At 40.0% G+C, this 144,179-nt stretch overlaps 1 protein-coding gene across 2 annotated transcripts; it reads left to right on the top strand.

Moving 5' to 3' along the window:
- The first annotated feature begins 55,676 nt into the window (after positions 1 to 55,676).
- GAB1 (GRB2 associated binding protein 1) lies at positions 55,677 to 137,943 on the top strand. 2 transcript variants are annotated; one of them, XM_075199268.1, is made up of 11 exons: positions 55,677 to 56,297; positions 99,659 to 99,953; positions 109,413 to 109,629; positions 112,071 to 112,660; positions 114,423 to 114,508; positions 114,605 to 114,908; positions 122,220 to 122,309; positions 123,851 to 123,938; positions 124,729 to 124,852; positions 132,343 to 132,465; positions 134,481 to 137,943. In XM_075199268.1, exons 1-11 carry the CDS (start codon positions 56,190 to 56,192, stop codon positions 134,637 to 134,639), a joined length of 2,184 nt encoding a protein of 727 aa, XP_075055369.1. In that variant the 5' UTR covers positions 55,677 to 56,189; the 3' UTR covers positions 134,640 to 137,943. The 2 variants fall into 2 exon arrangements, with proteins under 2 accessions (XP_075055369.1, XP_075055377.1); XM_075199276.1 differs by lacking the exon at positions 122,220 to 122,309.
- The last annotated feature ends 6,236 nt before the right edge of the window (positions 137,944 to 144,179 follow it).

Raw genomic sequence — 144,179 nt, 5'->3', positions numbered from 1 at the left:
TTACCTTTATGCCAATAGAAAAAAAGAGTAAAACACAACTAAGGATGCATACACACTACAGGTTTTTCAGACGATTATTGGGCCAATCACATGATAAACAACCGTTCGGGCCAATATCACATTAGTGTATACACCAACGATTAACAGTCCAAAGCACATCATATTGTTTCATTTGATTTTTAAACCGGACTAAAAATCTCGTTCAACGATGGAACAATGTTGTTCCAATTCCGCAGTGTGTTTGCACTCACATCCGGCAGTGTCCAAAGATCTCTATGGAGTGTGCAGAGTCACAATCTTTTCAGCTGATGGTTATGAAAGATGAATAGCAGAGATCTGAAGGTAAATCTTGTAAAACGTGTTTAGTGTGTACACATGACTCGGCATGCTGATCAGGACTTTTTTTTTTACAGTCGTTGGTGTGACAAAATGAGTGTGATAATCCTGTGACCATTCGGTTTCTCATTTCTCATATAATGTGGATTATAGCTAGTACTTTTTATAGCCCATGCATTTGTTCCCCAGCTCACCAAACTACAATTGCATTGTCCAATAACATGTGGTTAAGAGGACATTGTAGTCCAGTGTAAATATGTATATTGTGTATTGTATATTGATGACTTGCAATAAGGTTGCTATTCATTGTCCTTAAATTGAAACCAGGAGGGTTATGGGTAAAGATCAATTGGTGTCCACAATACATTCATTCTCCCCCCTCCTTCCTCTACAGGAAGCATGGAACAGCTGGGGACCCTGTGACATCACAAAGTAGTGTTAGGGGTTAATTTTAGGAGGGGCTCACTGCTACCTTATCCTTGGAAGTAGAGGAAGCCAATTAGCATCAATTGTTCTCCTTAGAACTAGTCCAGACGTTCTGTCTGCATCCCAGCAGGGGGCTTCTGTGAAAGGACAGCTCATCTTCACTGCCCTGTCCAAACCCCCTAGTCCTGCACTAGCCAGTGGTTAAGAAGAATAGACCCAGGGGTTTGCCCAGGGAGGGGAAAAACTGTGGAAATTAGGCCTGAGATATAAGGAACGACTCTAGGGGGGAAGGGTGTTCATTCTGGGATTTCATTCATGAAGGTGCAAGAACTAGTTTTGAGTTGTCGTTCTCTAACTAGAGTCTATATATGCAGCTGAGAGAGATCCATGAGTCGTGAAGTCTGGACAGCCAGGTGACTATATCTCCTTAAGCTATTGGGGTAAGGGACAGATAATGTGGTAAACCTGCCTGGCATTTATTTACTGTGTGTACATAATTGTCACTCACCGGACTGTGAGTGCTTCTTCCCGGACTATTAGGAACCGTGGACGTCCTCTATCCTGAGGGACTGCGCATGCGCAGCCCTTTCCAAACCTTCAGTGTATGTTCCTTTAACTTAATTGGCAGATCAGGCAACCTCCCTATATTAAGCACCTGTGGTCAACACCACGTTGCCTGATCTTGGAGTCTCATTCCCCATGAGTCTCTGAAGGTGTTCCTGTGTTTCCTTGTTTATTCAGCCCTGCTGATTCCTGTGGTTTCCAAACCACTTCTACCTCTGTGGTTTCCAAACCACTTCTGCTACTGTGGTTCCCATACCACTTCTACCATCTACTGTATCATCGTGACTGTGAGCTGATTCCTATCCGCTGCCTCCGTGCACTACAGTCTTCTAATCACTTCAACTCTACCATGTATCATTGGGACTGTTAGCTGATGCCTATCCGCTGCCTCCGTGCATTACAGGCTTCAACCACATCCACTCACCTGTTCATGATTGTGACTGCCAGCTGATTCCTATCCGCTGCCTCCGTGCACTACAGGCTTCAACCTGCAACTCGTCTGTGTTTCATCATCGTGACTGTTTGGCTGATTCCTATCCGCTGCCTCCGTGCACTACAGTCTTCAACCTGCAACTCGTCTGTGTTTCATCATCGTGACTGCTAGCTGATTCCTACCCGCTGCCTCCGTGCACTACAGTCTTCAACCTGCAACCCGTCTGTGTTTCATCGTGACTGTTTAGCTGATTCCTGTCCGCTGCCTCTGTGCGCTTCAGTCTTCAGTCCTTGTCTACTCTACCGTGTTTCCTTGAGTCTGCTGCCACTATTGCTACCCGCTACTCTCCGTGATCATCTGTTCCAGTTCAACTCTGCTCCGGTGTCCCATCGTTACTGCACCTGCTGGTTGCTATTGGTTACCTCCGTGTTCCCGCAGAGACCCGCTGCTGTTACTTCTCAGCGCTACTCATCCATCTACTGCTCATCCGCTCTCCACGCCTTCCTGTGTTCCCTGCTGGTCTACCTACCTGTGCGCTGCACCTGCTAGACCCCTGCTTCACCCATCCAGGGACTTGTATCCTGCTGGCCTCCTGCCCTTCAGGTATCTCTGCACTCCTGTCTGACTGCCTTCTCCTGAACCACGGTATGCATACTTCCCATTGACTGTGCTGTGTATTGCATACCTTGCTGGACTGTGTTGGTTCTCCTCTGGAGTGTACTATCCGCTGAGTCTATTGCCATCATTGACTGTGTTATCTTATGCCGGATTACTTCAAGAGACTTTCTATATTGGCAGTGTTGTTCAGTCATTTATACATTTATATTGTGCATATTACTGTGGATCAAAGTCAAGGTGCCCGTGTATATATTGTGTTGCAGTCTCTCCCCGTGCACCTCCTCACATATATATTCAGTAGTACAACTTGCTAGTGGCAGACCACTGACTCCTGTTTACAGTTTCACCTGTTCCAGTATCCTCTCACATAGCAGTGGCACAACTTGCTAACGCAGACCACTGACTCCCCGGATACCTCCACTTGGATTCCATTCCTTCACTCTGACAGCGGTACAACTTGCTATCCGCAGACCGCTGACTCTCATCACCTCCTCGTTTCTGTTGGACATTCCTCCTCACTATAGCGGTGGTACAACTTGCTACCGCAGACCACTGACTACCTTCACATGTCCTTTGTCCATACAGTTCCTCGTGTATTACTACCTCCATATTGCCAGTGCTGCTAGTCATAGACTTTCCTGAGCATCTCATCATCTGCTATTTCCTGTTCCGTGATCACCCTGCTACCAGAGTACCATATTACCACCTATACTGCTCTGGTAAGCCTATCACCTGGTGATCCCTGGGTAAAGACTCCTAGTGCCCGTGACAGTAAGATCAGGCCATGACAGACCCAGATACGGAACCTACTGCTAAAGAGATGCTGCAGCATCTGGTCAGCCGTGTGGAGCAACAGGATGCTCGCCAACAGCTGTTACTTCAATGTTACCAATCGTTAACCTCCCAAGGAACATCTGGACAGACTGTTACAGCTAGTATTGAAGCTCCTGTGCTTTCCTCCGTTTCCCCAGTGCCATCCCAGGTGTCTACAGCTCCTACGCTTCACCTGCCTACTCCGTCAAAATATGACGGGGACCCCAAAACTTGTAGAGGTTTCCTTAACCAATGTTCAGTCCATTTTGAACTCCAACCTCAAAATTTTTCTACCCATCGTTCCAGAGTGGCCTATCTTATCTCATTGTTTTCTGGACAAGCCCTGGCTTGGGCCTCCCCTCTGTGGGAAAGAAACGATCCAATTCTACAAGATAGTGCCAAATTCATTTCCACGTTCCGAAGTGTGTTCGATGAACCAGGTCGTGTGACCTCCGCTGCTTCCAGCATTCTTCGTTTGCGACAAGGCTCCCATACAGTAGGACAGTATGTCATTCAATTTAGGATCTTAGCCTCTGAACTTCAGTGGAACACTGAAGCATTAGTTGCCGCCTTCTGGCAGGGGCTCTCCGATAAAATTAAAGATGCACTGACTACCCAAGAGCTTCCTTCGTCACTAGAAGATTTGATCTCTCTTTGCCATCGTGTAGACATGAGATTTCGTGAAAGAGAATCTGAGAAAACAACTTCTGCTAAAGCACCTCTTCGTTTAAACCCTCAATTTCGTCCAGTTTCACCTTCTGTGATCCCCATGGAGATAGGACGTTCCAAATTATCTTTAGAAGAGAGGAAACGAAGAGTAAAGAATAGACTCTGTATCTATTGTGCTGATTCCACACATATGCTCAGTTCTTGCCCTAAGAAATCGGGAAATGCCAGGCCCTAACTAGTTCTGGAGAGGTGAAGTTAGGGTCCCTGGAGTCCTCTCCATTGTCTATGAAATCTAAAGTCTGCGCTTTCGATGTTACGATTTCCTTTGCTACCAAATCCTTTGAGTCACAGGCATTGATTGATTCCGGAGCAGCAGGAAATTTCATTTCTAAATCACTAGTGAATCAATGGTCCCTACCAGTGATCACTTTAAAAACACCCATTACTGTGACGGCTATAGATGGATCACGTCTCATCAATGGTCTCATCACCCAGAGTACGTCTCCAGTAACCCTTCAGATTGGTGTACTACACCATGAAGAAATTTCGTTTTTAATTCTTCCTGTTACGACAAGTCCGATTGTCTTAGGCCTTCCATGGCTTCAATGTCACTCTCCCCAGATTGACTGGCGCACCCCTCAAGTTACGTCTTGGGGGCCTGAATGTCACCATCGTTGTCTCTCTCAAGTTATTCCTCTTAAAGTACAGCAATCTTCCATCTCATCTTCCTCCCCGGGACTCCCTCCTCAGTATGCTTCATTTGCCGATGTGTTTGATAAAGCTCAGTCTGAACGTCTTCCTCCTCATCGTTCTTGGGATTGTCCGATCGACCTTCTACCTGGCAAGACTCCTCCCAGGGGTCGGGTCTATCCTCTCTCGTTACCTGAAACTCAAGCCACATCTGAGTACATACAGGAGAATCTCCAGCGTGGGTTCATTCGACCTTCCACCTCTCCCGCTGGAGCTGGGTTCTTCTTCGTCAAAAAGAAGGATGGATCATTACGCCCTTGTATAGATTTTCGTGGACTCAACGCCATTACTATCAAGAATCGGTATCCCATTCCGCTGATCACTGAGCTATTTGATCGCATCAAGGGAGCTCGGATATTTACTAAGTTGGATCTTCGTGGTGCCTACAATTTAATTAGAATCCGTTCCGGTGACGAATGGAAGACCGCGTTTAACACCAGAGATGGGCATTACGAATATTTAGTAATGCCCTTCGGGCTGTGTAATGCCCCCGCGGTTTTCCAGGGTTTCATCAATGAGATCTTTCGGGACTTATTATATGTATGTGTCGTTGTCTACCTGGACGACATATTGATCTTCTCACAGGACCTGCCTTCTCATCACCAACATGTGGCAGAGGTCCTCTCCAGACTACGGAAAAACTCGTTGTTCTGTAAATTGGAAAAATGTTCATTCGAGTTACCCCAGATTCCATTCTTGGGGTATATAGTTTCCGGAGTTGGCCTGAAGATGGATCCAGACAAAGTAAATGCTGTACTACATTGGCCTCAGCCAACTACTCTTCGTGCCATTCAGCGTTTTTTAGGTTTTGCCAATTACTATAGACGCTTCATTCAAGACTTCTCATCCATTGCATCTCCCATTGTGGCCTTAACTCGGAAAGGGGCTAATACTAAGCAATGGTCATCTGAGGCTCTCCAAGCCTTTCAAATCCTCAAAGAGTCCTTCTCGTCTGCTCCCATTCTGCGACAACCTGATGTGACACTCCCCTTCTTCCTAGAAGTAGATGCCTCTAATGTGGGCTTAGGAGCTATTCTCTCCCAACGCTCGGAGCAACAAAAATTACATCCTTGTGCCTTCTACTCTCGGGGTCTTCTGCCCGCAGAGAAAAACTATACTATCGGGGACAAGGAGTTGCTGGCCATCAAAGCTGCATTAGAGGAATGGAGATACTTGTTGGAAGGAGCTCGCCATCCGGTGACGATCTTCACGGATCATAAGAACTTGTCATATTTGCAATCTGCTCAATGCTTGAACCCTCGTCAAGCAAGATGGTCTCTTTTCTTTTCCCGTTTTGAATTAATTATAACCTTCAAACCAGCTGCTAAGAACAAGAAAGCTGACGCTCTATCTCGAGCTTTTGTGACGTCCTCTGATGTAGAAGAGGTTCCCAACCATGCTATTCTAGACCCCAAATGTATTTCTCTGGCTGCTTCATCCACCAAAATGCTACCATTTGGGAAGACCCTCGTGCCTCCTACTCTGAGGAGGAAAATCCTTTCGTGGTTCCATGCCTCTCGTTTTTCTGGACACGCCGGTGAACATAAGACCTTTGAGATTCTCTCTCGTAGTTACTGGTGGCCTTCAATGAGGAGAGACGTCAAAGAGTTTATTGCTTCCTGTGATTTATGTTCTCAGTTCAAATCCTCCCGCAGAACTCCAGCAGGGTTGCTGCGACCACTACCCATTCCGTCCAAGCCTTGGACCCATATTAGTATGGATTTCGTTACTGATTTGCCACCAAGTAAGAATCACAATACTATTTGGGTAGTGGTAGACAGATTTTCGAAGATGGCTCATTTCGTCCCTCTGTCCGGTTTACCTTCCTCGTCTACTCTGGCTGAACATTTCATTAAAGAAATCTTCCGCATCCATGGATGTCCGTCTGAGATTGTGTCAGATAGAGGAGTACAATTCGTTTCCAGATTCTGGCGGGCCCTTTGTAAAACCTTGGGCATACGATTAGCACTCTCATCGTCTTACCATCCGCAATCTAACGGACAAACGGAACGAGTCAATCAAGATCTTGAGACTTTTATTAGGATGTTCTCTTCAGCCAACCAAGACAACTGGGTAGAATTGCTCCCTTGGGCTGAATTCGCCCATAACAACATGTACCATGAGTCATCATCCAAAACTCCATTCTTTGTGGTCTACGGTCACCATCCGTCTTTTCCGGAATTTCCTGCCCTCCCGCCCACCCAAGTTCCTGCTGTGGAGACTGCTTGTCAGACCTTCAAAAATATCTGGTCTCAGGTCAAAACCTGTTTAAAGAAGACATCTAACAAATATAAGTCTTTCGCAGATAAGAAGAGGCGGGCTATTCCACCACTAAAAATTGGAGATCGTGTCTGGTTATCTACCAAAAATATTCGTTTGAAGGTTCCATCTATGAAATTCGCCCCTCGTTTTATTGGTCCATATAGGATCATTCAAGTTATCAATCCAGTATGTGTTAAACTTCTTCTTCCTAAGAATCTTCGGATTTCCAATGCCTTCCATGTGTCCTTACTCAAACCTCTTATTATCAATCGTTTCTCGACTCCTCCCTCAGCACCGCAGCCAGTTCAAGTTCATCAGGAGGAGGATTTCGAGATTACTGAGGTATTGGATGCAAAAATTTCGCGAGGAGTCCTCCGTTTCCTCGTTCATTGGAAGGGCTTTGGTCCTGAAGAGCGTTCATGGATCAAAGCTGAAGATCTTAATGCTCCTGCCCTTCTGAAGAAGTTTTATTCCAAAAATCCGGACAAGCCCGGTTCCAGGCGTTCTGTGCCCACCTTTAAAAGGGGGGGTACTGTCACTCACCGGACTGTGAGTGCTTCTTCCCGGACTATTAGGAACCGTGGACGTCCTCTATCCTGAGGGACTGCGCATGCGCAGCCCTTTCCAAACCTTCAGTGTATGTTCCTTTAACTTAATTGGCAGATCAGGCAACCTCCCTATATTAAGCACCTGTGGTCAACACCACGTTGCCTGATCTTGGAGTCTCATTCCCCATGAGTCTCTGAAGGTGTTCCTGTGTTTCCTTGTTTATTCAGCCCTGCTGATTCCTGTGGTTTCCAAACCACTTCTACCTCTGTGGTTTCCAAACCACTTCTGCTACTGTGGTTCCCATACCACTTCTACCATCTACTGTATCATCGTGACTGTGAGCTGATTCCTATCCGCTGCCTCCGTGCACTACAGTCTTCTAATCACTTCAACTCTACCATGTATCATTGGGACTGTTAGCTGATGCCTATCCGCTGCCTCCGTGCATTACAGGCTTCAACCACATCCACTCACCTGTTCATGATTGTGACTGCCAGCTGATTCCTATCCGCTGCCTCCGTGCACTACAGGCTTCAACCTGCAACTCGTCTGTGTTTCATCATCGTGACTGTTTGGCTGATTCCTATCCGCTGCCTCCGTGCACTACAGTCTTCAACCTGCAACTCGTCTGTGTTTCATCATCGTGACTGCTAGCTGATTCCTACCCGCTGCCTCCGTGCACTACAGTCTTCAACCTGCAACCCGTCTGTGTTTCATCGTGACTGTTTAGCTGATTCCTGTCCGCTGCCTCTGTGCGCTTCAGTCTTCAGTCCTTGTCTACTCTACCGTGTTTCCTTGAGTCTGCTGCCACTATTGCTACCCGCTACTCTCCGTGATCATCTGTTCCAGTTCAACTCTGCTCCGGTGTCCCATCGTTACTGCACCTGCTGGTTGCTATTGGTTACCTCCGTGTTCCCGCAGAGACCCGCTGCTGTTACTTCTCAGCGCTACTCATCCATCTACTGCTCATCCGCTCTCCACGCCTTCCTGTGTTCCCTGCTGGTCTACCTACCTGTGCGCTGCACCTGCTAGACCCCTGCTTCACCCATCCAGGGACTTGTATCCTGCTGGCCTCCTGCCCTTCAGGTATCTCTGCACTCCTGTCTGACTGCCTTCTCCTGAACCACGGTATGCATACTTCCCATTGACTGTGCTGTGTATTGCATACCTTGCTGGACTGTGTTGGTTCTCCTCTGGAGTGTACTATCCGCTGAGTCTATTGCCATCATTGACTGTGTTATCTTATGCCGGATTACTTCAAGAGACTTTCTATATTGGCAGTGTTGTTCAGTCATTTATACATTTATATTGTGCATATTACTGTGGATCAAAGTCAAGGTGCCCGTGTATATATTGTGTTGCAGTCTCTCCCCGTGCACCTCCTCACATATATATTCAGTAGTACAACTTGCTAGTGGCAGACCACTGACTCCTGTTTACAGTTTCACCTGTTCCAGTATCCTCTCACATAGCAGTGGCACAACTTGCTAACGCAGACCACTGACTCCCCGGATACCTCCACTTGGATTCCATTCCTTCACTCTGACAGCGGTACAACTTGCTATCCGCAGACCGCTGACTCTCATCACCTCCTCGTTTCTGTTGGACATTCCTCCTCACTATAGCGGTGGTACAACTTGCTACCGCAGACCACTGACTACCTTCACATGTCCTTTGTCCATACAGTTCCTCGTGTATTACTACCTCCATATTGCCAGTGCTGCTAGTCATAGACTTTCCTGAGCATCTCATCATCTGCTATTTCCTGTTCCGTGATCACCCTGCTACCAGAGTACCATATTACCACCTATACTGCTCTGGTAAGCCTATCACCTGGTGATCCCTGGGTAAAGACTCCTAGTGCCCGTGACAATAATATTCTAGTGTTGTTTGTATGACAATAAATATACTGTTGTATTTTTATAATTGCATTTGCCTGAGTGACTATACGAATCCTAGAAGGCACTGGGCAGACTTCCTTGGCATAGGAAGGCACCCGTGGGTGGCCAGCCAGCCAGCATGAAGTGGGTAGCATTGGGCCAGATAAACCCGGTATCTTCACAGTTGGTAAAATCATTAACGAAATCGCATCAGGAAAAATTTTCTATAGTGTGTACTTCTGCTCCACGGAGGTTTCTGCCCTCCCTGAGCTTAGGCAATCTAAAATCTATCAATGGGCAGTTTCACTCAGAAGTTAAAATACTTTCAATTCACCATAAATAAATTGTTAATTAGCCAAATTATACAATCTATTAAACAATTGTTTACTTTAAATTCAGAAAATTGTGGGCTATTTTAATCGGCTGAACAAAATCTCAATTTTACCATTCATTTGAATGGACAATTCATTTTCAATGGGTTCAGAAAGACCATTGAAATAAAGTGCTAATGGAAATGAAAGGGAAAAGCTCAGCCAATTTCAAGCAATGTTTACATGCTAGCCACTTGGGATTTATTGAGCAGGTACTGACCTCCGGTTCCATTAAAAACAATGACAATAGCAGCAAAGCTGTGTTGCTTTGAAACGAATCATGCTGCGCTTGTAGTCTCACAAGTCCTCTGACGCTTTGGTAGCCAGGGCTTGCTGAGACTTGTAGTTCCACAATAGTAATTTCATTAGTTTTTTAAACTTTCTTAAAAGAAAATGTAAGGATTGCGTATAGGATGGAGCTACTAACTGGTATTGGCGCAACTGAACAAGGAGACGTGAAGTCTAATGCACTCCTGGTTTTCACCAGTGACCCCCACAAGGAGGTTTGAGCTTGGCTACAAGAGGTGCGCAGGTTGCAGTTCTCCAGGACAGTTACCAATGTAGTAGTGGTGAGTGTACTCAAAACAATCTGGGTCAAGCCAATCAGGAAATGCAGTACCAAGGGAGTTCCAAGAGATAGGTCAGAATAGCCAAGGCCCAGCAACGGAAAGTGCTATTGCGCATGTGCCCGAAGGCACAGGGATGGCTGGGATACCTGTGTGCCTGTTGCCTGGCAACAAAAAGGCCCCATCCGGAAATGACAGGAGGCCATCCCCGCTCTATGGGAGAGATGCAAGGACGGTGCCTGACAGAAAAATATTTATTAATTTTATCATCATCACCTGTTTTATTTTATCTATGTATTTATTTTACCAACCATTTTTCAATTCATTTGACTCAGCAAAGAATTTCTATGAGCTTTCTGATCCCCTTGAAATGTATTGTCCATTGAAATGAATGTCAAATCTCACTCATTTAATTAGTTCCCAGGCAATCTAGAATGCCTGAAACCAGAGAGATTATTTTTGGAGATTTTCATGATGATTTTGCAAAAATCTAGATTCCCCCAGCTCTACATTACACAATGCAGAAATCTATATGAGATGCATGAGATGTCTTATTTTCTGATTATTCACCTTACTGTTTCTCAAAAAATGTAAGCATATAGTGAAGGAGCATATGGTTTAAAGCAGATTTTCAGATACCTATAGTAATCCTGTTTAGGGATTTTATAGATTAATTTTAATGTTGTGAAGCTATAATATTTTCTTCTAGAGAACAAATCAGACAGTTTATATATAATATGCCAGTTTATTACATGTGAAGCCCCAGATTGTTCTTATCTCATAATAGATTTATATATGTATTTACAGCTTTGTTTAGATGTTTTATATTTATATTAATGCATGTTTAGCATAACTGATATATTTTTCTTCTAATATATACTATCTATAAGAGTATACAGGTATATTTCATTACACTTAACATCCTTTCTAGGTTGCCCTGGCACCTTTGAAATATTGACTCCCTGAGGGCAGAGAGTTGACAGTTAAAAAGAGTAATTTGGAGTTTAAATGGGTGAATGAATAAGGCTTTTTGTATTAAAAAGGAATGTACAGCAGTGTAGAAATCATTGAGTAACTGTTGTCAGGAACACACAGGAATATTAGTAGATTAGACACGGTCAGTTTGGTTTAGAGCTACCCGTAAGAGAGGCACAGAGTCTAGCTTGGCATAGATTTTCACCAGTGACCCCTGCACGAAGATATTCCCTCTATGCAAGTTGTTGTCCCCAGTGCAAGTACAAGATGTGACCAGCAGGTAAGTTCAAAGTACTAAGGAACTGTATAAAGACTGTGGGAGCACCTAATACTTGTAGGATAATGCTGAAACAGGAAAACAGGTACCTATTCAGGAATCACTGAAACCAAGAAGGATCTAAGTAGGACTCCTAAAAAGACTAAAAGATCTGGCACCATACAGGTGTACTGAGCAAACTTATATAAGGGGCATGTCGGAGGCAGGACTTGGTCATGTGACTGAGCCGTAAAAGTTCTAGCCTGTATATGCTCATAAGGACCCATGGTGACAGCATCAGAATCCAGACCAAGCATTGCCCAGAAGAAGTCTGCTTTGTGGCACAGTTAAGATGACTCAGATGCACGCTGCAGCCTGGTAAGTACACCGGAATTCCCGACGAGTGTCATAACCCCCCTCTTTCCTCAGGGAAAATTCTGATGAAATTTCTTCAAGAGACCGGGAGCATGAACATCAACTGCATCAATCCAGTCAACCAAAAATATAAGTGTTCCTAGAGAAAGTCTGGAATCAAGAACTTGAATGACCTCAAACTCATTGAGTCTTGACTGGAGATGGAGTGGATACATTAGAGTAACAATTAATGATTAGTGGGATAAAGTAGACAATATTGGAGTAGCGATCCACCACTATCCAGATAGTTCTGCATTTCTTACTCAGTGGAAGATCAGTGACAAAATCCATGTCATGTGTGTCCATGGTTTCACAGGAATAGGTGAAGGATGTAGAAGACCAAAAGGTGCTTGTGGGGGGATTTTTTGTTGAGAGCAAGTTGAGCATGCAGCAATGAAGGAAGGAAGGCCACCAGTAACTCCAAGAGAGGAGTTCCAAGGCTTATGGATACCTGCATGTTCAGTGAAATGGGAGAAACATGCCCACTGTGACAACTTCTTCCATAACCTGGGAGAGACACAAGTTTTCCAATGTGGAGGTGGGAACAGGTGAAATGATTGTGGTGGCCAATAGACATTTCAGATCAAGTATAGGTTGATTTTCAAAATCTTCCTTGATCCCTAGTGAATGAGATAAAATGTCTAGTTTCCAATTTTTATTTCCAGTCCTGAAGGTTATAAGTAAATTGAAATGTGAAAAGAATAAAGTCCATCTGACCTGACGAGGATTTTGGTGATCAGTATTGTCAAAGTCATTTTTGAATGAAGCCAACTGTGACAGGATGGACCGCCTATGCTACCCTGTCTGTTGCTGGGAACCGGCTGGGCCTACTTTGCCACCGTTCCTTTAAGTTATCCCAAATGCGCCCTCTTGCAGCAGTAGGAGGGGCTTACAATTCTGCCACCACTGAGCTCCTTTAGGGTCTAATCAGCAGGTCACAGAATTACAGCCATATTGAAGAAGTTGTCAAGCAGGGTCTTGAAGCAGAGTGATGTTTATTGCTCAAGTGTCCTGACAAGGACAGTTCCACTGATTTAAGGTATCAGTGGTCAGGTCAGATGGAATGATAAATTTCAGTGTACAGTTCACTGCTTTTTATACAGATATGGACACAGGCTATTTTTAGAATCATGATGTACCCTGCTTACCAAAACATAGATTAGCATGCATTGCAAAGCTAACGATATTTACACATATTTGTGAAATTCTAGAAACTCTGTGATGTCCTGCATCTTTGTTTTAGACGCAGGAAATGTAGCAGCACGTTTTAAATTAAACATCTCCAAGTGAAACTTCACACATCAAAAGACCTGATTACATATGGGCCTTTTGTTGCAACAGTTGCAGAATACACATTCCCAAAGAAAGATATGAACTTCTAACAAGTCATTTCCCCACATAACAATACACAGCAGACTTTCTAAACAAATGCTCATTATCAGCTATATCAGCTATATAATATATATATTGTCAGCTATATACATCAGAAATAAGGTATTTCCTTTAGCAAGGGTAAACAGAAAAAACAAATTTTCTACCCTGGTCTCAGAGATAACGATTTCCTATCTCACAATATACACAATATCAAAAATAAGTGCATTGGCAATTATATAAATAAGCAGCCTGCGCTATTTCCTTTTAATAAATTTATACCAAAAGTTATTTATCAGTGATCCAGTCACACCAATAAATTAATAAGAAATATATAAATAGATTTCTTTTGTCTTGTTTTATTTGATGTGTTATTCTTTGATCTGTTTGTGCGAGCTGAGGACAAAGATATGAGCAGCACTGGAAAGAGTTAATTTGAAGAACAGATGTTTCTAATCAGAAACAAAGACTTTTGCAAGAACTCCTCAAAAAAAACCCACTGTATACAGGAAAACCTAAAGTACCATGAAACGCCTGTATGCCATCTCAGCCAATTGTAATATGACATTTGTGAATTGTAATACAACCTACTTTTGTTACTGATAAAAAGAACTGTCTGGTCTGTGGATAGGCAAAATTTTAGAGATTGAAATTTGGACTGATAATATTATCACAGCACAAGCTTTTTATTTTGTAAATAAATAATTATATTATTTTTTTATCCTTAAAGTTTCTTTTGCTTAAGAAATTCAATTATTACTTTAATAGTATATACCTCCTTTCTTCTCTGGCAAGCTTCATGGCAGGTCTCTTTCACCCATGGCACAGTTCCTATCAGCTGGAAGGAATTTGTGGGAAAATAAACTAAATGGATGTAATTTCCCTGTAGAAAACTTCTGGATGTGAATGGCTCCTACACCTATAAAGATAGCATCAACTTTAGAAAGAATGGTTGAGAAGTATCAGCTTGCATGAGAACAGGTACAGTGTATAAGGTATGTTTTAAAGTAAGAGAAGCCACTGAAGCCTCATTTGACAACTCCTTGTTGTTGGAATATATTCCAGTGAAAACAGTGATAGGTGCCACCAGAGTGGAATACCCTTGGATAAATTGTCAATAGCAGTTGATACACCCAAGGAAATACTAGATCATTTTGAGCCTAACGGATGTTGGCGAAATCAAGATAGCTTAAACTTTTTATGGGTCCATTTGCTGACCTGAACCAGACGCAATGTATCTAAGTAAAGGCATTTTTATCCTGTTAAAAGCACATTTTGTAAGTTTGCAAAAAAATTGGTGTTTCCAGAGACAGGATAAGACTTCTGCCACATGGGCACAGTGTGAAGCAAGATCTTTGGAAATACACTAGGCTGTCATCAAAATATATTACTACAAACCACTAAAGTAGATCCCAAAAAATGTAATTGATGAAAGTTTGTGCATTACACAACCCAAATGACATCACAAGTTATTTATAGTGGTCGTCTAGAGTATTGAAGATTGTCTTCCACTCATACCCCTCACATATGCAGAGGTCAAATACCTCAGTAATCAGAGGAAGGGGATAATGTCTTTTCACAATGACAGAATTGAGGCCTTGGTAATCAATACAAGGCCAGAGACCCTCATCTTTTTCCTTAACAAAGAAAAATTCAGCTTCTGTTGAAGAGCATGAGGGCCTAATGAAGCCCCATTGAAGGTTTTCCTTAATGTAGTCTGACATAGCTTGAGTTTCTGGAAGGAAAAGTGGATATACTTGCACATGAGGAAGAGACTTCTCTGGAAGAAGATCAATGGGCCAGTACCAAACATGATGAGGTGCTAAAAGTTCACACCATTGTTTACAAAAGACATTTTGGTAATCTGAGTATTCTGGCTGAATGACAGGAGCCACAGAAGTAGCCAATGTTGATATAACTCAGGGAGGTTGTACTTTACATATACAATGGTTTGGAAATGAAGGTCCCCAAACTATTATTTGATCAGATAACCAATCCAAATAAGGCAAATGTAACTGAAGCTAGGGAAGACCAAGAATAATGGGACTAGTGGTGTGAGAAATGACTAGAAATGTAATTATTTCTTTATGTAAAGCCCCTACTTGAACAGTTAAGGGAGCGGTCGAGAACTATATAGAGCCACATGGAATCTTACTGCCATTGATGGCAGAGAAACAGGAGTCTCAAAAGGTTAAACTGGCAGAAACAACTTAGTTACCAAACTTGAGGAGATTAAATTCCCTGTAGCACCAGAATCGATGAGAGTGGAGAGAGTTAGAAACCCGGTGTAATGGTCCGGAGACTGAAAAGAAGTCCAGTAGCAAGAAGGAAAGGTCACTAGAGGATTATATAATAAAGAATGTCCAACAGTAGCCGGGTTTGGTACACAATAAGTCAATAATGCAAAGGGTTCAGACTGAGGTGTAGTTGAGGACAATCTGAGGTCCGTACATGAGTAGTAGATAACTGGAGGCAGAATGCAGTACCTGGAATAGGAACAGGAACTAGATTACTGGCAGGAGAACAATAATCTGGCAAAGAAGACATCAACAGGCCAGGCTTTTATAGGAAGTTAAGGGGAGGAGCTAGAACATGCTAGAATATCAGGAGATCAGCTGAAACTGAACTAGAACACAGAATAAAGGCAAGGAGCTGTCCAGCAGCCAGATCAGCTTGGTCAGCAGAGCAGCAGTCCATAGAAGCAGAAGCTCCTGACACCCGGAGGCACAATCAAGAGAAACAGACATGGAGCAGATGCCATGACCAGAAGAAATAGAAGAGTTGGCAACAGTTCCTAACTTGTCCTCCCCTGTTTCAGTTAGGATTTGACTTTTTACCAAGTGCTTAGAACAGACAGCAATTGGATGACCAGATTCTGCACAATAAGGCACACGTTGTTTTTAAACTTCCTTTCACACTCCTCTAGAGAAAAGCAAAAGCATCCTTGTTCCGTAGGCAAACTTAATGGCAGGATGACGGCCTACTCCTTTTGATGGGAGTGTTCCTGAAAGCGATTGTCCATTCTATTGAGCAAAAATATTATATCATCCAGAAAGGAAGGCAAGTCACAAGATGCAAGATTATCATTAATCTAGTCCAAGAGTCTGCCAAAATTTTGCAACCAAGGCATCAAATTTAATTACAATTCAGAAGCAAACATGTAGAATTGTACTACATACTGGTCTACAGTCCGTGACATCTGATGTAGGCATAGTATACTGGAGGCTGTGGAAGAAGCGCACCATAATTCAGCAAAGATCTTTCAGAAGGATACCAAAAAGTAATCACAATCATGAAACACAGGGTCATTACATTCCCACATCCAGTTAATCTGCTGATGCTGAACCTGTCGACAGACAGACAGACAGTTGACACCGAAATGTCGACAGGTTTAATGTGTCTATGTGGTTAAAATAGTGACATTTTGACTGTTGAAAGGTACTTAACAGTCATTTTGCATCTGACATGATATATATCAATTTCCATGTATTTTTGTGCATGGAATACAAATATACCTTCAAAAATATGATATCGTGTAAGGTTTTTGAGATGTTTTGAAAAATTGAAGTTCGAAAACAAAGTATTTAATCACAGTAAGTGCTCGTCAAGACTCCCTTCTGTCTGTGCAGAGGGGGAAGTAAGCAGGAAGCTCCCCAGACTGTACCATGACCAACAGTAACCAGAGGGTGTACTCACAGTGGGCTGCTTCATGACAGAGCCTCTGTATCTGTGTCCCAGCTCTCTGGCTGATAGCTGATCACTATAAGCAAATATGTGGCCCTTAATGGCAGTGACCAGTGCAAGTGATGATTTTACCTTTTTTTTTCATTTTATCATTTAAAATGTTCTTGTGTTCGTTATTTCGTTATTTCATATCTTTGTGAATAAATTTTTTGTATCCTGATATCTTTTGTTATGTATATGAAATTGAGTCTGCTGCTTGGTCCTCCTTCAAGACTGCTGTGCGTAGATTCTTAGGGAACAGAAGCGAGTCCAACTACGTGTCCATCGTGACTGACCTATTGGATAACTACAAGAATATGGGTTGCAGAATGTCACTTAAAATTTACTTTTTTCATTCCTATCCTGACTTTTTCCCTTCACCAAAACATTCTGACAATGGAGCATCGCTACCAAGGACTACTGCTGGTTACTTTATAGAGAGACCAATGAGACATTGTGCAAACGGAAACCGTCAACCTGCTATTTTCCTAAAGCAAAGTGACTTTACATTTTATCTTTTATTAATAATTACATAGTATAAACAGTAATAAAACGTGGCCACAATGTTCTCAGGAACATCATGGCCAATTGAATCTGCCCTTGGAAGTCTAATTGCAGGAAATCACTTGTTACAATGTTTATGTTTGGTGTTAGATTGGTATTAAATAAAACAGTGACGCTCACATATCTGATGTTTTAGCTGTCAGTGTCCTACTTATATAGTGTTTGCACAAGAACAACCTAGTAATTTTTTTACATGTCATGTGCCTAATTCATATTCAGAAGCAAAATGCATTTTAAAAAAGAGCACTGAACATGTGGATAGCTTAGGAATTCACAAATAAAACAAGGAGAACACAACTGGCTTCAAGGGAGTAACCCATAGCATTGTGAAACTTTGGGGTATATTTACTAAACAGCGGTTTTGAAACAGTGGAGATGTTGCCTATAGGAACCAATCAGATTGTAGCTGTCCTTTTGTAGAATGTACTAAATAAATGATAACAAGAATCTGATTGGTTGATAAATGTTCCCCTTTGTGTATTAACATATGACTTCTGAAGGTTTTCATGGAGCTAGCACTTATTGTTCAATGCATTGTTTTCAGATTTTAGGCTGTAGACATCAGTGGAAATATGAGTATAAGTCTCAGACTATAGCCTTAACATAGTGGACTTGATGCTGAGTTGGACATACGCCCGTTAGCAACACATAAATTATGAAAACTTGCACTAAGCATGCCAACAAAGAGCATGCAGAGTTGCTCCTCGTCACGACTGGAGACGGGCAATGGTGAAGGGAAAGGACGGTTTAAAGTAGGCATAGTATGCTAAGGGCGTCTTCACGCACATAATACTGAGGTAGACCAGCAAGGAGACACATATATACCTGTTGGGAAAAATATCTTCTGCACCTGCTAAAGGGCAGGTGCACATACATGATGATGATGGTGCTGGTGAGCTAGTTGCTTCTGATTATTCCCTCTGAAGCTGAAAGGAGCATTCTTTATTGCATATATTATAGGATTTTGTGGACGTATTTTAAAAAACAGTATTCGCTACTTTCATTGGTACATGAGGAGTATTATATCAAGACTAATACCTGTTGTGTTTCTTTGCTCTCAAAACATATGTTGTCAAACTTTTCTAGTGCTTATGACCTGATTATCTGTATGCATGTGTTGGTGTATGTATGGCCCTGATATAAACCTGGAACATTTGCTACAAGTGCACATAAATACACTTTTGTTACAGGCACCTTATTTGAGTGTAAATTATGCTCAATAAACATCCAAGTCAGCATCGGACTTACTGTAAGATACATACTGTACAAATAAATAAAGATTGTTAATGTGACATCCAGGTGCTGTGAGTAATCAGCAAAAAAAGACTGTGGTTGGTATATCAGGTTGTTGGATTGGACTTAGATCTGGACTCTGGCGACCATTCTGAATGTGATTCTTTAAAGCAGAATAGTCGTCCACTGTAATTTTCCACAATTAGAAATATAAGTATCAAAGACTTTTTTTTGCATCTGTAATTTTATGGAGTATACTATTATGTGCAATTATCATTTTAACAGAAAATCCACATTTATAGAGCACTCCGTTATGTCTGAGAATGCGTGTTAATAAAGCACCTTCTGTCCTCTATTTAAGGTTCTAGGTGACAGGTCATAGTTGATATGTAGCTTATTATACTAACCTTGTAATACAACAGTGGATTTAACTGCAGCTACTTCTTTTTCTTTTATTGTAAAGAAATTAAGCACAAAAGTGCATTTTGTTGATTGGGGAGCCTGCAAACCCTTTTACTGCATGTAGATGATGTAAGAATTCATGCTTGCATCACTGTCTCCTCTATCCCTCTTATTCTCACATTGTTTCATTTTGATCTGTCCTCAAGGTCATCAGTTTTGAGATGTAGTTGATGAATCATCTTATCCATGCATTCAGCTGCATAAATGAAATAATTGTTTTTTAATATACCACTCACCATTCACAGGAGCTGTCTCTGCAACTTAAAAGTGCACCTCAATGTACTGAAAAATGTCACATCAATTTCAACCTCCTACCTCTTTAGTACTAACCTTTCAATTAATTAAAACTTTTCCATTTTCTCCCAATGTACAACTTGGTATAGTCTCATTTATGGCTTATGTGAATCATGAGAGTGAAGGGAGTGTCTTTATTACTTGTGACAATTTTGTGTGAGTGAAACTTTTTATTTCATTGCTCAGAGTACGCATGGACATGTGCTTCTCCACCAAGGCCTAGATAAAGCTCTTAAGGAAAGCGCGGTGGTGTTCAGCTGAGCTCACTGTTGTTTGCCTGATAATAATCTATATGTATTGAGCTGTACCACGTTACTCCTCTCCAATAGACTAACGGGGTTACGCTGGGCACCCTCAAGAGTGTTAGAGACTATACATTATTAAGAACAGTTTAATTATCCAGCTATTCCCCAGCTTGTTAGGCTATGGGCTCTCCTCTCTAATAGATTAACGGGGTCATGCTGGGCACCATTTAAGAGTGTTATAGATGATACTTTACTAAGAGCTAATTAACTATCCAGCTACTCCCCAGCCTGTTAGGCTAAGGGTTTTCATATTCTAGAGCACCTTACTAATCAGAAAACAGATTAGATGGTGTGTCAGGTATCCGGATATACAGTGATACCTAACCCTAGTCTTCACCATTGCTAAACCTATTAGAACTTTAGCAATATTGTTATATCTATACTACCATTCAGTAGCAGAGGGGTGAGGTTATGTACCCACGTACTATCAGATCAACTATATTTACAACATTGTAACCAGTGTAGTACTGAATTCAACCTCTAGGAGCGATAATATGGGACTATGTTCCTAAAAATGGAGAGGAGATATATATAGGAGTTTAAATGAGATATTAAGTGTCCTGAAATAGACCTATAAAATGATAGAAGGTTTGGACACACAATGAGGATAATCCATTATACCTATACATATTGAACTCAATATCAATATTTGATCAATGTGATATTGGTACAGCTTATTTCTTAACATTACCGATAGAACACAGTGAGACAGCACAGTAGTCCTTTTTACAGTGTTCCACCTAGTACATTTGGTCATCATGTTCATTCACTGAGTGTTTTTAATTATTTCGCTAATGTATCATCTGTTTATTATAATAAAGATATTACTCTTAACAGAAATCTATTATATATATTGAACTAAAAGAGTGCCCTATATACACATTTTCCCATCCCTCCCCTTTTCCTCTTTTCCTTTCTTAATACATATATTGGTAATGTGTAGGAGCACCTCCCCACTTTATGAGACAAATAGATCTCTCCAACATATAAGGGGTTAAGCTTGGTGCGGTGAAAATTGTTATGTTTATCGAGAGAGGAGGACAGAGAGACAGGGTCGAGAGCGTCGAGGTTGCATATGGACAGAGTAGGTTTGGGCAGGGGGAGGGGAGCAGGAGAAGAGGAGAGGGAGAAGGAGAGGAGATGGTGGTCAGATAGAGGAAAGGGAGAGATGGAGAAGTCAGAGAGATTACAAAGGTAGGAGAAGACAAGATCAAGAGAGTGACCAAGGCAGTGGGTAGAGGAGGAGGTCCATTGGGTGAGACCAATGGAGGAAGAGAGGGTGAGCAGTTTGCTGGAAGCAGGGTCGGTGGGGTTGTCGATGGGGAAGTTAAAGTCACCAAGAATGATTGAGGGGAGGTCGGAGGAGAGGTCGTGAGGAAGCCAGGCAGCATAGTTGTCAAGGAAGAGGGAGGTGGGGCCAGGGGGGCGGTAGATGACAGTGACGCGGAGGTGGATGGGGTAGAAGAGGCGGATGGAGTGGGCTTTGAAGGAGGAGAAGGAGAGGGAGAGTTCAGGGGGAATGACACGAAAAGTACAGGTGGAGGAAAGGATGAGGCCCACTCCACCGCCTGGGCGGGCACCAGGCTTGGCGGAGTGGGTGAAGGAAATGCCACCATAGGAGAGGGCAGTGGGGGAGGCACTGTCAGAGTCGGAGAGCCAGGTTTCAGTAATGGCAAGAAGGTTAAATGAGCTGGATAGAAAGAGGTCGTGGACAGCAGTCAGATTGTTGCGTACGGATCTGGTATTCCAGAGGGCACAGGAGAAAGAGGGAGAGGAGAGGGGGGAGATGGGGATAAGGTTAGCAAGATTAGCAGCGCGTGGGGGAGGGCAGGGAGGAACGAGAGAGGTGTGGCGGGGGGAGAGTATGGGTATTGAGTGAGAGCGGGGAGGCATAGTAGGAAGAGAGAGTAACAGGTAAGAACAGTGACCAAAATGCAGACGCAAATTTGCGTTATTAAGCTCCGCGTCCAACATAGTCCTGGAGAATGTCTACTTTTCCGAGTGTCCGGGAGGACTCCCCGAAATTCGGGAACCTCACGGAAATTTCAGGAGAGTAGGCAAGCATGCTATAACCTCAAATGACTTTATGCTAAAAAGTGAATCAAAATAATATAGAAACAGGTATTTTCTACCATTATGCCAATAATAGGCCAGCATGTGAATTCATTCTCATTGTGTAGTTTACTCCGTAGTTCTTCATATTTGAAAATCTCAGATAACACTTTGTCATACTATTAAAGGTTGCAAAACATCTTTCCTGTTCACAATGGTATGTATATACTAAAAAGGGAACAACATAGCTTGTGAAACTTGAAGATGGAACAAATGAGAAGAAAACTGCGCTTGTCAATGTCACGAGTTATAGTTAGCGAGCATGCTATGTTTATGCTTTATAAATACAAAAACTGTTTGAGATAGACAGGGGGTGGGGACAAACACAAATACTTTGACACCCTTTGGAATGTCTGATAACCACAGTAATGAAAATTATTTAGATGGAAAGCCTTTAGAAACAAATGAACAATATTAATATTCCCTACAAGTTGCAAGCTTTTACACAGTATGTTTGTTTTCTAAAAATCATAGATGAACTGACAAGAGCATCAAACAGGACAACTCACCTCAGTTTAGGTAATCTTGCATGAGTTCCTTGGAGCTCATGTAAAGTTGGAATTATGCATCTTTATTTTGTGTAAAATCCGCATTGCAGTATTGCGCATGTGTACGATAAAGACTTACGCTTCTGTCCATGTGCAGATTCACTCACATATTGTGCTTACGGCTCCTAGCACTTAAAGTGGGAGTATGGGGGATTTTCCCGTAAATGCATACCTCCCAACTTTTAGAATCCCAAAATAAGTCCTGCCCCAGTTCTGCCAAACTCCACCCACAAACAAATAAATTATGGTACACTCTATCCACTTTCCTATTCAGCCCTGTTCCTTTTGTGGCCCACAAATCGGGATGTCCTACCAAACTTAGGACAGTTTGGAGGTATGTAAATGAGTCAGACCTGAACACTGGCGCATATACGCCTGTCAGGAAGCGTAGCTCTTGCAGGTGCTCAACCCCTGGAGCAAAATATGCACTCTTGATAAAGACGATTGGCATGCACTTCTGACTGGCTGGTTACTTAATTGATAATTTATTACTCAAATGCGTCCAAATTTACATGATCCCTATTGTGTTCAAATAATTATAATGATGCCATTTTAAGTTGCTTTTGACTAGGGTCTGAAAACCTAATTATATTCAAACATTATATGCTCAACCAGGATATCCCCACTTTTGTAGTGGGCGGGGATATAACACCATGCAGCCAATCAGGCAATCGGAATGTTCACAGCAGCACAAACTATTGCAGGAGGAGAGGTCCATGTGTGTGATTAGTGGTCAGTGTCATGATAAGATCCAGGGCAATGTAGGTAGTGCACAAGCTATAGACTTAAGCTGGGTACACACTACAGAATTTTCCACCAACTTTTTATGCCGATCGATTTTACATGCGATCGATGTTCCGATCGCTCGGTCCATAGACTGCATACACACTAGCCTTGTTTAGGACGATAAAGGGAAGAGCGAACATCCCTTTAGCGACTTTTTACAGCCATGTTGTTGAGAGAAATTGAAAAAGGATAATTGGAAAAGGAATAGGCTGAGCTTCCTCCAAATGTATGAAGCAGCCAAAGGGAAATGACTGTAATTTCGTACGCACCATTGTGGAGCGGTCAGAAGTTTATACACACTACACAACGGAAACGAGATTGGAACGAAAATATTAAACGGTACAACCAACCAAATGAGGCGACAATCGTCCATTTGGGCAGACTTTCGACCATCGTGTCACTACACACACTGACCCTACTTTTGAACGAGCAGTCGTATGTCAGCTGATTGAGACGATTATTGGATGAAAACCGTGTAGTGTGTACCCAGCTTTAGAAAGTAAAAAGAACAAGGTCCCTTAGAAGCAAAGAGAAGTAATGTGAGGCTCCTGTCAAACTGGCATAGGAAAATTAGAAGAATAAAAAAAATGTTCTTAGTGGTTAGAGCTTGTAAATCCCCTTATTTAAACATATCAGAATAAAGTTAAATAAATTACTGAATCATGGCAAATAGGAAGTTTACAAGGTCTTTAGAGGTCATGACTCCATAAAATAAAATGGTGTTTTTTTTATTACACTGCCATATTTGTTATATAGGAAATATGTTGTTCTTGCATATTAAAAAATCACCCTGAATCACATTGTACAATGATGCTTATATTCATACTACATTGTTCAGATAACTAGGCACACACTTTGGACTTAATCACAGAATTGTAGCACACAGGTCACTTAACACAATTTTTATGGATAATTGAGTTGTATGAATACATATAATGATACACGTTCAGACTGGGCTAAATTTGCAAGTGGTGAACCATTGGGATCAGTATTGAACCCTGTCCAATCTGGTAAAAGGTTGTTTTTATTTGCTAATGACACTAAACTATGCAGAGTGTATTGCAAGATAATAGCTACAGAAAGAAAAGATAGTAAACTGGGTTGTTAAATGGATGACAAAATTTAATGTAGATAAATGTAGGGTTACACACCTAGGCTGGTAATATCTATGCTACTTACAAAAGCTATAGATGATGGGGTCAGATCAGCGCTCCCTAAGGTGTAATCTGAAAAGAGCAGCCACTCGGGACAGGGGAATGGGGACGGGAAAGGAGGCAATATGGGACAAGGGAAAGAAAGCTGGTGAAGGGTAGCTCAACCCTAATGAAAGTTTACAATGGTAAATCCCTGGGCGCTTATAGGATAGACATAGCTAATAGGCAAGCATAGATTATAAACATTTATTAAATACAAATGTAAACAATGAGTTGCAACTCAGATAACAGTGCATAAATAGTGTGAACGTGGCTCCCAAAGCATAGACATAACATACAAAGCATCAAATGGTGTTGTACCGCTAAGATGCTTATGACTATCCACAATGCTTAGGATATAGTATCCACAAATGCAGAATCCTGTGAAAATGAATCACACAATGCCAATGCTTGTATGGCTAAAGAGTGTCAGTCCATATACAAGTGCTGGATTATGATAAAGTCCTTACTCGAGAGGCTGGGCAGATGTGTCCATCGGATAGGAGCCAGAAATATGGGCTGGTAATCGGACTTACCCTTGAATGTGTCAGGGCTACAGCTATGCTGCAAAAAAGTCTTTTCGTGTACCTGCTGTGTGTGTCTGGCTGGTTACCGTGAGGACGCTCAAGCATCCTGCTCCCGGGCGGGTATCTCGATGCTTCCAGGGTATGTAGCGTATGCGCATGCGACGGCTGTGTCACCGTTGATGGAGCGGTGCTGAAAAACAGTCCACAGATGAAATAATAACAATCGTGGATGGTGTAGTTAGTTTAAGGGTATACATTCCAACGCGTTTCGCCCTGCTGGCTTCCTCAGGGATCGTAGTTGAAGTGGAAGCAATATTGGGAATTTAAATAGGCGCCTTTCTGGTAGTCGGCTGTTGATAGGTTGTTCATCCTTGTCTCACCATAGGTCGCTTCCTATGATGGACAGGTGTCCCGCCCTATGGGCAATCCCAAACTGGATATTGTTTCCACAGCATAGCAGCTGATATTAGTCAATGAATGGAGCGTCCTAGTATGGTTGAATTAAATGCCACAAAACTTTTTATCATGTTGATTATTAAAGTAAGGTCAGTCCAGACAGAAAATGGCTCCATGTTCAGCATATCATAAATGTACATGGGGCTATTGATGTCCCCTTGTTAGTGTCAATTGTAATAGATCTAGTAAGCAAAGAGATGTACATTGCTGTCCAGTGGTTGTACAAATTGTGTTGGACTGGTTGCCCTCTAGGGGCAGTGAGGCACGTATATATGGGCTCCCCCATATAGGGCCAATAAGTAATGGCATAAATAGAGAACTGGCGTGCATAGAAAAAACTAAGCCCCCATAGTACGTTCTCTATATTGCATCAATAGCAAATGTGGAAAACAGTAAATTGCACATTTCTTACAGACTTGGGATTAAGTGAAAAGAGGTAACGATTCACCTTCTTCTAAATATGTTAAAAGGGTAAGAATAAATTTGTGCATTGTACAGGTGGACAACCCTCAGAGATAATGCCCTAGTTCAAAATCAATGTTAAGTCCTTTTGGCACCAGGGTTTTCATCGTATATATGTATTTTGATTCTTCTTTTGAAATGCATTTGATAAAGTCCCCCCCTCTCCAGTGTTTGGTGACTTTTTTGATACCCATGAACTGTAACAGTGATGGGTCTTTTGAGTGATGTTTTGTAAAATGGTCAGAAACACTATGTTTGTCAAAACCTTTTCTGGCATTTCTCTGATGTTCAGATATTCTGATGTGCAGTTTTCTGATAGTTCTCCCAATGTATTGGAGCCCACAGGGGCATTGTAGGAGATAAATGACCCCTATGGAGTCACATGTGATTTTGTCCTCTATTATAAAGGATTCCCCAGTAGTATGTGAGGTATATTGGGTAGATGGTTTAGTGTGTCTTTCGCCGCTCTCTTTGCATGCGGCACATCTGTTACAGTGAAAGAAACCTCTTGTTTTTTCTTTAAGCCAGGTTTCATTTGTATTGAATTTGTTTGGTGGAATAGTGCTATGCACAAGTTTGGTTTTAAGGCTGTTTGCTTTTTTATAGATGAATTTTGGTTTGCTTGGGAGAATTTCCTTCAATTTGTCATCTCCTAGAAGGACTTTCCAATGTTTTTGGATGATATGTTCAACTTTCTTGGAATCATGACTTTATGTATTTATGAAGGGGATACTGAGGTTGGCCCCTTGTTCACTGTTCTTACAGAGGATGTTGGTTCTGTCTGTTTCTCTAACATTAAATAAGGCTTGTTCTACAATATCTCGGTTGTAGTTTCTCTCAAGGAACCTGTCTTTAAGTACCTCCGCCTGTTTATCAAATTCTTCTATTTTGGAACAGTTTCATCTTATTCGTGTGAACTGTCCTTTAGGGATATTTCGCAGCCAGTTTTTATGGTGACCACTTCTTGAGGGTATATATGAATTCGAGTCCACTTCTTTAAAAAAAAGTTTTGGTTTCTATCTGATTTCTCTCAATATATATCTGGAGGTCTAGAAAATTGATGGCTTCTGTGCTAGTGTCAGCGGTGAAGTGGAGATTGAGGTGGCTGTAATTAATGTACTTGAGGAAGAGGGTGAGCTGGTCTAGTGGTCCTGTCCAAATAAACAGGACATCATCGATGTATCGGCACCATAGGTGTAGGAATTGGATAAACGGGTTTTTGGTCCATACTAGGACGCTCCATTCATTGACTAATATCAGCTGCTATGCTGTGGAAACAATATCCAGTTTGGGATCGCCCATAAGGCAGGACACCTGTCCATCATAGGAAGTGACCTATGGTGAGACAAGGATGAACAACCTATCAACAGCCGACTACCAGAAAAGCGTCTATTTAAATTCTCAATATTGCTCCCACTTCAACTACTATCCCTGAAGAAGCCAGCAGGGCGAAATGCGTTGGAATGTATACCCTTAGATTAACTACACCCTCTGCGATTGTTATTATTTCATCTGTGGACTGTTTTTCAGCACCGCTCCATCAACAGTGACACAGCCGTCGCATGCGCATGCGCTACATACCCCGGAAGCAGCGAGATATCTGCCCGGCAGCAGGACGCTTGAGCGTCCCCACGGCAACCAGCCAGACACACACAGGAATGGACCAGGTACACGGAAATACTTTTTTGCAGCATAGCTGTAGCCCTGACACATTCAAGGGTAAGTCCGATTACCAGCCCATATTGCTGGCTCCTATCCGATGGACACATCTGCCCAGCCTCTCGAGTAAGGACTTTATCATTATCCATCACTTGTATATGGACTGACACTGTTTAGCCATACAAGCATTGGCATTGTGTGATTCATTTTCACAGGATTCTGCATTTGTGGATACTATATCCTAAGCATTGTGGATAGTCATAAGCATCTTAGCGGTACAACACCATTTGTTGCTTGGTATGTTATGTCTATGCTTTGGGAGCCACATTCACACTATTTATGCACTGTTATCTGAGTTGCAACTCATTGTTTAAATTTGTATTTAATAAATGTTTATAATCTATGCTTGCCTATTAGTGTGTCTATCCTATAAGCGCCCAGGGATTTAGCATTGTATACTTACAAAAGCTGACTAGCAGCACATAGTACCAGACAGAAGCTGCAAAGGCAAATAAAATACCAGGATGCTTAAAAAGGGGAATATACGCAAGGCAAGCAACCATAGTATTATCATTGTTAGACAAGTGTCACAACCAGTAGAGTCAGAGGAGTACCCGTACAGTCTGCTCACATTGGCACTACCTCCTAGAAGGCACGGAGTCTAAAGGAGTGGGAGGTTCTCGCCAGAGGCTCCCGCAAGGGCACTTGGTCTTCGCGGCTCCCTGACTGCAGATCGCAGTTCTCCTAGGAGGTGATTAGCGAAACTGTAAAGAGAACCAGGACTATAACTTAAGATGCTTCAGATGAGGAGTACCAGGATGGCTGAGAGATTAGGAGACAGTAGAGCAGTGTGCTGATTAACACAGGAGGCTGGTAGCAATAATCTGCAGAGTGTTACTACAGCATAGTGGAGTAGTCACAAAGACTGTGATGATCTGCAGATAGATGTGCTGAAGACTTCAGAGAACAGGTAGCAATAATCTGCAGCCCGTTACCACAGGGTAGTGGAGTAGTCACAGAGGCTGTGATGATCTGCGGATAGAGGTGCTGGAGACTTCAGAGAACAGGTAGCAAACAGGAGCCAGGGAACAGGCCATCTGAACATGGAAGTAGACCTGAAGATCTGGCTACTTGGTAGAGAAGCAGGTGCTTTAAATAGACAGAGCTGACAGGCAATTAGCCAGTCAAGAGGATGCAGGAAGTACTGAGCAAACCAGGTGTGTGCATGCTCAGTTCACACCAGCAAATGAATGCAGAAAGAGGGAAACAGGTGAGAACAGTGACCATAATGCAGGTGTCGCTGGTGCAATGTGTGACAATCGGATCTTGAATATGGAGTACAGTTTTGGACACCTCACTTGAAGATGATCATAGGGGACCTTGAGAGGGTTCAGAGTCAAGCAACATGATTAAAGTGTGAACAGAAGGATTACATTATAAAGAGAGAACAGTAAAACTAGGTTTGTTTACCTTGAACCTAATGAATATGTATATATAGATATACATGAATACATACAGAGCCGGATTAACCCAAGGGCTTTCTGGGCTAAAGCCCAGGGATCACGGGCAGCTGGAGGACCATAAAAAAGATTTTATTATGGGGCTCTTTTTTTACTATTCTGTGCAGTGTCGACTTTTACAACAGGTCGGGAGCAGTCCCATCCCTGGCTCCAACTGTCAGGTTAGAGAGGCTAGCAGGCAGCTAACAGCAAATCTGATGCTGTTAGCTGCCTGCTGTCACTGTAAGTGCGACTATGACTCATAGTCTCACTCTCAAGAGATCTCCTCACTAAGGAGCTTACTGTGCACCGCACCCACACTTACAATGGCAGAAGAACACCTGCCCCCTGCTGCAGCGACGAGAGGACGGTGAGGAGGACCAAAAGTATTTAGTAGGTAAGTGCTCAGGAGGGGTAGAGGAGGAGCAGAGTAGAGATAATAAATAATGACTGGGGGGGTCATGACTGGGTGTGGGGAGATCATGACTGGGTCTGGGGACAGAAAAAAATAGCAAAAAAAAAAAAAGAGAAGAAATATATAGTTTAATATGTTCAAATGGATTACGACATCACCAGGGAGCCAGGGGGGATGGGAGATCATGATTGGGCATGGGGACCGAAAAAATAACAAGCAAAAAATTAAAAAGGAAAAAAGATAACAGAAAAAAGATATGGTTTAGTATGTTCCAAATGATCCTATTGACATCACTATGTATATACTGATTCCCTTGCATGCACATAATGCATGTAATATCATCATCATCATCGGGTATTAATATAGCGCCACTAATTCTGCAGTGCTGTTCAGAGAACTCACATCATTCCCTGCCTCATTGGAGCTTACAGTCTAAATTCTCTAACACACACACAAAATATCCCAAAACAGGTGGAGACCCCCATTATTATTATTATTATTAGCACCATCTTTTCTACCTCTCTATCTCCTGTTTTTTCTGGTTCCTTGAGTTATTGGAATTTGAAGTTGCACGTTTATTTGGTCTATTTTGGTTCTATTGTTCTGCATGGAAGGGAATCACTAAATACTATATTCTTCTTCCTCCTCACTCCCCTCTCTCCCTTCCCATCCCCCTCCCTATTTCACTCCGCTATTCTCTTCTGTGCCCCTGATCTGACTCGGTGCCCCCTCCACCATCTTTCCCTCTTGCCTCCTTTTCCCCACTCACACCCTTTCCCTCTTGTCCCCTTCACTGCTCTTCTCTCAGCGTAAGTCTGATCCTACCTGCCACTTCCCTCTCTTTCCCCCCAGGTAATCTATTCCCTCGTGTCACTTTTACCTTCTGCCTCTCCCAATTATAAACCCCCTTATCTGCCCCATCTCCACTCCTCCCCACCTCTTGCTCCCCTGCCCCTTGTCTCCCCTCTTATTTCTGCTTCTCGTCCAATTCCAACCCTCTCTCCCTGTCATGCCTCTCGCTCCATATCATACTCACCCTTGCAGTCGAGCAACCCCAACAATCTCATCCACATCTCTCCTTTTCCCTCTCTTCCTCTATCCTGTGGTCTCTGGAATGCCAGCTCAGTTTGTAACAAATTGACCTCTATCCATGATCTCTTTATCTCTAGATCCTTCAACCTGTTTGCCATCACTGAAACCTGGCTATAACCTGAGGACACTATCTCTCCTGCTGCTCTCTCTTTCGGGGGCTTGTCCTTCTCCCACACACCCAGACCTGGGGACCGGCAAGGTGGTGGCATCGGCATACTTCTCTCCCCCTTCTGCTCTTTTCAGGTTTTTCCCCCTGAACTCTCCCTCTCTTTTTCCTCCTTTGAGGTTCACTTTATCCGCCTACTCCATCCAGTCCACCTCCATGTTGCTGTTATCTACCGTCCTCCCGGTCCTGTCTCCCAAATACTTGATCACTTTGCCACCTGGCTCCCTCACTTTCTCTACTCCACTCCACTGAAACTGCCCTCATTAAGGTCGCTAAATCCAAAAGACACTACTCCCTTCTTATCCTTCTTGACTTCTCTGCTCTCGATACCGTTGACCACGCACTCCCTTTGCAAACTCTCAATTCTATAGGCCTCTGTAACACTGTCCTCTCCTGGTTTTCCTCTTACCTCACCAACAGCTGCTTCTCAGTTTCTACACATGACTCCACATACTCCCCTCTTTCCTTGCCTGTTGACGTTCCTCAAGGTTCCATTCTTGGCCCCCTGCTTTTCTCCCTCTACACCTCCTCCCTAGGCGTCCTCATCCGCTCATTTGGCCTCTAGTACCACCTCTATGCTGATGATACCCAAATCTATCTTGCTGCATCTATGGTACTGTCTGCGGTCCCTACCATTAGGGATTCTAAACGACCAAGCTACCTGCGTCCCCATCTCACTGAGGAGGAATGATGGCGCAGAAGGATTGGTAAACTATGCCTCTACTGCGCCAGTGGCGAACATTTCTTACAAGGCTGTCCGCTCCGCAGACCACAACATCCTATGGAGCAGCCTTCAGTGTGCTCCTCTCCAGACCCTGGATTGTTCTGCACGTCATCTCCTGTTGTTTTACTTCAACCTAATCCATTCCCTGGGATAGGGCCTAATCTACCAGTTCCAGTTGCCGACTGTCCTGCGGTGCCAGTTCCAGTTGCCACATGTCCTGCGGTGCCAGTCCCAGCTACCGCCAGCACTGAGTCTCCTGCAATTGTCTCCTGTTCCGAGGTGCCAGCCTCTGTCTCCTGTTCCGAGGTGCCAACCTCTGTTTCCTGTTCCGAGGTGCCAGCCTCTGCCTTGAGTCCTGAGTCCGCTGCCGCTGTGTCCGGTCCTGAGTCCGCTGCCGCTGTGTCCGGTCCTGAGTCCTCTGTGTCCGGTCCTGAGTCCGCTGTGTCCGGTCCTGAGTCCGCTGTGTCCGGTCCTGAGTCTTCAGCCACTGCCTCTACTCCCGGGTCTTCAGCCGCTGCCTCTACTCCCGAGTCTTCAGCCGCTGCCTCTACTCCCGAGTCTTCAGCCGCTGCCTCTACTCCCGAGTCTTCAACCGCTGCCTCTACTCCCGAGTCTTCAGCCGCTGACTCTACTCCCGAGTCTTCAGCCGCTGACTTTACTCCCGAGTCTTCAGCTCCAGAGGGGGCGCTGCCCTTAAAGTCTGCTCCAGAGGAGGCTCTGCCCTTACAGTCTGCTCCAGAGTGGGCGCTGCCCTTACAGTCTGCTCCAGAGGGGACGCTGCCCTTACAGTCTGCTCCAGAGGGGGCGCTGCCCTTACAGTCTGCTCCAGAGGGGGCGCTGCCCTTACAGTCCGCTCCAGAGTTGCCTGTCCATGCGGTTCAGCCCGAGTTGCCTGTCCATGCGGTTCAGCCCGAGTTGCCTGTCCATGTGGTTCAGCCCGAGTTGCCTGTCCATGCGGTTCAGCCCGAGTTGCCTGTCCATGCAGTTCAGCCCGAGTTGCCTGTCCATGCGGTTCAGCCTGAGTTGCCTGTTCATGCGGTTCAGCCCGAGTTACCGCTTGGTGCTGTCTGCTCTGAGGCATCTCACAGTGCTGTCTGCTCTGAGGCATCTCACAGTGCTGTCTGCTCTGAGGCATCTCACAGTGCTGTCTGCTCTGAGGCATCTCACAGTGCTATCCAGTCGGTGTGCTGTGCCCAGTCCAGGCTTCCCGTCAAGTGTGCCCAACTTGCCGTCCCAGCCGGGGACTCTCCAGAGACTGCTGCACAAGCTGGGAACTCTTCAGAGTCTGCTATTGAGCCTGAACGCCCAAAAGCTTCTTCTGAATCTTCAGACCCTCCTCCAGCCTTGTTTGACGGACACCTGAAACAATTTGCTTTAGTCCTTCAAGTTTGTATGAAGCAATTTGAAGAATTTCCAGGATATTTCTCTGACCAATTTAACCAAGTTGGTACGATTATCCTGAATTTCAGAGGGGAGCCGCAGACTTGGGCTTTTTCCCTTCTTAAATCTGATGATCCCATTACCCACAACACCATGGACTTTATAAATGCAGTCTGTCAGAAATATCTTTCATCTCCAGTCAAGTCACCTGATCGGGGTCTCTCTATGCCACCTCAGTCTCCACAAGCATCAACCTTGGTGACTGGATTTTTGGGCATATCGCCATCTTCTAATAGAATAAAAGGTCCTATCCCGACCCTTGGCTGGGACTCAGATTCTGAAAGTGAATTTATTGAAGATGCTAGAGACTTAGTGGACGAACTTGCCAATTCTTCTTTTGCTTTTGAGGAATTGGGTCTTCTCTATACTCCTTTGGAGAAGAGCCCAATTGTGTCTTTAAGAAGACCCCATAAAAAAAAGAAGAAGAAGAAGAGGAGGAAAACCTGAAGGGAGCTTGTATGTAGCGTCTGGAATCCGCTCCTTAAAGGGGGGGGGGCTATGTTACAACTCTGCCTGTTATTTGTATCTAGCAGCAGTACCTTATACCACCAGAGGTGCTGCTGTTCTGTTCCTGAACTTTTCTATATGCCTGAAGGAGTTAATCACCTTGCATTATGCCTAATTAGAACTGCACCTGTCGCACTGCTTTAAATACCTGCCTCAAGCTGTGCTCTGTGCAGTTCATCCTTGTATACCTGGCTGCTGCTTGTGTTCCCCCTGTTCCAGTTTGATTCTGCTGATATTTGATCTCCCGTTGTGACCTTGGCCTGTTTACCATTTATGCTTGTCTGCTCGTGACCCCGAACCTTGCCTGAATACTGGATACTGCTTGACCTCTCGTTACCTTAGAACTTGGCCTGATTACCAGACTATGCAAGTTTGCTTGTGACATTTACTTTGCCTGGACTCTGTTTGCTTCCTGGACAAGACTTTTGCATCCTGGAATTGGGTAACTCACCCTTCTTATCCCTGCATTCAAACTATATTAGCATTCTGTGGAACCTGTTATTTCTGTGTACCTTCCTGCCACACCTGTTCATGTTTATGTTGGGAGTTATACCTGTTTATGAAAACCTGCATGTTCCTGGAACTGAATTCTTGCTTATATATTTTGCTTATACCTGTTTATGAAAACCTGCATGTTCCTGGAACTGAATCCTTGCTTATATATTTTGCTGGAATAAAGACATTTGTATTATACTTCCGTGGCTGCTTGCTGAGTTTACTAGGAATCGTAAAATATATATATATATATATATATATATATATATATATATATATATATATATATTGTAACAAAGGGAGGCATTTACCTGACAAGATGCAGAGGAAGCATACAAGCAAAGTAAGACATTGGCGCAGTTATGCACCTAGATTGAGGGTAAACCAGGTAAAGACTTATGTATAGTTTAAAGTTTGGTTAACTTACATGATTTGAAAGCTCCTTCCTCTCAGCAAACAGACAGTCTGTTAGTGCAAACAGAGCCAGTGATGGGCGTTTCCTCTTAAAGGGAAGGTGGGTGTGTCACCTGTCCATCAAGCTAAGGCTGGGGGAGGAGTATCATGTATAAAAACTTGCTTGTGTCATTTGTTCACTGAGACCAACGCTGGGGAAGCTGGCTGGTCTTGAGAGAGATTGTCTATGTCTAGCTAGCATTTAGGGTCTCCATATCTGCTGTGAAATTCATATGGTGTCAAATACATTTTAAACCATCCTGACAATAAAGCTGCATAAAAATAAGAAGTTGTTCGCATGTGCTTCAGCAGTAGCGCGCTCTTGCCACAAGTGGTGTCAGGAGTGGGATACTCCGGGAAGAAAGTTTCCGCTACCCAACCCACGCAGACATCAACATGGAGGAAGTACTGAGAACCCTCGTGAATGTGGCCGCTGTGCAGCAACAGCAGCAAGCTCAGATGCTATGAGTTGCCGAGGCACAGGTAGAAAACACAAGGCTCTTAAGGGAAGAGTTAAGCCATGTGAGGCATGACAGAAATGAACCACCTGGTCCGGTTCTCCAGAAAATGTCGCAGGGTGATGACATAGAAGCATATCTGGTGTCCTTTGAGAGACTTGCAAAAAAGGCAAAATGGCCTTCTAAAGATTGGGCTGAGAGGCTGGTGCCATATCTGACTGGTGAAGGTCAGCGAGCTTATATGGATCTAGATGAGGACAGGGCCTCTGATTATTTGTGCCTAAAGTCTGAGATATTGGCTCGCATTGGAGTTTCCGGGCCAGGCCGAGCCCAGCGCTATCACCAATGGCGCTATGATAAAGGAAAACCGGTCAGAGCGCAAGTGGCTGAGCTTTCTAAAATTTTAAAGAAATGGCTGCAGCCTGAGGAGAATTCGCCTTCTCGGATTATTGAAGTTCTGGCGATAGATCACTGCATCCGGGGGCTGAACCGCGATTTGCAAAGGTGTGTGCTGCAATCAGACCCACAAACGTATGAAGAGCTTGCCACAGTGGTAGAAAGGTTTTGTGCCCTACAGCAAATGACTAAAGAACCTGCATTCATGCCAAAGCCGCTGCCACGCCAAAAGCCAGGTTTGACAATCCTTGCTACAGGGCCCAATGGCAAAACTGCTACAGACAGAGGGCCAGGTGCAAAGCTGTCTAATCTGAAGTGTTTCGAATGTGGTGAGCCAGGCCACTTCCAGGCAGAGTGTCCTAAACTACAGGAACCCATGGACTGTTCCGTGGCACATATTGGGCCTGCGTTTCCAAGCTGTTTTACCATGAGTCCCACATCAGGAAGTCCTTGTTTGTTCCGGGTGACTGTGCTAATTAACCAAAACCTTGTTCTGGCCTTGGTTGACTCGGGGACTGAACTTTCATTGGTTTCTAGCTCTGCCTTACCCGAAGCCATAACTTCTCAGTTGCCCAAGGTGAAGGTTCTTTGCGTACATGGCACGACAGAGGAGTATGGAAGAACAATACTACCAGTCACACTCAAAGACAAAACCGTTATGGTGGTAGCTGCCAAAGCACCTAAACTCCCGTATCCACTCATTTTGGGGCGAGACTTCCCACTGTTTAATGAGGTCCTCGGTGAGCGGATCCGGCCAGACATGCCGGCGACTGATGCAATGGTCGGAAGCCCGGTTTTAAAGGAACTGCCTAAGAATCCACAACATCTGGACATCGATCTTTGGGAACCACCAAACCGGAATGCCATCCTGGGAGTCACAGCAACAGTTCCACTAAAGCATCCACCTGCGGGGAAACTTGGACAGTCCAAAGTAGCATTGATCGGTGATGTTGCAGATGAGCCCACCCCGCCTGTCAGTGAGGATACGGACTGATCCACAATACCAATTTTGTTTCCTCTGCAGGACTTTGCTCGGGACTAACTTAATGATGCCACTTTGGAACATGCCTTTAAAAGTGTGACTGAGGTAAATGGGGTAACGAAAGCCGCCCAGCCTGCAGAAGGTATACCATATTTTATTGTCAAAAATAATTTCCTGTATAGAGTGGCTATTGTACAGGGGGAAAAAGTAGAACAATTAATGGTTCCTCAGGTCCATGTAACCCTAGAGTTAAAAGCAGCACATACACATGTCTGTGGGGGACACCTTGGGGAGGATAAAACACGGGAACGAGTTCTGCTTAGGTTTTACTGGCCCGGGGTACACATGGCAGTGAAAAAGTATTGCCAGTCCTGTCCCATTTGTCAGAGAACCTGTCCCAAACCCATGTACAGGGCACCTCTTATTCCAATACCAATAGTACAAGTTCCTTTTGAACGGATAGCCATGGACCTTGTGGGGCCACTGGAAAAATCCGCACGTGGGCACCAATATATACTAGTGGTGCTTGACTATGCAACCAGATATCCAGAGGCAATTCCCCTACGAAACATAAAGTCCAGCACCATAGCTAGAGAACTTGTATTAATGTTTACACGCTTGGGAATACCCAAAGAAATTCTCACAGATCAGGGTACTCCATTCATGTCTAAACTGATGAAGGACATGTGCCAGTTGCTAGGGGTTATGGCGCTTCATACCTCCGTGTACTCCCCAAAAAGATGGCTTGGTGGAACGCTTTAACCGCACATTAAAGCACATGCTCAGGAAAGCAGTGGCTCAAGAGAAAAAAGACTGGGACACTCTTATTCCCTATTTGATATTTGCCATCCGTGAGGTACCTCAAGCTTCAACAGGGTTTAGTCCCTTTGAGTTATTGTTTGGGAGACAGCCCAGGGGTATCTTGGATATGTTAAAAGAAGGGTGGGAGCAGCAAGGTCCCAGGGAGCCAAATCTGGTACAATTTGTGTCCCAAATGTATGAGAGGCTAGGAAACATAGGGCCCATTGTGCAGCAACATGTAAAAGAGGCTCAGGAATGACAGAAGAAAAGTTATGACAAAAGTGCTGTTGTTCGATCTTTTAAGCCTGGGGACAAGGTCCTAGTTGTCATCCGCCGGGGCAGGGGCGGATTGGCCATAGACCTTACAGGGAAGTTTCCCGGTAGGCCGATGGCCTAACGAGGCCACCTCAGATTTTCCCGGGGGGCGCGTTTGGATGCGGCGGGGGGAGGCACATACAGGAAAGCAATCTAAATTATTGGTGTTCAGTGGGCAGCAACAGGCAGCCAATTGTTAGGCTCTCACGGTGCTGTTTGACAGACAGGAAGTCTGACTTCACTTCCTGTCTGCCTGATGTGAGAAGAGACGCTGCTCAGAGTAACTGAAGGTAAGTGAGGGGGCTTAGTATGCTATGCTATACTAAGGTGGGCTGCCTATACTATACTAAGGGGGACTACCTATACTATACTAAGGGGAGCTACCTATACTATACTAAGGTGGGTTACCTATATTATACTATACTAAGGGGGGCTACCTATACTATACTATACTAAGGGGGGCAACCTATACTATACTATACTAAGGGGAGCTACCTATACTATACTATTGGGGGGCTACCTATACTATACTATACTATACTAAGAGGGGGCTGCCTATAGTATACTCTACATTTGCCCTGCAAGGCTTTAGAGATGACCCACTGTGTGTAAAGTCATCACATCTAGGTTTTCCTAAATGTTACTACAACCAAATTCCTGTAGTTCTAAATCCCGCCTACTTTTGTGTTGGCCCCACCTACAGTTATTTTGGTCCCGCCGACATGAGGCCACTTCAATAATTTTTTCCAGGGCCACTTTAAGTTCCCAATCCGTCCCTGCGCCGGGGTATCGGGCAGCTCACCGACCCCCGGCAAACTTATCTGCCTCCGGCGGTCCGCTCCGTCCCGGGCACCGCCATCTTGGATTCGGGTCTGCGCATCCCCGCAGCTTATGAAAACTATGGCTGCTCTCCTATTGGCCAGGCAATCCTGGCGCCTAATACAAAAAGGCACTTCCTGCAAACCTTCAGTGCCTGTTCCTCAGTTGCCTTTGGGTACCTAAGAAGTGGCTACTATTCTATTCTACTCGTCTGCAAAGCTGACACTCTACTCAGGTACCAACTATTCTATTCTACTGGTCTGCAAAGCTGACACTCCATTCAAGTACCTGCTACTCTATTCGTCTGCCAAGCTGACACTCTACTCAGGTACCAACTATTCTATTCTACTTGTCTGTAAAGCTGACACTCCATCAAGTACCTGCTACTCTACTCGTCTGCAAAGCTGACACTTTACTCGGGTACCAACTATTCTATTCTACTGGATGGCAAAGCCGACACTCCATTCAAGTACCTGCTACTCTACTCGTCTGCAAAGCTGACACCCTACTCAGGTACCAACTATTCTATTCTACTGGTCTGCAAAGCTGACACTCTATTCAAGTACCTGCTACTCTACTCGTCTGCAAAGCTGACACTCTACTTAGGTACCAACTATTCTATTCTACTCGTTTGCAAAGCTGACACTCCATTCAAGTACCTGCTATTCTACTCGTCTGCAAAGCTGACACTCTACCCAGGTACCAACTATTCTATTCTACTCATCTGCAAAGCCGACACTCTATTTAACTACCTGCTACCCTACTAGTCTGCAAAGCTGACGCTCCACTCAGGTACCGACTACTCTATTGTACTCATCTGCAAGCTGACACTCTATTCTAGTACCTGCTACTTTATTGTCTACAAGGCTGACATTCCTATCTAGTTCCTTCTACTCTCCTGCCTCTCTAAGAGGGTCTCGCTCAGTACTCTGGCAGGGGCCGCAACCTGCGAGCAGATGCAGCTAAGACCATACTGCTTTGCGGCAGTTCCTGGTGATCACCATCTGCTCGTTAGACTCCGCGCCCTGTTGGTGTAAACGCTAACTGTGCAGATCCTAGGATTCGCATCGTAAAGACCCGGAATCTATTGAGACCGTGACATTAGTCCTGGTTCCCACCCAGGAGAAGCAAACTTTTCGCCCATTGGCAGGGGCCATATGACGTTCTAGAGGCTGTCGGTCCTGTCAATTACAGAGTCCGCCAGTTAGGTAGGAGAACGGAGGAGCAAATATATCATGTTAACCTCCTTAAAACTTGGCATGATGAGGAAACCTCTCCTCAGGTAGTGAGTACTGCCATTGAAAAGTCTGAAGTTCCCATAGAGCCAGCATTGTCTGTTAATCAGAGACAACAGACTAAAGAAATGATTCGCCGGAACAGGGATGTCTTCTCTTCCCTCCCTGGGCGCACTACCTTAATCGAACACAACATTGTCACTCCGCCAGGAGTCATTGTAAAGCAGAAGCCGTATCGTATTCCAGAAGCCAGACGGGTGGACGTGAGAAAGGAGATCGAGAAGATGCTCCAGTTAGACGTGATTGAAGAGTCCACTAGTGAGTGAAATAGTCCCATTGTGCTTGTCCCGAAACCCAATGGGACAATTAGGTTCTGCAATGACTTTAGGTGCCTAAACAGTATGTCGCTGTTTGATGCCTATCCGATGCCACGTGTGGATGAACTAGTGGAAAATCTTGCAGGTAGCAACTATTTGACAACCCTTGATCTAACAAAGGGTTTTTGGCAAGTTCCCCTGACTTCCAAGGCCAAGCCAAAGACTGCATTTTCCACCCCTGATGGTCTCTATCAATATAAAGTCCTACCCTTTAGGTTGCATGGGGCACCTGCCACCTTCCAAAGGGCCATGAATAAATTGCCACGACCTCACACAGCTTATGCAGCCGCTTACTTGGACGATATAGTGATTTATACCCCAGACTGGGGATCACATTTAGCCAAAGTTGAGGCGTCTTAGCTTCATTAAGGTCAGCAGGGTTAACAGCTAACCCAGATAAATGTGCCATAGCCATGAGAGAAGCCAAATATTTGGGGTACATTGTTGGTCGAGGGTATGTAAAACCCCAGCTAGACAAAGTGGAGGCAGTCAAAAATTGGGCAAGACCAGAAAAAAAGTTGCAGTTAAGAACCTTTTTAGGCTTAGTAGGTTACTACAGCCGGTTTGTAAGCCACTTCTGCTCCACTTACGGACATGTTAAAAAAAAGTTGTCCAGATAGATTAACCTGGTCTGACTCTGTAGAAACCACCTGGTCTGATCTTCGGTTAGCTTTTTGTTCCTCTCCAGTTCTACAAGCACTGGATTTTACCCGGAGGTTCTTCCTCCAAACTGATGCTTCTGGTGTTGGCTTAGGTGCAGTCTTGTCACAGGAGAAGAATGGAGTAGAAAATCCTGTCCTGCACCTAAGTCGTAAGTTGCTTCCAAGGGAACAAAAATATGCCACTGTGGAGAAAGAATGTCTCGCCATAAAAGGGGCTACAGAAGCTCTGCGCTATTATCTCCTAGGCAGAGAGTTCACCTTAATAACAGATCATGCACCATTGAGATGGATGCAGAACAACCGGGAGGTAAATGCCAAGGTAACCCGCTGGTTCTTGGCACTGCAACCTTTCAAGTTCTCAGTAGAACATAGACCTGGGATTCTGCACAAGAATGCAGATGCATTGTCACGAAAATATGCGCTGCTCGCGAAGTCCGCGTCCCCCTACTTGGAGACGCTAGGGGGAGGGATATGTAACAAAGGGAGGCATTTACCTGACAAGATGCAGAGGAAGCATACAAGCAGAGTAAGACATTGGCACAGTTATGCACCTAGATTGAGGTTAAACCAGGTAAAGACTTATGTATAGTTTAAAGTTTGGTTAACTTACATGATTTGAAAGCTCCTTCCTCTCAGCAAACAGACAGGGTGTGTCTGTTAGTGCAAACAGAGCCAGTGATGGATGTTTCCTCTTAAAGGGAAGGTGGGTGTGTCACCTGCCCATCAAGCTAAGGCTGGGGGAGGAGCATCATGTATAAAAACTTGCTTGTGTCATTTGTTCACTGAGACCAACGCTGGGGAAGCTGGCTGGTCTTGAGAGAGATTGTCTATGTCTAGCTAGCGTTTAGGGTCTCCATATCTGCTGTGAAATTCATATGGTGTCAAATACATTTTAAACCATCCTGACAATAAAGCTGCATAAAGAGAAGAAGTTGTTCGCATGTGCTTCAGCAGTAGCGGGCTCTTGCCACAATATATATATATATATATATATATATATATATATATATATACCTGCTACAGGTTATTTGCAAATACTAACTGCTGCTGCTGCTGATGACTTATCATAAACCAGGCGTATAAGCTGCTTATTCATAGTTGGACGTAACTCAAGATGCATAAGGCTCTGCACATGGGAAGAAATATGCTTGTTTTCCATCTTTCCAACTCTGCATCAGCCCCTGCATGTATGGCATCCCTAAGGTAACATGTGTTTGAGAAAACGCCCTATGTTTCCAATGGAAGTAACTTTAAAAGGAAGATTAAAAATAATATTATTCTACTAATAAACTGCCCTGAAGTTCTGCTCTACTGAACAACATATATATATATATATATATATATATATATATATATATATGATGCAGTACAGCGCATCACAGCACAGCGTTACTAGTAAATTGCACAGTAATAATATCCACAACACAGAGTGGAGTGTTTACAGTGTTTGTTGTCAATGCGACAATCGGAGTACGCAACTCATACACACTGTTAATCAGATTATGCTTGGACATTAGTGTGATAGAAATAATTGTCATATCCACAAGAAAAAAAGTGTGTACATTAATAGTTGTAAATGCGAAACATGCATTCTCAAAATAAAATTTAATTTACAAAACAAATATTTGTTTACTGTTTAAGTCAAAAGGGAAACTTCTTTTTTACAGAAGTACAAATCAAAATATGAATAGACAACCATCACTTTATATATATTAGCCACAATGTTAATGTTTTCAGTTCTGTCAGCTGGAGCGGTCAGTCAATCAGAAGCAACTACATAGCACTGCTGATAGTCATCATCATTGTATATATGTGCAGCAGCCCTCCAGTAACCTTAAGACATACGCATCTTGAAAGTCACATGTGCTATACGTCGAATTCAGTTGCAAATTAATGAACATGTTGTACTCCGCCTGCGCTTGCCTGCCTCTTCTCTGCTCTTCCTCTCATGATGATTCATTAGAACTTCATCGTATACATTTTTGGTGCAAATGTGCTGTTATTACATAAAAATTAATAAGTGTAAAAATTTCCATGAAATACATTTATCAGGATGATATTGTTTACTGTACAATAAATACCTTTTTACAGGTGCGATTAATTGTAAACACATGTTTTAGCATGTTCTAGCATACATACGCCATCATCATCACTCGGCACCTACACCTGACTTGTTGCTGGTGCAAGTGATACCACTGAAAATCACGTACCTTTGAGATGCCCAAAGCTTGAATTTGATGCTTCTGTGTGCGCTCGAGCTTGGCACACCCTTAATGTACATTGACTGTGTACATATACCCAATTCCGTCCCCGTTGCACCCATGAAATCGTAGGCTGTAGTAAGGGTCATTTGTGCTCGAAGATGAATTGCGTTCACTGGGTTAAAGTTTGTTTATGGGCATGCGCAGTGCAAGTTAATACAAAATACGGCACATATCTGCATTTACGTTCCTTAATGAGCCAGGCCCTATATGTGCAGAAAGCCCACATACATCCTGTCCAGTGTCAGCATCTGTCTGCAGCCAACTGCATTACATGCTGCTTGCATTGGCAGCTCTTGCCTCCTGGACTTTGAACTTGTGTTTCATGTATTATCTGCAGTGCCTCTGTTCACGAAAGGTGCTGCTACTATGCCTTCCCTTTCATCACCAGGGATTAACTTGTTGCCCCAATTATCCCTTTCACCTTGGTGTCTCTCTATTTATACCTGCCACTCCTTGCATACCTTGCTTGTTATTGTTGTTGCTGTGTTGTTCCCTGCTGTGCTTCTGGTTCACCCATTCCCTGGGATTTCTTCATATTACCTGTTTACCTGCATTAGCCGTGTTCCTGGTATTTGATTTCTGCATCTCCCTGCAATCCTCATTCCTGCACCATCCATTTTGTACCTTCCAGCAATAAACATTGTGTGTTTCACCATATTCCGGGCTCCTTAGCTGTGATTTCTGCATTGAAGTGTGACAATCTGACCAGCCCAAAAAACAGCTTTGGAGCCATGTGATAGATTCTGCTTTATATTTTTATTCCTGGGACTTTCCTGCAATTGTTTTCATTTGTTTACTCCTGCAACATGTCGGCTTTACAAATCACTGAACTACCTCAACTAGAGACTCTACAAGCAGATATCATTTTATTACGATCTCAACTGGCTCAGTTTTCTGCCTTACTTTTGGACCCATTAAGGAGACTGTCAGATTTTATTTCTCACAATTCAAATATTCTTGATTTGCCTCAACCAACCGTCTCTGCTGCTGAATCAGTGCAAACATCATCTTTTAATAATGCTACTACTAATTTACTGTTTACCAAGAACTATGGTGTAACAAACTCCAGGTTTACAGGTGGTCCACTCCCTCATTTGACCGAAGAGGAGCGGCGGCGCAGAAGAACTAATAAATGATGTCTCTACTGTGCCAGTAATATACGCTTTTTACAAGACTGTCCTCTCCGCAGACCACGACAGCCTACAGAACTGTCTTCTGTTTATTCCCCTACTTATTCTGGATTTGTTTGCGCTTCACTTCCTGTGCCCACATTACAGCCTGTTCTGCTCCCCGTGATGAGGCCCAGCCCGCCAGTTCCAGCCGCCTTTCATGTGGTGCCAGTTCCAGCCACCTGTCCTGCGGCGCCAGTCTCGACCGCCAGTCCAGAGGTGCCAGTCTTTGCTGCCAGTCCAGAGGTTCTAGTTTTTGCCGCCAGTCCAGAGGTGCCAGTTCCAGCCACTTGTCTCGAGGTGTGTTACACATTGCACCAGCTAACCTGCCTTTTGGTCACTGTTCTTACCTGTTTCCCTTGGTTCACACTCCGTGCTTTCACTTGCTGGTCTGAACTGCATTCTCTTGATTGGCTAATTGTCTGTCAGCTCTGTCTATTTTAAGCAGCTGATTCTCTATCAAGTAGCCAGATCTTCAGGTCCCCTTACCTGTTAGGACGCTGTTCTCTCGGGCTCCCGTCTGCACATTGGTATTCTGTGTTACCTGTTCAACGATCAAGACATGTCACACGCCGGCCCCACGGACGGGCATCGGCGGTGTTACCTTCCTTCTATAAGCGGTGATTCCGGTATCCTGATCACACCTTTGGATGCATCTACCATCTGTTTTGCGCATGTGCAACCCTATTCCCCTCTCTCATAAACTTCTACTTGTTCCCCATTGGTCCTGGCACTTTGGAGCACTATTTAAACCTCCCACTTCCTCCTGTCCGATGCCTGTTCTTCGAGTTCATCCACTCTCTGTAAGGATCTGGCTCCCTTCAGTCTGACTCTCCTGTTGTGCTCTGAGTTACCATTTATGGACCAGCTATTCTACTCCGCTACTGACTCTATTTGAACTGCCGCTGTACCAGTGACTCCCCCAGCCATGCTCTGAATTACCATCTTCGGATCAGCTAAGTTCTACTCCTCTACTGCCTCTATTTGAACTGCCGCTGTAACAGTAATTCACCTGCTGTTGCTCTGAGTTACCATCTTCGGATCAGCTAAGTTCTACTCCACTACTGCCTCTATCTTGAACTGCCACTGTACCAGTAATTCACCTGCTGTTGCTCTGAGTTACCATCTTCGGATCAGCTAAGTTCTACTCCACTACTTCCTCTATCTTGAACTGTCGCTGTACCAGCAATTCATGTGCTGTTGATCTGAGTTACCATCTTCGGATTAGCTAAGTTCTACTCCACTACTGCCTCTATTTGAACTGCCGTGGTACCAGTGACTCACCTGCTGTTGCTCTAAATTACCATCTTCCGATCAGCTAAGTTCTACTCCACTACTGCCTCTATCTTGAACTGTCGCTGTACCAGTAATTCATGTGCTGTTGATCTGAGTTACCATCTTCGGATCATCTAAGTTCTACTCCACTACTGCCTCTATCTTGAACTGTCGCTGTACCAGTGACTCACCTGCTGTTGCTCTGAGTTACCATCTCCGAATCAGCTAAGTTCTACTCCGCTATCATCGCTAGTTGAACTGCTACACTGCACTACTATTAGGCCAGCTTCTCTGCTACTACTTTCAGTACTTCTCTGAGTTGCCGTCATCTCTCCTCCGTGTCAGGCTCCACCTAATACTCTGCCAACACTCATCCAGGGGACCGCGACCTGCGGACTAGGAGCAACAAAATCCATACCCTCTTGCGGGGGTCACTGACAAACACCACCTACCCGTTAGACTCCGCGCCCCTGAATGAGCAATATCATCTGGCAGCTACAAGGGATCCACTAAATATCCATAGGATCTGTGACAAGACCTGTGGTATTATTGCAAGAACCTTGTGCCTCATCATCAGTCCCATTCTCAAGCTATTCACTTTTCGGGGATCTCAGTGCATCAGTTCTCTGCAGTTCACCACCTCTCAGTTGGTATCCTATGTTACCTGTTCAACGATTAAGATCTGCGGTATTGTTGCAGGAATCTCGTACCTCATAATCAGTCCTGTTCTCAGCTATTCACTTTCTAAAGACCTCAATGCTTTGGTTCACTACCATTCACCTGAACCTCTGCATTTATCGTCCAGCAGTCTTGCTCCACTCCACGCTTCCATCTCACCCTGCTCATGCTGTTCCATGTTGCTGTACTGTTCCCTGTTGTTCCCTGCTGTGCTCCTGGTTCACCCGTTCCCTGGGATTTCTTCATAGTACCCGTTTATCTGCATCAGCCGTGTTCCTGGCATTTGCTTTCTGCATCTCCCTGCAATCCTCATTCATACACCATCCGGTTTGTACCTTCCAGCAATAAACATTGTGTGTTTCACCACATTCCGGGCTCCTTAGCTGTGATTTCTGCACTGAAGTGTGACATCCAGGAGTGGCCACACACTTTATACAGAGTAAAGCAAAGAACTATCTGGAGGCAGTGTATAACAATGAGCCCATTCTGGTGACTATAATACAATCAGGAGCAGGCTGGGCTTGGGGGCAGGGGGGCTTCTACCTCCCGGACCGGTCCCATAGTGGGATACCTTGAGCTGGGTCACTGGGCCACCTGCATTTTTTCCCTTTGAGTTGAGTCTTGCCCCCCCCAGCCTAACATTTGCCAGCCCTCCCCTTAATACAATGCCAAGCCATATTTGTTGAATAGTATATAATGCTGGGCCTAATATGGTCAATAGTACACAATTTATAGATTAGCATACACTGTTTAGCTTAGTCTGGTGATTAGCATACAATGCTGAGCCTAATCTGGTGACTGATATACAATGTTAATTCAATTCTGGTTACTAGTACACATGGCTCCTAGTTGACAACTGCTATCTACCAATGCTAACCTGAATGTTATGATTAATATATAGAGCTCAGTCCATCCTTTTGTTTAAACCCACCAAACCCCTCTGACTAAAAGCTCCTCTTGAGTTTTCAAGGGTTACTATCAGTCTACGCTATTATAGCCTGATAGAGCTTCTGTTTCCTATTCTGCACACTAGCAATCAAGTGGAGTTCAATGCAGAAGAGGTAATGGACTTGTATCACCTGATATTGCACAGGCTGAAAACCCCAGGACTGGAGTGATGACAGGAGTGATGATATCCTTCTTCGTGCAAGGCCTTTTTCATACTTGCAACTTTATGGGCACTTCAGAATCTGATAGAATGAGATGATAGCTGCCGGCATACATGCAGAAGGGAGTCACTAAGTCTTTCACAGGCACCAATGGAGAAGAAGTCTAACTATTGTTTCAGATTCATATTGAGATTTGCTGGAACTGCTAAACTGCGGGTTTGAAAAAGTGGAGATGTTGCCTATAGCAACCAATCAGATTCTAGCTGTCATTTTGAAGAATGCACTAAATAAATGAAAGCTAGAATCTGATTGGTTGCTATAGGCAACATCTCCACTTTTCCAAACTCGCAGTTTAGTAAATCTAGCCCTTTGTCTTCACGTTTGTCAGGCAGGACAAATTAGATTGTAAGTATGATAGGGCAAATAAACTATTTCTGGACGTTTGTATACAGCACTACATTAAAGTGTATGGACTATAAAAAATAATACACTAAAAAATAAGATCATTTTACGTATTTAGCAGCATAGTGTGAATATGGTAAATTGATATTGTGGCTCATATCCAACCTACCATAAATTTTCTCATTTGATCATCGTTATGTGAGCCAAAATACCTTTTAACAATATTACATACCTAGTACAGTCATACCCTTAATGGTTTGTATAACTGCTCATAGAGCTCTATGCAAATATTATTGCTAAGTATATTTAGCAAACAAAACAAATTTAGTGCACCAACACTTAACACACTTCATTTTATATATAATAATTCACAAAATTTATTTAATATTTGTTTTTTTTTAGTTACTTATTAACTATTAAAAAATATAAACTTATAAAATTATTTAAAAAATAAACATAAGAACAATTTAAATAAAGTTTTCAGTTTTTTTTAATAAATAAGATTAATTTGATTATAGTATTGGCTAAAGGAGACCCAGGGGCAGATTTATTCAAGTGCAGCTTTTCAAAACCCATTTGGTTTTTAGCGCTTTAAATGTGCGGTTTTTAAGCTGTACAGTTTACTAAGGGCCAAACCACACATCAAGGCGCATCAATCAAGCCTGCAAACCCGATTTTTAGACCTAACAGGTATATAAAACGTTCTATTGACTTAGCTTCTGTTTGTCAAACCGCAAAAGAAAACACTACTTTTTAGTAAAAAAAAAAAAAAAAAAAAAGACGTGGTTCACACAGGTGAGTATGAAGTTTGAGTTATTTTGCCTGTGAGAACACAAGTAAATATATAAAGTTAAAAATAAACGCACCCTTACATTTTATGAAAGTCTAACTTCAGTTTTGAGTCTGATCCTCCAGGGGAGGGTCCAAAAATAATGATTAGGCACCGTTAATAAAAGTGTCCGTCTCAATGCTGAGTCACACTGGGCCCCTCCTGGTACCCCTGATTGGTGAGTACCAGGCAAAGAAAATGTAAATATAGTACAAGCACTTGTGACACTACAATTTTCAGCATGCATTAGTTCATGCTAGTACTTGTAGTGCCACTAGTGTGACCCCTTGTTAAGTCTAGTACACTAATAGTACCCCTTTGTTAAATCTTATAAACTAGTAGTGCCTCCTTGTTATAAATTATTAAATGGTTGTGTCATCTTTTAATAATAAAGAATAGTTAAATACAAACATCTAAGTGTGACTTGAACTGAGACCCTCACACAAATATACACAGTGGTCGGAGTGGAAATTTAAAAGTGGTGGTATGAAAAATGTAATGGGAATGTAAGTGAATGGAGATTGATAGTTTTGCAATGAAGTCAGGAGAAGTGGCGGTATGGCATCCCACCGTATACACCCACACTTCTAACACTGATTGTACATTTATTCTTCCTTCGGCGCTATATAAACCAAATGCCATCTGCTGTCAATAGAGAATGTGGAGCCTCTAAATAAAACTTGAACAAATAGAAGAAAAGATGACTGCACTGGCAATTGGGATGTACAAAAATTAAATTAATATCAAATATAATTAAAAAATAATTAACTACTATTGCAGAATCTAATATAAAAGAAGATGTTATTAATACAAACAAATTTAGGTTATAACCAACCATATCAATGGACAAAATTAAAATCTCCACATTTAATTTAAGCAGAGTTACTGTGTTATCAAAGCAGTTTTAGCAGTGTGCTAAAGACCGCTTATTATTGCATCGGGAGCAGACAATACGCATTATAGTTCTTCTTTAATATTTAACAACAAAAACAGACATTGAATGAGCTTCAGTATCTTAAGGGAAAAGAGCAGTTATAATAGTCAGCAAAAATGAATAAGTTACTGCTCTAAATTGCCAGTATTACGGTTATTGTAGAAGGACGTATGCTTCACCATCCACCTTATTATTCTCCCATCAGAATTCATTCTAAGTGAAATTATAAGAATCTTGTTTGCTGTGAAATTTTCCTTAAGGACTTTAAAATTGGATCCACTGCTGTGCTATGATGATAAATCACCAATTCTTTATGTTCAGGCTTGAAAAATATGCTCAATGTGGAGGTATAATAAAACCTTGATGCATTTTTGTGCGTGTGGCACTTTCATCAGAAGGTAAAGTAGTCGCACCTTCTTTAAGAAAAAAAAATAAAAAATGATTGCCTCCATAATTAATTCTTGCATGAAATCTTCTTTCTAGAGCAAAGGAAAAAAAACATTAAATGCAAGTAACGTTCCTAAGGAACACCCAATGATCTGACGAGCACAGCTACTTAATAACCAGGCAGCCAATCACGAATGGTCTCTTGCACTGCTCAGCCGATCACAAATAGGCTATTCTATCTGATAGGATAAACAAAAAAATGCTAATTATGTTTACCGTTAATTTCTTTACTTCTAAATACTACATGGCAGCCTGCTACATGCAATATTGAGAATGACATGAACTTTGATGCTTCCTCCATCATGATTCTGCTTCTAGTACCTCCCTTTCAAATAATAAAGGCTACCACTGTCTTGGTGTCTGAACATATCTTGAGGTACCTCAATTTTAGATTAAGATGAATGTGGTGAATTGCTTTCCACTGCTCTCATTTCCGAAATATTTACATGGTCTTTTCTCGCTTTGTGATCATTGCCTTGTGCTATCTGTCCTTGAAGGTGGGCTCCTAAATCTTTGAAACTTGAGTCTGTTGTAATGTTCATTCCGGCTCTAAAAATAAGACTCCTCCTGTCTCTGATTTTGGGCTTTGCCACCACCTAAGAGACTTTCTGATAGTATCCAACATTGTAATGGGCCTGATTCTGAGGAATCTGCTTGCGTTAGAAGTTCCAGCTGGAGGCTCCACATGTGCTACCTTGCTCAGGAAATAATCCTTATGGTGTAGGAAAACATTCCCTAAAATGAAAGTCCAATTCTTATTGACATCTGATGATGAGTCTCACATTTGATGATGAGTTTTGTTGTGATGGAATAAGCTTACTTTTTGCAGTCAGGCTCTTGTAGAAGGGTTATCACTTGAGATGTTCTATAGTTGACAATGTGCTCTGAACTCAGCACCACAAGGATGTTGTCCAGATAGGGCCTTGTCATGACTCTGTCTCTCAACATCTCCATTAGAGTGACAAAGCCCCTTAGTAAAAGTTCTCAGAGATGTCACCAACCCGAAGGGCAGGAGGTAAACTGAAAGTGTTGGCCCAAGATCCAGAACCTGAGGAATTGATGAACTGCAACAGGGATATGAAAATAAGTATTCTGAAGGTTTGTGGATGTGAGAAAATCTCCTTCACTGATGGCTATGAGGATAAAATTCACCAACTCCATGCAGTAATGTCTGGTATGGACAAACTTGATGATGCACCTGATGATTCTATGACAAGGAAGAATTTGGAATAGAAATATGTGTTAGGGGCATACCTAGCATGCTGCTTGAGATTTGACTGAGGCTCCATTTATGGTGCCTGAGAACCAGTTGCACTCCAAACGATTGTGACAAAATGTTTCCCAGGGCAGGGAATGCTTTAAAGTAGTTCCGAGCCCTGCTCCAGCCTTGTGTTCATTTTGGTGCCTGTAGACCTATGATATGGTGCGCACAAATGATCAGACAACCGAGGTCCAAAAATCTGCACCAAATTTTAATTTTATACACCAAGCAGAACGCCGTTTCCTGGGTAGCCAGCTCAGTCCTCGCCTTACACCATCAGATGGTGCATCTCCAGGATCCAAAAGATTACTACAAGAAAATAATAAAACACTACCTGACCTACCTATTACTAGTGACAGCAAAATACTTAGGGGAAGAGGACGAGCTGCCTTAAATACTGTCTGGGGAGTTTTCAAACCTGTCTCTACCTAAACTGGAAAGAGAACAACCCATTGTAACTGTTGCCTAGCAACGGGGCGCACTTCCTGACTCCAGGCGGCCACGCTGCATATGCAGTGATGTCCGCATCCTGTTGCTAGGCAATGGTACGCTCTTCTCCAGCTTGCCGGCGTTTCAGCTGCAGCTGATCGCCTAATCACTCACGCCTATCTGGGAGCCTTCCCTCTATTTAAACCTCCTTCAGACTGTATCTGGTGCCAAAATATTGGTTCACCAGCTCCAGCCTTCTGTTCCTGTTCCTGCTTTGTATTTGGCTCTGACCTTTGGCTTGTTCCTTGGACTACTCTCTCATGTTATCTATGGTACCGCTCTCGTCTATCTGGTTTCAACCTCTGACTTCCCTCTGACCATTCTCTGCATTATCCTTGAGTACTTCCCGTTTGGCTTCTGACCCGGACCGTTCGATCATTCCTGTTCCACGGGGGTCCCTGGTGAATACTGGGGGTGTGTTAGACTCTGTGCCTCCTTGTTTAGTTGTGCCAATACCAGTCAGTAGCACCTCCAGTAGTTCTAACATGACAATTTCCTTCACAATGCCTCAGCATCACATTTGTGCTGTCAAAACACTATGGGTCTGATTCATTAAGGAATGCAAGTTTTATTATGTGCCGCATGCTCAGAAACAGACTATATGGCAGTGAATGCAAGTGCGTGCAATTCATCTTCAAACGTAAAGGATACTTGCGACTGTCCACGATTTCAAAAGCAGAACGGGGGAGGGAAGGAGCGTATGCATGTTGGTAGTGTACAATAAGGGCAGGTAACTGTTTTTAGCTGCATCACTTGCAGCAGCTACAGGACAGGTGATATTGATGATGGACTTTTTCAGGCATTCTGTTGGGACTTAACATTGCACATATGCATTGTGTATAGCCTGCAGTCTGTTTCTACTTGAAAATGGGCGTAACTGCGTGCAATTTCCGGACAATTAAAAGAGCCCTATGAGCGCTACTCAGAGTACCATAGTAGCCACTATGCATATATAGTTATATAGTATAGTTATGGACAAAGATATTGGTACCTTTGCTGTATTTTCCAATAATACACCATTTATTCCAGGAAATTGTTTAAATGAAAAAATATTTTGGTATACACAAATGTAATTATTTGGTTAGCAGTGGAATAAATCTGAAGCAGAAAACAAATTACTACGTCTTAGTTTATTCCACACAGAAATCCTTAAATGGGCCAGACAAAATTATTGACACCTTTTAATAGTTAGATATAAAAGATTTAAACCAGATGATTGTCCTTCACTTTGGAACTGAACTCACCTGAGGTGAGTAGCAGGTGTCTGTAATGTAACAATCACTCATTGCATGATCCTGAATAGAGAACAAGACTCATTTTCCTGTATTGTGTCACTGTATGCACTGCAATGAGCTCGGAAAAAAGAATGAAAGCCAGAGAATTATCTGAGGAGGTCAGACAGAAGATCGTAGCCAAGCATGGACAATCTCAAGGCTACAAATCAATCCCCAGATAATTTGATGTTCTCGTTTTTAACGCATGTAATGTTAATAGAAACTTTAAAGTACATGGCACTGTAGCCAAACTCCATTGGAAGATAAAACTAGATTCCAGTGCAAGATTGTTAGCGTGATGGAGAAAGCAACTTCATCAAATGCCAAACAGATTCAAGTTGACCTTCAGACACAAGGTATGACAGTTTCACCTCGAACCATCCATCATCAACTCAATAAAAGGGGGTAACATGATAGGAAGTCCAGGATGGTCCCAATGAAAGAGACGTAAGAAAGCATGATTGGAGTTTGCGAAAACACACATGAACAAGTTGAACTCCGATATGGAGAGAGTCATGTGGACAGGTAAGACAGAGAATTAGAGCTTTTTGCTAAAGCATAATTTTAGAGAAGGCAAAATGAAAATAATACCTTCACTACAAGCATAGAGAAGGTTTAACGATGTTTTGGGATTGTTGTGATGCATCTGGCACTGGTAGTCTTGAACGCATGCATGAAATCAGGAGATTACCAGGCTGTTTTGGTGCACAATGCTGAATCCAATGTCTGAAAGCTGAGCCTCCGTCGAAGGTCATGGGTCTTACAGCAAGACAATGAACCTAAAACTTTAAAAAGCACCTAGAAATGGTTCGAGACTCTGGACTGTTCTGAAGTGGACAGCAATGAATCTAGATCTAAATACCATAGAAGACCTGTGGAGAGTAGAATAGAAAAACAAAGGTTATTTATATTAACGGAGAAAAAAAATTGTGGAGACCAAATACTGTTGTTAATTTCACTGTATGTTTAGAGCAGATTGTGAGTTATTTGAAAAAATTGAAAAGGTGTCAATATGTTTGGTCATGGCTGTATATGTGTATTATGTACAGCATTTTATATGCATGTACATATATGAAGTGTTTTATTTTTGTATAATAAGTTATTTAATAATTTCTAAGCATAAGGTACATCTACGAATGTAAAATGTTGGAATGTTCGTAGTCTCATTTGTTGACTTTTAAAGCTAATCATGGCACAGGCAGTTTAGTTTGCACAATAACCTGTATCTCTGTATCTAGGAGACCTTTCCCATGTTCATCAAAAAACTGTATTTAGCCTAAACTTGAGTCTTATAAACACATATGAAGGATTAGTTAGTGTGCATATTTATAGTTATATGCACATTATTTAATCCAAGTGCCAAATTCCTATTTTACAAGGACCTGAAAAAAACTGTATTGTACATTACATTGCATTGTCAGATGCGCATTTACCATAACATGGAAATGTTTACCTGATATAGCAATTGTGCCTGGTTAATAATGTGCATATTGTAAATATACTCTTGTTTATGCACATGTGACAGAGCTATAGAATGCTGGATGTTTAGACATCCAGGAACAATGCAATTTCAGAGAAATCAGTTTGTGGTGCTTGGAAGTGACCGTTGTGGTAGCCCATAGAGAATGAAAGAGGAATACGTTTTTATCACTGCATCATGTATAACTAACAGCATGACACTTCCCCCAACTTTGTTAGGCTAGTAATAGTGGTCGTATCAAAGATTTCTCCTGTCATAACCCATTTAACATTTGCCATCGCAGTCCTCATAGATTAATATGGTACCTGTCTTTTCCTATGGGATTCTGCTGTAGCCTCTCCGCCTTCAGAATCCCTTACAGTGGAAGTGCTGTGCGCATGCGCATAACAATTCCTCCTTTCATTGCCAGCCTAAACAGGAAAAAAACTTTGCAGCAGAGGGGTCACTTCACCGGGGCTCCCAGTGTAGCCCCCAACATGGTGCATCTCAGCGGTGCTTAAATATGCATAACTGCGATTTGCAGTGATGCATGTTTTGTGGCATTACAGTTTAGTCTTGCATAGACCCCCATGCATTTAGTCGGACCCTGATGACTAACACCATCTGAAGATGGGTCGCGCATGTGCAGTCAAGACTCCGGGTCACAACCTGAAGTCTTTAATTTAAAAAAAAAATGAATCGATAAGACAGCCTATCGGATTTGCTGCCCTGACATAACTATCATCAACACCATTTATTTATATAGCGCCACTGATTCCGCAGCGCTGTACAGAGAACTCACTCACATCAGTCCCTGCCCCTTTGGAGCTAACAGTCTAAATTCCCTAACACACACACACACACACAGACTAGGGTCAATTTTTGATAGCAGCCAATTAACCTACTAGTATGTTTTTGGAGTGTGGGAGGAAACCCACGCAAACACGGGGAGAACATACAAACTCCACACAGCAAAGGCCATGGTCGGAAATTGAACTCATGACCCCAGTGCTGTGAGGCAGAAGTGCTAACCACTAAGCCACTGTGCTGCCCATGACTATATTAAATTGCTATGAAGTCATCTGTCATCATTGCGATGACAGTAGATAATTAACGGACAACCTGTTAATCCTTAAATAGGCCCCTTAAAGTAATGTGGACGGATTTTATAATAGTGATTAATAAATCACAATGAAGGCTCCTCTTACTGCATTTTGAGAACATGTGGCAGTTTGAAGTCAGAGCCATAACAGCTGACAGTGCAGACCTCATATTGATCTACTGAATACAGAAAAGGGCAAACACACCACAGTCAGTTATACAACCCCACTTAGGTATGTATCTTTAACCTAAATTCAATGAAACAACTTATTTTAAAAAAGTATCTGTAATATTAATGGCATAATTCAATATAGGCTATTCCACTGCTAATATTAGTAGGAAAACGTGAGCAGACGAATCTCTCCAGGACAAAATTGTATATTATTTTCTAGATACTGGACCTTTGACAGCCACAGGGGTAACCCTAAGGAACATTGCAGGTAAGTTAAGGCGAATCATGTTTGTATCTGCGGCTCCTGAGATTGGAGGCGTGCAGGAAAAAGGGAGGGACAGCAGGACGACGCTCGAGGGGCGGAGGAGAAGAGGAGGGGAAGGAAAAGGGAGAAGGAGGAGGGAAGAAAAAATAAAGATTCACTGTTGGGGGAAAAAAATGTGTCTGTCGCACAATTTATCCCCTGCAAGATCAGAAGACTGTTCTCTGGGCGGCTTCATCACCCGCAGAAACTCCCCTGTCCGAGACCATTGCTAGAGCTCAGACCTGGTCTTATGTCGTGACAGAGACCTATCTTCTGGATTTGAGGGGGGAAAACTTGTAGCTAAAGGAAGAAGAGACAACCAACCGCCCAGCGACTCCTGCTGGGGGAGAGGGGCCAAGGAGACTGGTTAGAGGAGGGTGGGGAGCGGGGCTGGTTTACCCATCTATCCCCGGATTCTTCTTCTTTGATTCCTGTTGGTAACATAGGAGAGGAGCTAAAAGTTTCCCAAAGTTCTGGCCGCGCTGCCTGCTTGGCTCTGCGCTCTGTACCCGGGGAGGAGGTGGCGGCTGTGAGACCCTGGAGTCCGTGTCCATCAGCCTGTTCTCGGAGACCAGGAGGGGACACTCTGCAGGACTGAGCAGCAGACGGATGATGAGTTCTGGAGGAGTCGGGGGAATGGGACCGGCTGGCGGAGGAGAGGTGGTCTGCTCGGGCTGGCTCCGTAAATCACCGCCAGAGAAAAAGTTGAAGCGTTTCGTAAGTATCCTGCACTCTGTAAGTTTGGCTGAAGTTGGAGAGAGCAGGGAGTGGGCCTCAGCGTGCCTGGGATCACCGGCTGTCGCTAACATTATACAAACAACTGCAGAGTGGGGGTGACCTGGCTCCATGGGTGCCCGCAGCTGAGGGCAGGGGGTTAGAGCTGAATACTGGGCATGTGCGATTTATAACCCTTATGGAGTGTTTACTAACTAGAAGCGCTGTGTTCTGCCTGTGCCCCATTCTGAGGTATAACTTCTGACATTGGATCTGTCTGTTGTGGAGCTCAGTAGTGTCCTGTCATGTTGCTGGTTTATGTGCAAAATGTTACCTCTCCTTTTCAAGTATTTCCTGGATAGCTGCAGCTCGCTATGGAAGGTAGTGCATGGCGTGTGCTTTATTTTGGTACAAGAGAGGTCTGATTAACAATGTACTCATTTTCAGTACTAGGAAAATGCTACCTAAAATAACATTGTTTCCTTTCTTCAGTGCTCTGAATCTCTTTGTTTATTTGTTTTCTAATAGTGATAGAGTTTGTTTGTAAATAACAAAATATGGACACAGCAAATACTTCTAAGCAAATTGTGTCTGAATTGTTACTTGTTATGGTACCATTCAAGTTTGTATTTGGTTGAATTAATTAGTATTTGACATGAGCCTTTGTATTTTTTTTTTTTTTTACACAACATAGTTATAAACTGTGCATTCCATTCTTAGCTCCTATTGGGACACATGCCACCTATGCAGGGGGTTGGGTGATATCTGTGCCAGTTGTCATTACTACAGGGAGGGAGCAGGGTTTATGTTTGTAGTGTGCACTGGTTGTTGTTCACAGCTAAGGGTTCGGTTTCAAAACAGTCTGCTCCTGTGGGTAGTAGTCTGTGTGGGAACTTTGGCTGGCAGATCTGTCGTCAGGAGGCTTCACGTAACAGTGACTGTTTGCTGAGAGGGCAGATTCCTGCAGACAGTGGAAAGGCTGAAAGTTGAGCACTGATGGCTGTATCTCAAATTGTACATTCTATTTTTAGCACACATGAGTATACATTTACCTTTCCTTTGATCTCTAGAGGCTCTTTCACACCTCGCAGTTGTTAATGTGTTTTTAAGCCACTAAAGCCATGAAACCTGGATTAAAAATTAGAATGAATGATTTCTTAAGGGCTTATTAGCACCATTGCATTTGAAAACAAACACCACACTAAACATTTTATAAAGCAGCAGGACTTGCTGCTCATCCATTAACATGTTCTGCCAGTATATTGGATTCTAAACGCATCACAAGCACATGGAAAACATATTAAAAATGCATCTAAAGTAGTTTATATGCGTTTTATCCATTTCTCAGGTATGTGTGAACTAGCTGTAATGTGTAAAACATCCCAGATGTACAAACACACTATAAATAGTACAAAGGTCAGAATTCTGTCAGAAGATGCCGGCAAATATTTTTTTTCATTGAAATCAGACTTGTTCTTATACCCAGTAACGGCCCAGCCCACTTGTAGCATGAAACAAATTTGAATATTGTAATTTGAAGTTTGCTGAACTTTGACTCTGCCAAGTGCACTTATCTTATGTGTTGCCGACTTTAGCTAATCTTTGCATTCACTTTCTACGGATTTGGCTGAATTCACTTGCTCTGCATACCACATTTTAAGTTATTAATAGCCTGGTGCAGTAGGAATGACAACATCTTGGCTCCCTGCTCTTTGGTTTATATACAAGGAGCTATATTGGCAGATAATTTGCAATAATATCTCTTGATGTATGTTTCATGCACATGTGTTTCTTTACCAAAAGACAATACAACTCAACTGAACCTTAAAAGTCAACTCCCAAATCTGTTTTACTATAGGATTCTTATTAACAAAACAAACCATTATTTTAACTTCCTTTGCGTCTGAATTCTAATTATCAATCATTTAAAATGTTACAGGTGAATGTTACTGGTTGTTTAATACAACTAGCCAGATCTGGGCACTGTACCAGTGTGTTGGTTTACAGTAGGTCTCCAAATAGAACAGATTTATTTATGGAGCTAGTAGCATGGCTATAACTGTTGACTAAATTTGTTTAACAAACCACAAACGGACAGTTATAATATATACTAGCATTCTGCTAGCTTATGATATCCAATTGTTTTAATCGATCAAATGATTGAAAACTTTATGTGAAAATCAATTTATAAGCAGAGGTTAGGTTTTATCTTCTTGTACTCCGATGTTACAGCGTGTGCCACCAAGATGAGCTTGATGATGATTGGATCATTATCGGGACTGCCTTTAAATCCTTTAGGAAGATGACTGCCATTGACCTGTGTGTAAAGTCTTCTTCCAACATCCGTTACAGGCCCCAAGTTATCCAGCTGTTCAATCTGAGTCTGAGACCCCCCCCCCCCCGTGTTTTATCCAGCTTGACATCCAGACGTGTCCCATTATATGGGGCAGTTTCATTAATCATTTATTTAGCGCTAACATATAGTCCACAGCTCTGTAAAATTTGAACATTTTTGTCTTGCAAATCAGCATATGTCCTTTTTTGGAGCTTATAATCTAACTTCCCAAACACAGGAACACACAAATACCAAGGCCAATTTCATCAGAAACCAATTAACCTCGGTATGTATACTATTATTAAATATCCAATTGGGCATCCTGGAAAATGAGTGTGTGTAAATGGCATGTAGAAATAATTGTCACTCTTTATTACACATTGTTTAATTTTACTGACCAATGATGTATTGTTGTTAGTTATAGCAATCTCAGTTTTATGAAGCAAAATTCATTTCCAGTGATAATAGTCACCACATCATGTATTTTCTAACGGCTAAGCTGATAATTTGAGTTTGAAATTAAGACATTGAAACAAACAATAAAATGTTCAGTTCTCTGGGTATGGTATTTTTTTTCAACAAACATTACTGTGTCTGTAAAAAACTTAAATGCTAAACAATGTAGCCATTTAAGTTTGAACCTGTTTGCCTTGCTTCAATTTATCACACATATTTTGACTATTCCTGGTTTGATAAAATAGATCGAGAACCACTTTGAAGCCAATTTAAGCAGCTCTATAGAAATTGGTCCAAAAGGTGGAAAATTACAATTGTGGATAGACAATCATTAGCACTGCATTTATTGAACTCTATTTCACATGACCCGTGACCCCTCCCCTGTATATCATGGCACCTAGCACCATCTCCTTTCTTTCATGTCTTGTTTCAACTAAAAAAAAAAAAAAAATTTCAACTAGGAAAGGGACTAACCTCATTATTACATATTGGGACATGTTCTCACCAATCATATTGTGGAGTGCTCTTCCAACATATCTAAAATATAATTTAACAAAGATCAGAGTTGGAAACACTAGAATGGCACACCAGTCCATAAGATCACAAATACATATTATTAAAAAATCACTTTTAATTCATCATATGTAAAAATATGACTGTTCACTTTACCAATCAAGAAACAAATGAACGTGAAACCTCAAAATTCTTATTTACTATCACTGCATCGCTGCAGATATCTGCTGCTTTGCATATCTTTGTTTTACTAAGCAGCCCCCATAAGTGTATGGGCACTGCTCAGTATCGCTATTTACTAAAGTTTGCTTAAAAAAAATGCATTTTTTTTTTTTTAAGCTTGTTAATGTACGCCAGCTGAAGCTGGTGTACATTGTCATAATTGAAAAGTTTCAGTGCTGTCAGCTCTGCTCCGAAGAGCAGAGTTGGACAGCGCATGTGTGGAGGGATCTCACCGTTCTTCCTCTCCAACTGTATAGTGCAGGGATGTTTGTGTGCATACCCGATGTTTTCAGTCGGTGCATGCGCACTGGAGTGAGAAGAGGACCCCAGTGAATCGCATACGCCTTCGGAAGTGAGTAGACAGTGATAAGTATGTTTTCCACTGCACAGGAACAGCAGTTTTTTGGAACTGCTGTTCCTGTGTTGCTTTTTTCATAAATATGAGAAATAGTTCAATCCTTAACAATGCAATAAGGATTGAAAACTATTTTTCATTTTGTGCAGTGGTTGATAAATGTGCCCCTATAAGAGATATATAGGGGATAGGTGTGATGTGAAATATAGAAACTCTGAATGAGTTACCAAACAAGTCATATTATTCCATTTAAAAGGACATACCTTATGATTAGAAGAAATGTGTATAAGCAGATAATGGTTTAGGTGTTATAATTGTCTCCTTTAAAATATTACGGCTCCTACAAGGGGTTACTTTTTTTATGGACACTTTACAAATTTTTCTGTGATTTCTCACTTTACATATCTTATTTATTTTGTCTCTATCAATTAGTTTTAATATTTCACCATGATGTTACCTGGGTATTGGTTTTGTGAACTTTCAATAATATGTATTTGATATCTAGTGGACTGGAGTGTCTTGTTTGTGTGTTCAACTCTGGTCTTGTGTGACATTATTGTTTAAAATAAAAACAAGATAGACGGCAAACTATCTATAGGTGTTTATCTAACTGCTATATTTTATTAACATTGAATGACAAAGTAACAAAACAAAAAATACTAGGAATAAATATAGCAGAATTCAGTCCAAAAAAATAAACACAGAAAAACTTAAACCATTGTGCTGCAGCGTTGCTTTGAGGACATGCGTTGATCACATTGTTAAAATTAAGGAAGGACAAGGTGCAAAGCTATGTGTTTGCTTTTTATTTTGTTCTTTAAAGTTCCACCAGCACCTAGTAAATCATTGTAGTGCAGGTGCTTCTCCTTGTCTAGCAGGAGGCTACTAATTTTGTTAACCAACTTTACATAACAGGGGGGAGAGTTGCTCTGGTTAATTTTTTTTTATTTTTTTTTAAATCGCTGCAAGGAGCAGCCCCTAGGGTTTGGCTAGGGGTCAGTTGGACTCCGCACTAGCACCTTTTATTAGTTGGTAGTGCAGCTTTAAAGGATACTGGAATGAAAAATGCAGTGATGTAACTTTATGAAAGCTGTTCGGCAGGCAACTGTATAGAAAGATAGTGTTGCCTATAGCAGCCTATCAAACATTGGATTTCAATTTATAAATTTAAATTGTACTATAAAATGAGGTGATACAACAGATGTTATAAGTGCCCCTTAGTACATTTAAAATTTAAACATCCTATTTTTTTCTTTGTTTAAACTGCAAAACGCAATCATTGCAGGACAAAAGGTTTTTAAAGTCTTATTAAAACACTGTTTAGATGTTGGGCATTGTCATTTTTGTTAAGGCAGTGTGCTAGGACTATTGTTATTTACTTATATCACATTTCATTATAACCAGGAGAAAAGTGCCTCACAAGAGCTCAAGATCACAAACTAGCTTCTAGAAGCAGAACCCAGCAAGATTTGTTAACCACTAAACCATTTTGTGAGGATGTTCTTTGTTAATGGACGACAAGACCACACTTTTTTTTTTTTGCTGTTAACTTGGTTGTTGAGGTTTGAAAACAAACTGTTCTGGAATGTAGCACTTTACTCCAGAAACATCCCCAAAAATTAAAGCATAGTCCGCATTCTAACATGAAATATTCATGTATTTTAATGGGGTCAGTGTACCTGAAATGTTTTCCCCCTTAATATGTAGACTACAACTGGGCTGATTCAAACAGACAGTAGGTGATTTTGATTCTTCCTCTTTGTGAATGTGTCACAAATTAAATGACAGGTTCATACATTGGGCTTCTGTGTGTGTGCGCGTTCTGGATGAAAGGGTGACCTCTTCTTTTCATGGATAGTGTCACTTTGGTAATTTTTCCACAGTAATTAAATCAGAGAATATCACTGCGAATGTGTTCAAACCGGTCTCATCCAATAACATTTACTGGATATCACACCAGCAAATTTCCTCTAGAAATCCAATAGCAGTTGTTGCTGACAGCGATTAGTCCAGCAAACCAAACTCTAATCAAAAATGCAGCTCTATTGAAATTGGTGGTATCTGATAATTATTTTGTGTGTGTGCACATAGCCTTCTACTTAAAACCTAAAATGATGTCTAGAGCAGCCATGCTTTATCAATTAACATTCATATTTTTCTATCTATATAATCAAATGAGTCAACCCACTCAGGCTCCCTACCATAGCATTTTAAGCCAGGACTGATAATATATGACCTCATGCTAGAAGCTAGAACAAAAAAAAGATCGGATGCAAATCCATGATGCTCTAACTTGTTCGGGTTGGGTGTCCCCAGCACTTATAAACAGGCGTGCACAGCATGTAGCAGAAATGCCCAACACATTTGCTGAAATCTGCCAGTGCCATTAGTGGCCGTGGACAAGCAGAGCTAAGACTCTCCCTTGCACTACTGTCCTACAGTGACTTTGGCATGGGATAACATAACCTTGCAGTTCTCTAATGTTCTCTAATTTATGGTTCTTCAGGCACTAAGCATAGCTCACATAGGAGTCCATTGTAGTTGGTATTCTTGGATATTAACGAAGCCCCTGTGAAATTTACCGAGTCCTGGAGTCATATGATTTAATACACCAGCTGCCAACAGAGAGCTGGAATCCCTTGCTGATCACAATATCACCTGATCCAGGTTCAGCAGAAACACTGGCGGCCTCCTCACTGGGGATTACAGGAAGTGAGAACCTCTGGGTTGCCTAAACAATTTGAGAAGCTCACCCACAGAGCCGTCTAAATTAATGCTGTGGTTTTTTTTTTGTTGTTTTTTTTTAGACTTTTTGCCTATATTTATTTGTTTGGTATTTCTAGTGAAGGCTTCGGATTAATTTGGGTTTGTTATACACTCAGACAGCCTTACTTACTAATTCAACCTCTCGCATTTAGATTTGCAAGGAAGAAGGTGTCTTTTACCATACATGCCAAAGTGAGGTGCAAGTGTGGAGGGGGGCTTGGTGCTGTGAATTGTTGTTTTGGCCACAGGGGTGGGGCCAAAATTAAGCAACTCTTGTAATCGAGTTCCACTTCACTAGCAAATGGGCAGGATTGTGAGAATGGCCTGCTCTCCCTGGATTTCGGGAGTCTCCAAGTATGTCTTCTGCTCCTCATATATCAGGTTGTTGAGAGATTGGATATTAAAGTCATTATTGTGAATACAAATCAATTTGTTTCTGTATTGTACAAATTAGCGCTATCCTTTTATGGTTTCTTTTGTTTGTTTGTTTATCCCCCTTAGATGGGAATTGGCCATTTCCCTTGAATAAGCTGCTTGTTGGTCCTTTATTTTTATTTTAAACTAATGTAGTTTCATCTGAACCTTTAGCTAGTAAAGTAAAGCTAATGTAAAAAAAAAAAAAAAAAAAAAAAAAGTGTAAAAGGTTAAGTGCTCACAATTGTTTATACCACTTCTGCAGACGAGTCCTGCAAGGCTATTTTTTGCGGCCGGCTGGAAATTAGTTACGTGGAGACCCTGGATTGTACCACATATCCCTGTGGCTGTAGGAGTCCACCCTCACAGCTGCTGTGATACCTGGCCATTGATAGGCGAGTTCAGTCTAGCAGTGAATCAGAATGAATGAGTTACACTCTGATTAAATTCTAGACAGTCACTGTATTAATGTGAAGCTCACTCTCGAGTGAGACTATATTTCATTGCCTGGGACAAATAAGTCATTCGTTTGCAAGGGAATGTGTTACAATGGAGGTGAGGGGGGGACGGATAACAAATGTTTTGCTATTAGAAGAGGGGTGAGGAGTTGGGGGATTTGTTATAGGGAGGGTTTGGATAGAAATGTGTTAAAATGAGGGCAGGATGTGTTACTACAGAGGTGAGGAGGGGTTTTCTACAGGGGAAGGGCATGGCTCGCTCTCTATGTAATGTGATATGATCAGACACCCTATATGGAACAGCCACGCCCTGCGATGCCCTGGGGCATGGCGCCGCTGATTCACGATAACACACATTTCTATCTCCATAAGAATGTTTTAATGTTAAGTAAGAGGTAAGTTATAACTATAGTTGCTCTCCTGCACTGTCCGGGAAAGTCACAAATTTCTGGGAGTACCCCCAGAGAGAACAGTCCAAATTTCCCACATCCTGCCCACTTCCCTAGTGAACAGGGGGTGTGACAGTTAATTATCATCCTGGGCTAACCTCCCCACCCCCTGTTCCATATTTAGATACTGCTTTTCCATAAAGCAGCATTCATGGGTAATGTAAAGAATTCATTCTACACACCGGAGCCCCAGGGGCTGCTTTTTGCTGGTTTTCTCTGGTGACTCCAGCCACAGCTATAAGCTGAAGAGACTTGGATACACAGACCAGTATAAAGCCTCAGACACATATCTTGCAGCTTATTGGTCCTCCCACTCTCATTTTTAACTATTGTTTAAATAGTGAATAATAAAGTGTTTCATGTGCAGTGCTACATAAATATAGGAGCCACTGGAAATACTTTTTAAATGATCAATTCCCAGACTCCAATAAGGAGTAGGAGCAGGTCAGGTAAAATGTAACAACCAGTAATCCTGCCTTAAGACAAAATAAAAACCATGAACCACAGGGCAACATCTTGGTGCAGAACATGGGTAAATATAATGTCAAATTTCCCATTAATAAACTTTTTTTTATTATTATTTTGTTAACGCCATATCGCAAGACACTTGCCACATCATTCACCTAACTGACCAGTAATCTAATGATTTAGGTTTTGGAACTTGCATGAGAATTAAAAACATTTTTTTTTCTCCTTTTCATGGGGATTTCTAGGACAGTTCCTTTCCCCTGGGTAAACTTCTGGGTTTCTATTTATTTGTCGTCTTAATTGTATTGTCACTCACTGCTTTTCCCTGCTTATAGTGCCCAAACTGTGTTGAAACTGCAGTTTCTGTACCCTGGTTTAGTAAAAATAAATAACATTTAATCATCCAAAGATCCAAATTAATATCCCTGCAAGTCTCTTCATTACCAATTCTAAACTTTCAGGCTATGTACACATTAACTCTTCCACCATGATGGTACTCAAAACTCAACCTGGCTCCATAATAAAGTGCTACAATGCCTATGTTGTGTATTTATATACAGTGTGTATATATAATTACACATACAGTTGGTTCCAGAATCATTGGTAGCATTCATAAAGATGAAGGACAAAAAGCAGTTTAAAGAAAGGAACTATGTCATGGACCTCATTGTGCTGATGGAACACAGTAGTATTGCAATATGTTTTGTACAAATACTGAAAAATTAAGTGCTAAAATGCAATTTTCAGTTATAATCTGTACATCATGACTACTTCTGATGTACGTGAAATGAAATCAACAATTCTCACTTCCGGCCAATGACTTTCTGAGCCAAGCTAGTTGCATGTCGATTGTAATAAGCTAATAACGTCAACATTGGTTCAGTGGTTACCTGCTGCTATCCTGGACACTAGTAGGCAGTAGTGTATATCCTGCAAACTGTAGGCAACATTTAAAAAGCGTACATTTTCCATGAAAAGGCTTTGGGGCCTATTAAAGCTTTCCCCCCTGTTAAATCCCTAAAAACAACAGTTTTCGGGGATTAACCGCTAAATTGCTATTTATAATTGTAGCATTGCAGCAGATATCTCGGGTAGCTGGCGTACATTAACATAATTGAAAAGTTTTACTGCCGGCAGCTCTGCTCTGAAGAGCAGAGCTGCACAACGCATGTGTGGAGGGATCATGTGATGCCTCTCTGTCACATGACTCACCATCTTGCAGTCCAGATCTCTGTGCGTATGCCCGAGCTTTTCGGTCGGCGCATACGCACAGGGATTCAAAGCAAGCCGGAAACCACATCGCAGAGGACTGCAAGTGAAGAGCCCGTGAAAAGTAAGTGTAAGACTTCACAGGAACAGACGTTTTTTCGGAACGGCTGTTCCTGTGTTGATTTTTAAATAAATGAGATATCTTTCAATCCTCATGTGATGAGGATTGAAAAGTATCTTTCATAAAATGCGGTGCTATATAAATACGCCCCTTTAAGAGAGCAATGATTCTGTAAACAGTGGAAATTAGTGTTATAGATGCCTTTATTTACATTTAAGTATTTGTAACTATAATGGGCATAATTGATAGTATAAACCACTAATCACTCAGTTTTTCACCTTACTACTTCATAAATAACCTGATATTTAACTCTGTCATTATGACATTTAGTTTGTAACTTCCTTTATAGATTGTGTATTTTGAAATATAATTCAGTTGCTAAGTCCTCTCCGCCTAACAGATATGAAAGGCCAAATAAGGCTTCTGTTAATGACCACACAAACACACCTTTATGTTTGTGGATGTTAAAAAGTACTTTTCACATGTCTCTCTGGGTTGGCTAGTTAGTGGTCCTGTTAATGTAAACCTTTTGTTCATGGTATGCCACAGGATTAACCCAGACAACTTCCATACGGGAGTTGCAATATCCTTCTGTATTCACATAAGTGAGGATTAGGGACAGATCTCTGAAGTTGAATGGTGCAACACACAATCTCGGAGAGGACCTGTAACTAACAATATGTGCAGGAATGTGTTCTCAATTCTGTAAGGTAGAAATGGGTAGTAAGAAATGCACCTGCAATAGTTACTATTAATTGGGCTAATTTATGTGGATGCCTGAGTTATATATAAAATATTCTCCAAAATCAAATTAAGTTGGATTTCCAGACTGTAACCAAACATGATGTACCAGCAAAGGGTGCAAATCAGCCAGGAGTAGTCAGTCACTAACATTTTCATACCACCACTTCGACCATTGAGCAGAACCACCCCTAAGCAAAGATGTTACATTTTTACAAAAGATAAATTTGGTCAAATGAGAAATGGTATATGTGAATGTGACTGGCTGGGAATTGATAAGTGGAGTGCAGGTTCAGTGAAAAAAAAAAGAGAAGAAAAATGCATTATTATAATTTATTATTATTATTTTCATAACTTTGTATTTAAATATTTTAATAGACAAAACAAATGAGAACAGCACGTAAAGCTAGTCTAAAAGACACTAGGCGCACAATTAAGTGTGCTAAAGCAGTGTTGGCAAACTTAGAAACTACATGTGTGTAAGATTACTTTTAATGGTTTTAATGTGAATTCTGTGGAACCAAAAACGGTCAACAACGATTGCGTTGTGTGGACATTACTCCTTTTAATTTCAGATGTCCTGCTGGCACTAGATGACATCCTAGTGTTGTGTGGAGGAGGTTACACAATGTCATAGATGGCCGCTTCTGGAAATTCACTGCTGCCCTAACTCTTTAGTAAGAGCTGTGGCTGCAGGTTAAGCTTATCGGCATAAAGGGAAGCATGAGAGAGACTGGACATATAGCAGGAATGAGCTGGATGCCTCAGATTAAGGCTCTGAGGGCTGCACAATTGGGCACATTTCTGGTCTTTTAGGAAGCAGTGTTCTTCTCAAGACCCTCAGATGAGAGGTACAAGCTGGGGACATCCTAACAAGCCTTAGATCCAGGCTCCAGAAGCATGAATACCAAGGTTCAGTGGTTAGACTGCTAATAGATTTGTAACAGGTTTGGTACCTGAGAAATGGTATGTTGAATGCATAGAGACTTAGAGAAAAAATATGAATGGGCTAGACCAGTGTTGGCTAACCTGTGATACTCCAGGTGTTGTGAAACTACAAGTTCCAGCATACCCTTTCAGCAATAAGCTGCTATATATTGGCAAAGCATGCTGGGACTTGTAGTTTCACAACACCTGGAGTGTCACAGGTTAGCCAACACTGGGCTAGACTATGGTATCTTAAACCGAACACATACATAAAAATGCAATAAAGGTGGCACAAATCTGAAAGCGGAATACAGACTGAATGGTGATGTGAAACCTAGTTGTGTAGAAAGAGGTATTAGAAACAGGAAGAAGGTAGCTATATGGCCTCTTTATAGGTCAGTGCTAAGACAGTTCTGGAGGCCCTATCTCCAAAAAAGGCATTAATTACTACGGTATATAACCGCAGTATTACCGTAGTAAGGTAATTTTAACACTTTTTTTGCTTGCAGCCCTCAGGGCCACGAAATAAAGATCTGGGTTGAAATTACTGCATTAATGGTAATACAATTAGCGTCACATTATTCTTACACTAACGTGGCCAAATTGAATCGGCCCATAGTCAGAAAAAATGGTGTATGGGCTGTATAACTGTACTTATTCGCAAAGACTTCAAGAGCTACACATGTACAGCTTAGAGGAGCAAAGGGACAGAAATGGGAAACATCCAAATATATCAAAAGTATTAATAGGGTTTAGGTAGGTTTTCTAGAGCATGGAACAACACTTTTAAATAGGAGATGGGATGGCTGTGCGGTAGCGCAAGGAAGAACTCTATTTTACACACAAAAAAGAAAGGGGTTCATGGAATAATCTGCCAGCAGTTGTGTTGAGGATTTGCACACATTATTACCAGAAGATTTCTAGAATGAGAGGTTGGGGGTGGGGGGGTGTGTGACGCCCACAAAAAAAAAAAGTACAGGAATGATTTTCTTTTAGGTTCTTTTCTGTGTTCAAATTCTGTTGTGTAAATACAATGTATATTTATTGTGGGAACATTTACTTTAGCTATCAGAAATGTAGAATATTGATGGGCACCTGTAAGTCTAAGATTGGATTGGCTGCTCCCAATCTTTTGGAATCTGGCAAACATCTGGTAGCTTTCAGATGTTCCCTTCACAATACATGGTGTTGGGGAATTCAAAGTGTGAAGCACTGTGAATTTCTTTACTAATCTGACAAATGTTTTAACTTGCCACAACTTTGCCCTAAGACCTGTTTACACACTATGTAATTGAAACTTGATTTTCTGGTTTGGTTTGCCTAGTGGTATACTGTCTCAAGCAGGTGATCTTTTCTCCCCTTTTTTTTTTTTTTTTTTTTATTCTTTATAAATGAAAACCATGCAGTGTGTGTTTTTCCTTGTGTGTAAATAAAATAACCCTCAGACTTTGAGATAATTGATTTTTAGTGAAAGCAAAATTGCTAGGAACAACATCTTGGATGGTGTTCATTAGGAATGCAAAAGCTCTGAGTTTCAAGAGTTGATGCAAGTATCTGTGTTTAAATGATGAGATTAGCTGTAAGTGGAACTACCAAACTTGTCTTTTTATAGTTATTCACGTGTTACGATGTATCAATTGACCCAGTATCACAGCGTGTATGGTCGTGGAAAGATTGATATGTTTAAAATGAACTGGAATATTTTAAGGGCATAGCGGAAAATGGATCTGAAAGATGATGGCTATTTTGTGTGTGGTCATTTTATAACTGCAGTGATTGTCCCCAAAATAATCTGCTTAGCCCAGTCGCTGAACAGCTGGATCGCAAATTGACCAGATCAGGTGTTGATCCTGTCACTTGGTGCTCCTGCCTGGCAGGACTTCTAAATCACATGTTCTATTTGAAGGTTCTTGGGCCCCATCACAGGACCCTCATTCATTGTGGGTGGCCACTATTGCATTAACCTGTGAAGCCCCAAAGTCATCAATTTAAACCATGTCCCAAAGTCAGGCCATCAGGCATCAAAGAATAATTGAGCAAAGTACTAATAATCCATTTTTATATTTTTTTTAATTTAAGTTTTTTGTCTTGTATACTGTAGTTAAAGAGATTGGACAAAAAATAAAGCAGTATTTAAAGAATTAATAAAAAAAAAGTCAAAATATCTTCTGGTGAAGAACGGACTGCTGAAAAAGGCGAACTTGCTAGGACATGTCTCTTGGGCAAAATCTGTGGTTTTGAAAAGCATTGAGCAAACTGCCTAAACTGATGCGATGGAATGCAGAAATGCTTCTGTCTATCAGTAGATTTATATAATATCTAATAGTGTGTTTTATTTGTTCTTTGTTCTCCTACACTGAGAGCCTTTTTTTATTTTTTATCTTCTGGTTTATATTAATTTTTGTGGAAGTTGTCATGCTACTCACTGGGCCATAGTGTCCAGAAATATCTATAGATTCAGCTGATCACTGCAACCTTCCATTGTATTTTTATTTTATTTTGAATTTTTAGTGCCATCATGAAAAATGGCAGAGTTGGTTAATTTGTTGCCTTTAGCAAATACCATTGGAATGAAACCTCTTTTAAGGTAAAAGATATATACAGGTGATCATCAGTATGGCATTTTACTAGTCCTATTTGTATGGCTATAGTAATCACATCAGGTACTACAGCTATAATATTCAGTTGAGGAAATTGCTTGTTTTAAAGTAGCTTTACATATTTTCAGCAAATATGCAGAGCAATAAATTCAGCAAGAGCAAATATAAGACCTACTGGATACATTAGATACATATAATAACTAGGGTGAAGTAGTTGTTAGTGACATGCACTGAACAGTACTAAGAACACTGCACTGTATGGTTAACATTAGTTAGTGTGTGTATGTAAAATTATAATATATATTTATTTATTTTTTATTATTTTTTTTGCACTTTCCTTGACTGATTGTAGACCTCAAGTTTCCCACTGCAAGTGAAATTTTTTTGTCTCAGGAAACCGACAAAGGAAATGAATTCCTTAAATATAGTAGTTGCATATGCAGTTAAATTTAGTTTTAGGGGTGGGGAGTTGGCTAGCCATCTTTTTTTCCAATTGATCCAATAGGTGTTTTTACATTTTCATTTTAGTTATTGTATTCATGTGTGAAATCCTTTATCGTTAAGAAATTACTAATAACTCCTTTTAGACGCTATAAAGATTAATGTCTGTATCCTAATAACAGGAATGGAGTGTACAAGCAATATTTCTCTGCTCAAATGTCTCTCAGGGCTAATCTGACACTGGAATGCCCACGAACAGCTTGTCACAAGGCATTGTTCTTATCCCTTCCTCATCAAACTCTGCCTCTTCCTGAGGTAAATATTTGATAAAATACAAATACGCTCAATCACTGATCTGAGGTACCTTGTCATGGTCTCTCGCCATATGACGATGTGGCACCTCTGTCCACCAGGTGTCTAATGATATAAATTTAGCATCTCTGCTAGATTTCTGACACTCATTGTGCCTTATGCGAACTGCCAAGCCATCCCATTTTTCCTCGCTCTCTGTATAGGGGGCCCAGAGTTGACCCTGGCCCCACACAGCAGGGCTCACTGATTTGCTCCAATTTCTTCTTTTAAATATTGCCCATAGCGCTCCCTCACAATGTTTTCTCTGTGAAGAACCTTCCCTCTACCTGTTCTCGGGCTAGTCCTGTCTTCGTTCCATTCACGTCTGTGCTACAGAAGGTCCCTTTGCATCCTGCATAGTTTCGCGAAAGTGGCAAAGGGTACTACATAAAAACAAGCATTGTGGTAAATGGAAATGATGTGAGTAAGGCTGGTACACACTACAGAAATTTTCTCCTGGTGTGTTATCTATAACTTTTTTACCAAGGACTGAAAAGAAGAAGAAAAAAAAAAAGTCACATGTTTTAAAAATATACCTTCAGATCTGTGCTCTTCATCTGTCATAACCATCAGCTGAAAAGATCATGACTCTGTAAACTCTATGTAGATCCTGATTGTGAGTGAATACACACTGCAGAATTGGAACGATATTGTTCCATCGTTGAACGAAATTTTTAGTCCAGTTTAAAAGTCAAATGAAACGATACAATGTGATTTGGAACCATAGACGTTCATTGTTGCTGTGTACACATTAATGCAATATCGGCTGATTGGCCTGATAATCGGCTGAAAACCCTGTAGTGTGTGTACCCAGCCTCACAGGCTGAATAGCAGCTAAACAAAACAGTGATGCTAAAAGGCATTCCAGAATGCAGAAGTTACTTGTCACTTTGCTTAAGGAAGCAATTAACCCAACAATTCAACTACTGTCAATAGAAAAAAAGATATTGAAGTGGGCTAAGCAATGTCTGGTTTGAAGAATCCTGATTCTTGCTGAGTAAATCTAGACTGGGATTCAGGGCCGGATTTACCACTAAGCAACCTAGGCAATTGCCTAGGGCCCAGCGGTCCCCAGAGGGCCCTCCCAGGGCCGTCAGTGAGACAACCCTTTAAAAATGGGCCGCTACTGATGGGCCAATGCTATATGCTTTGCCCCCCAGGCTAAAGTCTGCTAGCCAGCCCCTTGGATAGGGGTATATGTTATGCTAACAAAATATAGTGCTATGGATTTTTTCAGGGAGGGGCCCTAAACCAGTATCTTGCCTAGGGCCCCATGAGGTCTAAATCCGGCTCTGCTGGGATTTGTCGCTGGTGCAGGCCGGTGGTTAAAGATTTTTATTTGCGGCATGCTTTGGGTGTTTCATTATATATAGAGCATCCCTTCATGACAGCCATACATTTGAAAATAGTTATATGGATATTTTTGTGTTTATTCTAACAAGATAATTCTCCGTGCCACGATGCAGATGACGTCCTGAAATGGTAACGGGAACATGACTGACAATTCAGTTTACTATAGTAGCCTTCTCTGTTGCAACCTGATCAAGCTTCTGTTGGGTGCAAATTGTGAAGTGCTGCGGTTCTATATAAATAAATGTTAATAACAATGTGTATTTTAAGCAGAGATCCACTATCGGCATCCTTTGACTCATTTCCTTGTTTGTTTGTTTTTTGTTTTACTTCTGCCTTAACCTCTTTTAAGTTAATATTTTTTAATGTATTTTTGTTGTGTGCGTTAAAAGCTTATGTTTTGTTTTTTGTTTTTTTATTTTTGAAGCCTAAAGTCTGCTTGTAGAAAACAGCTACTTGTAAAAATAATTTCTTAAAAAAAAAATAAAAAAAAAATGTGCGTTTCAAAACCAATACTGAAGATGGGATAAATATGTGATCATGGGAGGGAAGATATTTTTCCTATACAACGCAAACTTCCAGTCAGTAATCCCACTGTAGGAAACATTCAGCCTGGCTGATATCCAGGATTTAATATCCTGCATTCAACTGCACAACAAATAAATATAATGACAAATATCTCCAAACATCTGAACTGTTTTACATATATAAGAGAGCGGAATTCTTACATATAAGGTAACTGGATATTTTAGGGTTACTGGTCCTTTAGGTACTGTGTGAGGTAATTAAAAACTAAAATGCACATATTACGCCACTAGTCTTCAGCAGCTGTTCTGTGGCACTTTGGAAAAGATTTACAGAAAATAGTAAAAACAAGCATTTTTAGGATGGAGTTGGAAGCAGTATTTTTGTGTCAGTAAAAATCAGCATTTACCTGCTGCTAACTATCACTAAGGGCTAGATTTACTAAGCTGCGGGTTTGAAAAAGTGGGGATGTTGCCTATAGCAACCAATCGGATTATAGCTATCATTTTGTAGAAGGTACTAAATAAATAAAAGCTAGAATCTGATTGGTTGCAATAGGCAACATCCCCACTTTTTCAAACCCGCAGTTTAGTAAATCTAGCCCTAAGTCTTTAATCTGCTTTTTTCAAAGCTACAAACACGTATGCTGCATATAGTGTGTGAAATCCAGGTCCACTGAAATTAATTTAAATTGCTCTAACCCAGTGAAGGGCAACAGATGGCCTTCCAAGCCTTCAGTTGTGCATTTAATTCTCCTTCCTCACTCTATCTTTACTTTTCTGACCATTAAAACTGTTCTCTCAAAGTTATACAAATCAGGAAATTATATGGCTACAAACTGTCCTTGTTATGAAAAATTGTTGGGCTGCTTTTAACATCATTTCAATGCAGCTCATGGTGGAGCTCTCAAAGTCAGCTTTTAGTTTGAGATTGCTCAGTATCTGAGTTTCGGTGAATTAATCCTAAATTGAGGCAAACCTACTAAAAGGGTAAATACAATATCTGATCAGTTTATTTGACAATCAATGTTTTAAATGGAAATAAAATTTTAAAAAACAAACAAATATTTATCATCTTTGTTTCCTGAGCAGAATATTTTGTATATGCGTGGTTCAAATAATGCTGATATCTGGCCTTGCTAGACAATTGAATGCCACATGCATGAGTGCACACTGTTTTCTTGATCATATTTTAAAATGAGCCTTACAAAAAAGCCTTCCTGGACATTTTTCTATTTCCTTTCATGAATAGATGATATATTTTGGTGTGTATTACATTCCTAGAATATATTAATATATTCCTTGTAGGTTCTCCACTTAAAGCTACACTACTATCATTTGTCCACTACCCCTTTCTATAGCCACAGCTTAGAGATTGTAGACACCTTCAAACCCCCCAATTTGCTGGTTCCTAGCTGATAGAGCAGCTTTGAGGGAGCAATTTATTTTTTATTTTTATAATGGCAAAGTAATGATATATCTGGTGACTTATTGAGGTATAATAAAAGTTTTGTTTAAATTGTTCTCCAAATTATTAGATAATGACAAATCTGGTTTATAGACATTTCAGGGTTTTGTTTTTGATTTAAAACCTAATCATGACAGTATAACACCAAGGTTTACGTGATGTAGTAAATATACATCCTGCTGCCTTAACCTTCGCAGAAGTTCTTACGATCCTTTCCTTTGATGTCACCAACAGCTAAATGCAGGATAGTCTTGGCGTTGCACATTTTAGTAACCATTATGAGGCTTCTGAATTGCTTGTGCTTCATAGACCCACAGATAATGTACCTGCTGGCATTTAATGTGCAATGCAAAAACAGCAAATTAAAACTGTATTGGGGGTGGGGGGGGGGCATGAAAGGTGAATGGATGGACCATCCTGCAATTGCTTCTCTCGCCCCTCCCTTCTCTTGATTGGAGCATGTGATTGGTCATCCTATAAAAGGAACCCTTTTCTCGGACAGGGCTATAACATTAGTGAAGTAGTCCAGGGAAAAATGGCAACCCCCGGTGCCCTGGCTTTGGGGAGGGGGAGGGGTTGTGCAACCACAGTTTTTACTAGATGAAAAAAGATGAGAAAAGTCTTTACTAAATGTCAATTTTCATTTGTAGACACATTTTTAGGAAAAGAGAGAAATGAAGCTTTCTAATAATGACCTTTATTGTACTAGCAAATGAATTGTTAAGGATACTACGTAATCCACGCAGTTTTTATTAAATTACCAATTTTATTTTACCACTTCACATTTTATTTTCTTAAGATATTCGTGTAGTATATATCTGTTTAGGCAGCCAGTGATGTCACTAGCTTCTAGTGACGTTATAGGCTGAATGTTTTAGGCACAAAATGGCTGCCTCCATTGTGTGTACTGTATCTGATGGGTCCACTTTAAAGACAAGCTACATAAATCTATGCCTTTCTCCAATTTGAGGCTCATGAGAATAGATGTTCAGCCTAGTCAATCACTAATTGACCATATCACTAAAGCATAAGAAGCACTTTGTGCTTACCATTTCATGAGGAATTGATAAGCAGAATATTGGGCTCGCAAAATGTCTGTGTAGAGGTGTCGACTCCACTTTAATAGCAAGCTCTATGCAGTTGTCCTGCTTTTGGAAGCATGATGAATAGAACATGTTGGTTTGGCTGGCTTCACATCTTTCATTTGTCAGTAAAATGTGATGGGCCTTTTCTAGTGCAGCATTCTGCATATTTTAAATTTGATAGTGTTTTACCCCAATCATTCAAAGACATGTGATTTTGGTCAATGAATGCATGCACTCTAAGGCATTTTTCATGTAGCCACAGGCTTGATTGTACGGGTCTATTAAGTGTATGTGAGATCCATTAAGCTCTGGTATATTCCCCGTGAAAGCCTCACAAAGCCTGAATGGATCCCTTATGTTTATTTTTCTACAGATAAAGGGATCACTCTTTTCAAATATCTCAAAACAGATCACAGATTGTGCAGCATTATGGTCTGTGATCTGCTTCTAAATAGGCATATCTGTATTGCCAATGTGTATTTGTGCGGATCAATTATTGGTCTTAGCTTATTACAGTTAGTATGAAGATCGTATTATTGCAGTTGTAAAAGCTAGTGACAGACCACAAGAGGACCATATGCTCTTTATCTATGACAAGGTCATCTATCCTCTGTCAGTCTTGATGTAGAATACTGTTAAACTTATTGTATTTAATGTTGAGGACTCCACGTTCAGGGTTATCCTGCATGTAATGTCTGTCCCCGGCATCAATACACACAAGTCTTATTGTGTGTCTTGGAAACACAGAGTTCGGATGAATAAAGAGCTGTAATTGCTTCACATTTACCAAGAACAAACAATCACATACTTGTTCTATACAATGAGCAGTGTTTCAGATATTAAATACAATACATTTAATGTTGGAGCATGCTTGTGGGAAAATAAATGGAAAACTGTTATAACTCGGCTAGGGTTTCTCATGTGGTAAAATTATTTATTGCAACTTGTAACCATAGTTTATATACAATAACAAAGCACATATCTACATACTCAATTAAAATAATGTTCTATTCTTGAACTGCCAATTTAAAAATATTCAATCCCATTTACCAATATTATATTTAGATTAGATTTTGTTTTACTGTAAAGAGTACTTATCGCCTACACACAATTGCAGCAGCCATTTTGTGCACTGAACCAATGTTTAATATGCAGGATGCAGTCTATCAGTATAATTTTTTGGAAGATGTTTAATTCTAATCGGCATCTACCCCTACTTATAAAAAGGATATTAATCTCCCTCACTGTCACTCCCACACCTGAATTTCCTCAGTCTCCCAAGCCTGCTGCCTTGGTCTCACACTTGACTCCGCCCTCTGCTTTATTCCTCACATTCAGACTCTTCCAGTCCCGTCGACTCCACCTTGCAAATATTTCCAGAATACGCCAATTTCTAAAGCTAGATACCCACTACAACAATTTTACCAGCTAGTGAAAAATATCGTATCAGTTGAAATTTTCTGAAGTCCTGATCAGCATGCTGATCCATGCGTACACACGATATTACACGATTTAACTTCAGATCTGTGCTCTTCATCTGTCATAACCATCTGCTGAAAAGATTATGACTATGAAAACTCTATGGAGATCTGTCTACACTGCTGGTCATGATTGCTTATACATTTCATAATTTGCCTGACATTGTTCCACCCTTTTTATAGTGAATTTTTAGTTTCATTATAAAATCAAATGAAAAGATACGATGTGCTTTTGTACAATCAAAAATGACTGTGGGAGCATACACACTAGTGCAGTATTGAATCTAATAGTTGTTTATCGAACCTGTAGTGTGTATCCTACATTACCCAGCATGCTACCAAAACTCTTATCTATTCTCTCATCTCCTGATATCTGGCATTCCTGACACCCATATATTTACACTTCAATCCATCCTTAATTCCCTACACTGGCTTCCTGTATCCTCCAGAATTCAATTCACATTACTCACCTTTCTCTACAAAGCCCTCAATAACACCACCCCGTCATACATCTCAAATCTGGAGTTTGTATGTTCTCCCCGTGTTTGTGTGGGTTTCCTCCGGGTACTCCGGGTTTCCTCCTACACTCCAAAAACATACTGGTAGGTTAATTGACTGCTATCAAAATTGACCCTAGTCTCTCCCTCTTTCTGTGTGTGTGTGTGTGTGTGTGTGTGTCTATATTAGGGAATTTAGACTGTAAGCTCCAATGGGGCAGGGACCGATGAGTAAGTTCTCTGTACAGTGCTGCAGAATTAGTGGCGCTATATAAATAGATGATGATGATGATGAATACTCTCCCTCCCGCCCTCTTAGATCTACCTCTGACCTGCGCCTTGTCTCGTCTCTGCTAACAACGTTTCACTCACACCTACAAGACTTCTCCTGTGCTGCTCTCCACTTATGGATTTACCTCGCTCAGTCAGGCTTCACACTGCCTTCAGTACTTTAGATGCTATCTGAAAACCCATCAGTTTGTTTTTATTTTATTTTTAGAGCTTACCTTATCCCCGATAATACTATTCACATTAATGCACATGCATAAATGTTGGAGATTATGTTCAACACTTATATTATGTTACCTCTTGCTGACTGGACACAGTTATACCTGGCAGCTGAACTACTCTGACTGACTGGACTGGTGGTCCGTGGTCTAACACACACCACTGCTGGCTGCAGTGCTCACACAGTGCTTGTAACAGGATAAACAATGGTTTGTCCTGTTTCTAATAGAACTCCTAGAACCAGGTGGAACACTACCTTCTAATGACGGCTTGTCGCTGAGGAGCACTGTGGCGCCTTACAAATCTACGAAGATAATGTTAAAATGGATAGATCTGGTCAATCAATTTTGAACCACTGGGTCTGTGTAATTCAGCTCTGTAGGCAATGTATATTATGTTAGTATTAACGTTGCACTGCTACCTAGGGAAAATATATTGCTAAATGCCCCCTTCCACTATCTGTAGCCCCAGGGGCTGCTACATATAACCATTTTTTCAAAGAGCCCTATTGAAATGACTACTTGCAGTTTGTTATATTTGTGAGGGGGAAAAAAAACAGAAGTGTTCCTCTCCTTTCCTTTTGTTATGTGCCACATGGAACAACTCTTACAATATATTATAGTATTACTAATCTCTTTAGTGCAGCTGGTGATTGGTTCTCCTGCTCACAACCTTGCCCATCCGGTGTTTGGCTGTGAGAGGCTAAACAGAATGGGCACATTAGTAAAATATTATCCTAGGTGGCAGTGCAGCTTTAAATGCGGGAATTTTATTTTGAAATTTTGAAAAAAAAAATTGCTATAAAAAATCATTAGCTGTATATTTCAACACTTGAAAAGAAACACGGAGTATCAAGACTTGATATGTAATCTACCCTTTGCAAATCTCTTCCACAGCATCCGTGTGTGGGACATGATATTAGAAGTTGGCTGCCTATATTGCTTAAGGTCTTATTTAAAGAGAGAAACTATGGCCTTTTTTTCTCTCTCCAATGCACACTTTCAAAGAGGGATTTATGTATCCTCAATTATTGTTTCTATTATAAGATACAAAAAGAAAAATATGCAAGGCTGCATTATCTTTATGCAAAAGAGCTGCCACAGTCCACCAATCATATTGTGCTCTTGGTAGCCCCTTGTGTATTGCTGCATTTGTTTTATTAATATAGAGTAGTTGAAGTCACTAACTTTGGCCAAGGTCAATCATCCATTGCAGGGCGCTGCTTCTGCAGTCTGTGATGCTGTGATCTTAGAGACACCACGGGAAACAGGTTTGTTTTCTGCGTTTCATTTTTTAGCATGCAGCTAATTATGTTAATTTTGCTGTTTTATTTACTATAAACAATACAGTTTACTTTTATCAAATCTAATAACTTTTGGTATATTTGGGGCAAAGGTTATACTTGACTCTGGATCTGATGTTGAAGTTGAGCAAATAATTACATGCATTTGCCTAAGTTTATTGCAATAAATTGTGTGGGACACAATTACACTGACAAACTGACCATACACCAGAGACAAAAAAAAACATTGTCACGCTTGGTACTATTTCTCAGAAATATTATACTTTCCTCTATTTTTTTTCTTTTTCTTTTCTTTTCTTTTTTTTTTTTTTTTTTTTTTTATAACTGGACAAGCAATTTTTCTTAAAATGGAATCAGACTGTATTATAATTGTGTTGTTAGATATAGCAAATGACTTTGTACATTGTATTTATTATCTAGAGATCGTATTTTCTATATTTGTTCAGATTTCACATGTGGTTGATATTTAATGCACTTTATCTGCTGGCTGATGAGAATCTTTCATTCTGCCTTATACAATTTTAATGAGCATTAAAGCCTTTCAAGCATCTGTAATGGCATTAAAGTGCAGTGTGTCTTTTCCTATTGAAATCATTACTTGAACAGTTTGATATATTTGTGAGGAAAACACAGAAGTGTTCTGTTTCGGGGGTTTTTTTGTCTTTCTTTTTTAACCTCATTTTTATTAACTGCCACCCAGATCATCTGGTAAAATACATTTTAGTATAAAGAAGCTTGAGAAACCATTAATGCAAGTACACATGGCTAGATTAAAGAGTGGGAGCACCCACTGTAATCCATGTTTTGTTTTGTTTTGTTTTTCCTAAAAGCGTTTTGCTCATCCTAGCATTTTAACACCTAATGAGATCTGATTGGGTTTTTGTTTTGAATATAGTGTGAAGTTTTTACCCCCGTCTTTTGGGTTATAGTGTCTGTTTTAAACCAGCTCTGTGTGACATTTCTTGTTGTGTAAACCTGACAGGACTCAGACTGCTGCTTGTTCCTCGCATTGCTTGCATGTGCCCAAAAGTATGTATTCAAACCTGCCAACCTCTTTCATGGTGATTTCTGTGATCAAATAGCCTAGGGTGATAAGGAGGGGTTAAATATATCTACTGAAGGTTTCTTTTTATTGTGCCCATCAAAGAACAGTGCTTTTAAATTATATACTTGGTTTGCTATAGCAAGGTGCACGATAGCGGAGTGGTATGTATCCGTTGATAAAGCCCTTATCTCAAATATATCTTAGTTTCTGGCAAATTCTCAAAACATTGGAACAATGAATTACTTTGGGCACTTCAAAAGCAGCTAAACCCAAATAACTGCACAAAACGAAATGTTGCAGTCTACAGCCAAGGGCTGGTAGGCATCTTTTAATCTTGAGGGATAGTCCAACAGTGTGTACCAATACCAGAGGATGGATGATCAAGCAACGGAGGAGGCGTGCCTCAGGGCCATCTTTTCCATTGGGCACGATGGGCAGGTGCCCGGGGGCCCCATAGGCAGGGCTCTTAGTTAGAATAAATAATCCTGCAAAAGAAAACCTGCAAAAAAAACCTTCAAGGTTCACTGAGCAAGTGTGTATATGTGTATATATATATATATATATATATATATATATATATATATATATATATATATATATATATATATATATATATATATATATATATATATATTATATAGGCCCTGGTGCACGGCTTTGCCCGGGGGCCTATAATGTTGTTAAGATGGCCCTGGCGTGCCTAGCACTAGGCTGCCCGCTAACACCATCCCTCTTGATTTTACTACCTTATAAAATGCTTTGCATCTAGCTGCAAACTAGTAAAATTTTAATCATTTCCAGCAAAGCCATTTTTTAACAAATGTTTTGCATGTGGGTGTGCCCAGCACATATTATCTTTTTAACAGCCCTCTACCAGCTCAGAACATGCTAAATGCTGCACACTCTGCCATTGGCATATACAAAGTTCATGCACCTTGTGTATTCATTTATAAAGGGCCCATGACCACACACAAGCTCTCTTGCACTGCAGGCGCACCGTTTTGCAGTTTTATGAAGGGATTCTTACTACATCTGTTGGTAATAAACTGTAAGTTTATGATATGTGGATGTGTTCTTTTCTTAGCATATCTGGATTCCGGTCTATGTCCTGACTAATGATACTAGTTATATGGCAAATGGGATAGGAAATTTATTTTATATTTCTGTTCAATGCAGAGCAAGCAGTTTTCTCTATTGAATAACCACTGTTGGGCGCATGCAGCTTCATGATAAGAGCAGCATGAAGTGGGACATATCTCCCAACTGTCATTGCAGTTCGGATAAAGCCCAGACCAGACTCTGGATAGTTGCAGCTTTGGCTACCTACTGCTGGTGTCCGAAGCTCAGCTGCTGCTTTTCTGGATCCTGGAATGTTGGGGCCCTGTTGGAAAAGGGATAAATACTATTTGCCGTCTGGAAAGCTGAGCAACCGGTTAACACTCTCTGCCGCCTTCCCTACAGCCTGATATTTACTAACATTGACTAATATATAGTCCCTTCCCCAGTCACACCTAGCGTTAAATACCATGCATATTTAATATATAAGCCTCCCTTGTGACCAACCCCAATATCCAATTAATAGCATATGCATTTAATAGGGAGAACCCACATTGCAATAGCCCCCACCGACCTCACATTACCCCCACCCCCCAACAAACCAGTCCCCACATAATATTAACTGCACGTTTCCACGCATCCTAATATTTGCTCCACAGTGCCACTGTAGAAAGTTATGGGGATCAGACTACTGTCTTCCACCCAAATGTGTTGCAGCAACGAAGTCTCGGGGGGTGGAGGGATTGACTGACCAAGGCAATCTACTATAGTACTGGCCAGGACATATGCCACCAGTCATATACAGTCAGTGATTGTTAAAAGGTGTATATATATATATATATATATATATATAACACTTGTTGTGTATGTTAATATAACACTTGTTGTGTATGTTAATATAACTGTAGGAGAAAAGTGTCCTGTAAATAAACAGTTCTGTCCACTTTGTGATATATAAACATGGACTGTCCCAGTCAGGGAATGACTAGCTGTGCCCTGAGCTCACTGAGTTACTGTGATTATTGTTTACTGTACTGTGCTGTCTCACCTCGTATTGTAATTTCGTTTGTCCCTGTACGGGGCCGCAGACACCTAGTGGCGCCCTATAAATAAAAATTATTGTACGCTCCTTTGAGCAGGGTCTTCTCTCCTCCTGTCTTCTCTTTTTGAACTCTGCTCGCCAGCTTCCCTGCCTCCTCCTCGAGGACCCTCTTCCCCCGCCCCCTCTCGCTCCCTCCTCTTCCCCCTGGGGGTCTCTCTCTCATCCGTGCCCTCCCTCCTAGGTGCCGTTGTTGGCAGACCATCCCCTCTCCTCTTCCCCGCCCCTCTAGCTGTGCCCTGAGCTCACTGAGTTACTGTGATTATTGTTTACTGTACTGTGCTGTCTCACCTCGTATTGTAATTTTGTTTGTCCCTGTACGGCGCCGCGGACACCTAGTGGCGCCCTATCAATAAAAATTAATAATAAAAGGGAATTCTGTGATAGTGGTACTAATGCAAGTCCAAACATATTACCTGTTTATCATTTTAAATGCATCAGTGATTCTTATGTGATGTTTTAAATTTCTTTTGCCTTTAGTTTCACTTCAGGGATTACTTGCTAACTTACATGTTAATTTTTACAATTGCATACTCCCCAACAGTCCCAATGTTTAGGGTCTGAAGGGGGCAAGGGTTTTTGAAATTAGGGTATTTGGTTTTGGAGTGGACGGGATTGGACTGGGTGTGGCTTGCTCAGACCAGGACCTTCTGTTTTACTGTGTGAAGGTTTTTGCTTGTGAAATGCGAGGTATGCAATAGCTCTATAGCTCCTTCACCATCATGTATCCATGTTCAGTCATTTCAGTTTGCTCATTTAGCTCCAGCAAATAAAAATATTTTGGGGTTATAGAATTTTATATTGTGTCCTAAAAAGCTGTTTAATTCTGTCATTTATATTGTTCGATATAACATGCTGCCACTTTGCTTGTGAATATTGTCTTACTGTGCCTTTCTGGATACTTTAGTAAACAGATTAGTGAGTGGATGGCACTACTGCATTAGGATGTCATGGAATTAAAGTAATGGCCTGCCATCAAGCCAGGACTGTGAAACCACACAGTGATGACCTCATCTCATTAGCTGATTGAATCTAGGCTCCTACAAGTTCAGGTCTTACAGATGATCTAATCTGAAAACAATATACACACAGTGAAGGACACTTCTAGATGAATTTGTGTGTGAAAAGTAGCCTAGTAGAGTGTCTAAGAATGTCACATAGCATTTATGTACATTTATTTATGGGTGTTTCTTGTCTCTCAAGTTGACTTGAAATGATAGCAGGTTTTGACATCAAATTATAGTGGCTCATTCTGCAATTTTTTTTCTTTCTTTTTTTTTTTTTTGTGCCACTTTGGTGTGGAACAATTTTGTTAGGGTAAGCTAAACATATGTATAATGTTTTAAGGTGACCGATATTTCAAATTTGTATCGCGCTTAGTTTTTTCCATTTCCGCTAAAACAGATGCACACATAAATGTCCCCCAGTGAATTGGTTACCACATGGTGACACATCCTCTGTGTTTAATAACCAGGATGTAAAACCTTTCCATCACATAGTGCTTTTAAATCTCGACTCAAAGATGGTACTTTTCCATGGTCAGAATTGGAGAATCATTTTTAGGTTAAATCCCCAGTTAAGAGTATACAGCTACCACTACAGGGAACCCTCCAAATTCCCTGTCAGCAGGTTTCCCTTAGTTTGAACGCAGTGTGTACAGTTGTCATGAAGCCAGAAACTGGACAGCATGTTCTCTGTATCCTTTTAAAACCTGGTTGCTTGCAAGTGACACTCTTGATCCATGGATGGCAGTGTATAGAGATGTGTGACTGCAATCTTTAGCGTTTGTTTAAAAACATCAATGGGATGTTTTCTACTTAGTGTTTGGAAATGCATTCTTGACAGAAGAGGTTAACCTCTTGTTTATCCTGGTTAATGCAAGTTATACAAGTAATCTGTGCTGTGACCCAAGTAATCTTGTTATATACCAGTATTTGCATATATTGTCTTGTGGTTTCATCAGCAGACTCTTATTTCATAGTAAACACTGTTAGAAAGCAGAAGGTGTTACCTTCAATGTTTTTGACAAATATTTGAGTTGTAGACAGGCAGGGAAATAATATTATACTATAAATCTGAACACAGTGTTGGCAGAAAATCCTTACAAAGGGTGTAGAATAAAATTTAAATGATATATAATTTGTCCAGCAAAATCACTGAATATTCAATAAACCGTCATATTGGATGTGCCTAATGATATATTTTTTTTTCCCCGCTACTAATCTCGTTAATGTAATTTCTTCTGTTGGGTCTACCTTTTTTTTTTTTTAATTACATATTGAATTTTTTGCACACAACTAGGCAATATATTGGACTATTTAAATCTTAATGACGTATTTAGGAGCAAGTCTTATGAAAGTCAGTCACTTTAACTGCATCTCTTAGTTTTTGTTTTGGACTGTATTAACATTATTTATTACTCTATACTTAGAAATAATTGCCAACTTTTCCAGAAAAAAAAAATCTTGCTCTCCTTACCTTTGTTTGTTTATACCCTATTAACATAGGCACTAAGTCACATTTCTACCGGCCAGGCCTGTAAAATCCTGGCCAGACGGTAACGTTACTTAAAATGTGCCACCACGTAACATTGGCCCACCCACCCCATTAGCTGTTCCCTAATTAGTGCTGCTATTGAAGAGCACGGGATACATGCAGTCCTCCTGTACTGGGAGCTCACAGCAAAGCAGCTCCTGCCTTTAGGTAACTGAGGTTTCGGTGGATGTGCCCACTCTTCACGCCTTTTTTTTTTTTTTTTTTTTTTAATACTTTTATACATGAATAGAGTATATAATAGCTATCCAAAGCAGTGTTTTTGCTTTTCAAACTATTTTGAAATGTTACTGTGTATAATATTATTTATCACATATATCTTTTAATGTATGATGCCTACAATAGTTTAGGCAGGTAAGCACTAGATCTTGTAGCAAATTTATGCCATTAAGGTACAATGGGTGATGGTCAACCACCTGTAGTCTGCAAAACAAAATGCTAGGTAACTCTTGAAAAGATCATGCAGACCCCTAGGTTTCAATGGCTGGCTCATGATTTGTACATCTTGCCCACCCCTCTTACATAACAAACCTTTCGGCAATCCTATTGGAAAATTTGGTACTGCCCCTAGCACATCATACCACAAGTGTTTTCTTGTGTAAACACCCCGCCACCCCCGCTATGATGGGCCACAAACATTTTGGATGGCGAAAATTGGGACTGCTGGCAAGTTTGATTTTGAAACTGACACAAATGCGCGTGCACACTCACACACACACACACACACACACACACCTTCCCATGCATTCTCACACACACACACACACCTTCCCATGCATTCTCACACACACACACAACCTTCCCATGCATTCTCGCACACACACACAACCTCCCATGCATTCTCACACACACACACACACACACACACACACACAACCTCCCATGCATTCTCACACACACACACACACAACCTCCCATGCATTCACACACACACACACACACACACACACACACACACACACACACACACACACACACACACAACCTCCCATGCATTCAGTCATACTGGATGATTGCAGCCACTGTTATTTCCACGTCCATTGTGTCTCCTTCCTGTTGGTCAAAGGTTATTAGGATGGGGTGCTGCATGGAGAAGGAAAGCTTACAGGAAAGAAAATCTGTTCTGTATGTTAAACTCTCCACTTAGAGACAGGACACCATTTCATATTTCTGCTGAAACACAAAGGTAATTTGCCCCCTCCCTCCTCTGTGTTTGCACTTTTGGTTTCAAGGGAGAAGAATGTCCATGCCGAGGATGACGCTGTCGTCGTTCTGAAATGTGATTTTTAGACAAGCACTTCCAATGTCCTGTTGCGTGAATGAAAGCTGCTTTTCTTCTCTACCCTTTTAACTCGATTGTTGCCAGGGATGCAGTGATTTTAAAGCAATTCTTACTGGATCTCCTCTGCAAAGAGCTATGGATGTGTCTGTATTGAATACATGCAAAATTGTCAACAAATAACAATTGTTATGCTAGATAATTGGCTTAGCTGAAAAGCAAGGCTTTTGAATGGGCTACACCCTTGCTTTGTGTTCCAGTTTCCCTGTCCTGGAATGGTAGGGGATTGTATTTTCTGGTATGTCTTTTTTTTATTTTGTGCTTTTTTGTTAAAGCTATTTCTAGTTGGTTTACAATGATTGACGTCTAATTACCAGTGTTTTGCCACATTGAAGAGCACCTCCTTGTATTGGGAGGTTATGTTTTATAGAGCAGCTTAAATTGTGATAATTTGTAGCTTACCTCTTTGTTCTAAGATGTGTCAGGAGTTTTGTTTCAATGTGTAGTTTGTGGTATCCTAATCTTGCAGTGTTAGGTGTTCATGGATATAATAAAATGTTCCTGGATAACTGTTTACATTGCTACAGCAACACAGTCTGGCATGTAATACAACTGAGGAAGTAACACTTATTTTGGAGTTGAAATCACACGTGAGACCAAAGTGCACTTCCCAGTTTTTTGCCAAAGTATTACTTTTTTGTATTATTTGTCCAAAGCACCTGTGAGTATAAAATAGGTCACAAGGAAATGCTGTATTTAGTTTGGCCAAAAAGGAATTAGATGGTGTGTATGTATGTGTGTGTGTGTGTGTGTGTGTGTGTGTGTGTATATATGTGTGTATATATATATATATATATATATATATATATATATATATATATATATATATATATATATATATATATATATATATATATATATATATATATATATATATATATATATTTTACACACACCCTTTATTTGCAGAAAGTATCTAAATTATTGTGACATAATGGCAAAATCACTTTCACCAAATATTGATGCTATGCAGTTTTGTGTTTGTATTTTTTTTTGTTTTGTAATTCTATATTACACTATTTAGAATAACAAATATACATATTGATTTATCAAGATCTAGCTCCTAGCAGATTTCTGAGATTTAGAGATGGTGATAATTTTTGTTGTGCAAAGTGGTTTGCATGTGAAAATTGCATAGGAAAATTAAATGTGGCTCCTTGAAACAAGTTGTCTCATTTGTATAAGTAGATTCTGTCAGTTTCAAAAGATGAGAGAAAATTCCATGTTGAGAAAAGAGAGTGATGTGGGGGGGGGGGGGGGGGTGCCTCTCTATTCATCCACTATGTTGGACCAGTGACTTTCAATAAGCGGTTCCAATAAGTACTTCTCAGTCGTTCTCTGGTATTCTAGATCCCACCCTTATCCCAAACCTCATTAATTTAATTTATGTCAATAACAAAGGCTTGCATTTAATGTATCCATGAAAGAAGGCAGTCCAAAGACCAAGTTGTCAGTAGATCCATGTCTTGTTTTGGTTTTTAATCGGACCACCTAATCACACTTTCGGAATATTTTTAGCTTATTTTTGTCTATTGGAATTACAAAATACTGTCCTTTTTGTCTAGACATACTCATTGTGTGGGTAGTAATATCTATAATTGTTTTCCTGTAGCGTGGGGTACAGGAGAAAATGTGTAATGTCTATACATTTTGCTTGTAGTATCCATTAAAAAGGGCATAAGAGGTTTTCTGTGTGCTGCTCACCACACTCGTATCATTAATGTGACTGTAGCACTGAGATGCTGCAATAATTTCTTTGATTTTCTGCAATTGTGCCGATATATAAACATGATTACAGCCCAAAATCAAAAGAATTGCTGGCTTTCCACTACTGCATTTAGGATGTGATAACCATGGAAAAGCAGTTCCGTTATATAGGTAGTGAGTACAGCAGAAATATCACAAAGGCTTTGGAAACTATAAACCTCTTATAAGGCTGCAGACTACTCAAGCAATTAAACAAACAAAAAAAAAAAGTTAGAACGCCTGTAATTGGAAAATAAATGAGGATCACTGGCTATAAATATACTGGAAAGAAAAATCTACATGCAAAGCAATATATTCACAATTTCCTTTGAATAATCTGTAGCTATGGTCTCCAGTATCCATCTGCTGGTTTGTTTTAATATGTCTGGAACATGGTTTTTGTCCAATCATTGTAACCTCTGCCAGTGTGTGTGTGTGTGTGTGCATATATATATATATATATATATATATATATGTGTGTGTGTGTATGTGTGTGTGTCTTGTAAAAAAAAAAAAAAAAGAAATTACACACACTATCAAATTTGTATCTTTACATACAAACAAATGCAGTAGCTATCAATAGTATATTCCTTACGAATTCCAAAAATGATCAATGCGATTGCATGTGACAATCATCACTTTAATATGCCAAAATAAGTGCGCATAAAGAAGCTGTGTAAAGTAAGAAAACCTTTCATGCATCCATTGTCAATAAACAATGTAGACTGTGCTAGTTACTGCTAATCAAATGCATGTCGTTATTTGATCATCGGAAAGTGTTATCACCTCTATATAACGGCAAAACTGGAATTTGGTCTGAAGCATTCATCTTTGTAGTAATACCATGTCAAGGCGAAAAAGACAGCTCTAATGATCTCCGAGAACCAATTGTTACCCATCAGTCTGGAAAGAGATTGCTAGGCCAATTCCAAACAATATGAAGTCAATCATACTATAGTGGAAAACATTGTTTACACATGGGCGACATTGAGAATGGTTTACAAAGTTCCCAGTAGTGGGATTCCCAGCAAGTTTAACCAAAGATCATTCTCTGAGCCATCATAAGTAACACATGCTACATCTAGTTGTATACAGACCTCTGTTATTACAGTAAATGTTAAAATTCATGGCTCTACCTGAATTACTTAACAAGTGGCTTTCATGAAAGGGTAGACAGGTGATGGCCCCTTTTCTCTAAAACAAAAACTTTGCAGAACTGGTTAGATTTTCAAAGGTCCATCTGATCAGAACCTGACTTTTGGAACTATATCCTCTAGGAAGACGAGGCCACAGTGGAGAATTTTGGTCTTCATGCACGAACCAAACCAAGTGCATCTCCATAAGAACCACCTACTAACCATCAAGCACAGTGGTGGGGTGATGACTTTGGGTTTCTTAGGCAGCTACCTGGACACAACCATTGAGTAAACAGTAAACTCCTCTTCATACCCGTGTATTCTAGAGGAAAGGGTAAAGCCATCTGTCTGACAACAGAAGTTTGTGTTTCTGACCCTACCACATGACCGTTATAATCCAAAACTGTCTGCTGCCTAACTTGCCATATATTTACAATACCTATTGTAAATTAAGTGGGAAGTTTGTAAGCAAAGCATTTTTTACTAGGTGGAAGGGGTCCTGTTGTTGGGTCTATGGTGTTTACCTCTGGCTGCCTGACCGGGTGACCCGGTGCATGGGGTATAGAGAAAAGTGCTGATGTAACCTGCTATGTTGCAATGCGGCATGTGAATTAGAAGTACACATCGTAGGGAGAGTAAAAAACTCCAACCACCTACTGTTTCTAGTGGGCTTAAAAGAATCAAAATCTAAAGAAGGCCAGAGGCTGGAGAGCCACTTGATGTAAGGAGATGCTTAAAAGTTTGGGTACACTAATATTATGTATAGAGTTTATCTGCAACATTTTGACACTTCAGATAAACACTTTTAAATGCCTCTAATAGTTTTTTGGGGTTTTTTGGGTTTTTTTGTTTCCGTTTTTTAGAACACAAAAGGAAATAAAAACTCTATTTTGCCATCCCAGAGGGCCCCGTACTGGGTTGGTCAGGCTTAGTTGATGAGGTCATTGACCTGTTTTTCATTCAGCTCAATCCAATCCTATCACAGGTTTGTTTTGCAGGAAGAGGCCACACATGCTATCAAATATAATGGGAATAATGTACCGCCTGCTGTAAAATAAAGATATAAGCCTCAAATGAGCACCTAAAAGCATGAGGTCTGACAGAGTGCTTTTATACAGGTTCATAAACAATGAGGTAACTTATAATAGCCTTCTATTTATATAGTGGATCAATGTAACTCCCTGGCTCTTATATATATATATGTATACTTGATGGTGCCATCCGTCTATCCCCTCCCGTTATTCACCCTCTATCACCTTCATTTCAAGCGTCAGGGAGTTACATTGATCCAATCTTCCAATAGGGTTGATCTATCCCTTTATCCACAAAATGGTACATACAATGGCGCTTCCGTCTTTGAATCACGGAGAATCTCTGAATAAGAGAAATGTGCCCCTCAATCTTCTCATCATATGCGGTACATGATATAAACAGAAAAAAAGAACAAACATGGCATAATAACATTAAACACCAAATAAAGTCCACCACCACTATGGGGCATGTGTTGATCCTCAAAAGTTAGTGATGGTGAAAACTTCCAATATAGCACCCGTGATCCTTCCTTCAATCTTTCTCCCCCTTAGGGTATATGCTTACATTCAGGAAATTCAATATGCGCCTGTAGGGTATTTCTCTGTTCCCTTAACAGTACTCCAGTATATCAGATTCCTCACAGGACTTGCCCACACACTAATTTCGGAAATATGTGGACCAAAATATGTAAAAAAAATTATTATTTTTTTTTAACATATTTTGGTCCACATATTTCCGAAATTAGTGTGTGGGCAAGTTCTGTGTTCCATTCAAAGCCAGACCCACTATAAAATATTTTTGCTCCATGGTTATCTACTTATTTAAAAGGCACATATGGTCCATAAGATGGGCTTTCTGTCCAAATAGGTGCTGATCTTTAGTGTATATTATCACTGTATTTGTTTTTATGCAATTTTACATATACCCACTTTATTTGTATGATGCATACCGATCATTTGTAGATGACGCTTGCATGATTTGTTTTATTGTCATTATTGTTTTTGTTTTTAATTTTTATTATCGTCTTTCTGCATGTATATATCATCGTTAATCCTCCATGTTCTGATGTCCGCTGCCGATAAAGCATTCTTTCACCAGACTTCAGTCTGAATAGAGGGCGGACATTATCCAATATTATACTCAGACACCGCTTTGCCCGGATGTCCGTTGCTGATAGTTATTTTCAACCAGACCTCTATCTGGAAAGAGGGCGTATCCTACCAGTGATGCACACTGTGAGAGATCCGTGAGTGCTTCATTGTGATCAGCTGGATAGTGAAGACTATTTAAACTTGGATTTGGAGCGGAAGAGTCATGCCTTGAGAAAGACCCAGGATCGTGGGTTGAAACGCGTTGGCGGGTGTACCGTTTACCGAGTGCCCAGGTGACAGTGCTGTTTACATTAGATCTGAGCTGCAGCAGTGTTTGACTGTACACATGCGCTTTTATGAAGGGCATTCTGGTACGGGACCACACATATTTGACTCTGTTTTTAGTTTGTTTTTATCAGAAATAAATATATTGTGGGATAATGCACCATTGCGGTTGCCTTGCCTTTTTTTCTTTGTATGTCCATGCATTGGAAGTGGAGTGAGGAATCTGATATACTGGGGTACTGTTAAGGGAACAGAGAAATACCCTACAGGCGCATATTGAATTTCCTGAATGTAAGCATATACCCTAAGGGGGAGAAAGATTGAAGGAAGGATCACGGGTGCTATATTGGAAGTTTTCACCATCACTAACTTTTGAGGATCAACACATGCCCCATAGTGGTGGTGGACTTTATTTGGTGTTTAATGTTATTATGCCATGTTTGTTCTTTTTTTCTGTTTATATCATGTACCGCATGTGATGAGAAGATTGAGGGGCACATTTCTCTTATTCAGAGATTCTCTGTGATTCAAAGACGGAAGCGCCATTGTATGTACCATTTTGTGTATTACTGTGTATAATTGTGGAGTTTTTGGTGGAGACTCTGGGGTATTTATACGGCTGCACACCTGAGTGAAGCGCCTTACTAAGATCTACTTTGAATATACCTATCCCTTTATCCCCCCACTCCCAGGTGGCAGCTTATCCACTGACACGACACAATTAGGAGCGCTGAACATCCATTTTTCACGTATTTCTATTTATATAGTGTTGGATACCCATGTTAGATGTACACCATTTTACTTGTATTCTCAAACCTCAAATATATAGGTGTATACATATAGCCTTATACACAAAGTTTCAATAAATAGGATAGTTGTGCTCTCTGAATTCCCAGCAGTATTGGGCAGTAATTTTGTGCTTTGTACTAGTGTTTTTGACATGAAAATGGAAAACTATGGTTTCCAATGATTCTATACCCACTCATTTGGGTGCATTGACGTAGTCTGCATATTTCTTGCATTCAATGCAGGTGAGCAAATGAGGGAGATCTAGGTGACCTCCTAAAAGCAGATTTAAAAAAAATGTTAGTTTTAATGCAAAATAAATGTCACTGGGTATAAGGTTTAGCATAAAATGGAAAGTCTGCTTTTTTTATTGGTATATAGTCCCAGATATGCCAGTGTAGCAAAAGTTGAGCGCTGAATCCTATTCTGAAAAATAAAGCTGCATTTCTGTGACTGGTTTTCGAGTAGGGTGCATTGTTCTTCTCCAGAAAGCATTGGCTGCATACTCATGAACAGTATACTTTTCATTGGACTCCTAACCAGTGGTTGATGTGGGCTGGCATACAGTGGTATGCCATACTGCCTTCATTATAAAGCTATCACATCCCACTCACTTACATTTTCCATACCTCCACTTCTAAATTTCCACTTTGACCACTGCTCCTAATACAGGCGAACAAAAGTAAGTGGACAATGTATATTATACAGTGTATAATATAGAAAATTCTCAAAGCCTGTGTGTTTTTTGAGCAAAGTTACATATCTGAACTTGGAAATAAGGAAAATAGCATGGGGTTGAGGTTGCAATATAGGGATATATTTATCATAGTGCTAAATGGCCTATACCTCAAGGCAGCAACCCCCACCGAAAGTAGACTTTGTCTGTGATATCACTATTTGGCAAGCTGTTAGGCAGTATATGTACTTGTTCTGTTATTACTCAAGTTATCTGTTGGGATTTGTTTTTGTTTTTTTTGTTTTTTGACCAAGTGGAACTAAAAGTTATTTAACTTGTTTTGTAAGGACCACTGAATATCGGGGGCATATTCAACCATTGCGGAGTCACTCAATGACAATATAACATTGTGGATTTCTCTTTGTGCCCCACCCCCACCCCATTGAGATGCGAGGAGAAATCTGCAAAGTTGAATATTACCTGCAAATGTGCCCAGCCGTGATGTTTGGAGGAATATCGCTGCTGATTGAATATGTCCCAAAATGTATGATCAGTATTAGAAAAATGCCAGCGCCTAATCAAGCTAATAGATGCAAATATGCATTTCAAGGATTCCTAATGTACACCTTTTTTTTTTTTTTTTTTTTTTTTATGTGTTTTTAAATAGATTTTTTTGTTTATTTTATTTTTTTAATTTTCTTTAGCAATTGTAAGAAACTTTATTTATAACTATGGTACTTTATATCGCTTTGAAATCCTCTTTGCTTCCTGCACATTAATTGCTGTGATTTACTTTTAGTGCTTTTGGTTTGTTTACACAGCTAGGCTAAAGTTAGAAGCACCAGCAAAAAACTAGCAAGTGGTGACAATAGTTCAAAAACAGGAAATGTTATCCAAATGTGCATGCGGAACAGATGATCAGGATGGTGGTTAGTGGAGTGGAAACTTCCATTCAGCCTGTTTTTTCCTTATTTTGTACAGTTACATATCAATTTTACTTCCAGGAAAACAATTTCCTAAAGTGCTAATTAACAGGCATTTTAATTTTGCAACATCGTTCATTGTAAACCATCTGCCCCTTTGAAATGAAACCTATTTTTTTGTTTTAAAATCCAAAGAAAAACTTGTTTTATTTTTTTATTACTTTTTTTTCTTTAATTTTTAAGACTTTTTTTTTCTTAACTATTTATTGTGTTCAGTAGCAGTGGAATAAATGTTAAAACAAAAATGGTTGCGTGTGTGTGTGTAAGGTTTATAGAAGAGATGTAGAACAGAATAGGCATATATTGAGTTAAATTGAGGCGCCTGTCCAAGGCAGATTATTTTTGCCAATACAGTGAAAATTTTGAGGTACCAGGTATAATTGGTGTAAAATCATGGGAAGAGTCTTATTGCTGCAAACTTCAAGATAAAGTAAAGGAAAAACACTACACGCTACTTGCAGTATTGTGTTAAATAATTTGTACCGGCTTATAAAATGAGTGCACCTGGTGGATGTTTCATTGCAGACTTACATCTGTATCGTAAAATAAAATCATAACTTAAGAAAAAAAAATTAACTTCTTACCTAAGCAAACATATCCAGTCCTAATGTACTGTGTACAGTATTTGGTAACTTACATTACTAAAAGACTAATTACTGCACTGAACATTTTTAGTGCAATAATGCAGTGTTTTATGCTTATCACTATGACAGCATAAGGGCATGTTTTTTTACATGAAATGTAGGAAAAGAGAACCCCAAATCTGGCAAACAGGCCTACTGAGAATCTTTCAGGAGTAGGGGAACCTTGGACTGGGAAGAAAAGATAAAATCATCATACTTGCCAACTCTCCCGGAATGTCCAGGAGACTCCCATAATTGAGGTCAATCTCCCGGGCTCCCGGGAGAGCTGGCAAATCTCCCGCATCCCGCTGCAGCCACCGCTAAATGACACGATTCAGCCTGAATCGCGACATTTTGGCCCCGCCCCCCGCGACAAAATGTCATTTTTGTGGCGGGGCTAAAATGACGCGATTTGTCTTGCCCTGCCCCCTCCCGCCCTCCAGTCACGCCCATCTCCCGGAATCAGAATACAGAAAGTAGGTAAGTATGGGTAAAATTGAGGTTTGACCATATTTTGTCTCCATTTCTAGTTTTATAATGTAGACTAATAACATGTCTATTTGGATTTGTGCTTCAGGCAGTAGAATTGATAGGCTCACACTTAAGTTTGCGTGGGGCCACCACATGAAATGCTAAACAACGACAAAATGGGCATGTATTTAAAGTAGGGGGAATATGTCCAATGAGAGCCCCACAAGCAGACCTACCAAGCACTGTGGTCATGGGAGGAATGTTCTGATATGATTGTTAACCTTTTGTAAAGAGCTTAAGCAACCCATAATTGGGGGAACAAAAAAAAACCAATTTAAAATGTAGGTCAATAGTCTGATAAATCCACAACTTTAGTGCAACTTCACTCTTTGGGTAGCAGTAGGATGGGTTTTCCCAACACTCCCACTGTCCTTCTAGTCTCCATGCATTTTTGAATTCACCATAGGCCAGTGGATTCCAAACTTTTTCAGTTCAAGGCACCCTTGGGGTCTCCAAACATTTTTCAAGGCACCCCTAAGCCAAAATAATTACCAAGTAGTCCCCCACCTTGCTTACCACTGGCCCTAGCCGAGGCACCCCTGTGAGATCTCAAAGGCACCCCAGGGAGCCTAGGCACACAGTTTGGGAACCACTGCCATAGGCCATGGCATCAGACTATTGGAAGTTCAACCTTTCTATACACATTTGGGCACTTTTATTTAAGTCTGGTGCAGAGGTAAAGGGAACCAACTTCATCATTTGCTTTCATGATTGTAACTGCACACCAGTTGTCAGAAGTGAGAGAGAAATTATTTGTGCTCAGTTGGTCAACTTAATAGTGTGTTGCTTTTCTTTTATATGCTATATTAATCCTGTTTTAATGCTTTTAAACATATAACACGGGCAGAGAAAATATTTTAGTGAGGTTATGAATGGGTTAAATCCAAATATAGAAGAGCTGTAAGAATGTGAGAGATTCTCCAACAAAGAGTAATTTATGTGGAGTTTTGTGCAATCTGACAAAGCAGAGCCACTTTTGTACTATGATTAGCATGGCTGCTGATGTCAGTTTGCTTGTCTGGCATTAAGCTTTATGCTACTACTAAACTCTTCTTTGTACTTGCAGCCAGAGGACCTTTGTATATGCCCTATTAAAGTGCACAGTTAGTGATTTTGCTTTTTTCCCTTGTTCTAGTTTAATCTGTGCCAGGCCCAATGAGTGACTCATTACTGGGGGAAAAAATAGAAAAACATAAAGAGTAGCAGGTGCTTATATAAAGTTAGCAGTGTACTTATGTACTGCGCAAAGCAATTAGACATCTGAGGAAAACACAAAAGCCATAAACAGTCATTTTGATGAGTAATCCAAACTATTCAGACATTATTTTTTTGGAGAAGGGGAAGTTGAGGATGTGTTGAAAAGGATGACTGTTTGGTAATGAAGTGACAGCTTTGCCCTCTGACACCAATTGAAAACCGATCTCCGTAATGAAGTCCACCGTTTTTATGTGGGACATATTATTATACGGTTTCAGAAATAAGAGCTAAGAATTGGCTTCTGAAAATCCGTTTCTGTTTAAAATCTCAATCATATAAAGGTTTTTTTTTTTGTTATGGCAGTGCTGAGTCTCAACACCACTTTTGCAGTGTCCACAAGTGCATGATTGTTTTGCTTTGTCCATTCACTGACTGTTGCCTGTGATCCCATTATCCCCAATTGGTAACTTCAGCATGTTTAAAGGCGTGTACTCCAGGAAAAGGAATATGTATATTTTGTCAAACTTCTTTCACCGCTCTTACTGGAACTTTGGGGCCAGATGCCTGGGACCCTTGCATTTCTGATGCTGGTAGCAAGTCCTTCTTTGGGTATTAAAGCCTGGATGAGGTTTGAGTACACAAGCTACATTCAGCATTTATCAATGCAGTAGATTTAGATTATGTCTGGCATTGTCCAATTGGCTGTATCAGCAGCCAATCAATGCAGCTGATAAACTCTGTTTCACACTTTACCAGGATTTTAGGATTGGATAAGCAGCATTTACTGAGTTAGGTGAATAACATCCAAAAAAAAAAAAAGTGCAGGGGTTTCAGTAATCGAAGCCCGCTATGTTCTGGTAGTTAAGGTGGGAGTGGGACTTCATTGACCAACAAATGCACATTTGTGTCTATTACCTATGGAGATCTATTACACTGAATTCCAATATTTCTATTATTCATATTCTTTAAATAAAGGCACTCAGAATAACTGAAGCAATGGGTTCCTGGTGTGTTTAAGGTATAACACCCCATAGGATGACTATATTGAATTCAATCTCGGTCACATAGACTAAGTCCAAAAACAGACACACACTATGTACTCTAGGGCCACTATAAGTATGTTAAAGATGCACCCGACTGTTACTGACCATTCCTACTGGTGTCACCTGCCACCAGACAAGCGCTAATTTGCAAATGCCAACTGCGCAATTGTTGTAGGAGGATTCAACTGCCACTACCAGGCTCCTTCACCGGCACCTAGAACCGCTTACTTCTGGATAGCTGACACAGCTGCTGCAGCGTCTCTTTGCTGTGGGGTGTTTGGTACCTCCTGACTGCTTACTATGGATCAGTCCTGCTGGGTAGCGGGCAGAGCATTCACACAGATGCTGGGTTCAATACAGCTGGGTAACAGATTAAAGTGTAAGCTCTTATCTGTTGGACACAGGATACAGTAGGCAATGCTCAGGGGTCCTTACTAGGACCTTTACACACTATTTGGAGGTACTAGAGATCATACAGAAGTACAGATGGTAAACTACAGTTAAAATACAAAATACAGTTTTTTATATATTGTTTCTGATACACATTTTGGCAGGAGGTAGCCCAGCCCCCTGATCCTATCTGGAACCACAAAGTCTGAGATATTACATCAGATGTTTAGCATCAGGATGTAATATATTCCCTGAACTTGGCTTTAACAAAATATAAGTTGGTTTTTTGTTTTTTTTTTCTTCAAAATATAAGTTTTAACAAAATTGACATCAATCTGTGATTTTCCTAAATGACTTGCTGTTACATTATGCAAATAGTCCCCTATGTTTTTAATTGGACAGAATACACAGTATAGATGGGCAACAACCCGATGATGTGTATTCAGGCTAAAAAGATGTGTTGGTCATTCACAGATGAAAGGTTTAAATAGTATGGGATTTATTTTCTTCCGGCGTTACAAAAACACATTTCTTCCACCATGACATATGACTTTAGAAATTAATACATTTCCAATACAAAAATTGGTACATTTGCAATGATATACACACACACACTGCACCACAAATAAAAATACACTTGTACAATAATTTATTTTTGGTGATCCAGCCACAAACTGTTGTACCTATATGCCAGATTATTAATTTAGGGGACAACACATTGCATTCTGGGTCCGCTTTTAGTTCTAAGCATCAAAAGCAAAGGCTAAATGACTAACATTAGGATGGTCTATTAAATGGCACACAAATATCGAAAAATTATTTTAAATATAGGATACAGTGTGTTCTTAATGGTAAAACAAATAAAATAAACATTCATATGTTTCTATGTTTTGTTCATCTGGAATCACAGATCTAAGTAAAGATCTAACATAAATTGAGAAACTAGCAACGTTCATACCTAGGCTGTAAATAACAGTATCTGTTAATCAGTGATAATACAAAGTACTTGTTTTTGCTGAATAATGAAAGATTTCAGGCCATTCAGAATGAGTGAGAGATGCAAAACAGCTGCAACTTCAATAATGCTATAAAAATAATCATCATTTATTTATATAGCGCCACTAATTCCGCAGCGCTGTACGGAGAACTCGGTCACATCAGTCCCTGCCCCATTGGAGCTTACAGTCTAAATTCCTTAATATAGACACACACTCAAACACAGACAGAGAGGGAGAGACTAGGGTCAATTTTTTTTATATTTTTTTATAGAAGCCAATTAACCTACTAGTATGTTTTTGGAGTGTGGGAGGAAACCGGAGCACCTGGAGGAAACCCACGCAAACACAGGGAGAACATACAAACTCCACACAGATAAGGCCATGGTCGGGAATCGAACTCATGACCCCAGTGCTGTGAGGCAGAAGTGCTAACCACTAGGCCACTGTGCTGCCCCAATGGAGACATATGTACAAAATACTCACCACAAAATATCGGTCAGCTCTAAAAGCTATATTTTAACATAAAATAAGGTTACACAGTTATAATGGTGTCTCCTTCTGTGATTACCCATGTTAAACAAATTATATTTCTAGTAGAACAGATGATGTGTTTTATGTTAGCAAATATAATTTTAACGACTGTTTGTGGGTCATTCTTAACTAATATGAGGTAAAAAGATTAATCATCTATGTAATATCTGTCTTTTTTTTTCATAGGCATGGAAGCGGAGATGGTTCATCCTTCGCAGTGGTCGTCTAACTGGAGATCCCGATGTGCTAGAATACTATAAGAATGACCATGCAAAGAAGCCTATTCGCATTATTGACTTGAACCTGTGTGAACAAGTTGATGCTGGACTGGTATTCCCAAAGAAAGAATTTGAACATAGTTATATTTTTGATATAAAAACCATTGACAGAATCTTTTATTTGGTGGCTGAAAGTGAAGAGGAAATGAATAAGTGGGTTCGACACATATGTGACATCTGTGGATTCAATCCCACTGAAGAAGGTAAGACTCTCTAGAACTGCGTCTGGTGGCTATTTAACGATGACTGCACCACCAATTGAATTGCCTTTAGGAGGCACACGGTGTGCACTGAAAAACAGTAAAACTCCAAAAAATCATTTGGGAGTAATCTGGTTTTCATCTGCAAACCAAGTAGAAAGTGACTTACAAAGGCTAGAAAAACAAATGTAGCACAGATTTAATTTTGGAATGATGTGCAAAATTTAGTGTGTGCCAGGTTTCAACAAATTGTCAACATTGTATATAGATAATATAACTTATATTATGACAGGCAATAGGTGGCCCTACAGACGCTTTTGAGCCTTTTATATGTGGCTCCCAGCTCCTTCCTGTTTTGCGTTCAGATTTGTTTCTTATAGCTTGTTAAATTTGTTTCTTACATTAAAACGCCTGCTTATATGTTACAGATGAGTGTCTTTCTTGAGTTAAATTTATGTTTAATTACGGAAAATAAAGGATCATGGATGGCCATTTTGAAGGTTAGAGGCCCACACGGCCTCTAAAGTGTGCCAGGTTGTTCATCACTAATTTAGATTATATGTTACTATATGTTCTTATTACTATAGACAACGAAGATGCCTTTTTAAAGGTAAAATACAGATTTTCCAAGTGCAAAACCATATCACTCCAAATGTGCATTAACAGAGCGCTGAGATACTGATTTATTTAATGAAACAATAACAAATCTACCATTTTCTTTGAACAAATTTTGTTAGAAGTCCCAAATACAATTAAGCGGCTCTGACATAATATAAACATTGTTTTGAATTTTAAAAAAAACAAAAAAAACGCAAGAGCTAAAAAAAAATAATGGAATTCCCAAGTAAAATCACAAAAACAATATACTTTTTAAATGTGTAAAACTTTCAAGTGTTCCACTAAAAGAGCAGCAAAAATAAATGTACAATAAAGAGTAATAGTAATTGAATTTATATTCTAGGAATGTAATGCATTGAATACTATGTGCTGTTAAAGCTTATGACTGCCATAGTATTTCTGGTGCTAGAAATTTGCAGTCACACACAAGCACCTGTTTGACTCAAGTTTAATATATACTTTTCTGTGCATTCCTTTATTGCTTCATATTTAAAAATGTTGCAGAAACAGGTCTGTCTCATCATGAACAACTGATTATCGTATTTCTTCTAGTTCATGATGCGCTATTTTTTTTTATTTATTTTTTTAAACTATGCCTTCCCCCAGCCATTCAGTCACTCTCACAGCCTTTTAGAATTGCTTCTATCTGTGATGTTTTCAATGTTCGTTGTTCATACTGAGGGCAAAAGATTTGAGAGAAGACCAGTGCTACTGACAAACTGTAGTATTTTCAAAGTAAGGAAGCTCAAAGTTAACAAAAGAAAATATATGGCAATGGACACTAAAGGGATAATGTTTTTTTGTTGTTGTTTCACTCACAAGCTGTGTAGGGTAGGACTTCCATTATATCATGAATAGTTATGTCTTGATTATTCAGAAATATCCAAAAGCGCATGGTCCACCAGCAGCAAATAGGGATGTCTGCTTAAAGGCATTATTTTTTTTTTAAAACTATTTGCAGAGAAACATTGAAGCTTAAAAACTACTAGTTTGATGCATCTGCTAATGTTTTGTGCTGAACTGGTCATACTGGTGTTTTTTGTGTGATCTATATAGAACACTTTAGTGTAACAGATTATTCTACTCCTCCTTAGGATATGTGAATGCATCGTGTTGGTGCTTTCAGGCAGGGTTATTTATGAACTGGAAAAATATGCCTGCAGAGTACATTTAATTTTGGGCAAATGTGCCCATTTATCTGCCCCAGATATATACAAGGGTGGGTGTCAACATTTCAATTTTAGGTACTGCATATAGAAAATAACTCTCTGCCGACCTTTATAAGATTCGGAGTCTGGAGGCTGTAAATATAAAGGCAATTCAAAGCCTGGCCTACTATCACTTTAGGACCACCATCTTCCTGATAGTAGGCAGATCATTCTGTGCTTCTGACAGTGGTCTAAGAAAGCCATTTCCCTTTCTCTTGTATCTCTGCTGCGAGAACAATTCTTACACTGAACAGTGACTTTTGCTTTAGAATTGCAGCAAGACAAAACTTTAGTAAATGGCATTCATTTATTATGAACGATCGGATATTGGGACAAGAATAGATAAAATGTTGCCTTTGAGACACTTGAGTAAATATAGAATTACAGAACATTTTTCATAATTTTTCTTGACCACTTCCTTCTGCAATATTAGAGTATTTGTGATTTTTAACTATTTTACAATGCCGTTAATGTACATACCACACAATTTATGAATATTTATGAATGTGCAGTTGGTTCCAGTTTCAGAACTACTTGTATTTAGCAAAAGCATATATCCAAACTGCTACATACAATCATCATTCAGTATTGTCTTTCTAAGAAATAAGTTATTCCCCATAGTAGATTGAAGAGGTCTCCTCCAAGTTCTGTTCACTGAAATCTTTTAAATTTGGAAAGTGTTTTCTTGATGTAGACAGAAAGGCAGGTGAAATAGGACCAATCTCTGGAAATCCAAATCACATTTTTTTACATATAAGAGATTTCAAGTATTGATAAATATACTGTATATCATTCAACTTGCAGTTCAGTTTTTATGGCAAGTAATGGTGTTTGTTTTAATTTTTGCAAGATTAATGTCAACTTTCCCCATAAACCCTGTGCAATCAGAAGATATGGACATGAATGAATAGTGAACGTGTTTCGTCTTTACTATGTTTTCATAATACTTGGCCTAAAAAGAGAAGGTTGAGACATGGCTTTACTTGACAAAGATGTTTGGGTCCAGTGATTTATTATTTATTTATTTTTTTAAAGGATAGTTCTGATATTGAAGTATTGTGATCTAGAAAATATACATGTCTCTAAACTGCACTGCACATATTTGTGGATTGCTAGGATGATATGGGCAGTACATTCTAATAATGGACTTGTTAGGCTGCGCTAATGATCATATGCGTGTAATCATCCACATTGTTCGATTTTTAGCTCTTCATTTTCATCTCAACTCATTATTGTCTGAAAAAACAAGATGAACTACATAATCAGTATTTCTGGTAGGGGCTGTCCTCTTGGGATTTATTAACCAGGAAATTAATATTAAAACGCCCAAGGTAATGGTCTGAGCAAATAGCCAGGCCCATAGAAGGGTCTCTGAGGGGGTCTTATTGCATAATTTTATGTTCTAGACTTTGAAGTACAGGCTATGCATAGTATAGAAGAGATATTGACCAAATTCTTCAACCCACTCATGAAAGTGTCAGGGAATGAGGTATTAGGCAAGCCGATGAATTTGTATAGGAACAGTGTGTTTTTTTTGTTTTTCCTGGATAACTGTATTCTCTGAGGCTGTGAAATGAGCAGTATTTTTTTGTATTTTTTTTAATCCTATTTTTGCAGATAGTTGTGTAGCCAACAGGGCTCTGAGGCTCAGTGTATTTAAAGCAGATTACTAAACCCCCTCTATTACAACCCTGTCTAAAGAAGTGGATCACTAAAAACATGACTTGCGTTTTCCTGTAGGAATTGTCTGATTAGGATTTAAAGTGCAGGCAAGTTTGTTTTTTTGTTTTTTTTTTACTTTGGTCCTCTCCAATCCCCTGGGTTTAACTTCCCACAGTCAGAGCAGATAAGCAAGATGCATATGAGTCAACTGTGGTATGGGAGACGGGGATATTTTTTTCTACCTCTGTACAACTCTAGAAAGCTTTGCGATGGAAATTGGGGATCGATAGAGGCATTAAATCTAGGTGACAGAAGACTATAAAATATATTTGAGCAGAATTGAAGTAGTTAATGGAGCTGAGAGCATTACAGTGGATGAATGCTTTATGCATCAGTGAGGGATGAGAGGTGTGACAGAGCAGTCTTTAAAGAGGTATAAAATCCTTTCAATTATACCTGTGAAGATCCTTTTGAAGTATAGGTTGTCTGATTGCAGAGCAGTGATCTTGCATGGGATGTATTTGAATTCTTTCCATTTAAAATTGCACAGGTGTCTTTTTATCCCAGTAACATGATTAACAGATAGAGTAATCTCTTCCAACTCCAGCTATAAAGTAGGAGAGTTAGTAGAAGCAAAGTCTGCGTGTTGATTTCTCAAATACCTGGTTATGCTTTTCTGTTGTGGTTATCTACACAGGGGAATGATGAGTAACATTATACCAATGTGTATTTCTGTTCAAGGGAAGAGTCTATTGGTTATGAGCTAATGCAGGCATGTCCTGGTTACAGAATATTGACATTCTATGTATGACATATTTATGGTAGCATTCTGTTAAATTAACCTGTTTTTCTATAGAAGTGCCAAATCTGACTACATCCTGGCTGTTTTTTTTTTTTGTTTTTTTTTTTTTTTATCAATCTGACGCTGAAAATGTCGTCGGTCAGAAATGTGGACCGGTTCTGTGTGTCTACATGGTTAAAATGGCGACATTCCATCAACATTTATTGTGACTTTCAACAGGTAGTAAAGTTGACCGTCACAATGATGACATCCAATCGCCAATGTCAGCGCCAGCTGGCGGATCCACTGGCACATCAATACAGCCACTTGACCCGCCAGCATAGAACCGTAAGAAACAAAACATCAATGCATAAAAAAAACAGCTTAAACCTAGTGCTGATACTATCAAAATTGGGGGACAGAAAGCGTTGGTTCCCCCCGATTGTTACTATTACCATCGCTAGGCTTTGCCATCTGGGGCTGGTGGCACTATGGTGGGCTAACCCCTGCGATAACGACAACCAATCTCAGGCTGCTCAGCACAGGGCTGGATTCTGTAGGGAGATGGGGTAGGCAAAAAAAACAAACCAACACCGCTCCCCCACCCACACATTCCAAGGAGTATCCATCTGAAAGCACTTGGGTTCTTCCCAGACCCCTGGACAGTCGGTGTGTGGGGTAAGCACCGGCTGCCAGGGCATGCTGGAACTTGGGGAACCACATGATGCTTGTTCATAACATTATATCCTAGGATCTGGCAGCTTGACAAACAGCCTAGTGCTGGCAGCTTGACACACAGCCTAGTGCTGGTAATAGTAATATATGGGGGGGACCCCACGATTTTTGTCCCCCCGACTTTGCTAGTACCAACCCAGGCTGGCAGCACTAGGGTTGAGATGGGCCTTTTTTGGGGGGGGGGGGCGGCACCATGGGTTTTTTATTATGTCTGTTTAGTGACAACGGACCTTTACATTGCCATTTGAATGTTGACATTGGGACTCTGCTTTACTACCTGTTGACAGTCACAATGTCGACATTTTTAACCACATACACACTGAACCTGTAAGCATTTCAGGTTGTCCACATTTTGGGGTCATCAGTCTGACTGTCCACAGGTTCAGCGTCGGCAGGTCGTACCCAACCTAAGGCAGCTGTCTTGGACAAATTCTGGGGAAACAAACAGAAGAATCTGCCTTTTATTTTTATTTCAAGTATATAGGCTACGTTTGAGATGATGTACTTATGTTAAATATCTTATTTTTTAAAGCTTTTTCTTTATGTTGCAAAATGGCTTACATCAAGTGTATACATATGTAACAAACAGTGCATTTTAAGTTAATAATGGCCTTGACACCTTTACTTGAACATTGGTATATGCTTAAAATAAGCCTTTGTGCGCATATATTTTTCTTTGTCTGCAACCACTATTGTCGCATATAAAGCAAACAGCCAGGTGCTGACAGGCTACAATTAAAGTAACATTTTATGTGCATTTTTTTTTTTTTTTCTATTTTTTTTTTTTTTTATTGGATATTTATTGTGGTATGTTTTAGTTGCTCTTTAAATCCCATCAGGACCATGATGGTCAATCTGATATGGCCACATTATCCCTTAATTGCAAGAATTAAAAACCAGCCACGAAACGACCTTTGCACCCCCACATCACTTATCACCAAATGCCCATAAATGCCTCACTGGCTTCAAAATTGCACCACATGTCACTCTGACCCCCCCCCCCCCCCACCCCACACAGATACACTTGCAACAAAATGCCCCTGCAAGCACTTAGACCCACACTTGACATAAAGTGCCCCCAACATGTCCACAGATCACACATTTACTCATAAACTCTCCAGCATGCCACTCAGACCGCCCTACAGTTATAATAATTACTAACCATTCTTTATTTATATAGCACCTCTCCATTTCCTACTCGATGTCAGTCCTTTGGAATAAGTTGTCCCATATTCAGCAGCATAGAGTGTAGGAAAAAAAGGTTGCCACCACGGAAGGTATATAGTGTGACTCCTCCTTGTATAGCTTGTCTTTTTCCTGTCTCTTTATAGCTGACTACGGCAGTGTAAGTGTAGGGATTGTTTATTTTTGTTTTTTCCTCTGAGCGGGGATTACCTATGCTTTGCCAGACAAATTGCGGTGTCCCAACGCTGGGATTCCTAGACCTCCATCCCACCATCTCTGAAGTGAATGTAGTGGATGGGTTCCGGCGGCATGAGGGGGACTGCAGCTTTGCGTCACGGGCCAGTGTGAACAGAGTACCTGAGGTCATAAGACATCAGTTTAACCGCGTTATTAGCATTTATGGAATTGTGTCCCTCCCACGATTCTTGCACAGCCCTCAGCAGGGATCTGGAAACAGCCACAGAGAAGACTAAAGACATCCGTTCTAGGTAACCCCTAGCTGGGGGTGTTTTTTTCTTCAAATATAGCTAAGTTGGTTATAAATCCTTATACATTACTACTCTTTCTGTACTCTTGTAGAGCCTGTAGAGGAGAAGACTAGTAAATCTCATTACAGCATATGGGGAGCCTGTGATAAGTATCCAGTGATTATAAAAGAAGCCTTATGTACAAATTGTATTCTACAGAGAGGATACATTGTAAGCCCCAGATCAATTTAAAGAATTAATTTAACTATGAGAATCTTGGGCCTCACCAACCTTACAGGATATAATTTTTTTTTTTTATTTTTTTTTTTGAATCACCGGTTCAGATTATTTATAGTACATATGGGCAGCACGGTGGCAAAGTGGTTAGCACTTCTGCCTCACAGTGCTGGGGTCATGAGTTCAATTCCCGACCATGGCCTTATCTGTGTGGAGTTTGTATGTTCTCCCCATGTTTGCGTGGGTTTCCTCTCACACTCCAAAAACATACTGGTAGGTTAATTGGCTGCTATCAAAATTGACCCTAGTCTCTTGCGCGTAAGCTCCAATGGGGCAGGGACTGATGTGAATGAATTCTCTGTACAGCGCTGTGTAATCAGTGGCGCTATATAAATAAATGGTGATGATAGAGTGATTTAATGAAATCTTAAAGATTGGGAACATTTGGAAAAAACAACAAAGGTAAACAGATTGGACAGAATGTAGCCTCTTTCTATTACAGAGGTACCACTTTTGTTGCCCCAGTTCCTTTCTAGATAGTTAGAATCACCCATGAGGAGGGCAGAATTTTTCCCTGCCAACCTTTCATTGTGTAGTAGTAATTTGTCTTTCCATACAATTGCTTATGCTAGGGTGGCTTATTAAAAAAAAACAATTTGTGCATTTCTGGTGCATCTCTTCTTCTCTGCACTCCTCACCCTCCCCGTGTATTCTTCTCTATCCAGGGACTCTACATCTGGAAAAGTCTTAAACAGGTTTCTACATAGAGATAATTCCTCTTCCTTTATTCATTCTTTTCCTCCCTAAACATGTTATATCCTTCCAAATTTACTGTCCATTCTTGACTTTCAAATACTACCCACCATTACGCTTCCTCTTGTGTAGGACAACTAGTGTGCACACTAAATGGGAGTGTGATTTACATAGTGTTGGGGGAGTGCCATGTTTCAAAAGTGCTTGGCCGCCCGAAAAAACATCCTGTCCTCCTTGAATCACTATGCTGGGCGGGGACATTCCTCCCAACTTCCCGGAAGCAGATCAAAATGTGCCAACCTCAAATCGGGACCGTTGGAAGGAATGCTTTCATCCAGCCAAATTTCAGCTACGCTCTCAAACTCATAATTTACCTCAACATTATGGGGCAGATTCAGTTCGCAAAAAATACGCATAAAGTGTCTTTGGAATACTCGAGGAGACACTTTGCTCATATATTTTTTTGTGTGAAATATCTGCTGATTTTTTTTTCCGCACACGGTGGGCCTGAGTCATTAAGGCAAAAAATGGGTAAATGTTCTCTGGTACAAACCATGTTACAATACAAGGGGTGCAAAATAGTTTATTATTTTGTGCATAGGTTAAATACTGGCTGTTTTTTCATCTAGCACACAAATACTTAATAGCTTTATTACTACACTGAAATTTAAAGTTGACCTAGGACATGCCCTACCCCAACTATAAATCTGTCCCCACATTTTAAATTTACCCCCCCCTCCAATGCAACATAGTTTTGCCCAGGTGCAAATGTTACTCCTTTTTTATGCTTTGCTCTCCTTAATGACTCAGGCCCGGTGTGTGCAAAATTGAGCGTATATATTTGCTGCACTACTGGTAAAAATGCGCAGCCGCGATGCTCTTGGTGACTTTGCGACTAATTGAATCTCCCCCTAGAAATGTGTTCTATGTACTCTATTTTAAGAAGCAAAAGTATTGAACAGTCGCTTTGCACTTGGAAATATTTGTTTATTGAATGGGTAACTAAATTAAAAAACAAAACAAAATACCAGTCTGTGATCCTGGTCATGTAAGGAACAATATTTGTGAAAGGTCACTAATAATTTTTCGTTTCCTGTTGACCACTAAGTAACTTGTAACGGTCTTTGTTTTAAAAGCATATGCACATATATTTTCTTTTACTGGAATACTATCTGTCAATTCTTTAGTCTCCTTTTTATGCTGCTCAACCAATCTCCTATTCTCATCACCTGTTCTGCACTTTTAAGTAATTCTTAATTCAGCAACTGACGTATGGAAACAAATGGGAGCACAGTCAATGGGAAAAGATAATGAGGTCTAATTGTTAGGCGCATGTTTGTTGTAGGTTGTATATGTTTAAAGACCATCTACCAATTGTATTATTGCACAAGGCTCATTAAGAAGTCTTTATTGGTAATCTATATAAAATGTTTGCTGCCGTCATAAACTGAATGACAAGGGACTAAACTTTCTCAAAAGGAGGTCTATTGTTCTAGAGCACGTTTTGGCTACACACAGTGGAGGTAGGCATTTTACTGCAATCCATTCACTAAGAAATAATGCGTCGCTGAGGCATTCTATATGTTACTGAACATGTTTAGAGTGGAAAAGCAAAGGCAAACCATATTTATACAGAAATAAGCTGTTCTTTTTTTAACAAACGCAGTAATTGAGAAAATGGAAATTACATTCCTATCTTGCAGAATGTCCTACAAACATCCAAGTATAACTCAGTGCAAGCAAACTACTTGTCTGTACAAGCCATCAATGGGAACTTTTCTGTTACATTTTTTTTTTTTTTAATTTCCTCTTGCAGATGTTAAACCTCATGGCGTTCCTGTGCAGGCCCCCATTGAGATTCCCATGGCTGCAGGTTCAGAGCTCAACATTCATGCAGCATCACACCATGGTCAACTCCCTCCACCCTACCAGCTCCTCAACACACCACCTTTAGAATCTGCACACAGCCAGGAAGATCCCCAGGACTATCTGCTGTTAATCAACTGCCAAAGCAGGAAACCAGAGCCATCAAGGTAAACGTTTCTCAATCTAAGGGTTAGGCAGGGAATGTTATCAGTTCTGCTGTGATCGGAGTGTGATCATTTATTATATTTCAGTTAAACTGGAGCAGTAATGGATTAACCCAATTGTCAGAGCAGCCGGGCAGCACACTGCCCCGATCGCGCCCACCCCTGGATCCGCCACTGATTACCAGTCTGTTGTACATTAACCTTACTGTATTGTTATAAATTACAATTCGGTGTCTGCAATAATGAGCACCCCTGAGTGACCATGTGAAGCTTTTAAAACACAATTTATATTTTCATTCAGTGGTGTAGCACATTGGTTCTCAAATTCTGTTCTCTGTCAAGAATACAGTGCAGTTTCTTTTTCAGCTGTCATAAGAAAAATCTATTCCTGTGCAACTGTTTGGTTCACAGTTATTAAAAATGAAGCCCGAGGGTAGCCTGTGAAGGAATACTGTCATAAAAGAAATAAAATGCAGTGAACTGTAATAAATGTTTTAGTCTTTCTGTCCTTCAGCCAGCCACACATTCTGATATACCTCATCAAGCCGTAGTTTGATCAGGCTGATTGATTTGGTTTTAGCCACTGACCATGCCATGGATGTAAACAAAATTTGCACAGATTACTACTACCGATCCAATATTTAGGGATGTTTGTTCCAACAATGTCTTGGTATAAATGGGAATGTGTCTGTGTTTTTGTATCTGTAGTAAATGTGTTCTCATCAAATCAATGTTCAACGTATAAATGTTACTTCGTTTTAATGGTAAGACCCTCTACTGTGATACACCTAAAATATTGTCAATATGTCTGTTTTGCTTTCTGTTATAACTCTGCTCTGTTAGGTGTTGATATCCACTAAGCAGTGTTTCTTGCCAGTAGCCTACTATAGAAAAAGATTTAACATTATCTGCTTTTCCACACTCATGGCTTGTAAGAAATGTGTTTCAGTGCAGCATATTGCACATAATTCAGTTAACTGGGGAAAAATGTATCGTAAACTACTTTTGCCGCAGACAGTGTTTGCAGAATACGCAGTTAGAACATTCTATGTCTGTGTTGTGTGAACCACAGAGTACCAGAGTTGAGGACCGCTGCTATAGTGCACAAATCTCTTGCCGCTGCAGCTCTGTCTGAAGTTAGTTCGTCTCTTGCATCAGATGAGGAATATCTACTACTTGAAGATTTTGAGAGTAAAAAGACCTCTTGGCAGTGAGTGTGAGGTTGCTGTAATGAGAAGTGCACCCTGCATGTGTATTGCGATTCACCCAGTTGTGCATTTTGGATTGAAATGTGACTGACATTTGCTCTGCAGACTTAACAGATTATATCATGAATGTATGACCTCCAGCAGTGCTCCGGTTACTGAACTGCATCACCCTTTATGTTCTCCCAGGGATTAGATGTATAACTCACAATTTTTACATTTGTTGTTCTTAAATGGACATGAAGATAGCCTCATATTTGATAATCTACTGTTTCACACTTTTTCCTTTTAACAATGTCATTTTTTATTTTTTTTCCCCAAAAGAATAATTACTTCCCAAAGATAATCATTAATTACAACATTACATGTTTTATAGTAACGTTGGTTCACTAGTCGGTGACAGGGATAGGTCCTTGTGATGTGAGAATATTGGGAGACCTAGCTTGGTAATCATTAAACTGCGCAGTTTCACTTTAAAAGACTAACATGTGTAGTGGTTCATTTTCTGAATGATGCACTTCTAACATTGTATATTAATCATATCAATTCTTTTTCTGATGTGCGTCTCCTTAAAGGAGAAATATAAAGGTACTCCTGTCATTGTGTTGTAGTCCTCCATCTTTATAGAAAAATGATTAAAGTGTACCCAGAGGCACAGGAGCCAGCCACTAACCATGTCTCTGCATGGCATTTGTCAGTCATATGGGGGGCAAGGGGGACCTTGAGCACCTCCAATCCATTAAAAAAATAAGTTGGCTCCTATGCCCAGAGGTGTTGCTAGGATACTTTGTGCCCCGGGCACACTTTTATAATTTTGCTCCTTCATGTACTGATGGCATAATAATCTTTAGACTAAACTCCTTTTCATCATGCTAAAAAAAATAATAATTGATCAGGCCCCCATTAAGCACAGGCCCCTGACTGACATAGAAGCAGTTTTTCACTGGTGCTTGGTTGCCTGTTTCCTTTGAAAAGTCACAAGAGAAAACCCTGGTGATTTTGCAGAGAATATATATGGAGAAATGGTGCATAAAAAGAATGTGACAACACACCTTTGGACTGTGTTTTGGGAGATGGCACATCAGAAAATAAGTGTGTATTTTTGCTTGTCATCTGAATTATATTTTTTATTTTTTTAACTAATGTGTTCATTATATTTTATTATATTGCTGTTTTGAATATTGTGCATGAAATGTTATCATTTTTCATAAAATGTCTAATTTCTATTCCTGTGTTCAGATCTCAGACGGATCCTTCAAAGTCGGTACCATCGGAAACAGACTGCAATGACAATGTTGCCACTCCTAAAGATTCCTCCACGCAAAAACATGCCTTAAATGGGTATTTCCAGCAAGCTAGTGTATATGACTCTCCATCCCGTACAGGCTCTTCTTCAGAATCTAGTTTTTACAACCTGCCGAGAAGCTACTCACAAGATATCATACCAAAAGCTGTGTCCCCTTCTGGTACAGATGTGGATATGGATCAGAGTGTTTTTAATTTGTCTGGAGCATCTTTGTTAGAATCACAGCTGAGGCAGTGTTTAATAAGCTATGACATTCCTCCTAGCTCGGGAAGCACTTATCAGATACCCAGGACAGTGCATGAAAACTCTTTGGGGCAATCTGTATCAAAATTAGAGACTATTGCAGATGTCCCCCCACCCAGACCACCAAAGCCTTCTTACTCTTCTGAACGGTCCCCGGCTGAACACAGTCTAAACCGCACAGCCTCGGAGACTGACAGCAGCTACTGTGTCCCCACAGGTGGAATTGCAGCATCGCGTAGTAATACAATTTCTAGCTTAGAGTTGAATAAATATAGGAAAGGTAAGTTTGGCTGTTTTTTTTGTTTTTGTTCTGTTTCATTATTTATTTTATCTTATGAGTGTATTAACACACCCCAAGACAAATAAATAAAACTTTGGTTGGTCAGTCTATCCAACAATTGTACAGTATGTGTGGCCCCATACTTGATCAAAATCCGATCATCAGGATTAAAAATCATATTGGATGATGGCCCCAGTAACGTGTAATTAGGTCTTCAACTGAAGTTTGGTATGTGCAGCCAATTTTTAATCCTATTGTATGCAAATGACTATATAATAATTGCAATCTGATTGGATTGGTGCCATTCCTTCCTCTACATGGGTGGCCAAAGACCTCACATTTTAAGTTTTAAGAAGAAGCTTGTGTGATAGAATCACTAATAATAATCACACATTTCTCCTTTTATCTACCAAAGGACAAATGAAGCACATTATGGACAGATTAAAACCATGTATGTGCAGTTTATTGATCTGTCAGTAAATTGGTATACCAGTGCACCCTAAACAAGTATAAATGATTTTCTAAGCAATGGCATGTAAAAAAAGGATATAATTACAGTTCACTCTCCCCTATAGTATATGAAAGTATTGTTTTTTCTGTTTTACTCTTTACAACATGACCAAATGTGAAATTCTATTTTTTTTTATTCCTGTAAAAAAAAAAAATCTTTTTTTTTTTTTTTTTTTTTTTTTACTATTCTAACAGAGGAAAAAGAGAAGAGAAACTCACTAGCTCTGTGTTCTGGTAAAAGGATGGTTGTTTATGTAAAATATGCCAAACAAGCATTCCTATAAGTAAGCAGTAGCTGAATTTACTTATGTATAATACATAGTGACACCTACACAACTACTCGCATGAAGACCACAGTTATTTACTATATTAACTGATCATTATTTCAACAAATAGACCTCGTCTGAACAAGTCTGTTTAAGGAAGGGGCTATCTTCAACAAGAAGGGCGATTCTTAAGAGTGACCAGAGCCGTCATTATAATAAAGCTTTGAGCTTTGAACTGAACACAATTTAATGCTGATAATCGGTGGGGAAAAAAGATCTAAGTGACTTGACCTAAACAGTACACTTTCTGCCAACCAGTCACTTTACTTAAACATTGACATTGTCCACAGTATTCGCAAGTGTAAGTGCTCCGTAAAGTATAATGGGTTTTATGGGAGCATTCATTGAGCACGTTACATTGGATGTTGAATTTGAGAACACACTTGAAATGCTTTGTTAGAGGGAGTTCTTGTCTATGCTTTTAACAGGAGTTTTTCAATGCCTGTGTATAAGAGCCCTTAAAGTTTAAGTTCACATTCAAATAATTCTGTTGTACAGTCAGACTTATGGCTGAATCTAACCCAATTCGGGCTACTTGTGTCTGGCCAAACTTAACTAAATGGGACAGAACCATACAGTGTGCGGCTGGCTTAATGGCATCAAAAATAAATGTCTGGACATTAAGTTTCTCTAGTGGATTTCCAATATAATAACAGTGCTGAAACTCTTGAAATTCAATCAGAAAATGTTTATTAATCAAGTCCACATTAAATTGATGAGAGAAAATATCTGTTTTCTATTAGTTTAAATACTTTTTTGTGTCTCTTTAAATTGCGTTATTAAATAGACCTTTAATGGCACAGTTTCAATGTCAACAGTATCCCTTTCCCAATCACCCACCCATGTCAATGCAGTACTTATAAGATAACACTAGCTCTTTCCTTGTCATCTTGAACCTAACCGTTTTTGTATACTTCTGTTTCTAGATATGAGTTCTCAAGATTTTTATGATATTCCCCGACCTTTTAAAAGTGACAGTTCTACCTCACTTGAGGCCTTTCACAGTCATTTTGTAAGTAATTTTGTTTGCTTTATTTGATTGTCTATGTACAAAGCATATATATGCTATTGTGAATTTGCCATTAAATGTATGCCCTTATTTTTGCAGAAAAACAGAAGCATGTTAACAGTGAGAAGTTTCTCCACTGAGGAGTTAGATGAAAACTATGTTCCTATGAACCCCAATTCTCCCCCTCGGCAGCATTCCAACAGCTGCACGGAACCCATCCAAGAAACCAACTATGTACCTATGACTCCAGGCACATTTGACTTCTCCGCATTTGGGATGCAAGTACCACCACCAGCCCATATGGGCTTCAGGTCCAGCCCACAGACCCCACCAAGGAGGTCCGTTCCATCTACTGACTGTGGGCCTCCACCAGTGGATAGAAATCTCAAACCTGATAGAAAAGGTAGGTTGGGCTTTCAGAAAACACTGCTGCTAACTGCTGCCTCTAGTGAGCAATACTACAACTGCTGCTAAAGGTTTAACCTGCTTTCTGTAAAGCGACTAAAGACTGATATTGATGTTTTCGGTTTGGAAAGGTGCACTGGGTTTCTAAGGCAAATAATCTATGACTAAACCACATATTTTAAATGTAATCTGTATACAGCTGGGTCAACAGTTATCCCTTGTTCTAAGTACATACTGTTAAATGTAGTTTAAATTAAGGAAACCCTTACAGATAGCCACGGAACTCCTGAGAATTCAAGGCACCCAAGCCCTAGTTATTATTTTTTTTAATCCTCATTGTATTTGTGGAACAGATCTTTCTACAGTGGTGTTACTGTTGCAGGCCTTTACCTAGCTTCTATAAAGGTGTTGCGTACTCTGCTTCCTGGGCCCAAAGAGTTATTGGTTTCTATGCTCCATAATCTACTGCCAAATTTCTTCCATTTGTCTAAATCACATGTGATACTTCTCCTAAAATAAAAAGGTTTGGGAAGTGTCCTGAAAACAAGGCTATCATTGGTAGTGTGGCCTGATTAGAAGACCTGGAAATAGACCAGGCAAAGGGTAGACAGAACCTTGTAGGTTGTTCTAGACTCTTGTATAAAGCACTATTAATATATATAAATACTTTATATTAGAGTGCTTCTAATTGGATTGGAATAAAACTAGGAGCTGCAGTATGTTCTAAATAAATTCTAATAGGACAAAGGTTGGGATAACTGTAACCCATCTGTAGGTTATACTAATTTTACATTAATGCAGTTTTTTTTCATAAATGCAACAGGGATATGATTGTTTATAAATACAATATGCAAAAAGCACAGAAAAATTATAATGTGTATCTCAACATATATATCCTTCTGCTATATATGAATCAATTCATTTTATGGATAAAACAGGGATGTCGGATTTTTTTGAAAGAAAATCCTATGTGAAATACAAGTTGCTTCTCTGTCAGAAAGTGATGACCTTTACCAAATAGATGGCCGTGTTAATGCCTGAAAAGGACTTGGGAAATATTTAAAGTGGACCTGTCACAACTGCATTATACACAAGACCAGGCTTAGAGTGGTGGAAGTGGGCTATGTCATACCACCAGGTCTGCTGCCTTCATTGAAAAACTATCACATTCCATTCACTTACATTTTTCATACCAACACTTCTAACTTTCCACTTCCACTACTTCATGCTTAGGCATTCCAAGTCAGATCATGTTGGGACTTTTAGTTCCTCACTAGGCTGAGAGGTCTGCTGTGGATACTGGGCCTTCTAAATTCTGTATACTCTGGACAATGGAGTCTGCATTTTTGGGTAGTGGGATCTGCAGGATGGGTGAGGAGGACCCCAGCTTTCCATGTGTGCCATAGGCCATGTTCGTATAGCTATGCCCACTGCTTCTACATATATTTTCCTTTTAAACTGTTGCTTAATTCAAATAGGATATGTTTTACATTGGTGATGTGGTAAGAGAACAGCATTGTTCCTGTGTCACTTACCTTTAGTATGTATGACCTACAGCTGTGAGGAGAATGTTATTGCTGGCCTTTGAAAAAAACGCAGTGTACCAACCAAATTATTGCATTATAGTTTTCTATGGCAAGGCAATTTTTTGTTTGATGGGCTACATACACACTGGCATTAAATTGTGAGATGACAACTTTTTGAAGTGCCCCTCCGGGAGCACCCAGAGGGGATGTGGCGGTGGTTGACAAATCACGTCATTTTGGCTTGTGTGTAATTTTACACTGGGGGAAGGAAGTGGCCAGATGTGGGAGGATTCCCTAATCTCCTGGGAGTCTGGGAGACTACCCGGAATTTGTGAGTCTCCCGTACATTCAGTTAGAGTTGGCAAGTATGAGTTAGGCAAATGTTAACAGATATGAAGACTAAAATCTTTGTATCAAATGAGATGGTACATATTTGTTTTTTGTAAGTGTCTTTTTAGCATGCGTTGCCCTGCAGTGCATTGTTCGCTTCTTATTCCATTTTAGTGCGTCAGAAGCATATCAGTGCTGCTGCAAACATTTATCTCAATGGGAGTGCATTGTAAACTCTATGCGATTCAGTTGAAAAGCTTTTACACAATCGTTTGTTTTGTCACAAATGCATTTTTTAAAAAAAAAAAAATGCATAGATAAATGTAGTTTAGATATGTGTTTTTTAATTGCATTTTAAGATGCATTAACACCTAAGAAAATATCTATTTTAATATTTATGTAGCCGGAGTTTCAGGGAATGCTACATACAGCTGACTTTCCCAGGGCTCTGCCAGTTCTGAGAAGTGATCTTGTTAACCAATATCAATTGGTTTCAAAAGGGGAGTGTCAGCAGGACCAATCGCAAGCCTTATTCTTGTAATTGGCCCTCCCACTCATCGCCCACCCCATTCCCCTTGGTTTTTGCCGCTCAGTGGAGCCACCTGAAAAATAGGAGCAGGCTAAGGGATGGGGGACACCTTGGGTAAATATTTTCCTAGGTGTTAATGCAGCTTCAACATAATAAAACATTGCTAATGTGCACATAGCCTTAGTTTTAGCAGAATCTAGTTAAACACTGAGTGGAGTATCCCCTTCACATTTCTCTCAATTTGTATTGTGAGGAGAAAAGTAACTGACATTTCTGTCTGTCCTAATACTTCTCCTCTACCACCTGCAAACCTATCCGATAGTAAAGTGCTTCTGCCGTATGGAGCGAGAGGGGTGTAGGTGGGGTGGGAATGTTTGCTTTATTCTTGTATTTTCTAATAAAGCTAGTTTTAACTTCCATATGAAGCAATTTGTACACCTTTCTGTATCAATATTTCTTTATCGCTCCACTAGGTAATTTGCTGGTGACTGATTAAAAACAAATTTGGTCAGTGTGCCTATAAATGTGAGACTGTCTTTTTAAAACCGAAGCAACTTGTATTTATCACACAGAATTTTTTATAAGATCATCTCCAAATATTACAATAATAGTTTTTTCAGGAAGCATTTATTTAATTTTTAGTGCTATATTAAAATATAACTGTACGGTAATTTGGTTACTTTATGAAAAGAAGCTGCAGACAGTTCAAACGGTCAGAAATTCATAAAAAATATAACTTTCTCTAACAAACCACATTCCACTTAATTTGACATATATAATTGAAAAAAAATTCAATAATGCTTTACTTTTTTTTTGTTTAACATTTTTATACATTTCTACTTTTGTATGTGGTTTGAATGGGATAAGCATGCAGTGCTTCCCATATGAACACTTGTTTTGCTTGTGTTGGGGTATAAAAACAAAGCATTGGGGTCTGTGTATGAAGTCACAAATCGGCACTGGACTCTTCAAGTTGGAGATGTAGCATAATGGCTTGAAGTAGAGATGTAACTTTAAAGGTTAAATTCAGATTTGTACGATATGGGAGATGAAACAATGTAGAATACTTTGCATATATTTGTATAATTATTTTACAGTCCTGGCTGAGTTGCCCGATCACAAACCCCAGTGATTTAAAAGTGTCTTCCTGCTGTATTCATTTAATACTCATCCATTATGAGTAGACACTGGAGAAAATAATAACTGGACCAATAAGTCCATTTTATTGACCTTTTTAAATCTGTTCAGATTCTGAATAAGATTTGAAGGAAGCTGATCCTTATTCAATAGTACTCAAATGTTCATTGGGCAAATTTTTGTAGCTCAGGTGGAGAATTGTAATATTGGGCTATAGGGAATTCTGAAGCCTGGCTATTTGGAAGAATATCTACCGCAAAAAAAAAATCTGGCCAACGTGACATTGGAAATCTAGTATTCATTTTGTTTTTAGTTTTGTCTCCAAAATGCTTTTCTTTTATTATTGGATTTTAATGTTGGATAATTGAATGATTCTGATTGCTGTCAAATTTTAATTAAAACCTTACGATCAGAAAATCTGAGTGTTTGTGTATATACAGATTTGTTCGGAAATACAATAAAACAAATGCTCTCTAAAAATGAACTCCTTTTTTTTATATTTTTATTTTATTTTTATATTGTTGTAAATTATTCTTTATAGTTTATATTCTTACATATTGCATATAAACTTAAGCCTGTGATATACATTTCTATTTCTATTAAAATGTATCATTTATACAACCACCCATGTAATAAAATAAATGTCTAATTCATTGTAAATTATCACACTATCTACTGGGTGGAATTTACTTATTTTTGCCCTTTTTTTTTAAACCTATGAACGCAAATGTAAAATACTTACACCAGTGGGAATGCCACCATATGATATATTTTACTTTCATATATTTTTGTTTTTCCTTCCCTATTTTTTATTTTTATTTTTTATCCAACTTTTTATCCAAAGTATTTCAATAGATGTCACAATAGATGGGAATCAATGATTCCTATATTGAAACAGACAGACCGTTTTACATAGGTTTTTAAGAAGACTCATGCTGGATTAATAGAGCAGCATGTACGGCTTTGTGCTATCATTAATCAATCAAATGTGGGGTATTCTTAAAAATGTGTGTATACTGACCATCAATTTCTGCATAGAAATCAGAGCTTTAAAACAAGGTAAACATCACTCATGTAAACTGGGTCTAATCCAGTTATTCTGTGTTTCTGACATGAAAAGTGCAAATGGAAGTGCTAAATCATTTTCACAAATGCATCTGTGATGATTAAGCTGGAATGTTTCCAAAATCTGCTGAGTTTTCTAATACTAATTTTTACATTGCTTAAAACCCTTCTTTGAAAGGTTGAATCCTTAGGGTTTTAATACCTTAAATTGGCAATCGATGTTGCTATAACATTATTGCATTGATTGATTTTCCCACATACATATATTTGCTAGTAAAACACATCCTAAATACATAGTTCAAAAGCTTGATTGCTATTGATTTAAATGGAAATACAAATGCACTCCATTGTAAATTATATACCTGAGTGGTGACTGACTATTCCGTTCTGATTTCTTATGCACGATTATGATATCAATATGCGTCATTTATTTATAATATACAAGTTCATCCTGGCCCAAAATTATGTGATTTACGTAATACTAATGTTATGTCTGTACTACTCTTTAATACAAATATAAATCTACATTATATGAACATACTTTTATATATTTTTTCCTGATAGCCCCTGTGGAGCTGGTTTTAATTTAAATTGAGCTGCTCAATATACGTCCCCACCACTACCTTTAACCCCAGCATGCCTTACAGCTGTGTACTTACTTGAGTGACCAGTTGTAATGTGCAGATACAATCAGCCTTTCAGTGCTGCGGGGATTGTATAGGAGAGGCAGGTCAGTAGATGTCATCAGAGGAAGAGCTCGGGAGGAGGGAAGTGATGAGTCCCAACTGGAGTTTTTCTTATTTAATGCTAGTAAAAATGTATACAAAAAGTAAACACATTTGGCAATAACTGTAGGCTTTCCGATGCATTCTAAATGAAGCAGATGGGGAAAAAATGGAGCTCAGAAAAATGCCTCCAACACAATTAAGAGACTATGAACCTGGTAATACTACCACAATGATTTCTAGTGTCCTACCACTGGAAGTGCTCAAGTCTTTTTAATATTTGTAAAATGCATGAAAATGGGTCTGAGGCCTTTCACGCACTAGTATGTGCCGTGTAAGGGTCAGGTTGCCACATTCAATGGCGTTAAGCCTATTGTCAATGACCAGAGCTACTGCTCTGTGGCGCTGTAAGGATCTGCAAATAAAGGCAGCATGAAGAAACCACAGCAGCACAGAGGATTTATACAGATTTACCTTTTGAAGCTTTAGGATGGCGATCTTCAAGTATTTGGATAGGGAACCATTTGAAGTATTATGTGTATATACACATTAAGCCATATTAGTGTGGTTTTTTTAATACAATAATATACATATTTAGGCCTTTAAAAACAAAGTGAGACATTTAGAATTACCTTTCCATAGTTCTGAAAGCAGATATGGCATCCATTTTTCTTTTTGAGTAATTGGAAATTTTCAGGAATTGGTAGTATTAGATGAAAATGAAAGTTGAAATGTCTGAAGATTAAGCATTCCTGGAGCAGATAGCCAGCATGGTTGGTTTGTTGGTGACCTACTTCTGAATAAGGGAATCTTAATGGTGGTAGATGACTCTTATTTTCTTCCATTAGTAGTATTGAAAGAAAAGCTAATAGATTTTGATGTTGTTCCTTTTAAGCCTACTCCACAGCTAACTAAATATTTTTACTGAAGCATTGCTTTAAAAAAAAAAAATAATAAAAAAAAAAAAAAAAAAAAAGACACAACCAGAAAATAAGCAAAGCAAGTGTGACCTATCCTTTAATATGGGACATTGGATAAAACTTTCAATCAGTTTTATTCAAACTTTATCTGAAAGTGATAAAAAGCCAGCCTAACCTGGGGGGGACTCCCAGAAGAGTAGGCATCCTTCCGGCGGAGGCAGAAGGAGATGCCATGAATATAGTCATGTCATAGCAGGGGGCGGGGGCCATGATGACACACAGACGTTGCTACACCACCCTCTCCTGCACTTGTCACCTGCTGACCTCCCCTCCAAGATCTCCCAGAGGGGACAGTTATAATAGTCATGCCGTATGCTATACTTTCCTCTACAATAGTTAATTGGAAAATAAAACATTCTTAACTTACATCTCAAGCTAGATGTAAACATGAGTGCATGACCATTAGATAGGATATAGTAATGTGCAACAACTTATCAGAGTTTCCGTTGTAAAGTGGCTCTTTCTACGGTGGTATAGTTTTATCATGATGGGTTTTAAATTGCTGATGGTGTTTTGTAACGAACTTTGGAATTCTTTTTTTATTCCCCTCAAATCTCTACACTGTAGTGCTTTATTAATATCTCTTTGTTTAGTAATGGCATTTTTTGTTGCAAAACAAGGATGCCACCCACTTTGTTACTACAGGCCTAAACGCAATTGATTTTTATAATTGATGTAAATGATAAAAAAAATTGAGGTGAGTAATGTGTGTACTCTGAGTATTTGCTGTGGGTGACGGAAGTGGAGGATGAAGGTTGCCTTTAATTCCTTCTGTTTTGCTGGCTTCAGACAAGCTTTTGGCATGCAGCATATTTTTCTTTTGGAATTGGTGCTTCCACATCTAGCATGAGAGCAGCTCAGCTGTGGACAGGCTTCTGGACAGGGTTGCTTTTGCTGAGTAAATTAACCCTGCTGTGCTGGATTCCGCTGCTTTCAATGCAGAATTCCACTTTTTGTTCCTGCCTTCTTTTTTCCCAGAGACAACTATTTTATTAAAGTCTTCTTTTTGCCAATTAGGTCAAAGTCCTAAAATTTTAAGACCTAAACCTCCTGGTTTAGAGCGAACTGATTCACAAACCATAGGTGAATTTCCCAGAAGAAAAAAGGGTATGTATTTAGTTCTCCTCTCTGTCCTATTTGCAACTGTTGTGCACACATGTATAGCAATGCTGAAGCCTACAGTGAATGATAACAGTCATCCATGTCTTTGGCATTGGCTTTTTAAGGATTTTCACCTTGTATTGCATATAAATGAATTGGAAAATTAGTATGTCTACACATAATTCCCCCCCCCCCCCCCCCATAGTATTGATATGTGGTATACTATGGAGACGATTCAATTAATCGCAAAATTCTGTAATAACCTCAACTATGTTTCTGTTACAGTAAGGAAAACATTGCTCATGTTTGCTTACATGCCTAAGCGTTGCAGACAAAAAATATGCAAAGATTTGCCTAGAACATTGTGCGATATCATAGCAGTGAGGTTACTATGAATTCCCGCGGCTAATTGAATCCCCCCCTCCCCTCCCCATGTATTATCTCTATTTATTTGTTTGAGTGTATGTTCAAATTCTTTTACTATAGTTTGGTTAGTGACCGTATTTATAGAACTATATGAAATGCGTGATATTTTCAATTTCTAATTTTTTGGGATTTAATTTTATTAGAACGCATAAGAGGTTTATTTGGTTGCGACTTAATTCACTGTGTTAACTAAGCATATGACGTTTGGTGCAGTACAGCTTATTTTGACAAAGTTTATTAAAAAAAAAAAAATCATAAACCTGCAAGCTTAAACATTTACAACATATTTGCTGTGTGAAATATATAAACTAAAGTGCATGGAAGAGTAAAAATGTCGTAATGAAATCTAATTTTTGAGTGTATTTGTTCAGTACAGTGTCACATGATGGGATTTAAAGGACCTCTAAACCTAGGATGCGAGTTGGCTCATATAAGAGGGTATCTAATAACACTCAGATGTAAAAGTTTCAAGAGCTTATTAGAAAGAGATATTCTACACAGAGCAGACTTCAGTCAGTAGGACTATTGAAGAACACAGAAATCGGCCATTTTTTGTGAAAATGGCTAATAGAAAAATAGTTTTTCCTCTGCTGGTTCGCAATTGTAAATATGAGTATGGAATCTTTTATCATGAAACCCATAATCAATAAACTTCTAAAAAGCAGAATGGGAAAGGGCATATCATTTCTGATGTTTTAGTAATAACATCACAGACCGACATGATTGCTAAATGAGGAGGAGAGAATGCCAGGGGCACTGTGTGGGGGGAAAAGGGGTATTTCTAAATGTAATTTTGCTATATTTTAGGGTTAAAAAACATTATCCATCAAACTCCAAGTCCCAATTATATATATATATATATATATATATATATATATATATATATATATATATATATATATATATATATATATATATATATATATATATATCGGTATATATCTATCGCATTTCTGTAAAATGTTATGTCGATGTATGAGAACTATTACATATGGATGATAGTAATATCTCTGTTATATAAAAGAACTTACACTTAAGGTTCAGAGGTCCTTTATGCCAAAAAGAAGTAATGCTCTTAGTTTATCATGAAAAGCATTTTCACCTTGTGTGCTTTTGTGCAGTAAAGCCAGCACCATTGGAAATAAAGCCTGTACCTGAGTGGGTAGAATTGCCTGTACGTTCTCCTGTCACAAGAAGCTTCACGCGAGAGTAAGTGTTTATTAAAACTATTGTCTATATTGTGGGACATGTTTTTAAATGACTTACTTAAATTACTTATGGTTGGATGTATTAGTTTGATTTATAGAACCCATTTCATTGATTTATTATTTTTTTTTCTGGTTGGTCCACCAAATAAAGTGTTTATAACCAAAATTATTTTTTAATTGCCTAAATTGTGTTTGAAGGTTCTGTGTGTTTTTGTTTTTGTTTTGTTTTTTACACACCCGAGAACAAAAAAAACAATCCCACAAAGATATTGATATTTGTTTTCTTTAAAAAGTAGCCTTTAATTTTCTTAGCTGTTCTGATCATTATCTCCTTTTCCAAAATCACTTTGTGGGGCAGACAAGTATGGCTGCCACAGGCTCACAACTTAGACATGTTATGTGATGGCAAAGAAGGGAGAATAAGGGGAAAATTGCACAGTGCAGTCAGAGCTCAGAGGGGCATTTCAAAGTCTCTCTGCTCACTACATCATGGGCCATGTGGTAAACTGTACAGAATTATAAATTAATAGCCATCCGAAGTAAAAAAGAAAGGGGAAAATGGTAATTACCAACATTATTTGTTATGGCCTACAACTGTGATTTATGTTAAGACACTTTCTTATATTTAAAAATAAAAACAAAGAACGCTAAGATGCTTTTATTCATGGGATTGCTTTTTTTAAATAACTATCAAACACACATTCTCCTTTTCTAATGAATACCTGTTAGTTGATGATTTTGTTAATACCATACAATGTGTTCATGTTTGTAAAATAATTTGTGGTGATTAGTTCTTCCAGGTTCCCTATGCCTCCAAGACCCGATTCGGTTCATAGCACAGCTTCCAGCAGTGACTCGCTGGACAGTGAAGACAATTATGTCCCCATGAACCCAAATCTTCCCAGTGACGGCCCAGTATGTAAAACTTATATCTTCTTTATTTCCTTCCCCAGCTCTCCTGTCTTAGAACTTCAAATGTATCCAAGTCTAATTTGATAAGTGTAACAAAACTATTTACGTTGATAAGCAAAGTGCAGCATCTTGTAATCTTGATAAATTGGCTACATATCCTGCAGCATTTGTATTCATGTGGTTGAATAAACTGGACTAGTGAGGCTCATTGGACAAATAACATGGAGGCCAGTGAGTGCGGTCAGCAGCAGGTGACTGTAAACAAGTTATTAGTGTTATAGAAACACTGTCTCAAATTCATGGCACAACTCCAAAGATGCTGGGAACCACTGGGATAAGCCTGTATTTGTGGTCCTTTAACAGAAAGCATTAAATGTGAATCTTATTGTTGCCTACAGCAGCAGAAATACAATTCGTATACTCTGTGCCTTAAGGTGTTTAAAAAGAACAGATGTTGTAAACTTCAATTTGAGTTTCATTTTCCTTATGTATCTTGTATATAATGCCAATATTTAGGAGGAGCTGAAGATTGAACAGTTATGTCATAGGTTGGTATGCAGGGGTAAATGTTCCTATACACTCTCCACATGGAAACAATACAACAAGGAACGTGCTAAGCCTCTCTTTTATATATAATAAACAACTGTATCACTTTGGGGAGACTGTTGCCATGCCTAGCATAAAGTTGCTATCATTTTGGTTTAGATTACTACTTATATTCCTTATTGAAAACGGAACACACAGATGAGTAGGGGATAAAGTGGGTGGCTATAGAGTAACCTATCGCCATTAAGAGCATTTGATGGTTAACAGCAGAACAGAATATTTCACCTCTGATAACTCCTTGTGGCCATAGGACAGACAAAGCCCACATGTAACCAAAGTATCTGAACATTGAAAGTAGCACAGATTAATGATGCCAAACTGGTACGAGAATATTGATGTCAAACACTTCTATATAAAACAAAGTTCTTATTATAAGTGGTTCTATACAGGCGTATGCCAAATCGCCACTTCTCCAACGGCTTTGATTGTAAAACTACTAAATTACATTCACTCGCTTTTTCCATAATGCCACTTCTAATTTTCAGTTCGACCACTGAATATACAGCTATATTACTTTTCTTTAATATTGCTAACCTACAGTTTAGAGAGTAAATCACTTTATTGCAAAATTCTTTATATTTTGTGTGGACAGACAAATAGTGAGACAATATTTGGCCTATAATTTATATATTTGGCCTATAATTTATATATTAGGACATCTTTCATAGCATGGCAGGGTTAAGATAAATGGCTGCCATCAAAAAAGGTTGGCCCAGTACAAATGAAACAAGCAGAGCCCCCGCCCCCCCCCCCCCCATCCCCATTCTCGACCCCCATCTCCCCTTGCATGGTGGACACAGAGGGAGAGCCATGCACATGGAGCAAGCTCATACTACATCCTTCCCAAACTGTGGTGTTCTTTCCTACCTATTATGCGGGCATTCATCTCCTGCTGGATTGTCTGGATGCTGGGATTTATAGTTATATGAATTATTGAAAGCCAGTCAAGAAGTGAACACAATACGTAACACAGATCATGCATAATATAATGCATACAACCAACCTTCAAAAAAGACGCACATTACCATTACTTTTGAGAATGAAAAAAACAGCCAAAAAACAACCTTGGCACACCTACAGCACTCATTCCAACATGCCCATCACTTGCTCCAGAATTCCACTACATACCTCTTAGACTTTTCACCAAAACAACCCCAAATGCCCTGAGAGCCCCCACTTGGCACTAAATGTACCCACATGCACCCAGACATCCCCAAGCTCTCGGATCCCCCGCATTCTACAAAATTCCCCACATCCCCTGACACACTCCTCAGACCTCCATTCATGTCTTTTATATGGCCATCAGACCTGTCCCATATGCCAATTGGACCTTCCCACATGTCCCTTGCATGCCATGAGACCTCCCCGCATGCCCATCATAACGTCCCACTGTGTGGGCCAGTCGAGTTCTTCCACACCAAACCATGTCTTTGTAGTCCTTGCTTTGTGCACTGCAAAACGGTCATGTTGCAACAGAAAAGGGCATTCCCAAAACTATTGCCACAAAGTTGGAAGCATAGCAATGTCCAAAATGACTTGGTATGCTGAAGCATTAAGAATGCCTTTCACTGGAGATAAGGGGCCTAGCCCAAACCCTGAAAAACAGCCCCATACCATTATTCCTCCTCAACCAAACTTCACAGTTGGCATAATGCAGTTAGGCAGGTAACGTTCTCCCGGCATCTGCCAAATGTTTGCAAATAGAGACTGCATGGCTAGGCGATTTAAGTAAAAACACCTCTGGCAACGGGTCTGATTGAAACACCTCAATTCAATAATTAACAGATGTCTCCAAATACTCTTGTCCTTATAGTGTATATCCTAAGTATAACTGAACAGCTAATTATTTTATTTTATTATTTTAAATCTAGACTTAATCTAAGTGCCAAGATATCAGATTTGTGTCAAAATTCGTGGTGTGTGTAAGGTTAAATTGGGTAAGCTCACATCCCGTTGGGCCCAGTACGTGCAGTCCTCCTATTACTACTCATACTGGCAGATTTTTACACCAGTACTAAACTTGAATTGATGACACTCTACAATTGGCTGTGTATATTGGCATAATAGATAATTACACAAATTAACTGCAGATCTATCTTCAGTTGTAGGTGAGACTCCCCTTCAGCCACCTGCGGTATAGAGCTGTTTCAACCAGTCCCTGACAATTAAATTGCTACATATGCTGTTCTAATCATAGAACGCTGTGTGCAGTCACTGGATGAGATCTCTTTAGATGTGTGTGACAGGAGGTGACACCATCATTTGACTGGAGAGGGGGTGGGTCAAATCTGGTGGTGGGCAGATCGGCTTCACCCCGTCGAGCTAGTCAACCAAAAAGAACACTGAGCAGCTCTGCCAGGATCAGCGTCATTGGGTAGCGGGTCCTTTGGTGTGTCCGGGCCCCTTACTGTAGTACTCCCTGTAACCCCTGATGGCGTGAAGATCTGTCACGTGTGGCAGGGGTTAAGTATCGCAAGCTTACAATCTATAGGATAATATGAGATTAAGTGCCACATATTGCATATTTGCTGCTCAATATATGCAGCCAAGTCTTCGGTTTGGTTAACGCCTTCTAAATATTTAAATGATAAGGATAGAATATAAAACTTCAGTGATGTTGATAGGTTTTATTTATTTTTCATATTGTAACATTGAAAGATAACTGATTATTTCATTAGCAGTATGTTTTGATTTTTGTTTTGTTTTCTAATTTCCAGTGTGATCAGTAGCGAAGATAGAAATTATAGCACTAGTACCTGCAGGATTTAATATATTTCTTTGCAGTGCCTGATACAGAGGCATGCTTATGGTTCACACACAGTGCATGGATCGATAGAGGAGATTATGCTATATTGATAGAAATTAAACATGAAGCCATTGAAATAATTAAATGTGTGATACCACAACGGTAGGAGTGGTAATAATTACATTAACATTCATTTTATCTCTCAATGGTACCGGTGACAGGATGGACCGCCTATGCCACCCTGTCTGTTGCTGCTGGGAAACGGCTGTGCTTACTTTTCCACCGCTCCATTCCGATATCCCAAATGCGCCCTCTCACCGCAGTAGGGGGGGCTTACAAATGCTGCCACCATTGGACTCCTTTCCCGGCATCCAGTACCGGGTTTCTTCTGGGTAACTGACTCTGCGAGTGTACCCCGTTACTTGTGTACTTGGGCTGGTACTCATGACCTCTTCCTATGGATCAGGGTTGCTGTGGATGAATCCCCCCTGGCCTATCACACTGGCCAGAGCTGGGTCCCAAACCTCAGAAACAGCTTGGAACGGATTCGCTTTTGGGTCTAATCTGTAGGTCACAGGGATAGAGAAGTTTCCAAGCAGATCTTTGAAGCAAGTGATGTTTATTTGCTCACCCTGTTTGAAGGTACCAGGGAGCAGGTCAGATGGAACGTGAAGAAAAATTTTCAATATAAGACAGTGCTTTTTATACATATTTGAACACAGCCTCACTGGGTAAGCCAGCCTACTGAGGTCTGAGCTATTTTTAGAATGGGGATGCAAACATGGATTTACATGCAATGCAAAGCTAACAATATTTACTCTCATCTGTGGTATTCTAAAACTTTGCTGTGATTTCCTGCATCTCGTTTTTAGACGCAGGAAATCGAACAGCAATCTAATTAAACCTTCCTGTGCCTTCGGGTGCTAGACCCTAACACATGAAAAGGTCTAATTAACATGAAAGTAAGATGGGTCCTTTCTTCAGACAGTCGCAGAATACACATTCCCAAACAAGTAATTTCCCCACATCGCGATACACAAAATACTTACTACACAAAGGCTTATTGTATCAGAAATATATATCTCAGGAATCTTGCATTTCCTCTAGCAAAGATAAAACGAATTTCTTCCTCTGGTCTCAAAATAGATATTTTACCAACATTCCCACAATATCAAAAATAAGTACATTTGCAATTATATAAATAAGCGCTCTGCGCTATTTCATTCAAATAAATTTATGCCATACGTTATTTAGAAGTGATCCCATCACAGTACCAAATTAATAGGATCATAAATAAAGTTCCTTGTTTAACTGAAGGATCTTTTTTTTCTGTTCACAAAATATCTACTGTTTTTGATCAGTATAAGATGAAATATAAAAGTATGTCCAGTATAAAGATTGTTAAGAACCCTATTGGATTAACACTTTCTAGTACTGTAGTGTAACATTTCACTAAAAAAATGTTTGGAGTATTTCAATGAGTTTGTGTGTGGACCATAAGAATATGCTTCCTTTTTTAGCATATTTGTCTGTCTGATATCACTTGGCACCAAATCATTTTCACCACCTTTTGTAAAAAAAGAAACCCTTCACCACATTGTCCATTGGTGGCTCTCCCATCCTCCTCTTCCTCCTCACCATCAATATTTATTTATATAGCACCAGCAGATTCCGTAGTGCTTTACAACTGGTAACAAATAGTAATAAAACAATACTGGGTAATGCATACATACAGAGAGGTAAGAGGGCCCTGCGTACAAGCTTACAGTCTGTGAGACAATGGTTTGATACGCAATAGTAAATGCTACATCGTATTGCACAATGGCCCAGCTAGAATGCAAAGGTTACAAAGTATTTAGTGGGCTGTATGCTCAGTCACACAACTATGTTTGTCAGACAGTTGTCTTGTGTTAGCTGTGTAGAGGGTGGTAATAGGGTAACCTAGGGAGATTAAGAGGATGGTAGAGGAATATTATAAGCATATCTGAAGAGGGTTTTCAGAGAATGTTTGAAGACTAGAAGGAAATTCTTGTGGTGAGAGGGAGTGAATTCCATAAAGTGTGTGCAGCCTGAATATAGTCGTGTAACCAAAAATGGGAGGAAGTGATGAGAGTGGAAGAGAGATGCAGATCTTGTTCAGAACTAGTTGTCGATTTGGGAGATATATTTTGAGACAAGTGAGGAGATGTATGTCTGGGTAATTTTGTTGATGGCCTTGTATGTTAGTAGAAGAATTTTATATTGGATTTGTTGAAAAACCGGCAACCAATGTAGAGACTGACAGTGACTCAGCAGACGAAAACCTATTTGCAAGGAGAATCAATCTAGCCGCTACGTGCAAAATATACTGTAGGGGCTCGAGTCTGAGTTTGAGAAGACTAGTAAGGGAATTACAATAGTCGATGCGGGAGATGATGTGCATGAATTAAAGTTTTTGCAGTGTCTTGTGTGAGATGTACGTATTCTGGAAGTGTTTTTTAGATGTATGCAGTATGATGTAAATATAAGGTTGATGTGGGGAACAAAGGATAGTTGCAAGTCACGGATTACACCTAAGCAGCGAGCTTGCGGGGTGAGATTTATTGTCATGTTGTCAACAGAAATAGAAATGTCAGTCAGGAGGTTCTATTGTTGGGTGGGAATATTATTAATTCTGGTTTTGAAAGATTGAGTTTGAGTTGTGTATCGTCCACATAGAGATGATACTGAAATCCAAAGGAGCTTTATTAGTTTTCCATGAGAAGTGGTGTAGATAGAGTATAGCAGAGGACCTAGGACTGAGCCTTGTGGTACTCCAGCTGATAAAGAAAGTGAAGCAAAGGTTGTTCCAGAGAAATTAATACTGAAATAGCAATTAGATGGGATGTGAACCAGGATAAGACATGGTCTTGAAAACCTTTGGGATTGTAGTGTGCTGCATTCGACACTGTTGACCACTCTCTCCTCATACACAGAGAGATCCAGGAGAATTGGAAGAGAGTAATTTCCTTTTAGTTTTAGCTGTTATCAAATCATTGACAACCTCGGTCAGGGCAGACTTTGTGGAGTGTTGAGAGCAAAATACTGATTGAAGAGGTTCCAATGGGTTGTTTGCAGAAAGAAAATGTGTGAGGCGGGTGTAGGCAAGTCTCGAAGTTTGGAGGGGCATGGGAGCTGGGAGATGGTGCGGTAATTTGAGAGCAAGTTTGGGTCAGAATTTAGATTTTTTTAGAATAGGAGTAATCACTGCGTGCTTGCAGAGTGATGGAAAGTTACCAGTAAAGAGAGATCGATTACAGATTTTAGTTGGAGGTGGAATGAGCACATGAGACAAGGACTTAACAATTTGTAGGGGTATAGGATCAAGAGGACAAGAATGTAGAGTAGGAATATAAGAAGAGTAGAAACTTCCTCTTCCTTGTGGGATCAATTGAAGAGAGGGTGTCGGAGGATGCTGGGAAGGAATTGAGCTGATTGCTAGTCGAGGGAGATGATACCATTTCAGGTCTAATCTGATCAATCTTGTCCTTTAAATAGAAAGCAAGATCCTGGGCACTGATGGTAGTCGGAGGGTTTGGGGTGGGAGGATTGAGAAGAGATTTAAATGTGTTAAAAAGTCGAAGCCTGAGCATAGATGAGAGATTGGAAGTATGTTTGTTTAGCAGTGTCCAGAGCACTACGATAGGAGTGGTAGATAGCCCCTTAGATACACCTACAATGTAGGGAGCCATTTGCAGGCTGATTAGGTCCATAGAAATTAATGACATCTAAGGCATCAAGTGTCACAATGATGTCGCTGGTTACTAGTACGTTGATATTTTATTTTAGGAGTATGGGACCGACCTGCAAACGGACTGCCTACTTTATATGTAAGTGACAAGTGCACAGTATGGATGACGCATGTAACACAAGTGTGTTGCACCAATATAATAGTGCAAGTTGCGTATACAGGGAGAACAAAACAATATGAAAGTACCTTCTTTTATATGTATAAATAACGGTTCGCTTGGTCTGTTGTATATGTGTATTTGTGTCATCATGAATTTCAATACATTGTCTATGTGTAGGCATTCTGTAAATTGTCACTCTTCCCTTACACTTGAGCTAATAGGTTCTGATATGTATTGGGAGTATATAATATATTCACTTTTTGTAATTACAGAGTTTATTTGAGAGCAACAGTCTTGATGCAGGAAATAGTCCCATGGTGAAACCTAAAGGAGACAAGCAGGTTGAATATTTAGACTTGGATCTGGACTCCGGCAAGTCAACACCTCCAAGAAAAGTATGTGATAGATTGGAACAAATCTAAATAATGTGACATGACTGAACAAGTATAAATAAGGAATTGTCTCATTGGAGATGCTCAGATTTTTGTGTGCTTCCACCCCCTTTTTTTTTTTTTTTTTTTAAATCTCTTTAGGGTTTTCAGCAAATTTAATAGAGAAATAAAATATCACTGTTGCATACTTTTGGAATTTTTCCCCTCTTTTTCTGTATCCATGTTAAGTCCTATAACCCCAACTAGCAGAATATGGCTTCCAGGAGAATTGTGAATTCCGATGACTATATGGGCTCATGGTGTGCGACAGACATTCCATGCGTTCTCTCAAAGCACAAATCCGGTTCAGTCAAAATTTCTAGAATTCAACATTCTCTTCCTAGTCGTGACAGGAATATTAGATATTACAGAGGTGTCCCTGGAATGTCTCCAAAATAACAGGTGTTCCTTGCATTGTAATTGAGTTAGGGTTTAACAGATAATATTTAATCCTATAATTACTCAATCCTATAAGGAGCCCTGCAGCGTATGTAAATAATTGGCCCTGGACAGAAAAAAGGAAGTTGGCAACTTCTGCTAGGTGGTAAGCTAGACAAAGCTGGGCCTTCAGCTATATGGCCCTTGACAATACAATTTTTGAGTGCAGGTTTGACTAGCCATTAATAGTAATTAATGTAACCTGACGGCTCTCCAGTGGGCATAAAGCCTAAGAAGGTCAATATTTTTTGCCCTCCTGACCATTTTTGATCCGGGTCCCACCTTAAAATGTTTTAATTACAGTCTTAACGCAAGTGGTAACTCAGATATTTCTTTGGTAAGTTTATAGATGTTGCGGGCCTACTGTCCTGCTTCTTTTGTAGATATTGGTATATCTTCTATCCTATGGGGTGTCTACTTAGAGAAGACCTGGCTGTTTTATGTAATCCTCTCAGCAAGGTGTACTATAATATAAACTTCCATTTGGTGCTATGGTACAATATTTATTTACTTCTAAAGCTTCAAGCACAGGGCCATCCATATGCACTGTGAGCTGCATGGAGATTATATGAATGCAGGAGACAAGTGCTGTGGGATGTAGTAATGTTAGGAAAGAGCACCAGTAAAGGTTACAACTTACACTATTGTACAGGAAAACAGAATGTGTGAATAGAAGGTGTGTAGGGGTACTTAGATAGGATGGGGATATCTTCATCCAGTAGTGGACATAGTGGGGTTAGAGTGATACAAAGTATGTTAAAGTTCAATAAAAGTAATGATAAAAATATATAAAATTTAAGATGGAAAATAAAAAATTCTAACAATCTTTTTTCATTTTTGTGCAAAATATTATAAATTATTAGGTTAAACTGTTGGTAGTAAAGGAGTCCACCAGTGTGTGGCTCCTTTGTGGGTTCTTTTGCAATGATTAGTGAGTGGCAACCCGGGGGATTTTAATATAGCCCTCATTATCAATTGTTTGCTCATAATAGTTCTTGCAATAATAGCCATAGGCCCCCCTGACACATTTCTCCCTGTATGCAGCCTGGCAGACACAGCTATAGTGCTTATGTATTCTGCCGTAGTGTAATTTATGTTTTCCTTAGATAATTATGTAATTTTGTGTGTTTTTTTAAAGTAATTATGTAAACTTGTTTTTATTTCATTGTCACGTTTGTACAGTACTTGTTGTTTTGCTGTATGTTCTAACCCCATATGTATAGTGCTGCAGAACATTTGTGGTGCCTTTTATATAAATAAAATCTAATAATAATTAAAGATGCAGAGAACAGGTGTAAGAATCATGCCAGGGGATAGATATGATATAAATTAGGAGTTTAGCTACGGGAAAATAAAGGAGACTTTCACTAGTCACAAAAGAATATATCACAGAATAGAAATATATTTGCACCACATGGGAAAATATGGTAAATATACATTGAGAATGTTACATGCATTTTTATTTGCAAGTCTACATGATAACTTACTACCAAAAAAATCTACTTGGTAAATAATGGTAATGATTTCTTTTTACTGTGTAGAAAAAGAGCAGCGGCTCAGGAAGCAGTGCGGCAGAAGAAAAGGTGGATTATGTTGTAGTGGACAAAGAAAAAACCCTTGCCCTGACAAATACCAGAAAAGCATGGACTGATGAGAGACAGTCTACTGACTCCGAAACACCTACCAAGAGCCTCAAATGAATGTTTCTAGCAGCAGAAATCCTCTCAATGCAACAAGCCAGCCACATTTGATACAATGTGGCTTAATGTCTTCTATAATAAATTCTGCGAGAATGAAATTTGCCTCTTTTGGGGCATTTCAGAAGACCCTGTGAGACCCAGACTGAATTGTGCACTGTGGAGTCTGTATCACTCAGACATAAATGTAAATATTTTACTATGAAAACCCAACAAGGACCATTTGTTTAACACATTTAGCCATGTTTTGTAGTATTACTATGTTTTATGCACTTTTTGTGGTGGAAACAATGGTTCTTGTTCCTAACACTAGCTTTGCTATTAACACAGCTAATGTCTTAGTTTTATTTCATACAATAATACAACTAAAAATGAGATGAACGTTAACGTGGTAGATAGGCCACTAATGCATTGCAGTGCATAGTAGCATAATGCTGGCCTATCAGTCAAAACTGCTATTGTTGTATCCTCTGATTTTATACTTGTGCTTCCTTTATTTTATGTTGACAGGAGCATTTGTGTGACATTTATTTGTTTTGGACTTACCAGTCTTTTTTCATTTTTTTTTTTTATTCTTTTTTTATTCCTTCAGCTTTTGACATTTAATTCCAAATTTGGAATATTGTTTGTCTCTAAACCTGCAGAACCATGTGCTCAATTATGAAATTAGTTTTGAACAGCCTATGTAATGAGAATAGACATCATGATCTAAAAATACATATTTTTAAAAAAATATTCCCTCCTCCCGCAAAAATTACAATTTGGAGGGCTGGTGTGGTTTGTACTAAATATTGATTAAAGGGCAATTAAAACTGAACAACAAGTTGATCTAATATGAAAAGGAATTGGGTAACGTTTAAAAATATGTAAAGATTCCCATAGGAAGAGTTTTCCACATTGACCACAAACCCTTGTCCAGGTCAGCCATTAAAATATTTGAGGGGATTTTTGCCATTTTCCTAAAGAGGAAACCATCCTTAATATAATTCATCCCATAAACACACACCTACATCTACCTCTAGGACCGTCCGCCAATACTTGCTCATTGTCGCTAGAGCTCAAAGCAAGGTTTTACAATTCATCTTGTCCAACCCAACCAATGTCTATGGAATTATTGAGAAAGTCTGATCGGATTGTGACCTTAAGCAGTACGAGTGCCCTAGCTTCAGGTTTGGAGGGGTCTTGTCATGGGCCATCCACCACCATTGACTACAAATGGGGACCTGATATTTTAATGAGGTTTGTCCAGAATTGCATAGCCAATATATTTACACAATAGTCTACAGTGCTTAAAAAATGATTGTTATTGGTAATTACAGTTTATCCTTAAATATATCTTGACAAGCCTGTTATTTTTACATACATATTTTTGAATGTTGCTAGTAGCTTTATCACATAAATCAACTTGTATTTTTTGTTTTGTGGTTCTGTAAAGTGCGATGTCATGACTTTATCCACTTTTAGGGGCATATTCAATTGTTGGCGTTACTCGAAAAAGTAACGAAGCGCGAGCACTATTACCGTCATTACGGTAATACTTTTAACGTCGCGGGAACATCCAACAATTGAATATGCCCCTTAAAGCGTTCTCGAACATCTGGGAGGTGATGTAAAGTTAAAATCTGGAATATTTTAACCTAATGTAATTAATGGTAGACCGTCAATTATGTCAGTCATTTCTTCAATACTGTATTTTTTAGTACATGTTCTATGTCTAGTTGGTAAAGATTCTGCAGGGTAGGATCTTACAGAGAGACAAAAGAAATGAAATTAACATGTACACCACATATGGTGTCTGCAGTCTTTTTTGTCATCTTATTTTTAAGTAGCATTTTTTTTAATTGTGTCATACAGAAGGTAGATTAATATTAATCAGGTACTTCAAAAGCACTGCTGTGCTTCATACACTGATCAGGTTTTTACAGTGAGATGTAAGCATGTTAATTTGTAAAGGTTCTAATACTGTAATGTTTCATTGAGACAGCTACCATTAACTTTTCTAGTGCTAGAACAATACTGTGATTTCTGTTAGCCTATTACAGAATGTTTTGACACCACTGTGCCCTGCTCATTGACATTTTTAACTTAACACCTGCTTTGCCTTATATTTGAATTTCCTATGCAATTTTTTTTATATAATCCAATAAGTTACCTTTTTTAACATAATATTTAATACTTCCCATCGTTTGCTTTGACCTTTTACCAATCCATGGTCTTGCATACTTGCAGGCCATAGCAGTGCAATTCTTTATTTAAAAGGCTTAGTGGATATTCATGTACTGATATGGATTTTAGTAACCAGTAAAATGTTAAATGTTATCCCATTTTAATTTGAAAAGGAAAACTAATATTTTGACAAATTGTATTTTTCAACAGTATTTGCTGTTGGGACATGGGGGTTTCCTATTAAATATATTCATATTTTGGCTGAAAAATCCCACAAGTTATAAAGGCTACTTTATAATTCTGCTAAAGTGCGTAATACTACTGTGTAAGGCATGTCAATTCTCCTTCTGTAGCCAGTCATGTATATCTCTTGGTAATGTAAAAACTTTTTTCTTTTATTGGTATCCTATGAAATATTTTACAAGGAATGCAGTTTTAAGTTGGAAATAGGTTTAAACATGAAATTCAGATATGTTACCCAGACTGCCATTAAATTATTCTTCTATATGTATATGGTTTATAAGTTCCATACTATTAAAGTAGTATTTAAATACCATCAGGCCCTCTAACAGTCTTAGAGTTTGTACACACAGTCAATTTCCCTGTACCTGTGATATGTTTGTGAGCTGCTTTCATGGCGTGGTGAACACAGCTCAACTGACACTGATGGAAGCCTATGAGGAAATTACAGACCGTACACCATGAGCATGCACAGTGAATGCTGGATATAACATTAAGACTGTAAGACATGCTGTGCCCGTATCCATACACTAGTCATTGTGAACATGTGTGTACTGTTGGACCTTTCCTCAAGAACCCTATTTGCAGAGCTGCGTATGATGTTCATAGAACCATTCCATAGGTACAGGCAAAGAGCCCATGTATACGAGCTTTAACACAAATCAGTGACTTGGTACTTTGTTTTAATGGAAGTGTGTTAGAACATACTTTCTTTTTTTTTTTTTTTTTTTTTTCTGACCCTCAAAACCTAAGCATGTGTCACCACACTTGCAAACATTGTAGTTGTCTTATTGTTTATATTGTGTTAAAATTGGTACTAAATTTTGTCACTGGAACCAGTGCGGGAGCTAACAAATATGCATCAACTTTTCCACAAATAAACCTTTTTTTGTTCATTGTATTTCTCTGTCTGTTACATCCTATTATAGTAACCTCCAGATTATTTTATATAAACCAGATGAGTTGCTTTTAATTTATTTCTTATTTCAGTAGAGAGGATGTAAGTAATAATAATCCAAAGAGAACTTTTTTTTTTCTAGAGAAACATCTGCCTCTTTTCAAAAATTAAGCCGCTAAACCAAAAGTACAAATGAATGAAATACGAAGCATTTTGCACCATGGACAGAATTTATGCTTGTCATTCTATGTACACACTCGAATAATGCACATGTGCATGAATATGCAAATGTAAACCAATGTATATAAACGAAGGAAATTAAAATATTTGACACATGAAAGAAAGACCCTTATTTCAGGAATTATGTGAAGTGTAAATAAGGGTCAAATAAACAAGTGTGTTGGGCGAAAAATAAATGCGGTTAAGCGCTCCTTACAAATGTGATTGTAAGGAGTGCTTTTTGTTGACATTTATCTTGTACAGCACATGCAGCTTAAATGTCCATCTTCAAAACGGCAAAGGCCACATCCACCAAATGTGGGGACGAACTATGAATTAGCCAAGTTGGACCGTGAACCTGGTTATATGTGTGCAAACATGTAATAGTGGGTGTTATAGATAGATATATACACATACAAAGGAAGTCACTCATTGGTCTTTACATCTCAAGTCTTAAAAGTAAAGCAACAATTTGACTTTTAGTTGGATATTGTCCTTTCTCAAACCACATCTATTCTGTTCGTCCTGCTATTTAAAGTATAAGCCTCAGCACTAGCCTGAAATTCATCAAACATGTGTGATTAAAAACTAATACATTATTTCAATAACAAAAGGATTCTGTAAAAAAAACTACTACTAGCATGGTCCAAGTACACTGTAAATCATTCCTTCACCCTTCAATAGAAAATGTTTTCAGTTTGTTCCATGATGGGAAAGGACATATGGATTAGATTGTGGGTGCATCTAGTCACTTAATCCATATTTTAAAGAACCCCTCCTAGCATCTAGATACATTCAAGTTCATAAATATTGGGACATCAAAACAATCTCATATTTTGGGCTCTATACACCACCACAATGGATTTGAAATGAAACTAACAAGATATGCTTCAACTGCAGACTTTCAGCTTTAATTTGAGGGTATTTGCATCCAAATTAGGTGAACGATGTAGGTATTACAACGGTTTCTATATGTGCCTCCCACCAAAAGTAATGGAACAATCAACTCAAAAGCTATTTCATGGACATGTGTGAGCTATTCCCTCGTTATTTCATCATCAAGTAAGCAGGTAAAAGGTCTGGAGTTAATTCTAGGTGTGACATTTGCATTTGGAATCTGTTGCTGTCGACTCTCAATATGAGATCCAAAGAGCTGTCACTATCGGTGAAGCAAGCCATCATTGGGCTGAAAAATCAAAACGAACCCATCAAAAAGATGGCAAAAACATTAGGTGTGGCCAAATCAACTGTTTGGAACATTCTTAAAAAGAGAGAACGCATCGGAGAGCTCAGCAACACCAGAAGACCACGGAAAACAACTGGTGGGTGACAGAAGTATTTTTTCCCTGGTGAAGAAAAACCCCTTCACAACAGTTGCCCAAATCAAGAACACTCTCCAGGAGGTAGGTGTATATGTGTGAAAGTCAACAATCAAGAGAAGACTTCACAAGAGTGAATATAGAGGGTTCACCACAAGATGTAAACTATTTGTGAGCCACAAAAACAGGAAGACAAGATTAGAGTTTGGCAAACAACATCTAAAAAAGCCATTATAGTTCTGGAACAACATCCTATGGACAGATGAGACAAAGATCAACTTGTATCAGAGTGATGGGAAGAGAAGAGTATGGAGAAGGAAAGGAAACTGCTCATGATCCAAAACATACCATCTCATCAGTGAAGCATGGTGGTGGTAGTGTCATGGTGTGGGCATGTATGGCTGCCAATGGACTGGTTCCTTTGTATTTATTGATGATGTGACTCCTGACAAAAGCAGCAGGATGAATTCTGAAGTGTTTTGGGCAATATTATCTGCTCATATTCAGTCAAATGCTTCAGAACTCATTGGGCGGTGCTTCATAGTGCAGATGGACAATGACCTGAAGCATACTGCAAAAGCAACCAAAGAGTTTTTTAAGGCTAAAAAGTTTAATGTGATGCAATGGCCAAGTCAGTCACCTGACCTGAATCCGATTGAGCATGCATTTCACTTGATGAAGACAAAACTGAAGGGAACATGCCCCAAGAACCAGCAGGAACTGAAGACATTTGCAGTAGAGGCCTGGCAGAGCATCACCAGGGATGAAACCCAGCATCTGGTGATGTTTATGCGTTCCAGACTTCAGGCTGTAATTGACTGCAAAGGATTTGCAACAAAGTATTAAAAAGTGAAAGTTTGATGTAGAATTGTTTAGTTTGTCCCATTACTTTTGGTCCCTTAAAAAGTGGGAGGCACATATAGAAACCATTGTAATTTCTACACTGTTCACCTGATTTGGATGTAAATTCCCTCAAATTAAAGCTGAAAGTCTGCAGTTAAAGCACATCTTGTTAGTTTCATTTCAAATCCATTGTGGTGGTGTATAGAGCCCAAAATATGAGATTTGTGTTGATGTCCCAATATTTATGGACTTGACTGTATGTATGCTTTGTGTTGAACAGCTTGCTACCATTTTCTAAATTGAGAGCTAATGGTTTATTGTAGGGAGTTTTGAGTTACACCAGTTAAGCAGGTGTAAAACATGAAATCTCAACAGGATCTGATGAATTTTCTTAGCAAGTACATGGATTGGGAGGTAAAATTCCCATAACCTAGTTCTATGCAAAATAAAGTGTTTGGATAGAGGAGTGGCATAAAGTCAAAGCTTGGAGTTGTTGGCAAATAGATCTTTAAACAAGGTCAAATGCATGCACACACATAGGGAGTTGTTGCACTGTATAGAGGGTAGCATTCAGTGTAATATTTGAACTAATAATGCATTAAAGGCTCCTAATATTAACACGGCTGAGTAGTTGAATGCCAGGCATAATTTCCTATCCATAGGACCGTTACATCATGGGAGGGTAAGATGTATAAACCCATTAAAAAGAAGTCTCTTGAGTGTACAGGTGGTTGATGTACACATCCACCTCTATCTGTTATCACCACATACTCTTTTAAAAGAGTTGCCCTGTAACCTAAGATAAGGACTCTGGGCCTCCTGGACAAAACCATGTTACAATGTAAGGGGTGCAAATTAATATTCTATTTTTCACATAAGTTAAATACTGCCTGTTTTTTCATGTAGTACACAAATATCAACTTTAAATTTCAGTGTACAAATAAGCTATCAAGTATTTGTGTGCTACATGAAAAAACAGGCAGTATTTAACTTATGTGAAAAACAGAATATTAGTTTGCACCCCTTGCATTGTTACATGGTTTTGTCCAGGAGACTGAAATTAGAAGTTTCTCAAGTTAAGATCCCTACTGAATCAGGCCCTTGGTGTGTATGTATAATATATATAATACAAATTTCATTAGACCACTTTTCTCCCTTTGAAGATATTTTGTAAAACATATGTACTGTTTCATACATTGAATATTATTATCATCATCATTTATTTGTTAGGCGCCACAAGGTATCTGCAGCGCCGCACACAGTACTAACAGAAGACTATACAGGATGAAACCATACAGAACAATGAACAAAAAGTACCAATACTTCAGAAACTCTGGCTAGTCATATGCAGTAAAGACGGAGCGGAAGAACAGGTATGGAGACAGGAGGGGAGGGGGCCCTGCTCATACGAGCTTACATCCTAAGGGAGGGTAAACAGACCAGGCACAAGAGGAGCCAGTTGAGGCAAGAGGAGAGAAGGGAGGACGAGCAAAGGGAGGAGATGGGGGTTAAGTAGATGGTTGGTAGGCTTTGAGGAAGAGGTGAGTTTTGAGTGCACGTTTGAAGGAGAACAGAGTAGGAGAGAGACGGATGGAACGAGGGAGGTCGTTCCAGAGAAGGGGGGCTGCACGGGAAAAGTCTTGGATTCTGGAGTGGGAAGAGGTGATAAGGGTGGAGGAGAGGCGGCGGTTGTTGGCCGAGCGCAGGGAGCGGGCAGGAGTGTGAATGGAGAGGATGTTAGAGATATAAGGGGCAGTAGAGTTGGAGAGAGCCTTGTAAGTGGTGGTGAGGAGTTTGAAAAGGATTCTGTAGGGGAAGGGGAGCCAGTGTAAGGCGAGGCAGAGGAGGAGCGGCGTGAGAGGAAGATGAGTCTTGCGGCCGCATTGAGTATAGAGCGGAGGGGGGAGAGAAGGGAGTGGGGGAGAATAGAGCTGTATACATAGTAGTTAAAAGTGAACCTGTCTTCTACACACAATAGAGGCAACCATATTGTGGACTGAAACAGTGAGCGGCCTATAAGCTTGTTAGGGTGATCTTACTGAGGCACTGCCAGTTATTCAGTAGCCCTGACATATTCAGTGCAGGGATCAGGGTTTGACAGCGGATGCTCTGTTCCTCTAGTGGTTGGCACAGGTTCTTTTTGGTGTGTGGAGTCTAAAGTCCCCCTTGATCTTCACAAGAGGATCCCGCAAGTGGACGTAGACTCTGACCTACAGTCACCTAGCAGCAGAGCCCCACTATGCAGCCACTGACTAATGGAGAGCAAGGTACCAAATCACAAGACAAAGGCAATTCAAGAAAGGGGACAGGGGCATGTAGCAGTAACAGTCAAGCAAAGCCTGATCAGGTTTCAGAAAACTGCAAGAAAGCTGGAAAATTCAAATTTACCAGAATTAATTCTGCCTATAATGTAGCATGGCTGTGGTCACCTATGTGTTGACCACCTTCTCCCTGTGCCATGTGTGAACGATAGTAAACAAGCCGATTAGTTTAAAATGCATTACCTTTTTCCCTTCCTCTGTTTTTAAACAGGACCAACTTAGGAACAGGGTTAGGAAATTGTTGACAATGGCCATTCTATGGTCCAGGAAAAGAAAATCTGGGTAAGTACTGGTTTTTTTTTTGGGGGTTTTTTGTTTTATTTTTTGTACCTACAGTGGTAGTGGTCACCTATGGGACCTACTATAACAGTCCCATTTGAAAAAAAAATCTGGGAGAGACATCAATTTAGCACTTTTTTATGCAGAAACCTTCCTGTCAAAATTAACTTGGGCAACTAGAGAAATATAATTATAATGATTAACTAAAGTGTTTAATGAGGACCATTATTGCTGCCCTGTAGATAGCCTGAGTAACTGAGACGTCCCCTTTTCATGAGGGAGAAAGTGGCTTCGGTAGAGTGTGCTCTTAAACTGTATGGTTCCTGCACTGCCTGAGTAGTATAAGCTCTTCTGGGAAGCCTTCATTCTTCCACTTAAATAAATTAACAGAAATGTAAAACTCTTGAAGCCTTGGGTTGTTTCAACCCTCTGTGCTGTTGGAAGGGCAAGTAGGACTCCTTAACATAGGTGCGCTCACTGTTCTTGCAATATTAAGTGACAAATATTTCAAAGACGATGAATACTTGAGAAAAAAGGTGAAATAGTTTATGGTGAAGTAGATCTAATCTGAGAATTTAGATGAGTCACTGGCTTAATAAAACTATGGACTAATTGATCCACTTTAATGTCCATTAATGCTAAAATTGCAGAACTTTGCACCTTCAAGGTTTTTAGGCTCATTTCTTTCTTTATGCTGTTTTTCAAGAATTACAACACTTTTAGGGAATGGAGTTGTTGAAGAATGTCCAAGATTAACACCATGCAAACAGAGATCCAGGTCTGAGTATGTTTATGTGATTGGCTTCCTATTTAACACTACACAAATCATTATTGTTAGGCTCAATCACCTGATTGATCACAGGATGGCCACTTGTGTGAATGCAATGGCTCAGTAGTTGGACCTGTGCTTTTCTCATCTTCACTGGGGAACGAATTTGCTCATTCGACTTCCAGTACTAGCTGTACGCTGACCTCTCCCCTTCTGTACGATTTAATTTAATCCGCTGTCTCTCTGCTATATCCATATGGATGTCTACAATATAGTTTATAATCTCCCCTTGTCTTCACAGAGTTACCCCCCCCCCCCCATTAAAATGTCTTTCACTGACAATAACACCATGATTTCCTCATTCTCGCAAGCCTGCTCCCTTGGTGTCACATTTTACTCTACTTTCTGATTCATTGATCATATACAGTCTCTCACCCAGTACTAGACAGATCTTACTCTTGACACTCTACGTCTGCTGCACTACTTTGC

Source organism: Mixophyes fleayi, chromosome 1 (assembly GCF_038048845.1).
Source record: "Mixophyes fleayi isolate aMixFle1 chromosome 1, aMixFle1.hap1, whole genome shotgun sequence".
Taxonomy (NCBI): Eukaryota; Metazoa; Chordata; class Amphibia; order Anura; family Limnodynastidae; genus Mixophyes; species Mixophyes fleayi.
This window is presented reverse-complemented; position numbering and strand designations above follow the sequence as displayed.

What these genes read in the sequence shown, in the direction of transcription:
- GAB1 (XM_075199268.1), top strand. Translation starts at nt 56,190, where the DNA reads ATGATGAGTTCTGGAGGAGTCGGGGGAATGGGACCGGCTGGCGGAGGA. An exon ending in AGAAAAAGTTGAAGCGTTTC is followed by an intron (nt 56,298 to 99,658) that starts GTAAGTATCCTG and finishes TTTTTTTCATAG; the next exon opens with GCATGGAAGCGGAGATGGTT. An exon ending in AGGAAACCAGAGCCATCAAG is followed by an intron (nt 109,630 to 112,070) that starts GTAAACGTTTCT and finishes TCCTGTGTTCAG; the next exon opens with ATCTCAGACGGATCCTTCAA.